Source organism: Coregonus clupeaformis, chromosome 9 (genome assembly GCF_020615455.1).
Source record: "Coregonus clupeaformis isolate EN_2021a chromosome 9, ASM2061545v1, whole genome shotgun sequence".
Lineage (NCBI taxonomy): Eukaryota > Metazoa > Chordata > Actinopteri > Salmoniformes > Salmonidae > Coregonus > Coregonus clupeaformis.
The window spans coordinates 36477980-36621497 of record NC_059200.1 but is presented as its reverse complement, the minus strand read 5'-3'; the positions used below and the strand labels follow the sequence as shown (position 1 = coordinate 36621497).

The 143518-nt window shown below is 42.5% G+C and overlaps 7 protein-coding genes, 4 long non-coding RNA genes and 1 pseudogene across 18 annotated transcripts; 5 read left to right on the top strand and 7 right to left on the bottom strand.

Annotated features, from left to right (window-relative positions):
- Positions 1 to 13904: 13904 nt before the first annotated feature.
- On the bottom strand, positions 13905 to 16847 carry LOC121573920 (frizzled-9-like). The gene has a single exon (XM_041886325.2). It carries the CDS (start codon positions 16208 to 16210, stop codon positions 14456 to 14458), a length of 1755 nt encoding a protein of 584 aa, XP_041742259.1. The 5' UTR covers positions 16211 to 16847; the 3' UTR covers positions 13905 to 14455.
- Positions 16848 to 47758: 30911 nt separating this feature from the next.
- LOC121574229 lies at positions 47759 to 52726 on the bottom strand (annotated as a pseudogene).
- Positions 52727 to 53552: 826 nt separating this feature from the next.
- On the top strand, positions 53553 to 56241 carry LOC121574230. Its single transcript, XM_041886858.2, has 7 exons — positions 53553 to 53869; positions 53975 to 54096; positions 54203 to 54508; positions 54596 to 54675; positions 54950 to 55002; positions 56080 to 56116; positions 56194 to 56241. The coding sequence occupies exons 1-7, from the start codon at positions 53608 to 53610 to the stop codon at positions 56195 to 56197; spliced, it is 864 nt and encodes a 287-aa protein (XP_041742792.2). The 5' UTR covers positions 53553 to 53607; the 3' UTR covers positions 56198 to 56241.
- A 187-nt stretch (positions 56242 to 56428) lies between these two features.
- On the top strand, positions 56429 to 59920 carry LOC121573921. Of its 3 annotated transcripts, none has more exons than XR_006661420.1 (5): positions 56429 to 56475; positions 56575 to 56885; positions 57440 to 57612; positions 58768 to 58980; positions 59056 to 59920. It is a non-coding gene; the product is annotated as an uncharacterized LOC121573921 (long non-coding RNA). The 3 variants fall into 3 exon arrangements; XR_006661421.1 differs by adding an exon at positions 57032 to 57210 and having other exon boundaries at positions 56435 to 56885; XR_006661419.1 differs by having other exon boundaries at positions 56435 to 56885.
- LOC121573922 lies at positions 58672 to 61369 on the bottom strand. The gene is made up of 2 exons (XR_006002116.2): positions 60518 to 61369; positions 58672 to 60272 (listed from the first exon to the last, which is right to left on the bottom strand). It is a non-coding gene; the product is annotated as an uncharacterized LOC121573922 (long non-coding RNA).
- A 4285-nt stretch (positions 61370 to 65654) lies between these two features.
- On the bottom strand, positions 65655 to 78555 carry LOC121573925 (E3 ubiquitin-protein ligase rififylin). 2 transcript variants are annotated; one of them, XM_041886327.2, is made up of 7 exons: positions 78379 to 78555; positions 75321 to 75499; positions 69177 to 69314; positions 68501 to 68824; positions 67997 to 68207; positions 67775 to 67798; positions 65655 to 67507 (listed from the first exon to the last, which is right to left on the bottom strand). In XM_041886327.2, exons 2-7 carry the CDS (start codon positions 75489 to 75491, stop codon positions 67326 to 67328), a joined length of 1050 nt encoding a protein of 349 aa, XP_041742261.1. In that variant the 5' UTR covers positions 75492 to 75499; positions 78379 to 78555; the 3' UTR covers positions 65655 to 67325. The 2 variants fall into 2 exon arrangements, with proteins under 2 accessions (XP_041742261.1, XP_041742262.1); XM_041886328.2 differs by lacking the exon at positions 78379 to 78555 and adding an exon at positions 77283 to 77419.
- Positions 78556 to 78594: 39 nt separating this feature from the next.
- Positions 78595 to 92092, top strand: LOC121573923 (replication factor C subunit 2). The gene is made up of 11 exons (XM_041886326.2): positions 78595 to 78760; positions 83159 to 83228; positions 83326 to 83367; positions 83510 to 83616; positions 86304 to 86405; positions 86493 to 86593; positions 86729 to 86886; positions 88952 to 89017; positions 89135 to 89215; positions 89401 to 89514; positions 91872 to 92092. Exons 1-11 carry the CDS (start codon positions 78651 to 78653, stop codon positions 91980 to 91982), a joined length of 1062 nt encoding a protein of 353 aa, XP_041742260.1. The 5' UTR covers positions 78595 to 78650; the 3' UTR covers positions 91983 to 92092.
- Positions 92093 to 92596: 504 nt separating this feature from the next.
- si:dkey-183i3.6 (LAT2 domain-containing protein) lies at positions 92597 to 106960 on the bottom strand. Of its 3 annotated transcripts, none has more exons than XM_041886329.2 (12): positions 106896 to 106960; positions 96977 to 97081; positions 96686 to 96728; positions 96374 to 96417; positions 96061 to 96106; positions 95613 to 95629; positions 94859 to 94900; positions 94658 to 94688; positions 94480 to 94538; positions 93934 to 93990; positions 93724 to 93783; positions 92597 to 93586 (listed from the first exon to the last, which is right to left on the bottom strand). In XM_041886329.2, exons 2-12 carry the CDS (start codon positions 97077 to 97079, stop codon positions 93555 to 93557), a joined length of 534 nt encoding a protein of 177 aa, XP_041742263.1. In that variant the 5' UTR covers positions 97080 to 97081; positions 106896 to 106960; the 3' UTR covers positions 92597 to 93554. The 3 variants fall into 3 exon arrangements, with proteins under 3 accessions (XP_041742263.1, XP_041742264.1, XP_041742266.1); XM_041886330.2 differs by lacking the exon at positions 106896 to 106960 and adding an exon at positions 106755 to 106866; XM_041886332.2 differs by lacking the exon at positions 94859 to 94900.
- Positions 106961 to 112511: 5551 nt separating this feature from the next.
- On the top strand, positions 112512 to 116389 carry LOC121574412. Of its 2 annotated transcripts, XR_006002189.2 has the most exons (4): positions 112512 to 112774; positions 115841 to 115948; positions 116078 to 116161; positions 116347 to 116389. It is a non-coding gene; the product is annotated as an uncharacterized LOC121574412 (long non-coding RNA). The 2 variants fall into 2 exon arrangements; XR_006002188.2 differs by lacking the exon at positions 112512 to 112774 and having other exon boundaries at positions 115777 to 115948.
- Positions 116390 to 116574: 185 nt separating this feature from the next.
- LOC121574413 lies at positions 116575 to 120272 on the top strand. The gene is made up of 2 exons (XR_006002190.1): positions 116575 to 116614; positions 120181 to 120272. It is a non-coding gene; the product is annotated as an uncharacterized LOC121574413 (long non-coding RNA).
- Positions 120273 to 123518: 3246 nt separating this feature from the next.
- LOC121574414 (thread biopolymer filament subunit alpha-like) lies at positions 123519 to 130074 on the bottom strand. The gene is made up of 10 exons (XM_041887037.2): positions 129404 to 130074; positions 127966 to 128177; positions 127128 to 127188; positions 126921 to 127016; positions 125997 to 126173; positions 125494 to 125619; positions 125182 to 125295; positions 124953 to 125059; positions 124481 to 124830; positions 123519 to 123766 (listed from the first exon to the last, which is right to left on the bottom strand). Exons 1-10 carry the CDS (start codon positions 129983 to 129985, stop codon positions 123747 to 123749), a joined length of 1845 nt encoding a protein of 614 aa, XP_041742971.1. The 5' UTR covers positions 129986 to 130074; the 3' UTR covers positions 123519 to 123746.
- Positions 130075 to 132095: 2021 nt separating this feature from the next.
- LOC121574415 (uncharacterized protein C11orf87 homolog) lies at positions 132096 to 134614 on the bottom strand. 2 transcript variants are annotated; one of them, XM_041887039.2, is made up of 3 exons: positions 134573 to 134614; positions 134120 to 134219; positions 132096 to 133567 (listed from the first exon to the last, which is right to left on the bottom strand). In XM_041887039.2, exon 3 carries the CDS (start codon positions 133454 to 133456, stop codon positions 132971 to 132973), a length of 486 nt encoding a protein of 161 aa, XP_041742973.1. In that variant the 5' UTR covers positions 133457 to 133567; positions 134120 to 134219; positions 134573 to 134614; the 3' UTR covers positions 132096 to 132970. The 2 variants fall into 2 exon arrangements, with proteins under 2 accessions (XP_041742973.1, XP_041742972.1); XM_041887038.2 differs by lacking the exon at positions 134573 to 134614 and having other exon boundaries at positions 134120 to 134285.
- Between the last annotated feature and the right edge of the window lie 8904 nt (positions 134615 to 143518).

The window sequence follows — 143518 nt, the reverse complement described above, 5'->3', positions numbered from 1 at the left end:
CATTCACTAAGTTGACTGTGCCTTTAAACAGCTTGCAAAATTCCAGAAAATGATGTCATGGCTTTAGAAGCTTCTGAGGCTAATTGACATAATTTGAGTCAATTGGAGGTGTACCTGTGGATGTATTTCAAGGCTTACCTTCAAACTCAGTGCCTCTTTGCTTGACATCAATGGAAAATCAAAAGAAATCAGCCGAGACCTCAGAAAGAAAATTGTAGACCTCCACAAGTCTGGTTCATCCTTGGGAGCAATTTCCAAACGCCATGGGACCATGCAGCCGTCATACCGCTCAGGAAGGAGACGCGTTCTGTCTCCTAGAGATGAACGTACTTTGTTGCGAAAAGTGCAAATCAATCACAGAACAACAGCAAAGGACCTTGTGGAGATGCTGGAGTAAACAGGTGAAAAAGTATCTATATACACAGTAAAAACGAGTCCTATATCGACATAACCTGAAAGGCCGCTCAGCAAGGAAGAAACCACTGCTCCAAAATCGCCATAAAAAAGCCAGACTACGGTTTGCAACTGCACATGGGGACAAAGATCTATTTGCCCATAATGACCATCGTTATGTTTGGAAGAAAAAGGGGGAAGCCTTGCAAGCCGAAGAACACCATCCCAACCGTGAAGCACGGGGGTGGCAGCATCATGCTGTGGGGGTGCTTTGCTGCAAGAGGGACTGGTGCACTTCACAAAATAGATGGCATCATGAGGAAGGAAAATTATGTGGATATATTGAAGCAACATCTCAAGACATCAGTCAGGAAGTTAAAGGTTGGTCGCAAATGGGTCTTCCAAATGGACAATGACCCCAAGCATACTTCCAAAGTTGTGCCAAAATGGCTGAAGGACAACAAAGTCAAGGTATTGGAGTGGCCATCACAAAGCCCTGACCTCAATCCTATAGAACATTTGTGGGCAGAACTGAAAAAGCATGTGTGAGCAAGGAGGCCTACAAACCTGACTCAGTTACACCAGCTCTGTCAGGAGGAATGGGCCAACATTCACCCAACTTATTGTGGGAAGCTTGTGGAAGGCTCCCCGAAATGTTTGACCCCTTTAAACAATTTAAAGGCAATGCTACCAAATACTGATTGAGTGTATGTAAACTTCTGACCCACTGGGAATGTGATGAAAGAAATGAAAACTGAAATAAATAATTCTCTCTACTATTATTCTGACATTTCACATTCTTCAAATAAAGTGGTGATCCTAACTGACCTAAGACAGGGAATTTTTACTAGGATTAAATGTCAGGAATTGTGAAAAACTGAGTTTAAATGTATTTGGCTAAGGTGTATGTAAACTTCCGACTTCAACTGTAGTTACTCAATGATAAGAGCACACTCATACAAAAGTTTGTGTCAACTTACACACATGCACGTTTACAGTATGTATGATTAACTGGCCTAGAAGTGGGTTAGGCATTGTAATGGGATTGTGTAAGCCGCATCATACCGTACCCTCTCATTTGAGGTAAAACAATTCTCAGAGTGCAGGACACCAAATGTACCTCAGGCCAAAAGAGAGACTGAGACCGTTCCTGACTGACTTTTCTGACAAACTACTAATCCCAACTGACAATGTTTCTCTCATAACTTCGAGGTGACTGTAGGGCTTTCAGTACGATTCAATAACAGGAAACGGAGGGGAAAAAGTTGCCTCGCCAAAGTCGCAAGCCACATCATAACACCCCACCGCCTTCAATCAACTTACCGTTCCAATTTATAGAAAAGAAAACACACTATATCAGTGGAGGTAAATGGAAGGCAGGTTTTCCGGGTAGGTGTGAGTCTAGCTATGTAACAGAGAACCTCGATGGCGATGGAGATCTTAATGGCAAACAGACTGAGAGCGAGCAGATCGCAGTCTCACAGATCCATAAAGGCTCCTTTGAGTGGCGGACAGAGCGTCAGGCCTGGTAATGCAGCGCAGATGGGAGAGAGGTATTGTAAGACTAGATTAGCTCCTGGGCTGAGCGAATGGCCTTCACGGGCCAGCCAGAGCGAGCAGGAGAAGCCACAAATGTTGGCGCACAACCCAGGTTTGGGATGGTTTGGGTTCCAGACAATGTGATTTGCTCTCGTGTCTGACACGGTCTCGTTGGGCTTTGTTTTTGCTGTACAGGCTATATGTCAGACAGGTATGGATGTCTGTGATGTGCAGACATGGTGAGGTGGTCGTCTATTTATGGGAACTGTTATTGGGTCTGGGAGAATGAGAGCAGCCCTGAATTATTCCAGTTAAACTCGATGCTTCCTGATGGGCCTAAAATTGACCATTTTGGTGCCTGTTAGGGCTGGTTTCCTTTGCACACAGTATGCTAATACTTTAATCTGCGAATCCAGAGACTTGGTTTGAAGTCTTTTATACAAATAATTACAAAGTGAGATGGCATGAAGTTATCAAAAGTCAGATGCTGATTAAAGCACACCTGTCTGTGACCATACTGATTCATGTGAACTGAAAACTATATTTGAATAAATAAAAGTCACTTAGTTTTGTTTTGATTGCTAAGTCTATGATTTACAGTACACTGTCATACGGTCTGGTTGAGCAAATCCAGGTCGATAACACAGCACCATAAGGACTGATTTAGGGGTTTCAGATCAAAACAAAGTTAAGATGCTGAGCTTGTCCATAGAACAATTATCAATGTCTTGGGGAAGCAGAATGACGGACCACAGATGTCATGTGGGTTTGGCCAGTGTCAGAGCTGCTGTCTCCACAAGCTGTGTTGTAATAGTGAGTGGACCGCGGTGAGCCAAGGGGGTGGGCAAGGAAAACAATAGCCACATTCTATCACCCAAGGTGCTCCAGATGGAGGGAAGCGAGTGCTAGAAGAAAAAGAAAGGCAAACAAAAACAAGGGAGAGTTTTTCACACCATCAGCATCTCTAAGGCCCCGGGGCTCTACCCTCCGCTGCAGGGAAACAAAAAACCCTTTCTCATTCCCAGTCCCAGCCAGGCAGCATCAATTTCATTCCGTCTTTTCATTTTCATCCCGTGTTTTCTCTGCCTGACCATTATTGGTTTTATATTGACGCAGTGTTTGTAGAGAAAATGGAGATGTATGTTACAATACACAAACGCAAGTGTAACTTCAGATTATGCATTAAAGTAAAATACTTGACTCCAATGTGCAAAAGCCTGTTCGTCAGACATCTTGATTCTGTTCCAATTTTTTATGCATTTGGAAATGTTTAATAGAATGCTCTATTAATGGCTCTATTCAATGTATTCCCCCAGTAACCTCCCTCTTTTCCCACAGTATCACAAGGACAGCAAGCAAGAAACACAGGTCTGGATCTAATTAAACAGCCATAAAGTGTGTTCTTAACTTTGTACAACAAATGATTGACTGAGGAAATACTACTACTACAGGGGGAATACATTGAATAGAGCCATTAATAGAGCATTCTATTAAACATTTCCAAATGCATGAAAAATTGGAACAGAATCAAAAGGTCCTCAGATCCTCAAAAGGTTCTACAGCTGCACCATCGAGAGCATCCTGACTGGTTGCATCACTGCCTGCTCGACCTCCGACCGCAAGGTACTACTTAGGGTAGTGAGTACGGCCCAGTACATCACTGGGGCCAAGCTTCCTGCCATCCAGGACGTCTATACCAGGCGGTGTCAGAGGAAGGCCCTAAAAATTGTCAAAGACTCCAACCACCCTAGTCATAGACTGTTCTTTCTGCTACCGCACGGCAAGCGGTACCGGAGCGCCAAGTCTAGGTCCAAGAGGCTTCTAAACATCTTCTACCCCCAACCCAAAAGACTCCTAAACATCTAATCAAATGGCTACCCAGACTATTTGCGTTAGGCAGGAGTAGCAGGATTTTGTGAAACAGCACCACTGTTCGCCCCAGCACCTTTGTTATTGTTTTGGTTTTGTTGATGAGCGTCTGGCAGCATGGGAAAAATGTGTTTTTCCGCAGTACATATTCTAGTGTTCTATCACGTGTGCAATGATGTCAAAGGGGAAAAAAACAGTGTTCGTTGTTTGCAGTAACTTCTTTGTTGTTGTAATATCCCAAACAGACGTGGCAGTTTTACCATGTGCGGATTCCAGCTTTAAACGCACATTATTAACTGTTTTTGAAATGGTACTTGATAGTTTCGCTTACTTTTGTAAGAAAAGAATTATATTTTTCCCACAAACCAATTAGCTCACTAGTTATAGAAAGGTTAACTGGCACCTCACTGGAATTTGTCCTCACTCAACATTAGACTGACTATGACCACTTTCACACTCAAGGACCTATTTTTCAGCCAGCACCCTGAAACTGTTACATTACAAATATAGATAATGACTACACCTCAACCATCATCCACAATTTAATCACCTGCCCCATTACTCTCTAACCGTGGAAAATCTCACCGCAGCGAACTCTCACAAAACGGCTTCCGCTCTAACGTTCAGACACCATAATTTCCCTTACGTGCCTCTTCCTGGAACCGATGCCAGCCAACCAGTTGTCTGGCCAAGCGGTGGGCAGTTAAACTGACATGGGACATTGCTAGCACTTTAAACAATCATACCCCCGACTCATCATCTGGCCTGGCGCTCCAGGGGATGCTACGCTGGGTGCCAGCAGAACCGGTCCCACTTTGCGTGAGCACGGCTAATGGGCTACATATGGCCTAGCAGGATTTTTTTTTTACTACAACACCGGTGGGTCTGGACTCACTAATAAGAGTAACACTGACACAACCCCCCCATGGGAAGTAGTGTTTACGAGGTTCTGTGTTTTTGTATACACAGGCCCAGACATAACACACACAATAATATGGTCTCTAATGAGGTTAGAGATTTCCATGCTGTTGCTAGAGTCTATAATATATTGACAGAGGACCTTATTTGGCTCCTGTCTAAAGTGGATGGGAAAGACACATCTGAGGCTGACAGTTAGGTTATCAACTGCTGATACGTTTCTGATAACTTCTTCTGTATTGTGATACTTCCGCTCCAAATGGACAAGAGCTCCTGTAAATTGTAACCCTGTTACATTTCTGGGTGTGTTGTGTTGTGTGGACCAGAGCCAGATTCGTATGTGTAATACTCAGTGGCCTGTTGTCTGGCCTTTATAACATGTCACCCCTGTGCATTGATGTGCCCAGTAATTAAAGAGTGAAGTGGGGGCAGGGGCCAGACCTGGCAGCATCTGGCTGCTTCAAGGTTTTCACTCCCCTGGTGGACCTCACTCTCCCTCTTTCTCCCTCTCAGTACAAAGCCCACTCTGTGCTACCCATCTCAGCCCAGAGCAATGGCCCTTTGTAAAGGGCGGCCGATGTCTCTGGGTTTTGAGGGTTGCCTAAATTATACATGCCTCTCAACCACTGTCAACTTATCAGCACAGCCTCAAGCCCAATGTTTGTCTCGGGCCCTACTTGGTCTGAATTTGGTCGTAATCTGCACAAACAACGTCCCACTGGCAGCTGCCACAAGCACAAAGTTCCTTTCTAAGAGGAGCAAGGCCATGGACACAACCTTGGATATATCTGAACTCTATGGCAATTATATATGACATACTCCTACATCACTCAACAGGTGCAGACCTAACTTGTATGGTATCTAATGGATCTACAGCCATTGACATCATTCCTAGACTTGGAGGGCCAGTGTCTGCGCGCTTTCTTGTCTAACAGACTCTCAATTGATCACTTAATGTCAGTGATCAGTCCACTCCTTTGGTCTCCCAAGTCTATGCCTACACAGTGCTCATTGTACATAGCACTGTACTGTAGTACAGTTTACTACCTAAGTGATCAACATTGCACAACTCTCTGGTGAAATACAACTCTCCCTAAATCTAAAACATATCTTTCAATGAGAATGTCATTTTGCACACCAAGAGGGGGGAATGTCAAGGGGGGCACGAATACAATAACTGTCTGTTAATACTTAGGCCAACGCAGCAATGCAAGTGAGTCAAGTGGCCGACCCAAAACAAACTCAGTGAGAATTGAGTCTTTATCCCAAATATGTTTCAGTTTGTTGATTCCTTATATACTGTATGTGTGCTCCTTGGTTAGTCCATTCCTGAATAAATTCTGTTTGTTTTATTTGGTCCGACTTCTGGGAGGACAAACAGAAAAATGGAGACGAGGGTGTTATCTAGCGCAGTTGAAGGACAACAGTGTTTGCTCACAGGGTTGCCAAATTCAAAGGCTAAACATAGAAAGTGAGAAATGATACACTACATGAAGAGAAAACTCCATACATAAAAGCAGACATTGATATATGCTTGTCATTATTGCATTTGCAATTGCATATGTACTGTATACATACAGTGGCTTCACAAAGTATTCATACCCCTTGAATTATTCCACATTTTGTTGTGTTATAGCCTGAATTCAAAATTATTAAACATACATTTTTTCTCACCCATCTACACACAATATCCCATAATGACAAAGTAAAAAAGAAATGTTTAATGTTTGCACATTTCTTGAAAATGAAATACAGAAATATCTAATTTACATAAGTATTCACACCCCTGAGGCAATACATGTTAGAATCACCTTTGGTAGTGATTACAGCTGTGAGTGGTTCTGGATAAGTATCTAAGAGCATTCCACACCTGGATTGTGCAACATTTGCCCATTATTATTTTCAAAATTCTTCAAGCTCTGTCACATTGGCTGTTGATCACTGCTAGAAAACTATTTTAAGTTCTTGCCATAGATTTTCAAGTAGATTTAAGTCAAAACTGTAACTCGGCCACTAATTAACATTCACTGTCTTCTTGGTAAGCAACTCCAGTGTAGATTTGGTCTTGTATTTTAGGTTATTGTCATGCTGAAAGGGTAATTCATCTCCCAGGGTCTGGTGGAAAGCAGACTGAACCAGGTTTTCCTCTAGGCCTGTGCTTAGCTCCATTCCATTTATTTTTTATCCTGAAAAACTCCCCAGTCCTTAACTATTACAATCATACCCATAACATGATGCAGCCACCACCATGCTTGAAAATATGGAGAGTGGTACTCAGTAATGTGTTGTATTGGATTTGCCCCAAACATAACACTTTGTGTATTCAGGACAAAAAGTAAATTGCTTAGCCACATTTTTTGCAGTATTACTTTAGTGCCTTGTTGCAAACAGGATGCATGTTTTGGAATATTTTGACTCTGTACAGGCTTCCTTCTTTTCACTCTGTTAATTAGGTTAGTATCTTGGAGTAACTACAATGTTGTTGATCATCCTCAGTGTTCTCCTATCACAGCCATTAAACTCTAACTGTTTTAAGGCCTCATAGTGAAATTCCTGAGCGGTTTCCTTCTTCTCCGGCAACTGAGTTAGGAAGTACGCCTGTATCTTTGTAGTGACTGGGTGTATTGATACACCTCCAAGTGTAATTAATAACTTCACTATGCTCAAAGGGATATTCAATGTCTGCTTTTTTTTATTTTTATCCATCTACCAATAGATGCCCTTTGCAAGGCATTGGAAAACAGTTAGACTGAGGGGACCTTACAGACAGTTGTATGTGTGGGGTACAGAGATGAGGTAGTCATTCAAAAATCATGTTAAACACTATTATTGCACACAGATTGAGTCCATGCAATTTATTATGTGACTTGTTAAGCACATTTTTACTAATGAACTTATTTAGGCTTGCCATAACAAAGGGGTTGAATACTTATTCACTCAAGACATTTCAGCTAGTGACACATTTCAGCCAATTACACAAAAATCAGGCTGTAACACAACAAAATATGGAGAAAGTCAAGGGGTGTGAATACTTTCTGAAGGCACTGTACATACTGAAGTATAAACATTGACTGAGAGCCTGGTGCTGTCACGATCGTCAGGGAGAGACCAATGCGCAGCGTGTTGAACGAACATGGTGAACTTTATTATCTTTAGTGATAATCTACACAATAAACAAAACAAGAAACGACTCGTGAAGTCCACGGTGACAATGACCGAACACGGAACAAAAACCCACCAACACAAAGGGAAAACATACAGTTTAAATATGGCTCCCAATCAGAGACAACCAGCCAACAGCTGACACTCGTTGCCTCTCTCTCTCACTCGTCACTCAGGCAAAACATAGAAATAGACGAACTAGAACCCCCAACATAGAAACACACCACATAGAACAAACACACCCTGGCTCAACAACTAGAGTCCCATAGCCAGGGTGTGACAGGTGCATTCCTTTAACAAGCACACACACACACATGCATGCATGCACACACACGCCAAATTTAGATTAAAACAGAAAATAAGATAAAAATAAACTACAGAATCCATACACACTGTAGAGAATAAAACAAACATGTAATCCACCCTCAGAAATATAATAAATAAATAAGATTCCAACCAGGAAAAACATAACAAAAAATTAGAGAGGAGAGGCAGAGGAACTGGCTTCATAAGAGGCAGAGAGAGCCCAGAGGGACAGCTTTTGAGATCAAAGAAGTGTGTGTGTGTGTGTGTGTGTGTGTGTGTGTGTTCAACTCTCCTGCAGAAACCTTAGTCAGGTTATCCTATAGCCTGATGCATGTACCTGTCCAAAGACTCCGTTGTGACCTGGTGTGTGTGTGTGTGTGTGTGTGTGTGTGTGTGTGTCATATAAGGAAATCAGTCAATTGAAATAAATGTATTAGACCCTAATCTATTGATTTCACATGACTGGGAATAAAAAGGTAGGGGCGTGGATCAGAAAACCAGTCCGTATCTGGTGTGACCACCATTTGCCTCATGCAGCGCGACACAACTCCTTCACATAGAGTTGATCAGGCTGTTGTTTGTGGCCTGTGGAATGTTGTCCCATTCTTCTTCAATGGCTGTGCGAAGTTACTGGATATTGGCAGGAACGAGCCAGAGCATCCCAAACATCCTCAATTGGGGACATGTCTGGTGAGTATGCAGGCCATGGAAGAACTGGGACATTTTCAGCTTCCAGGAGTTGTGTACAGATCCTTGTGACATGTGGCCATGCATTATCATGGTGAAACCTGAGGTGATGGTGGCGGATGAATGGCACGACAATGGGCCTCAGGATCTCGTCACGGTCTCTGTGCATTCAAATTGCCATCGATCCATTTGTGTTCGTTGTCCATAGCTTATGCCTGCCCATAACATAACCCCACAATTGGGCACTCTGTTCACAACGTTGACATCAGGAAACTGCTCACCTACACGACGCCATACACGTGGTCTGCGGCTGTGACGCCGGTTGGACGTACTACCAAATTCTCTAGAACGACGTTGCAGGCGGCTTATGGTAGAGAAATGAATATTACATTCTCTGGCAACAGCTCTGGTGGACATTCCTGCAGTCAGCATGCCAATTGCACGCTGCCTCAAAACTTGAAACATCTGTGGCATTGTGTTGTGTGACAGAACTGCACATTTTAGAGTGGCCTTTTATTGTTCCCAGCACAAGGTGCACCTGTGTAATGATCGTGCTGTTTAATCAGCTTCTTGATATGCCACACCTGTCAGGTGGATGGATTATTTTGGCAGAGGAGAAATGCTCACTAACAGAGATGTAAACAAATTTGTGCACAGAATTTGAGAGAAATAAGCTTTTTGTGCGTATGGAAAATTTCTGGGATCTTTTATTTCAGCTCATGAAATATGGGACCAACACTTTACATATTGCGTTTATATTTTGATTCAGTGTATATGAGGAATAGATACCCCAGTGAAATAAACACAGAAGTATGACATCAAATACTCTGCAACATTAGAGTATAAAAGACAGACAGTTGTTGGCCTGAATGTCGAGAACCAGGCTTCCCTAAGGCATGACAACGATGTGATTTTGGAGGTATGGCAACATGAGACTAGGCCAAATGTGATATCTAGTAACAATAAGGAGTGGCATAGGAAATCAGAATGTCCAAGCCACAGCAACAGCATATTGTACTAACAAAATGAATGATGGAGGTGTTTGAAAGGTGGGTTACAATGACTCAGTAATCAGTCCACAGAGAAACTACAGTCTATGCTTCACTATACCACTCCCCTAATCTGAGTTTAAAGAGATGTTCAATGTTACCGCATACTTCAACAACTTGGTGAGTCTTGGCGGATACAAGTAACACAAGGGGTGCTCAGCTCAGCAGGTGGGACGTGGCCAAGCCAGTGGCACAGATGGCTCGGGGGGACACATTTCAGTGGGACACCCTTTCTGAGAGGCTGCAGCTTTTCAATGGGCTTTTTCAATAGACTCATTTCCACATCAAAACCAGCGCAGGAAAGGGATACTGCCTGGGGGAGGGGAGTAATGAGGAGCTCTTTTTCCCTCCCTTTCTCTATTTTTCTTGCATTTGTTTAAAGAGGGGGGAGAAGCCCTGATGCTTTAATGATCTCCTTTAATCAAATGTATGGGCTAACATAGCCTTTTCCTTTCAGAGTGCACACAATTACACAGATACTCTATATTGTCCGCTCTCCTACAATGCCGTTAGGAATCTCTATTACAGTGGTGTCTCCCAAAGGGTTTCTGTCTTTGTAAATGATTTGGCTAAGATACAGTGGGGGAAAAAAGTATTTAGTCAGCCACCAATTGTGCAAGTTCTCCCACTTAAAAAGATGAGAGAGGCCTGTAATTTTCATCATAGGTACACGTCAACTATGACAGACAAATTGAGAAAAAAAATCCAGAAAATCACATTGTAGGATTTTTTATGAATTTATTTGCAAATTATGGTGGAAAATAAGTATTTGATCACCTACAAACAAGCAAGATTTCTGGCTCTCACAGACCTGTAACTTCTTCTTTAAGAGGCTCCTCTGTCCTCCACTCGTTACCTGTATTAATGGCACATGTTTGAACTTGTTATCAGTATAAAAGACACCTGTCCACAACCTCAAACAGTCACACTCCAAACTCCACTATGGCCAAGACCAAAGAGCTGTCAAAGGATACCAGAAACAAAATTGTAGACCTGCACCAGGCTGGGAAGACTGAATCTGCAATAGGTAAGCAGCTTGGTTTGAAGAAATCAACTGTGGGAGCAATTATTAGGAAATGGAAGACATAAAAGACCACTGATAATCTCCCTCGATCTGGGGCTCCACGCAAGATTTCACCCCGTGGGGTCAAAATGATCACAAGAACGGTGAGCAAAAATCCCAGAACCACACGGGGGGACCTAGTGAATGACCTGCAGAGAGCTGGGACCAAAGTAACAAAGCCTACCATCAGTAACACACTACGCTGCCAGGGACTCAAATCCTGCAGTGCCAGACGTGTCCCTCTGCTTAAGCCAGTACATGTCCAGGCCCGTCTGAAGTTTGCTAGAGTACATTTGGATGATCCAGAAGAGGATTGGGAGAATGTCATATGGTCAGATGAAACCAAAATATAACTTTTTGGTAAAAACTCAACTCGTCGTGTTTGGAGGACAAAGAATGCTGAGTTGCATCCAAAGAACACCATACCTACTGTGAAGCATGGGGGTGGAAACATCATGCTTTGGGGCTGTTTTTCTGCAAAGGGACCAGGACGACTGATCCGTGTAAAGGAAAGAATGAATGGGGCCATGTATCGTGAGATTTTGAGTGAAAACCTCCTTCCATCAGCAAGGGCATTGAAGATGAAACGTGGCTGGGTCTTTCAGCATGACAATGATCCCAAACACACCGCCCAGGCAACGAAGGAGTGGCTTCGTAAGCATTTCAAGGTCCTGGAGTGGCCTAGCCAGTCTCCAGATCTCAACCCCATAGAAAATCTTTGGAGGGAGTTGAAAGTCCGTGTTGCCCAGCGACAGCACCAAAACATCACTGCACTAGAGGAGATCTGCATGGAGGAATGGGCCAAAATACCAGCAACAGTGTGTGAAAACCTTGTGAAGACTTACAGAAAACGTTTGACCTGTGTCATTGCCAACAACGGGTATATAACAAAGTATTGAGAAACTTTTGTTATTGACCAAATACTTATTTTCCACCATAATTTGCAAATAAATTCATTAAAAATCCTACAATGTGATTTTCTGGATTATTTTTTTCTAATTTTGTCTGTCATAGTTGACGTGTACCTATGATGAAAATTACAGGCCTCTCTCATCTTTTTAAGTGGGAGAACTTGCACAATTGGTGGCTGACTAAATACTTTTTTCCCCCACTGTATGCCTAAAAGCTAGGACGTGAATGTGGCACATTTCAGTAGTTTTGATTGGTTTAATTAAGACTGCTGTTAAGAACCACCCACGTTTGACTTGACAAACCCTCGGAAAGAGCAATTCCACATTCATGGTCTGAGAATTTTACTTTATGTCTGGGGAGGTACTATAAACATTACCAATGCCATTTCTCCAATTTCTTAATTAACTTTTGAAAGACTCCACGTACAGTATGTGAATTACAATGTAATTGTCAATTCCTGTTAGCAATTTGCAGTGAATTTGAATTACATGAATTCTTACATAATTCTAAATTACTTATTTGTAAAAAGTTGGTTGGCTGCAGATCTTTGGCTTTTCCATTTTATTTCAATGCAAATAAAGGCTTATAAACCAGCTTACCATCTTGTTTTTTGCTATTGAATGCTCTTTCTGCCCCAATAATGTTTTTTATGTACCTAATATGCCCTTACCACAAAACCAGGAGCAGGGGGCTTTAGCAAGGGGATTTATCAGTTGCAATGGCTGATGCAGAGCAGACTGTTAGTGTTATGAGAACCAAGTGTTTATGCATGTCGCCCATGTATAAACTTGAAAGCTGGCGCGCATTAATTGCGCTTTATTGTGACTGGTACATGTGGTTTACGCACCGCAGCGGTGTCCCAGCATGCAGCTCCAAGACAAACACAGCTTTTTATGGAGAAATGTAACAGTGGTTTCAGCTCCAGGGGGAGATGTGCTGCCAAGCCATGGACAATGTCTGCGGAGGCAGGAGGCAGGCACCAGCAACTTGGGAGAGGGGATATAACAATTTTAGGATATGCTGGTGGGCAGGACCAGCCCAAAATCTAAATATCATCATTGTTAAAGGCCTAATATGAAATGATGGTGTAAAATAGGTCTACAACACAGTAGCAGAAATTTGATAGACCTATTAAAAAGGGATAAGGTCATGTATGCTTTAGCTTTAGAGAAACTGAACTTATGAAAAGCCTGACATTTTGACTGCCTGTGTTATATTTGGGAAACGCAGAGAAAAATGTTCTTAAAGGCAGTGTCATGACTCATTATTAAAACTCTGTCTCTCTCTTTCTCTCACCATGGAATGCTGTCACCCCATGTAAGTTATTATTGCTGGAGCTGATGTTTCAATAGAAAACAGAAAGTTGAGCATATCTTCACAAACATGGGCAGGCAGAGAGGCCTGGAGGCGCTGACCGTTTTCCGCCTCAACCGAGGCTGCAGGTTAGAAAAATATTAACGCTTTTGTCAACTAACCAGAAATTTGCTGCGAGGCTCAACTGCGTGGAACAAACAGCTTTTTGTTCGTAGTTTCCTCAAGCAGTTTGAATTCCTCAAATGTGACAGAACACTGATGCAATGCAAGGACAGAGTTATACATGAAAGGGCATATACAATTAACAGCTGATGTCACTTGGGAAAATATGACTAGTTTTGCCAGTGAGCGCTTCATACAGTAGGTGGATCCACAAGGTAATCAGTCTACTGAAAAATAAACTTAAATGAATACTTTTAAAATGTCACCTGAAGCTAATGATGTCTATTTAATTTATACAATATATTATTGCATCTTAAAAGGTACCATCTTAGATCATTATTAGCTCAAGTAAATGACCACTGTCAATTTGAAGAGGCACTGTAGCAAAATGTTTCAGGTACAAATGAATATTTTCTTAAACCAAAAAAATAGTTTGACTATTGTAGGATGTCTTTGCTTTGCTTGTGTTTATGACCACTACACTTAATTTTACATGTATTGTAAAGTAATGAATAGAGTAAAGTCATCAGTGAAAATATATAAATATGTTTTATTAATGTCCATTTTTTTGAAAAATATGCATTTTCAAAGGCACTTATACATCTCAACAGGCCCTATATTCAGAACTCATAACTCTTTAGTACATGTGCTTTTATATACAATATACAAAACCGTAGGAAACACCATGAAGAACCTGCAATTAAATATACAACACAATAAATACATTTACAGGGAGAGAACACTAAACAAAATGTTGATACATCCATGCAAGTTCTATTTTGCATTCATGTTCAGTTGGTTAACCAGAAACATCCAACTAACTCTATGGCATGCAATACAAGAAATGTTCCCTTTAGAAGCATATCTGATTCTGCTTGCGCACCGAACTATGTGAGGTTTAACTGAAAGCAATGTGGATCATCTGTCACCAAACGAAAGCACAACCACTGTTACGTTCAGGTATTGCTACTAATCGAACATTAGATGCAGTCCAACCTGAGCTTTTCAAATTATCATATAACAAAATAGCATTCTTTGGCATTGTCAATACAAGACACTGTGAGAAGTGCTACTTGAAATGTCAGACATGTGTGGGGCTCTCTAGGTAAGAGTCTGTTTTGGACATGTGGAGCACCACGGCTGGGGACTTGTAGTGACAGTGGGAGCTGCTGCAGCTGACGCTGCCACAAGGCTTCCTGCTAGTCCGCACCGACAGCTTCCTGTTGCACAGGACCTGCCAGGTCTGCAGGGTCTTGGAGCACCAAACCCACACACCGCTGGTGATGCCAACCACCAGAGACATGAAGATCTTCAGCATAAACACCGCCACGGTGGGCACCGACTCCTCCAGGGAGCAGTCCTCATTCCGGCGCCCGGGGAACGACACACACTTGTTCTCCAGCGCCTGGAACTTCCAGTACCCCATGTTGAGCCTCTCGTAGAAGTAGCATATGATGACGCAGGTGGCAGGCACCGTGTACAGGATGGAGAACACACCAATCTTCACCATGAGCTTCTCCAGCTTCTCTGTGTTGGTGCCGCCCGTCTTCATTATCTTGCGGATGTGGAAGAGCGCCACGAAGCCCGTGAGGATGAAGGAGGTGCCGATGACCAGGTAGCAGGACAGAGGGATGAGCACAAAGCCGGTCAGTGCGTTAACGTCCATGCTGCCCACATAACACAGCCCCGTCAGCTCGTCCCCGGCCACCTTCCTCATGGTGAGGATGACGATGGTCTTCATGGCTGGGATGCCCCAGGCGGCCATGTGGAAGTAGCTGCTGTGGGCCTCGATGGCCTCGTGGCCCCACTTCTTGCCAGCGGCCAGGAACCAGGTGAGTGTGAGGATGACCCACCAGATAGATGAAGCCATACCAAAGTAGTAGAGGATGAGGAAGACGATGGTGCAGCCCGTGGACTCCAGCCCCTCCTGGATGATGTAGAGCTCGCCATTCTCCCGGTCGCAGGCGATGTTCTCGGCCCCGGCCACCGAGCGGATGACGAAGGCCACAGAGTAGACGTTGTAACACATGGAGAGGAAGATGATGGGCCGCTCTGGGTACTGGAAGCGCTGCGGGTCCAGCAGGAAGGTGAGGACGGTGAAGGCGGTGGAGATGAAGCAGAGTGTGGACCACACCGCCATCCAGATGAAGGCAAAGTCCTTATCCTGCCGCGACCAGAACACGTCTACCACCGAGGAGCAGCGTGGGGCACACGACTGGCTCTTTTCCACGTACTGGAACTTCTCTGGGTTCTCGCAGGAGCCCAGGCTGGTGCCCGAGCGCCCGCTGGTACCCGAGCCGGGCTGCCTGGGTCTGGGGGGCACCGGGAGCATGCCCTCCCCCTTCTTGGTCTCCTGCTTGGTGTCATTCTCAGGCGCCTCCATGCACAGCGAGTTGGGGTTGTTTTTAGTGGGCAGCTTGGAGCAGTCCAGTGAGTCAGGCCAGCCGAAGCTGAATTTCTCCATGATGGGAGAGCACTTCTGCCTGGCCTGCTCACACATTGGTCGGCAGGCAGGGATGGTGGTGGACACTTTGTCAGTGCACATGGGGACGTAGAGGGAGCAGAGGAAAAAGCGCAGGTGCACATCACAGCCGTATTCCACTAGAGGGGCAAACTCATTCAGTTTTATGCTGGCCTCTGCTTGGCTTTCATATTTCATGAAGTTGGGCATTCTTGTCATATTGTAGCCAATGCCCTGGCACATGGGGATGGTGATGGCTTCACATTTTGCAGGTCTGCCCCTCTCTATATCATATGCTCCGATATCCAAGCTGGATGCAGCAATAACAAGTTGGCACCACAGTAAAATGACAATCCTCAAATGGAAAATATCCATGGTGATATCAGGAAAGTTAATGTATCACAAAGTACTTATTGTTTTAGAATAGAAAAGTAAAATAGAAAGGAACAGTGGTTGTAATAATTCCAGACTGATGAGTTGGTGCCCAAAATGTGTGCATTTCCCCACTGTCAATTCTGATAGTTCCAAGGTGAGTTCATTTAGTACCCGACCATAAGGCTTTCCTATGGTCAAAATTCTAAATTCAAAACGTCTTGTTTTCCCTGAAAACAGTATCCGAATTACAAAAGGAATACAAATACGCTTGTCGTTACAGTTCCAAATCCAGTCGGATATGTTTAAGCACGATACGCTTCACATGTTTAACAAAGTGACGGCAACATGCTGTGAACGTTCGAATGGTAAACAATTAGTCTATACCATCCGTAGCACGCGTATTAAAATATCCAGCCAGACAGTTGCGTTGAGCCGTTATTTACCGTAATAAGCCTCAGTAAAGTCCTTATTTTCCGAACTGATTTTAAGATGATATGCTATTCAAAATCACATTTTAGTTGGCTCCTGTTTGTAACCACACCAGCACACAACACGCTGGGTTTTTGGATCGTTTAAAAAGACTAAAGTCGTCCAGCTCTGTCTGTCTTGCTCTCCCTCCATCGCTTGAGTGCATTAACTTTCTCTGCGCTCTGCTCTCTGCTCTCTGCCTCTTCAATAAAGGGGTGGGAGTTGGGTGACGAATTTGTTGCGCCCCGCCTTAAATCATTCTCAAATGTTTTTTTCTTACCGAGGTAAAATATATTTTATATTACATATTCTGTTCTCTCGTTAATAGCTATTAAAACAAGCATTGTCATCCATGACTGTGAAAATTGTATATTTTGAATCAGTTGTGGACGGAGAACAATCCACACTTTTTCTGTTTGTCAAGTCACATACTGTTGAGTTGATTGAACATTTTATTTGAGAAAGTGATAGATGAGATGGCAATTAAGCACAAAATATTTACATATTCATACAATGGAGCTCTTATGCTACAGTTAGGTTAACTAAAGCCATTGAGCAATGACTAGTGGAAGCCTGACTCTCCTCTGTCTTCTACAGCATGTCTGCAATGCACTATGGATGGATGCTGTGTGGAAAGTGACCACTAGATGGGAACAATAGTCTATCAGGCCTTCAACATTACTGTCACTGCTCAATGATTGCGTTACACACAAGGTAAACTTTGTTATATATATATATATATATATTTATATATATATATATATATATATATATTATTTTTTTTGGGGGGGGGGTGGATCAGCTTAATATTGCAGATAGATTGTATCGTCTATCAATGTAATTGTCTGCATCACTTCCAATCCCCCATGTTTTTTATATATATACACTCCCCTTTATTACTTTTCAACCCCGCCATCCTTTCCCTACTTGGAGTAAATTAGTGAACAACAATGCCCAGGCCTCTACTTCGATCTATACTTACTATCTACACCTTATGGACAGAGTTAATTTTACAATAATTATATTATATATATATATTATTTATTTATTTTTTGCTCCTGAACTTCTTCTACTCTCAACCTCTCCGATCATTTTCATGATGTCCATCCGGTTTGCTTCTATATGCCATATCTTTCTAACTGTGCTCTTTCCCAAAAGCTCCCAACATACAACCTATATACTTATTATGGACACAGTATGCTTACATTATTAGCTATCTTTGTTATTATTTGTTGTTATTTGTTATTAGTCCCATCCTTCAACTCTATTCAATACTTCCCATCTATCTCTTAACACCATCCATATAGGATTTCTATTTGCCATTTCTATTTCAACCGTACTGTGATGTTTTACAAAAGTTCTGAACCTTTCTATTCTCATTGCTTCTACAGATTGTGAATTAAAATTAAACATTTTTGCTAAAAGTATTATTATATTATTGATTGATTGACTATGACTTTTCAGATCACCCAGTAATGCTATCTGCAAGGTTAGCTCCAGGTAAATATTGCTATCCTTTAGCCATTCCTGGACCTGTGTCCAAAAACAAGCTACAAATGGACAGAACCAAAACAAATGATCTAATGATTCTGTCTCTTCACAGCAAAATCTGCAGAGCTGGGAAGAGTGTATCCCCCATATAAATAACATTCTATTGGTAGCAAGAATTTTATATAATAATTTAAATTGAAAGATTCTAATTTTTGAATCCGGTGTCGTTTTGCGTGTCAGTTCATAAACACTATGCCATGGGATCGGTACGTCAAAGATCTCTTCCCAACTATTTTGCAATCTATATGGGACGGCTGTCAATCCTTTGGTCCTTAAGTGAAACTGATATACTTTTTTATTTATCACTAACTAACTTTGTTATATATTAGATATTCGGATGGATATTAGTTTTTTTCTCCTGAATAGCTAATGAACCAAGCATGCCATGACTATGAAAATTGTATATTCTGAATCGGGGTGGATGGAGAACAATCCATGGCTTTTTTTGTTTGTTGAAATGTAATTAAAATGTTGTTGTCAGTCAGAACACCCTCACATCTTTTCCTCCCCGAGCCATACAACAGGGGCGAATGGGACAAAAATTCAGCCCTGGCATTTTAGCCACACTAGCACACATACCCTCGCACGTGTGACGTTACCCATCCTAGTGGTGAATGAATGGACTCATATTAGACAAAGAAGAAAATCACTGAATAAATGCCTTATAGATGACCATTGGCTTATATATATATATATATATATATATATATATATATATATATATATATATATATATATATATACCTGCAAATAGTCCGGGAGGCCATTTAGTTAATTGTTCAGCAATCTTATGGCTTCGTGGTAGAAGTTGTTAAGGAGCCATTTGGACCTTGCGGTAGCAGAGAGAACAGTCTATGACTTGAGTAACTGGAGTCTTTGACAACACCGCCTAGTATATAGGTCCTGGATGGCAGGAAGCTTGGCCCCAGTGATGTACTGGGCTGTAAGCACTACCCTCTGTAGCGACTTACGGTCAGATGTCGAGCAGTTGCCATACCAGGCGATGATGCAACCGGTCAGGATGCTCTCGATGGTGCAGCTGTAGAACTTTTTGAGGATCTGGGGACCCATGCCAAATCTTTTCAGTCTCCTGAGGGGGAAAAGGCATTTTCGTGCCCTCTTCACGACTTTCTTGGTGTGTTTGGACCATGATAGTTTGTTGGTGACGTGGACACCAAGGAACTTGAAACTCTCGTCCAGCTCCACTAAAGCCCAATCGATGTGAATGTGGGCGTGTTCGGCCCTCCTTTTCCTGTAGTCCACGATCATCTCCTTTGTCTTGCTCACGTTGAGGGAGAGGTTGTTGTCCTGGCACCAAACTGCCAGGTCTCTGACCTCCTCCCTATAGGCTGTCTCAAAGTTGTCGGTGATCAGGCCTACCACTGTTGTGTCGTCAGCAAACTTAATGATGGTGTTGGAGTCATGTCGTGGGTGAACAGGGAGTACAGGAGGGGACTAAGCACACACCCCTGAGGGGCCCCCGTGTTGAGGATCAGCATGGCAGATGTGTTGTTACCTACTCTTACCACCTGGGGGCGGCCCGTCAGGAAGTCCAGGATCCAGTTGCAGAGGGAGGTGTTTAGTCCCAGGGTCCTTAGCTTAGTGATGAACTTTGTGGGCACTATGGTGTTGAATGCTGAGCTGTAGTCAATGAACAGCATTCTCACGTAAGTGTTCCTTTTGTCCAGGTGGGAAAGGGCAGTGTGGAGTGCGATTGAGATTGCATCATCTATGGATCTGTTGGGGCGTTATGCAGATTGGAGTGGGTCTAGGGTTTCCGGGATGATGGTGTCAATGTGAGCCATGACCAGCCTTTCAAAGCACTTCATGGCTACCGACGCGAGTGCTACGGGGCGGTAGTTATTTAGGCAGGTTACCTTCGCTTTCTTGGGCACAGGGACTATGGTGGTCTGCTTGAAACATGAAGGTATTAGACTCGGTCAGGGAGAGGTTGAAAATGTCAGTGAAGACACTTGCCAGTTGGTAAGCGCATGCTCTGAGTACACCTCCTGGTAATCCGTCTGGCCCCGCGGCCTTGTGAATGTTGACCTGTTTAAAGGTCTTGCTCACATCGGCAATGGAGAGCGTGATCACACAGTTGTCCGGAACAGCTGGTGCTCTCATGCATGCTTCAGTGTTGCTTGCCTTGAAGCAACACTCTCCCTCTCGCTCTGTTTTCTTCTATTGAATTCAATATACAACCTTCTGTGTTTGTCATAGAACGATGCCGGGACTAGTTTATGTGGATGCGGATAGATTTTTAGCGTTGTGCTTCGTTTGACACATTAATAAACCATTTACTAATCATTAATAGTATTTTTTTCTACCAAGAAGTGACTGTCCTTTCAGCAAATTAAATAAGTGGGAGATAGGTGGGACTTTCCAGTCTTCAGTGGCGGTGGCCATGTAATGTAAGCTGACACCAGAGTCACTTGTTGCAACAGCTCATAAACCCACTCGCTGGGCTGAAGAGACAGAATCAGAAGTGAATAAACATTGATAAAATAATTAAAATACAGAGACAGTCCCCAAATTGATCTTTAATAAAAAGCACTGTATAAATGTCTAGCAGATGGCTATTGCCTTACCTACAGTGCATTCAGAAAGTATTCAGACCCCTTGACTTTTTCCAAATTTTGTTACGTTACAGCCTTATTCCTAAATTGATTAAATCTACACACAATACCCCATAATGACAAAGCATAAACAGGTTTTTAGAAATGTTAGCAATTTTTTACTTCTTTTAAACACAAAAATGAAATATGACATTTACATAAGTATTCAGACCCTTTACTCAGTACTTTGTTGAAGCACCTTTGGCAGCGATTACAGCTTCAAGTCTGGGTATGACGCTACAAGCTGCAGATCCTCTCAAGCTCTGTCAGGTTGGATGGGGAGCATCGCTGCACAGCTATTTTCAGGTCTCTCCAGAGATGTTAGATCGGGTTCAAGTCCGGGCTCTGGCTGGGCCACTCAAGGACATTCAGAGACGTGTCCCGAAGCCACTCATACGTTGTCTTGGCCGTGTGCTTAGGGTCGTTGTCCTGTTGGAAGGTGAACCTTCGCCGCAGTCTGAGGTCCTGAGCGCTCTGGAGCGGGTTTTCATCAAGGATCTCTCTGTACTTTGCTCCATTCATCTTTCCCTCGATCCTGACTAGTCTCCCAGTCCTTGCCGCTGAAAAACATCCCCACAGCATGATGCTGGCACCACCATGCTTCACCGTAGGGATGGTGCCAGGTTTCCTCCAGACCTGACGCTTGGCATTCAGGCCTAAGAGTTCAATCTTGGTTCCATCAGACCAGAGAATCTTGTTTCTCATGGTCTGAGAGTCCTTTAGGTGCCCTTTGGCAAACTCCAAGCGGGTTGCCATGTGCCTTTTACTGAGGCGTGGCTTCCGTCTGGCCACTCTACCACAAAGGCCTGATTGGTGGAGTGCTGCAGAGATGGTTGTCCTTCTGGAAGGTTCTCCCATCTCCACAGAGGAACTCTGGAGCTCTGTCAGAGTGACCATCGGGTTCTTGGTGACCTCCCTGACCAAGGCCCTTCTCCCCCGATTGCTCAGTTTGGCCGGAAGGCCAGCTCTAGGAAGAGTCTTGGCGGTTCCAAACTTCTTCCATTTAAGAATGATGGAGGCCACTGTGTTCTTGGGGACCTTCAATGCTGAAAACATTGTTGGTACCCTTCCCCAGATCTGTGCCTCGACACAATCCTGTCTCAGAGATCTACAGACAATTCCTTCGACCTCATGGCTTGGTTTTTGCTCTGACATGCACTGTCAACTGTGGAACCTTATATAGACAGGTGTGTGCCTTTCCAAATCATGTCCAACCAATTGAATTTACCACAGGTGGACTCCAATCAAGTTGTAGAAACATCTCAAGGATGATCAATGGAAACAGGATGCACCTGAGCTCAATTTCGAGTCTCATAGCAAAGGATCTGAATACTTATGTAAATAAGGTATCTGATTTTTATTTTAAATAAATGTGCAAAAAAAACAACTGTTTTCACTTTGTCATTTTGGGGTATTGTGTGTAGATCGATGAGGAAAAAAAAAAGATGTAATCCATTTTAGAATAAGGCTGTAAACGTAACAAAATGTGAAGGGGTCTGAATATTTTCCAAATGCACTGTATATGTCTTATAAAAGCTAATCTAACAACTTGTTAGGCTAAATTGCAAGTAGCCTAGTGTCCAAATGTTCCCCCGAATCCACCCAATTCCCTAATTAGCCTACTATACAGCCAGATATTAGGCCTAACTGGCAGCAGTAGGCTACATGATCTGTATCAGTGTGCATGAGTGTCTTTCTCTGTTTTCAGATCAGCAGCTGATCTGTCATTTCTCACAGACATAGCACTCGGACCAGCAGAACCAGACTTTTTAACAGATAAGTATGTCAATTTCACACATTTACCAACATCGGCCTCAAGAGCCCTTTTTTTGGTCTCTAACTTTTTCGGCACCACCTTTCTATTTGTCTATTCTGACTGAGTGACTGACAAAGCTTCAGAGCGGGTCTCACGCTCTTTGATGATGCGCGTTTGACTTTGAATGTGAATTCGCGCCACCTCAGCTCAGCCAATCAGAAAACGGGCCGGTCGTTGCCCACTGGGCAGTCAAATGCTCAATATAGATTATTGTAACAGAGAAATTGAGCAAACATAATACAAAAACAAGCCCATGGGCCGATGGCCGTGTCATTTAATTTTGTTGATAGATTATTATTTTTAATTTCGACCAGCCCACCACAATACAAGATCGTCCGGCCCTTCTGGCATTTGCCAGAATTGCCAGATGGCCAATCCGCCCATGGCCTACAGCCTTGTGTTTTGACAGATTCCAATCAATGGTACAGTAACAAAACCTAAAGGTCCTTCTATACACAGGGTTGTTAGATTGTCCGTTTTGTTTGGAGAAAATCACTAGGGCCATGTTTCCCATTTGAAAACCCAGGGGCGCAACTTTGGTTTTAGAAGTGGGGGGGCATTTTAAAAAAATCTAGTCGGATAAACACTCCAAACAGCCTACCCAACGCTTGGAGGCGTCCGCATGGTCCTAAAGCACACAGTGCCACGTTTTGTATCACATTCCAATGATAAAACTGGGGAGGACAAATATGCAATTTCAGAATGTGGGGGGGGAGGACATGTCCCCCTCGTCCCTATTAAAGTTGCGCCCCTGTGAAAACCTTTCCCTCCATCTCTGGGCCTAGGCCTAAACAAGGCAGGGTACCTCTATTAGGTTAACCCATATTGATTCCCCTCTTGGCCAAACTGTGGGTCGGAGGGGTGATGAGAGCGGCACCTGCTTCCAAGAGCCCATCTCCCAGCTCCATTGTCATGCTAAGCAGCCTTGCATAGGAGAATACACTCTGAGTGCCAGAGCGAGACTCCCCAAAAACTGCCCGGTTCCAGAAGGCACTTAGGGAAGGAAGCAGGCCCACTTGTCACGTTCCCACAGACTACGGGATCGGTTCACCACTCACTCGCTTCTTGTTTTTTTCTCTTTCTCCGACGGGTCAATTTCCTGCTCATATAAATGAAATGGGATTATTTTTGGCGGCTGTTTTTGTTTTGGCTGAGAAAGCTGTTTAAGCAGCGCTTTCCACTTTCCACGTCCTCCTTCAGCCTTCCATGAAAGGTGCTATTCTTTGCGCTCCCTGAATTAGTAGAAAATAAAGGGAAACCGCAGCTACAAGGGCAATCAGTCAATGTTACAATTGCAGGCATCAGGATGGGGAAGAGCTTTTCCACGAACTTCACCATTAGCTAACTTATTTAAAACTAACAGGCTGCTGCACTGACATAAAGGGAGTGTGTGTGTTTCAGAGGACTAATCTACCATGTTAGTCAGAGGCACATAGTGATTCTGTAGTTTAAGATAAGCTTGGGTTATATATGCAGAAAATGCAAAATAAAAACATGTATATTTTGATGTGATGCTAGAGCCAGGGTCAGACACCACAGTGTGGCGAAATCCTGCACGGATCCTCTCTAACAATACGGCTACAACATGTATTCAACTCTGATCCATACTAATCCAATTACAAAACCTAATCATTTTCTACAGTAATGTTGGCCCAGACTCACTCAATGCGCCGATTTGCATACTTTAATATCATGGGTACATTTTCAGTTTCCGTTTTGGAGCTGTAAAATATCCTGTTCTAAGACATACATAAATATTTATGTGGTATTGTGATTACTGCTATCATTCTTATGGTGAAGTGTTACGATTGGTATGTTTGCCTTTATGGTTGTGGTTGAGTTAAGAAATATGACACACAGAATCCATACATGAGGGAGGATATTTTTTTTTTTTTATATAATGTCCAAATTACATGACATGCTTAATTTATACTGATAAAAAATATAAACGCAACATGCAACAATTTCAAAGATTTTACTGAGTTACAGTTCATATAAGGACATCAGTCAATTGAAATAAAGTCATTAGGCCCTAATCTATGGATTTCACATGACTGAAAATACAGATATGCATCTGTTGGTCACAATGTCCAAATTACATGACATGCTTAATTTATACTGATAAAAAATATAAACGCAACATGCAACAATTTCAAAGATTTTACTGAGTTACAGTTCATATAAGGACATCAGTCAATTGAAATAAAGTCATTAGGCCCTAATCTATGGATTTCACATGACTGAAAATACAGATATGCATCTGTTGGTCACAGATACCTTTAAAAAAAAGTAGGGGCATGGATCAGAAAACCAATCAGTATCTGGTGTGACCACTATTTGCCTCATGCAGCGCAACACACCTCCTTCGCATAGAGTTAATCAGGCTGTTAATTGTGGCCTGTGGAATGATGTCCCATTCCTCTTCAATGGCTGTGCGAAGTTGCTGGATATTGGCGGGAACTGGAACACGCTGTCGTACACATCGATCCAGAGCAGCCCAAACATGCTCAATTGGTGACATGTCTGGTGAGTATGCAGGCCATGGAAGAACTGGGACATTTGCAGCTTCCAGGAATTGTGTACAGATCCTTGCGACATGGGGCCGTGCATTATCATGCTGAAACATGAGCTGATGGCGGCGGATGAATGGCACGACAATGGGCCTAAGGAACTCGTCACGGTATGTCTGTACATTCAAATTGCCATCGATAAAATGCAATTGTGTTCGTTGTCCGTAGCTTATGCCTGCCCATACCATAATCCTACCGCCACCATGGGGCACTCTGTTCACAAAGTTGACATCACCAAACCGCTTGGACGCACTGCCAAATTCTCTAAAACAACATTGGTAGAGAAATTAACATTAAATTCTCTGGCAACCGCTCTGGTGGACATTCCTGCAGTCAGCATACCAATTGCACGCTCCCTCAAAACATGAGACATCTGTGGCATTGTGTTGTGTGACAAAACTGCACATTTTAGAGTGGCCTTTTAGAGTGGCCCCAGCACAAGGTAGGCCACACCTGTCAGGTCGATGGATTATCTTGGCAAAGGAGAAATGCTCACTAACAGGGATGCAAACAAATTTGTACACAACATTTGAGAGAAATAAGCTTTTTGTGCGTATGGAACATTTCTGTGATCTTTTATTTCAACTCATGAAACATGGGTTTATATTTTTGTTCAGTGTAAATGAAAGAATTCCTACATCTACACTTCATAAACCCACAGTGTGGGAAGAAAATAAAACTTGAGGAGTGGCAGTTGGCACCATAACTTTTTTTTAAGCCTAGAGAAATGTGACAATCTAATTGATCAACACCCGTGGTAGCCACTTGGATTTCAAGGGTTAATCTCTTCACCACCCCATTACCCATCTGCCAGCTGTCATACACACTAACTCTAAAACACAAGTGTACTCACAGCAGAGCACAACGCTGCCCTCACAAAAAACCTACTGTCTAGTCGTAGGAGGTGGAATTATTTACAAGACAGGTTATTGGTCAGATTCATGAGGTAGAGGGACATGCTCTGTATACTATTCTATGCCAAATCTTGGTGAAACAAGGCTATATTGTTGTATGAGAGATTATGGGTACATACATGAATATGAATTAAGAGAACCAAGAGTAGCCCAGTCATTTAACTTATTAAACTACTTGGCTGGAGATTCAAAGCCAGTGTTGCACAATTAGCCCTGACCACATTTTGTCCAGGTTTCAGAAGATGAAGGTTTCCCACAGTTTCAAGCAAAAAAAAAATGGAACCAGGGACATACGGGAAATATTTGGCAATGGCTAATTAATCTGTTCAGAACCCCTCCTACTTAGGAAGGCCAGTCCACCCAACAGAGACCACATTTCAACAAGGTAGTTTCCATCTTGGCTCTGTGAAAACTCAATACCGGTATTCTTACTTTTTATTTTTACAAGGTGTCTCCAGACAGACCTGCCTTTTACAACATGTGTGGTGTCTTTCCCCTGCTACTTGTTTTCATTAAGTAAGAGGGTGTTTGTGTAGCGTCTCGCGCTAAACGCTTCGCACATAAAGTCATCCATTTCCCTATTGAGTGACAGGCCACAAAAGCGGCCAATTCTTTAGCTTGCCAAAACACATCTGCCTTCTCAATCAGACTTGGTGTGGCACCACAGTGACCTGCATGGCTTTAGGGTGCAGATGGAGTAGAGAGAGGGTGACTCGTGAATGTGCCTATTTCAACCACTGGCCAGGACGACATGGTGCTTGCGGTCTTCTGCTGGCCTCTGTCCTGAAATAGAGCCACTCTGGCAGAGACCGCACGCGCTTTGGCCTCCTCAGAACTATGAACAGAATGCAGGATGCCAAGGAAAGCAAATACTTTGAGGAATTTGAACAGAAATGGGCAGAAGGAGTCTGGGCTCTGGATGCAGCAGACTCCATAAAATAGTCCCCCTCTTGTTACTGGAGAAATCAGATGTCGGAGGGAAAAATAAAAAAAATATGAGATCTTTACCAGCACAGTGTGGCATATACAGCCTCTCTCTTCTTCCCATTTGCTACAAGCACAGTTTAGGTGAATGGGAGGGGGGAGGGCAAAAGGTCTCAGCCCAAGAGGTCTATACTCTTGGTTTTGAGAAGCCCAGCTTTCTAAGCAAACACACACTCACTCTCATCCCCCACCGGAACCTGAGGGATGGAAACACACACGTCTGTGTAGCCGCAGCAGCAGTTAGCCAGACCGTGGGGAGGTTCGGGAGGAGGGGAAAGAGGGCACAAGGCAGCACTGAGTGCATAGTGAAGATGCCTGGCAGTCTTTGGAGACCTCATATTTCTATGCGCTCTCATGGGTTGGCCTGGCGTACGTCTGCCCTCTTGGCATGGAGGAGAGACATGTTCCCAGATTGTACATGCTCCACAGGGAGGCCATGTTCATTGACTCGGGGCATGGTGACTCTGACCTTTCGGTCGGGGGGGGGGGGGCCAGGAAGTCAACCCTGTTCTGGCTCTTCCCAGGAGGCCCTGGTTGAGCTGAGGCTGAAAGAGCCAATCAGAGTACTGACAGAGAGATGAGATGACTGTTGGGGGTGGGTCTGTTTTTTCTCTGTCACCTTTCATACAATTGATCTGTTATTGGGATGAGTGTATAAAAGCATGTTCACGTTTGTCTACAAGAAGTTCTTGTTTACTGTTAGGCCTACTTGTAAGCACTCGTGAGGTCTTCAGAGCTACAGTTTATCACCTGGTTCAGACAGACCATAAGCTGTAGCTCTAAAGACCTCATGAGTGTTTCCAAGTAGGCCTAACAGTAAACAATAACTTCTTGTAGACATACAGAACTAGTCAAAAGTTTGGACAAACCTACTCATTCCAGGGTTTTTCTTTATTTTTGCTATTTTCTACATTGTATAATAATAGTGAAGACATCAAAACTATGAAATAGCACATATGTAATCATGTAGTTACCAAAAAAGTGTTAAACAAATCAAAATATATGTTATATGAGATTCTTCAAAGTAGCCACCCTTTGCCTTGATGAAAGCTTTGCACACTCTTGGCATTCTCTCAACTAGCTTCATGAGGTAGTCACCTGGAATGCATTTCAATTAACAGGTGTGCCTTGTTAAAAGTTAATTTGTGGAATTTATTTCCTTCTTAATGCGTTTCAGCCAATCAGTTGTGTTGTGACAAGGTAGGGGTGATATACAGAAGATTTGATAAAAGACCAAGTCCATATTATGGCAAGAACAGCTCAAATAAGCAAAGAGAAACGACAGTCCATCATTACTTTAAGATATGAAGGTCAGTCAATACGGAACATTTCAAGAACTTTTAAAGTTTCTTCAAGTGCAGTCACAAAAACCATCAAGCTCTATGATGAAACTGGCTCTCATGAGGACCGCCACAGGAAAGGAAGACCCAGAGTTACCTCTGCTGCAGAGGATACGTTCATTAGAGTTAACTGCACCTCAGATTGCAGCCCAAATAAATGCTTCACTGAGTTCAAGTAACAGACACATCTCAACATCAACTGTTCAGAGGAGACTGCGTGAATCAGGCCTTCATGGTCAAATTGCTGCAAAGAAACCACTACTAAAGGACACCAAAAAGAAGAGACTTGCTTGGGCCAAGAAATACGAGCAACGGACATTAGACCGGTGGAAATCTGTCCTTTGGTCTGATGAGTATAAATTTGAGATTTTGGGTTCCAACCGCCTTGTCTTTGTGAGAAACAGAGTAGGTGAACGGATGATCTCCGCATGTGTGTTTCCCACCGTGAAGCATGGAGGAGGTGGTGTGATGGTGCTTTGCTGGTGACACTGTCAGTGATTTATTTAGAATTCAAGGCACACTTAACCAGCATGGCTACCACAGCATTCTGCAGCGATACACCATTCCATCTGGTTTGCACTTAGTGGGACTATCATTTGTTTTTCAACAGGACAATGACCCAAAACACACCTCCAGGCGGTGTAAGGGCTATTTGACCAAGAAGGGTGATGGAGTGCTGCATCAGATAACCTGGCCTCCACACTCACCTGACCTCAAACCAATTGAGATGATTTGGGATGAGTTGGACCGCAGAGTGAAGGAAAAGCAGCCAACAAGTGCTCAGCATATGTGGGAACTCCTTCAAGACTGTTGGAAAAGCATTCCACATGAAGCTGGTTGAGAGAATGCCAAGAGTGTTAGGCTATGGTTCAACCCAGCACTCAGAGAAACAAACACGACAAAGGGAGTGGAAGAAACAAAAATATTTAATAAAAGTTAAAATTGTCTTAGTCCAAAAACAACTGAAGTAAAGGAACAGAGTGGGCTAGTCGGCTCCGGAGGAAGGAGAGGCTGAGGCAGGCAGGCAGGCAGGCAGGCAGGCCGACAGGCAGGAAGGCAGGCAGGTTGGGAGGTATGTCCGAAACTAAAGACAAAACAAATGACAGGTTAAGGAGAGTGGAGAGCCAGGCTGAAGACAAAGACAAAATAACTTTACTGGTGAGCCAAGTTACCGCTCTGGTAAGAACAACGATCTGGCGCCGGTGGAGAGCCATGCCCCGGAATTAGTAGTGCAGGTTGATTAGAGAATAGGATGCAGCTGCGTAGGCAGGAATCACTGGAAACAACCCGCAGCTGCACAGGAGAGGCAGATCCTGAGCACGCCCCCTGATCCACTCCAGACACACCCACATAAAGGGGACAAACACACATACAGATACAACAGACACAGAGGGGACAAAACAAGGAGGAAGGGAAACAGAAAAGGGAGAGACAAGCTGCCCACATAACAGTACCCCCCCTCAATGGTCGCCACCTGGCGACCCACCAGGCCTGTCAGGGTTGTCGTGATGGAAGTCCGTGATCAACTGAGGATCCAACACAAAACGCTTAGGGACCCAAGACCTCTCCTCTGGTCCATAACCTTCCCAATCGACTAGGTATTGGAGACCCCTACCCCGCCTCCGAGAGTCCAGTAGCCTACTGACGGTGTAGGCCGGATGGTCGTCCATGAGACGAACAGGTGGAGGTGGAACAGCCGAGCGGACACAAAAGGCTGGAGGACACAGGTTTCAGTTGGGAGACGTGGAAAGTAGGGTGTATCTTCATGGCTGAAGGCAACTTCAAACGAACCGCAGCGGGGTTAATGATGGACTCCACCACAAACGGACCCAGGTACCGAGGAGACAGCTTGCGTGATTTGGTACGAAGAGGTACGTTCTTAGACGACAGCCAAACCTCTTGACCAGGATGAAACACAGGTGCGGGAGTCCTGCTCCTATCCGCTGTCATCTTGTTCCTGTCGGTGGTCCGAAGCAACGCTTCCCGAGCGTCGCGCCACACTCTCTGGCAGCGGCGGAGGTTCTCCTGAACCGAAGGAACAGCCAATTCCTTCTCCTGAGCAGGAAACAGAGGGGGTTGATAACCCATGGTAACTTCGAAGGGTGAAAGACCAGTGGCAGAGGTGGTGAGGGAGTTGTGGGCGTACTCTATCCAAGGCAGATGTTTGGCCCAGGATGATGGATGTTGAGCAGCCACACAACGAAGGGTTGCTTCGAGGTCTTGATTGGCTCTTTCTGTTTGACCGTTGGTCTGGGGATGAAACCCTGAGGACAGACTAACGGAAGCACCCAAAGCAGAACAGAAAACCTTCCAAACACGGGAAGTAAACTGTGGGCCTCTATCAGATACGATGTCCACAGGTATTCCATGGGGACGGAATACATGTTGGACTAGGAGGTCCGCTGTCTCACTGGCAGACGGTAATTTTGGTAATGCTATATAGTGAACAGATTTAGAGAATCTGTCCACAATGGTAAGTATAGTATCATTACCTTCAGACTTGGGTAGGCCGGTGACAAAATCCATGGCTATGTGGGACCAGGGACGGCTGGGAACTGGGAGGGGTAGCAGCAGCCCCGAAGGGGGACTGATGGGAGGCTTTGCCCCGAGCACAGGTTGAACAGGCTGCCACAAAAGCCCGAACGTCAGTTTCCATTGAAGGCCACCAAAAATGTCTCCTAAGCAGCGTCAACGTGCGTCTCATCCCAGGGTGACCAGCAAACGGGAGGTGTGAATCCACTGCAACACCTGAGACCGGACCGTCTCGGGAACAAAGAGTAGGTTGGGAGGTCCATCACCCGGTCCCGGGTCCGTGGCAAGTGCAGTCTTCACAAGAGACTCGATCTCCCACTGAACAGCCGCCACGACGCATGAGGAAGGCAGGACTGCCTCAGGCTCGCTGGTCTCCGAAGGGTCAGCAAACTGGCGGGACAAAGCATCTGGTTTAACATTTCTTGACCCCCGGTCTGTATGTAAGAATAAAGTTAAACCTACTAAAAACAGGGCCCATCTGGCTTGGCGTGAGTTGAGTCTCTTAGTGGCTTGGATGTAAGCCAAGTTCTTGTGGTCTGTCCAGACCACAAACGGCAGTTCAGCTCCATCCAGCCAGTGCCGCCATTCTTCCAGTGCTAGCTTGACCGCCAGCAGTTCTCGGTTTCCAACGTCGTAATTCCGTTCTGTGGGTGACAATTTTTTGGAGAAAAAAGCACAGGGGTGAAGCTTTTGGTCAGTGGGGGAGCGCTGGGAGAGGACGGCTCCCACACCTGAGTCCGACGCGTCCCACCTCCACAACAAACTGCAGAGAGGTATTGGGGTGTATCAACACAGGGGAGGTGGAAAACAGTTCCTTCAAAACCCCTACCGCCTGCTCCGCCTCAGGGGACCACAGAAAAGGGACTTTTGGGGATGTGAGTCTAGTAAGGGGTGCCACCACTTTACTAAAACCCTTAATGAACCTACGGTAGAAGTTAGCAAAGCCCAAAAATCGTTGAAGTTGCTTACGGGTGGTGGGTATGGGCCATTCCGTCACTGCCCGGATCTTCTCGGGGTCCGCCTTCACCTACCCGCTCTCAATGATGAAACCAAGGAACGATGTAGACTGTTTGTGGAACTCACACTTCTCTGCTTTGACATACAGCTTGTTTTCCAAGAGCCGTTGAAGGACTTGACGGACGTGTGACTCATGCTCCTCAGGTGACTTGGAAAAAACAAGAATATCATCCAGGTATACAAAGACAAAACGGTTCAAAAAATCCCTAAGAACATCGTTCACCATGGCTTGGAAAACAGCAGGGGCGTTTGAGAGCCCAAAGGGCATGACCAAATACTCAAAATGTCCCAGTGGAGTGTTGAAAGCGGTTTTCCACTCATCTCCCTTACGGATCCGGACAAGGTGATAAGCGTTCCTGAGGTCGAGCTTGGAGAAAACTGTGGCGCCATGCAGAGGTTCAAAAGCAGAGTTGATGAGTGGAAGGGGATACTTGTTTTTAACAGTTATGTTGTTTAAACCCCTGAAATCGATACAGGGGCGTAACGACTTGTCCTTCTTTTCCACGAAAAAGAAACCTGCACCCAAAGGAGACGACGAGGGACGGATTATGCCCGAGACCAGAGAATCACCAATGTACTGCTCCATTGCCTCTCTTTCCGGTCGGGACAGATTGTATAAGCGACTAGAGGGCAAGGGAGCACCAGGAAGCAGTTCAATAGGGCAATCATAAGGCCTATGTGGTGGTAGAGACAGAGCCTTGTCCTTACTGAAAACCTCCGCTAAGTCATGGTATTCTTTGGGGACAGATGACAGATCAAGAGGAGCTGAGGGATGAGTTGGGTTACACTTAGTGGGGGGAACCGCTGACCTAAGGCACTCTGAATGGCAGTTAGTGCTCCAACTGAGAATGGTGTGACGTGTCCAATCAATTTGTGGGTTGTGAAGAGCCAACCAGGGAAGCCAAGGATTAGGGAGGTAGCTGAGCCAGACATAACTCTTAGCTGAATGCTTTCACAATGATTGCCAGAAATCACTAGGGAAACGGGGGTGGTTTGATGAGTTATCTCCGCGAGGAGGCGCCCATCAAGGGCTGTGACCCGAATGGGGGTAGGTAGTGGCTCCATGGGGATACGAGCTTGTGTAACGAACTGGTGGCTAATAAAGTTGTCTTCTGCACCTGAGTCTATGAGAGCTGAGAGTGGCAGGGAATGACTCTGGAAACGTAAGGTTACAGGTACTTGTAATCGGGGAATGATGGGTTCAGGATCTAACTCTGGGCTCGCAAGTAGACCCACCGTTACGAGCGAGCCTTGTCTTTTGGCCGCTTAGGGCATGTAGCCAGAATGTGTGTGGCGTCTCCACAGTACAGGCACTCACCCGCCTGGAGGCGCCGTTGCCGTTCTGCTGGAGGTAGTCGAGCTCGACCCACTTGCATAGGTTCCTCCTCTGTGCTCGGGATGGAATCAGGAATAAGAAGCTGCCGGCTCCAGGGAGGCGAGACTCGAGTGGTTGAAGGCTGGGGAACTCGTCCTCCTAGATGCGGCCGACCGCCTCTCTCCCGACGCCTCTCCGCAACCGGTTGTCTAGCTTAATGGACAGGGAAACGAGAGAATGTAAATCATGTGGCTCGTCACGAGCAGCCAGTTCATCCTTAATGGCTTCATTCAAACCGTTTAGAAATGCTCCTTGAAGTGCCACATTGTTCCACTTGGAGTCCGCTGCCAAAGTCCAGAACTCAATAGAGTACTCAGCCACACTGTTAGAACCCTGCCTCAAATTAAAAAGTATCTTGGAGGAATTACCCACATGGTCAGGATGGTCAAAAACAGTCTTCAATTTAGCAGAAAAATCAGCGAAAGTCAATCCAGTCAAAGTTTGATTTGAGCACACAGCCTCAGCCCAAACCAGAGCTCTCCCTCTTAACAGCCCCAGAACATAATGTACCTTAGAGGAATCAGTAGAAAATGACAGTGGTCTCTGCCGAAAAAATCAAGTCACACTGAAGCAAAAATCCCGGCACTTGTCCAATTCTCCATTGAACGGTTCAGGCGACGTGACAGGGGGTTCCCGATGGAACGAAGCCTGCATCATGTCCGAGGAACCAACTTGGGGTGCATCAAACTGGGGGTCAGAGAGAGATGGAGAACTGATAACAGACAATTTAGAGACTTGTGTAGTTAACTGAGTCACCTGGTTCAGCAGTTGATGATTATTTTCCAAAAGAGTCCGAATCAGTTGGTCATGCTGTCCTAGCAACGTTCCTTGAGCCTGGATAGCTTGTTGGAAGCTGTCTTCGTTTGCCCCGTGCTGTCTCTCTGTTGGGTCCATGGCCAGATCGTTCTGTTAGGCTATGGTTCAACCCAGCACTCAGAGAAACAAACACGACAAAGGGAGTGGAAGAAACAAAAATATTTAATAAAAGTTAAAATTGTCTTAGTCCAAAAACAACTGAAGTAAAGGAACAGAGTGGGCTAGTCGGCTCCGGAGGAAGGAGAGGCTGAGGCAGGCAGGCAGGCAGGCAGGCAGGCAGGCAGGCACGACAGGCAGGAAGGCAGGCAGGTTGGGAGGTATGTCCGAAACTAAAGACAAAACAAATGACAGGTTAAGGAGAGTGGAGAGCCAGGCTGAAGACAAAGACAAAATAACTTTACTGGTGAGCCAAGTTACCGCTCTGGTAAGAACAACGATCTGGCGCCGGTGGAGAGCCATGCCCCGGAATTAGTAGTGCAGGTTGATTAGAGAATAGGATGCAGCTGCGTAGGCAGGAATCACTGGAAACAACCCGCAGCTGCACAGGAGAGGCAGATCCTGAGCACGCCCCTGATCCACTCCAGACACACCCACATAAAGGGGACAAACACACATACAGATACAACAGACACAGAGGGGACAAAACAAGGAGGAAGGGAAACAGAAAAGGGAGAGACAAGCTGCCCACATAACAAAGAGTGTGCAAAGCTGTCATCAAGGCAAAGGGTGGCTACTTTGAAGAATCTCAAATATATTTTGATTTGTTTAACACTTTTTTGGTTACTACATACTTCATAGTTTTGATGTCTTCACTATTATTCTACAATGTAGAAAAATAAGAAAAACCCTTAAATTAGTAGGTGTGTCCAAACTTTTCACTGGTACTGTACGTGAACATACTTTTGTACGCTCATCCCAATAACAGATCAATTATATGAATACTGTAGCCCTTGCAGCTTATATTAAGAGTACACACCTTAGATCTATTGTTCTTACAGAGGGACGATACATGTGGATCCTATTCAAAGCCTTCTTATGGGGAGCTCTGCAGCCATTAATGACTATGTCTAGCATTGTGTTGAGAGGCAAGAGACCTGACAAGCCCTTGCAGGGCCTAGAACAGGCTAGGGCCCAAAAAGCAATAATCCAGCAAGCGTGTCCATCGTTAAATCATCCCCCCCACTGTCAGAACCATAAATAGTTGACAAATCGGTCCAATTAACGGGAAAATATCTAGAATGGGTGCCTCCGCCTCACCCGTCACCGCCTCTGGGGCTGTCTCTTTACTCAAGGGCAGTGTTTTTACAGGACACACACAGTCACACACACACAGTCACACAGTCACACAGTCCCGTCTCTCATGCCTGAACAGACAGCAGATATTTATATCATAGCCACGGGAATACATTTAGAGCATGAGCCTGGCCTGTCGACTCCATAGAGGGGCTACAGATACTGGACATGTGAGCTGTACGCTCTGGAGCGGTGTGTACACGGCAAAGGTGTTCTTGAGAACAACCTGAAATAAATAAAACAGTGTAGATCAGCTGACTGAGCATGCCCGTGCAAGCTCACTTAACAGAGATGATAAAGTACTCCGATAATTATCATCATATCTAAAGTGTAACCTTGTCCATAATAATCAACAATAAGCCACATCCCACCATCAATGTTGAGACAATCGGTAAAACAGAGCTGTAAACTCCTTAGCCCTAAATTGATATTATGCACTTGTCCTATTGTGTTATTCAGCTTGCGGCCCAGTGGAGGATAAAGACGAGAGCAGAGGTGAGAACAGGGGCTGTGGTGACAGGGGGGGCTATATTAGCCCCAGCTGAAGGAAAGGAAAGGCCAATGGGACTGACTGCTGGAGGACAAGAGAAGCCTGACAGGACGGCAGCTATCTTTTACTGGCAGATTAAAATACATAGCCCTCCTCCTCCTCCCCCTCTGCTCTGGCTCCCCTGTTTTCTCCCGCTCCCATCCCCTCCTAATCCCATCACCCCCCTCCCCAGCTTGGGTTACCAGCAAGGCAGGCGCGCCAAACAAGTCCTATTAATACAGTGTGGACGGACAGAGGGGTCAGGTGGCATCTCCGTGGCTGGCAGTGTGGCTAGGCCAGGGCGTGGCAGGCAGCAGGGCCCACTGAGGGGGTGGATGGTGACAGGGGGGCCAGGCTAAGTACAGGCCCGCCGCTCAGTCACTGGGATGTGACATTTACGACAGAGAGAGGGGTAACTGGGTAGAGGCCTAGACCCCCACGGAGAGGGGAGAGACATACACAGTATAGTCAGTACATAGGCCAATATCAACTCAATCTCAATATGTTGTCCAAGCTAACAGAGTCATTCAAATTAAAAGGATAAACATGAATACATCTAAAGCTAAGTGTACATTAATTTCAACTGATAAAATTGTGATAGGCAAAATCGAACTCAATCTATCAATTCAAACACTTTCAAATAATGGGGTGAATGTTTCATCTTACCTACACATTGAAAAACTGATGGACACATGCACACACTGTACACACACACCAACGCAGACAGAGTACAGTAGAACCATTGGATGTGGCCAGTAGTTTCCCACTCCTACTACAGTACTCCTCTCAATGATGTCTTTGACTTGAACCTCGGCGCCATCCCCCCTGCTCTCATGGTGTTTTCCTTGGAGCTGGAGGCTCCAACACACCGCTCCAGGTTCCCAATGTCCTGTCACTCAAATAAGTATCTCTCTCCCCCACCTCCTCTCTCATTTTCCCTCCCTTTTTCTCCCTTCCTAAACGCTCTGTCCCTTCGTCTCACCTTCCTTCCTCTCCTAATGCGCTGTTCCCCCTTGTTCCCCCTTGTTCCCCCTCTACCGGTGTTCTTGCATAAACACCAGGCCCTCGCTCGCATAAACCTTTGATTCTTCTCCTCCGTGTTGGAAAGAGGGGAGAGAATGAGAAAAAGAAAAACATATGGTAATATTTGGCATGGGATGGTGGGGCCATACAATGTCACCCCTTGTTCTCGGGAATTGTTGCCATACTTTCTGGAGAATGATGAAGTGGTGGAATGGAGTCTACATGGCCTGCTAAACCTTTATAAAGGTTTACAGTATAATTGTTTTGCTTCCCATTTGTTTTGGAGCAGGACACATTTGACTTTCTGAACACCTCGAGGGCAGCTGTGCCTTAAACAGATATTATTATGTTTTCATGGTGGACGTATGGGACAAGCAGTAGAAAAATAGGGGGTTATGTTGAAATTGAGGCCATACCTCCAGTATTGAGTTTTGAGTTACATAAGTTGGGAATTCTCAAAAATTACTTAAAACTGTGAAACTACGCCATTATCGATGCCTTGTACCCTTGGCCAATACCTCGTACCCTGCACATTGACTCTGTACAGGTACTCCTTTTATATAGCCTCATTATTATTTTGGCACTATTTCCTTTTTTATTTAGCAATATTTGTCTTACTTTTTAACTCAGCATTGTTGGGAATGGGCTCGTAAGTAAGCGTTTCACTGTAAAGTCTACACCTGTTGTATTCGGTGCATGTGATCAATAAATGTTGATTTCATTGGCCGAATAAAAATCCTCCTTACTTAGTTGATCAATTAATTCACACTGGATTGCCAGTCAGAAACTGCCAGAACACCAAAGGCAACACGGCTTTGAGGACACACATTCAAGCACTGCACAGGTCTTTCCTCAGTTCTGTCTTGGCTAAGCTAGGCTACCATGTCTGAACATGCCTGTGATGACACTGATAACAGCCTGCTTCAGATAAAAGAAAATAAGCATCTCATACCCAGATCCTTTCCCTTCCCAAACGGTGCCAACATCCCTGTCCCCATTATTGGGCACCTTCATGGACAACAGTGTCATGCATATTGGAATTCAGGAGGTACAGTACAATATGCCCCCTTGGTTTCATCCAGTTGTAGCTTCGAGCTACACACCGTACAAAGATATCAAACGTATTTACGGTAACACTGATATTTACCGAAATACATTATTTTGCCTGCAGGTATTGTGTATTGTTCAAATCTTACACAGTTCTGACCGACAAGTCATAATTTGTGTGGGGGTTTAAAAAACACTGATGCCAAGAAAGGTCATTTGAAATAAAACCACAGCCTTGCAGGTCACTACAAGTGGACACGAGATTGGAACAATTATTTCTCTTTTTATTAAGTGGCCCCTTTTTATAGGTTTATTGAATACAAAGCGTGTATTCAGTTGGAGCCAGCAGAAATGGGGCATATATACTGCAGGGGGCATGTAAAAACAGAAACTTGTGTTTCTCTGGTAATTGTCCTAAATGCTGGGGACTAGAGTGGGCATTTAAGGGAGAATTGAGCAGCAAACATTGGAAACAGACCTGGGGCTATATTTCGCCATGCTGCTTGCTACGTATCCAATGAGAAAATGTTGCATTTTGATGTGTCCACACTGAGGCTGGAGCTGCATCAAGTGGTCTCAGATGGCCAAGGAAAGCTGTGCGGGGTAGCTTTGGCATGTGGAATAATGACCTCTCAGTAGGCCAATCAAGAGGTTGAGATGAGGACCATCTACTGTATTTTACTGCCCTGAGGTGTACATTTAAGCCCCCCCATGAATTTTTTGCTTAAAACCTAGGACGCTTAGCCTTAGGACAAAGATACTGAACATGCCAAAGCAACAATATTCTATCATTGTTCGCAATTTCACAACAACAAAACTATTAAACTCCTTGATACTATTGGTGATTTTCAAAATTGACAGTGGGATTGCAAATAGGCCCCTCAAATTTTCTTTGTTCTGTCCATCTCATCAACCTTCTCCTCCTCCTGTATCAATCCTTGCCTGCGCAACCCAACCCTGCTATGCCAGAATAAACAGCTAATCAAACCACAGAGCCGGCAGCATCATTTTCAAAGGCCCTCTGTGCCCAACAAGGTGTCCATGTCGGAATTCGTCTGCCCAAAAACCAATCACCCGTTTGAAAAATGAGCGTTCAAGGTGAAAATGTTGCAGTCTTTGGAAGAACTTGCTTCAGCTCCATTTGAAATCCTTCAAGAAAAACATTGGGGGGGGAAAGCTGAGCTGTCAAATCTGCAAGTAATTATAGAGTGTCCGAGAAAAGAAAGGGCCCTCCGCTTTATATGTGAGGAAAGAGGCCTGAACAAAAACACCACTGTTTTTATGACATCCCCCTGAAGGTTACTCTGCCCCTCGACACATAGGCCTACATATACTTGACCCCCAACAAAGGAGCCCTCATTCCCTGCTGGTGGTGGCAGGAACTGAATCTCCGAGATATGGCGATAAGCAATCGGCTCCTTGACAAAGCCACTGCTGTATTGGAGGAGAAGAGAAAGGCAACATCCACCTTTCATCCCGTCCTCCTCCTCACTCTCTCCACTCTATATTTAGAGCACTGCTATTCCAAGTGGCAGGGAGTGTGTTTAATCAGAGGTGGGAGAGCAGCGAGAGGAAAAGAAAACACAACCTTTTTCCTAAACCTGAAAAGAATGGGGGGATGGAAGCACCACCAGATGTTATGAATAGGACATTGATCCGCCAAAAGAGGTTGAGAGGAAGTGGTCGAATATACGCAAATGGCCTAGGAGTGTTTTCATAAATTATTACTTGTGAATCATAATGCCAGGCAGAGTTGATTTAAGAGTAGGGTGTGTTTCTTCTTTCTCATCAGCTTGTTCCCTATGCGCCTGGTTACACATGTTTCAGAGGCTTCTCTATAGCGTGGCTGTCTTCTTGGCCATGATACTGGCTGGGGCTGAATTGGATGGCTGACTTGGCTGGTTCTCTCACCCTGTGAGTGCCACAAACCCTAATGCTCTCTCTGGCTCATACACTCCAGGGGAGTGAGGGTTGACACACACAACAGTGAGAGCTCGCACATCTCAAAGGCCACGTTTCTGTCAGCACCACTGGTATATTAAAGTAGACCCAGCAGAACAGGCGCGGTAGAGTGCCTGTGCCGCTCTGGTCATCCAACTCCCAGGACACAGCTAATCTTAGCCGTTTCTTGGAGCTGTTTGATGTGCCATCATCACCGGAGTGATTTTGACCTTATCTCTACGTACTCCAGGAGAGCATCGGCACCCATGGGATGTGTCACTAAAAGCATAGGTCATCAATCACTTCTGATGTTGCTGTAGGTTTGGGAGTGTTTTTTCAACTATCTATCTACTAACCCTAGCTCTAACCCTAACCTTAACCCTTATCCTAACCCTAAACTTAACCATTACCCTAACCTTAGAAAGCAGTTGCTTATCAACAGATAGCTTGTTGATAGTATGACCATCTGTAGAGCATCTATCCAAATAAAGTGTGACCGTGTTTTTAACCCACTGTATCCTCTTCATCTTTAAGTACATACAAACTGTCAAGTGCGTCAAGCCCCTAACGCCACGTCTCAGCTCGGTGCGGTCTCCCTCACCCAGAGAGTGAATGGTATCCCAGTCTCTGATAGTGTCTTCAATGTTGTTGGGTGGCTCCGCTGGTCCTGCCTCTCTGCAGACTCCATGGCAGCGCTATCTTATCTGGCTGGCCTTCCTCTATGGTCGCTCATTGGGTTCAATAGTCTCCTCCTCAGGAACAAACTAGAGCTCAGGCTGATCCCTTTGTATTGACCTTATCAGCTTGTTCCATCTGAAGGCGCTATCTGTTCTGAGGCCTGTGAACACAAACAGATCAGGCCCTGTTATTTCCGCAATGCCACCTTCTAGACATGCAATTGGCTTGCGTTGTGGTAGGTCCAAAACTTAAGAAGGCTTTTGATATTCATTATCAATACAGTTTTTCCGTTTCATCGCCATACATATAAATGACACTTATCATATAAATATTATACCCGGAGACTGCTATCTGTAACACACACCTAGGGTATCCAAGTTAGACAATTGAGATGCACCTTTAGTTGCACACTAACCTGTGTAATTAGTGTATAACTTAGATGTAAGCACACTCAGTGGATAAAACATGCATGATAGACAGACCAACCCTTTGACAGGGTGTCTGCCTGGAGAGAATAACTGTATCAAGTCAAAAACACACTGCTCTATGCAGCCAACCATTGGCACCAAAGAAAAAAAAAAAAAAAACGGCCCTTTGGGACTGAGTTAGATAGATGTGGATGGGGTGAGAGTTCCAGCGCATTCTCCAGGTTTCAGGGGGGCTTTACATACAAACCCTCAGTGTATTTAACTCATTTGAATGGCAGTCTGTTTCTCAACTTAAAGGGGAACTTATTAGGGGAGTAATTGACTTTGACAATTCTTGGATGATAGGTCAGTAACTTGATGGAGCGTCTCGAACGTTTGAAAACAAATCTAGCCAGTGGTTAGATATACACTACATGACCAAATGTATGTGGACACCTGCTCGTCAAACATCTCATTCCAAAATCATGGACATTAATATTGAGTTGGTCCCCCCTTTGCTGCTATAACAGTTTCCAATCTTCTGAGAAGGCTTTCACCTAGATGTTGGAAAGTTGCTGCGGGGACAAGAGCATTAGTGAGGTCGGGTACTGATGTTGGGCGACTAGGCCTGGCTCGCAGTCGGCGTTCCAATTCATCCCAAAGGTGTTAGATGGGATTGAGGTCAGGGCTTTGTGCAGGCCAGTCAAGTTCTTCCATACTGATCTCGACAAACCATTTCTGTATGGACTATGCATTGGGGCAGGTAGCGTTCTCCTGGCATCCGCCAAACCCAGATTCGTCTTTCGGACTGCCAGATGGTGAAGCATGATTCATCACTCCAGAGAACGCATTTCCACGGCTCCAGAGTTCAATGATGGCGAGCTTTACACCACTCCAGCCGACGCTTGGCAATGTGCATAGTGATCTTAGGCTTGTGTGCAGCTCCTCGGCCATGGAAACCCATTTCATGAAGCTCCAGACTAACAGTTATTGTGCTGACGTTGCTTCCAGAGGCAGTTTGGAACTCGGTAGTGAGTGTTGCAACCGAGGACAGACAATTGTTACGCGCTATGCGCTTCAGCACTCAGCGGTTCTGTTCTGTGAGCTTGTGTGGCCTACCACGTCACGGCTGAGCCGTTGTTGCTCCTAGACGTTTCCACTTCACAAAAACAGCACTTACAGTTGACCGGGGCAGCTCTAGCAGGGCAGAAATTTGACAAACTGACTTGTTGGAAAGGTGGTATCCTATGACGGTGCCACGTTGAAAGTCACTGAGCTCTTCGGTAAGGCCATTCTACTGCCAATGTTTGTCTATGGAGATTGCATGGCTGTGTGCTCGATAGTATATACCTGTCAACAACGGGAGTGGCTGAAATAGCCGAGTCCACTAATTTGAAGGGGTGTCCACATACTTTTGTATATATAGTGTACATAGGCACTTAGCCTTTTGCACAGGAGGAAGTCTACCGAGAATGAGGTGAAAACTGCATTTGTACAACATTACATTAGGTTATTTGTCAACTTAAATTAGAATATGTATTTACTGGAAATTATATCCAAAGACATAGTATATCAGTAGTTTAAAAATCTGAAAACGAGCACATACGGAATGTTGTTGATATAATATTGTGGGTGTTGATTTATGCCTTTCATGTGGACAGGGTGAGAGGGTACAGAAAGTGGAAGGGTACACATTTTACCTTCGTCGGATGCCAACAAAGAAAACAAAACCCCTCCATTCATTCAACAAGCCTAAAATATCCTGTATTTAATTTCAATTAAATGCAATTACGACCCAAGGAAAACAGGGTTCGGTTCAAATCAGCTTCAGAACCCTGAATAAGACAAGCTTTCCCTTCAGCCCTCTGCAAAACTGCCTTTTAGGAACTGAAGAGGGGCTTGTCTGACTGGGTTTACAACGATCACCTCTAATTCTGGTGTGTGTGTGAGTGAGTGAGTGAGAAGGGGGGAAGAGTGTCCACAGTTCATAAAGGCAGCCTTATATGGTCTGACCTCTTGCTGAACTTGTCAGAACGGACACTGTCACAACCCATGCATGACTGTAGAGCAACCTAAATTAGAGTGGTTTCACACCACCACAGGCTAATGTAATGGATGCAAATATATTCACAACTGACTAAAAACTCTCCACCCACAAAATACCCAAATCCAAAGGCTTTCAAGTCCCAAAGACGAGAGTACAAAGCCTAGTGTTCCGTCTTGATCACTCAAAGACAAGCGCTTCAGATACTTTAGAGGAAATGTTAATGGTTAGACTTCCCAAATCTCTAACTAATCCCCAAAATCCTACCTCGACAACACTCCTCCTCTGTTCATTACTCCGACTATTCTCACCAAACAGAAAGTATTCATCAACCCAAAGGAATTACTCTAACCCATTATTTGGTATAAAATACAGTAAATTAACAGAAAGTCCAAATATTGCACTTTCCATACAATGTAAATGGATAGATTCAGTGCACTCCACTGCATTTTAGATGCTGATTGAATCATGTCATTTTTTATTAAAGACTATCCTGTAAACATAGATTACTCAACAGCATTCATGGATTATAAATGTGGTTTCTCACCCTCTAGCATAAATACATCTTAAAATAGAATAACTTTGCAATTGACAGACTTTTGAAAGTCAGGCTGAAGTGAATTTGGATGTCCTGATTCAAATATAAGCCTGCACTCCTTCTTTTAAAGTCAATAGGTGTTGTGTCAATCATGTGTATTGTTAAATGTTTAATTATGATATTGATATTTAATTATTAACTTGCAATGATCCTAGGTTAATCTAAATGATGAAATGATTGTTTGGTTAGGTTTGAGGATTCAGTAACATTAGTTTATGCTTATTTTTGAGAAAGTGGAATTGAGAGTTATTTGTAACTAATCCATGGTTTTTGTTTGTGTGGTTTGAAGGTTATCAACCTATTCTGTTCCATCTTTATGACAATAAAAAATCATAAAGTGAACAGTTTTGAGTTGTCCTTTGCGTTCATCAAGGATAAAGCCGTTTTCAAGTTTGGGCAGAGCTGTGGTCAGCCAGAAATCACGCACAACTTGACAATAGGACAGGCTCACAGGGGGGATGACAACTAAAATGACAGGCAGAATATATCCCTGAAATGTAACTGAGTAACTGTTACTGAACAGTAAGAGAGTGAGAAAAAAGGGTTGACGTTTTTTGTAGCTCCAAGCCTGAGACATGTGGACCATACCAACAGCATAGCACTGAACCCCGGCCTTCTGTCCTCACAGATAGGCCCATACCTGTGCATGAGCTGAGCAGGATTGTGAACAGATCTGCATTGTCTCTGTCTTGCATCTGTGTATGATACCGCGACGCAACAGAAAATATACATCAATATTGAATTTGCGAGTGCTGGAAGTCTATTGTTGAAAGGTGAAAATGTAACTGGCAACACCCATTCCACATTTAGCCAGAAGTTTTCAGAGCACATTTTACAAAGCATCAACTACATTTAAATGATCTCATCCTAGTTAGTGTTGTTGAGAATCTAACCGACAGAGAGGAGAGTGGCTCTCCACAACATCTCCCCACCCTACTTCAAATGCCTGATTACATTATAAAACGGGTTGTCTCAAACCTGCACCAATGACTATAGACCTAGACATTATAAAATGAGCGGCTCTAGCCTTTTAGACAAGACTTCATTGACTTAACTCCTTTAGCAGTAAAAACATAATGGTTTCCCTTCCAATCATAATATAGAGTAATTGGAATGGCTCTGGGTCCACTATAATGATGGAGCCATCTCACGATCAGCAACCACTTTAAACAAACACTGGGTGGGAGAGTTTCTCTGCTTAACGTGGTTAAAAGCCAAACACTTTTTTGCCGAAGGTCTCCGACATAGATCCTTGCTGAGGCACACTCACTAAACACACATGGCACGCTCGCTTCTGGACGACGATGGTAGACGGAAGCCACATTGTCCGCAGAGCACCCAGCAATCATGCCCCACGGTCAGCCTAGCGGAACAGGTGAACATTTAATGTGGCTTCCTCCCTTTTTTCCCCCCACTCCACACAGATCTGAAAACACAGATTAAAGCAATATGGTGGATAACCTACAGGAATGTGCATGCACTTGTCCAGTTCTTTCACACCAGTGTAAATTAAGGAAACACCATGAGGAGAGGAAGGTAGGTAGATACTTCAGACGACTTTTGAGACGCACCCTTCAAGTTCCTCAGCGCTTGGGAAGTGGGTACTGCCAAGGCACACTGCATGGCAAGGAGTGGAGAGAGTAAAAGGGGTCCTAGTGAAAGGCCTAGCCCTGGGCTATAGGATGTGGTGAGGTGAAGGGCTAAATAACCGTAGACACAGATTCCATTTTACACTGCACATACATCTTACCCAAAAGAACCACCAAGACTCTTTCGGACTGTCAGATTGTAAACAATTAAATAAAACATCCACCAGGCCACCGTCCAATCAAAGCACCACAACTCTTCCCAAAACCCGATATGATGTTAGAAAAAGGCACACATGTAAATTGTAGTCAGCTTAAAGAAATTCCTCGTTTATGGCTTCTGAAACCGTAAGGCTAATTTGGTAGATGAAGTGATAATGCTCAGCCATGGTCAATGCCCAGAGTTGTGTCATTCTTTCCAGTGCTCACATACTGGGAACACTGGATGTAAACCGACAGAGCTGAGTGAAGAGACTCACTGGCCACCATGGCAAACAAGTTCTACCAATAGTTGGATTTAAATTTAATACAAATATATGGATGTGTGTCTGGATTTATGGGAGTTTCTAGAAGTACATTTTCTTGCCCCCAACACTAAATACATCATTAACTTGTCAGAGTACAGGAGAGTATTATGATTGATTAAGAGCCGAATACAATCAGGCATATGATCCAAATATGGTTTTAAGAGTTTGGTTATGAGTGTCAAAACCAGACTGTTTTAATGCATAATGAAACAGCAAATCAATAATTGTAACATTGAATTTGTTGAACAAGAATGCCTAAAAGCTACTCCTAGTGTGGCTGAAGAGTTTGCCAATGGTATCAAGAGATTTAAATAAAAATCTGCCTTGTAAAACCAGCATGTTATTTCAACTGGCTTCCATGAACAAAGTCCTCCAATTCAGGTTTCCCCATGAATACTTTGTATTGATAATTTTTCTGAGAATTCCTTGAATCACTGGGAGAAAATGCTTATTCGGACAAGTAAGACAAGATAACGGTATGTTTTGGAAAGAGGCTTTACTTCTTGAATATATCTCAATAAACAACCGTGGCCCCTGAAAATGTTGTAAGAAGATGAACACAAAAATACATTTTTCATTATGAAGTAATTTCAGTGTCCCAACTGCAGTTGGATTTGGTGTACAGAACAGCTTTGTACATTTGGGTACATTCCCCTTACACCATCACCTGTAACAGAATGAGTCCAAAATGTAGCTCCAGACACCTATCTTTTCACACATGCACACACTTCTGGTACGCAAACAGGGCAGATCCCACCTTGTGATACAGGGAGGATACCTCAGCAGAACTGGAGTGTGCTAAAGCTCTTTGAAGAGCACCCAGAGCATGTAGTTAACATGATTCCCAAATTACCCTCTGAAGCCTTTGATCTTGAGAGAGCGCTGTCACTTGAAGCTGAAAGAGCAAGCAGAGGCCTTTCTGCACTGCAGCCATTTTCTGCTGCGCCGGGCATTTTATGTACAAGTGTCTGGAACATATGCATATTTATGTACCCCCGGAAAAAACATGTTCCGACAAATCACACTCAAGATTCAGTCTGTCATCGGGTTGAGTATAGATAACTGCAATATCTCTTTATGTGAGCTGCCAGTGGATCTCATGTTGCATCTTCCAATTCCACATGAGCTCTCTCTAAGCCCATAGCACACTATCATGGCCATTATGCTTCTTAGCACCATTAACTCGCTTCTCACTAGAAATGATCGCTGTAAATATCCATACCCTAAAAACAAGGTGGATGTCTAATAGTCTACACATTGAGATATAAAATAAAAATTTTGACATTGTGTTTTACAAAATGTACATTAGGGTTTTAGGTTTTGTTTCTGGGTTTCATGTTTTGGTGGGGGTATTTCAGCTTGGGCGCACAGTGAATATCTATCGTGCATGATCAGATACTAAATCAGGATAGAATTCCAATGCAATACAGGGAATGGCATCTGTGCCAAGCACTACAGACCAACACATGGTACTGAAAATCACTGAAAATTATACAAATCAAATTCAAATATATTGCCCTAAAGCCTGTAATAATGGGCATCTAATTTAATTAAAAATAGACAAAAACTGTATACAGCCAGGAACATGGAAATATGACTATACAAATACGACATTAAAAACCGCTAGAGGGTTGAGTTGTCTTAGATGGGCACATTATCTCTTACTAAAACAGAGTGAAAAGGGGCAACTATGTGAACTGGATACCAATCATTAGAAATGTACTGTATGTGGCAAACATCAATCAATGCTTTTGGATTGCACTGTTCATACAGCGCCCTCTTGTGGCTAGCACAGAAATAACTACCACAGAGCGTCAGGGAAACGGATAGATGCATTTACATGACAAAGGACACACTTAATAACAAACATGTCACCTTCACTTCTTCACAAAGTCTGCAAACATCTTGGAGCACATCTCTTTCTCTTTGTCCAAACAGTCCTTGTAGCGTCTGCAAAAATAACAACAATTTAGTTGAGTCATGTGTCGCTAGGGAAAAAACCCGAATGTCAGAACTATTATCTTACATGGCAAGCTTCCTCAGGAGATTGTTGATATCGATGTCAAAAGCTTTCTTGGCCTGAGCCATCGTGATGTAATCCTGGGCTTTCTCATAGTCAAACAACTCCAAATAGGCCTGAGGAAAACCCTCTGGTTGAAACATCTGTGGGAAGATCTCAATTGCTTCCTCGCGTCCTCTCCTCGTCTCCTTCTCAAAACCCATTGGAGGAGAAGGTCAGAGGGCCGGGACCTCTGGCTTTCTCCTGCAATGGGTTTTGAGAATGAGATGAGGCGAGAGGATGCGAGGAGAATACAATTGAGATCTTTCCTGTGACTGATTCTTTCCACAAGTGAGCTTGCAAAACTCAAATGTGTGAAAATGGGAACATGTAAGTTTTAGGATCATTTTGAGACGCTATTAATTACATGCAGTGGTTATCCATTAAACATATGGTCATATGGTCATAGTAAATGCACCACCTGAAATATTTGTTTTCTTACTAAATAAAGATAACATTTGTGTGTGGATCCCCTTTAGCTCACTTCATATCCATAGCACAAACCATGATGCCAAAAACAATCACATATACTGTAGGCACACACACATGAACCCAGCTTATTGACAAGAATATGACTTCCCCCACCCTGAGGGTCTGACCTGACCCCAGTGGAAAAGGGCCTTGGTGTTGTTGGGGTTGATTTCCAGGGCCTTGTGGCCGTACTCCATGGCTTTCAGGTGCCTGTCCAGGCGGACCTGGGTCAACGACAGGTTGAGGTAGATGGGCAGCTGCACCGCCACGATGCTCCTCTTCTCGTCCTCGCCCTTCGCCTGGCCAGACACAAGGAGAGGTTATACGTATAAATCAATACAGAAACTCTTTCTATCACATGCACACATACACTTGTATGTGGACACAGTAGTGCGTGTACACACTATTCGCACTCACACACACGACAGTGTGCTTGTCAAATATCACACACACGGCAGTGTGCTTGTCAAATATCACACACACGACAGTGTGCTTGTCAAATATCACACACACGACAGTGTGCTTATGAAACTCAACACTTATGACAGGGAACCAAAATGTAAGCATCACAATCACCATCATTCCTCTCATTTATTCACATACATGGAAAGTTGAAGTGATGCTTCATCATAAAATAATGCTGAAACTAAAATGAAGGGGTTCATTTGAGGACATAACATTTACGACATAAGACTTGTTTTGCTGACGCTACCTGCTTGTAGCGATCTTTGGCATCCTCGAAGCGACTCTGGTTGAAGCAGTGGTTGCCAAATCTGCGCTCTGTGTCAACCACGTTGAGGAGCATGGACAGAGGAACAGTGTTGTGCTCCACCTGGCGGGAGAGAGGGGTTTGGGAATGGCAGCCAACAAAGTCACAACTAATCCCCAGTAAGCAGAGATGCATGACCAGAAATAGTCACTTCAGTCCACGTAAAATGGCACACCACAACATGTTTTTGCATCTCTATTTAACCCAATAATATATATTAGCTACTTCCACTAGGTAGGTTGACATTATCTGTTACAAAAATTCCCTGGTCCTGGAGGTTATCACCACCAAACTTGACGGAACTCTAACTAGTTTTGATTGAGTTGTGAGATACAGCCCTGACTAAATAAGGCCCCTAGTGTCCTCACCACACTCATTGAGAAGAACTCATCCACTTGGGCTGAGTCGAGGAAGTCGAGGACCTGCACCTCGTAGAGCACAGTGGCTACAGGAGGAATGTGTGGAGGGCAGCCCATCGCTCCATAGGCGTACTCAGGCAGGAAGAGAAAACAAGAGAACTCTCCCTTCCTCATGGTCAGAATACCCAGCTCCAGGCCACACAGTCACGTCTGTAAGGTAAGGTGTATTCATTGTTTATGAAGCCACATATGAAAACCAGTTATCTTAGAGTGCCATAGGCTACATCTTACCTCTTCCAAGCTTCATAATTCAAGGGTACTTCAGATGGCTGGTGGTCTCAAATGGTCGGTCAGAGTACTCCAGAAATCCAGAGAAATGGACTGTGAAGGAATATTAGCAGGGGTTCAAATTGGCACATAAAACACGTGGTGTGTCCCTAAGGTGTAATTGATTGCATTATGTCTGAATAAATATGCAATACATACAGTGAGGGAAAAAAGTATTTGATCCCCTGCTGATTTTGTACGTTTGCCCACTGACAAAGAAATGATCAGTCTATAATTTTAATGGTAGGTTTATTTGAACACTGAGAGACAGAATAACAACAACAAAAATCCAGAAAAATGCATGTGAAAAATGTTATAAATTGATTTGCATTTTAATGAGGGAAATAAGTATTTGACCCCCTCTCAATCAGAAAGATTTCTGGCTCCCAGGTGTCTTTTATACAGGTAACGAGCTGAGATTAGGAGCACACTCTTAAAGGGAGTGCTCCTAATCTCAGTTTGTTACCTGTATAAAAGACACCTGTCCACAGAAGCAATCAATCAATCAGATTCCAAACTCTCCACCATGGCCAAGACCAAAGAGCTCTCCAAGGATGTCAGGGACAAGATTATAGACCTACACAAGGCTGGAATGGGCTACAAGACCATCGCCAAGCAGCTTGGTGAGAAGGTGACAACAGTTAGTGCGATTATTCGCAAATGGAAGAAACACAAAAGAACTGTCAATCTCCCTCGGCCTGGGGCTCCATGCAAGATCTCACCTCGTGGAGTTGCAATGATCATGAGAACGGTGAGGAATCAGCCCAGAACTACACGGGAGGATCTTGTCAATGATCTCAAGGCAGCTGGGACCATAGTCACCAAGAAAACAATTGGTAACACACTACGCCGTGAAGGACTGAAATCCTGCAGCGCCCGCAAGGTCCCCCTGCTCAAGAAAGAACATATACAGGGCCATCTGAAGTTTGCCAATGAACATCTGAATGATTCAGAGGAGAACTGGGTAAAAGTGTTGTGGTCAGATGAGACCAAAATCGAGCTCTTTGGCATCAACTCAACTCGCCGTGTTTGGAGGAGGAGGAATGCTGCCTATGACCCCAAGAACACCATCCCCACCGTCAAACATGGAGGTGGAAACATTATGCTTTGGGGGTGTTTTTCTGCTAAGGGGACAGGACAACTTCACCGCATCAAAGGGACGATCGACGGGGCCATGTACCGTTAAATCTTGGGTGAGAACCTCCTTCCCTCAGCCAGGGCATTGAAAATGGGTTGTGGATGGGTATTCCAGCATGACAATGACCCAAAACACACGGCCAAGGCAACAAAGGAGTGGCTCAAGAAGAAGCACATTAAGGTCCTGGAGTGGCCTAGCCAGTCTCCAGACCTTGATCCCATAGAAAATCTGTGGAGGGAGCTGAAGGTTCGAGTTGCCAAACGTCAGCCTTGAAACCTTAATGACTTGGAGAAGATCTGCAAAGAGGAGTGGGACAAAATCCCTCCTGAGATGTATGCAAACCTGGTGGCCAACTACAAGAAACGTCTGACCTCTGTCATTGCCAACAAGGGTTTTGCCACCAAGTACTAAGTGATGTTTTGTAGAGGGGTCAAATACTTATTTCCCTCATTAAAATGCAAATCAATTTATAACATTTTTGACATGCGTTTTTCTGGATTTTTGTGTTGTTATTCTGTCTCTCACTGTTCAAATAAACCTACCATTAACATTATAGACTGATCATGTCTTTGTCAGTGGGCAAACATACAAAATCAGCAGGGGATCAAATACTTTTTTCCCTCACTGTATGCTTTAGGCTACATTGTAAGGCAGAGGTCTCCAACCTTTTCTAGCATGAGGGCTTCTTTGAAAAAATTTAACATGTTATGAGCTACAATAAAATGTCTAACTTTCAATTAGGCACATTCTTCTTCTCTTCTCATCTCCCCTGCAACTCTTCCCTGGGTCAGTAGTGAACAAGAGAAAGTAGTGCACTATGTTTTCTGTTTTATATTTTCCCAAATTATGTTCTCTCAGTTTTATCTTTCCAGGTTTTAGATACTTTTGTTAAACTCTCAAAATTACAATTGTTCATGGAGAAACAACGAAATTGGAAGTTCTGAGTCCATGTCATGGGGAACACTGGATTAGATCGTAGCTGGGAGCTTGCAGTGTCTGATACTGGTCAAATTGCATGTACTTTCAGAATTGTTTGGCGAGCTACTCATAGGTGGGCTGCGGGCTACTGGTAGCTTATGATTGACCTGTTGGAGACCCCTGTCGTAAGGGAACCTAAAGAATGCAGTATTCTATGAAGGTGCTTGACACAAATGTATCTCTTCGCACTGGTGGGCCTTCTCCAGGTTGGACCACTTCCTTCAGGATCTCTCCATCGCCCAAGATGTCCTGCATCTGCTGGCCCAGGTGGTGGAAAGGGCTCTGACAACAATAGACAAAAGTTTTAAAGTTAACACCATCACTGACCCTTAGTTAATTGTTTTCAACCCTTAAAATTGTTTAACAAAGGGCACAGAGAAACCAAGTAGTCAAAACACAGTTTTATATTTTAGATAGCTAGTTAGTTGAAAATAAATTCTGCAAGGTGGCACATTGAGCAAAAATAATTTTGCATGACAGTGATCAAGCTCGTAAGGCTGCAGCAGCACAGTATCTTTGGCTAGTCTTTGCTAGTTAGCTAGCTAGCGAGCAAACTATGCACACAGATTTGTATACATTTATGTTATGCAACTTAAAGTGTAACCAATTAGCAATATATTGGTGTATGAAACCTCCCTATTAATATGAAGGTGTGAAGTTTAGCAAATAAGTGTTAAAATGTTGACATCACATGATGTAGCTAACGTTAACTCGCTGGAGATAATTAGCGCTAGCCAGAGCCATATATTTAGATACAAATAAAGAAACTCAGCAAAAAAAGAAACGTCCTCTCACTGTCAACTGCTTTTTATTTATTTTCAGCAAACTTAACATGTGTACATATTTGTATGAACATAACAAGATTCAACAACAGACATAAACTGAACAAGTTCCACAGACATGTGACTAACAGAAATTGAATAATGTGTCCCTGAACAAAGGGGGGGGTCAAAAGTAACAGTCAGTATCTGGTGTGGCCACCAGCTGCATTAAGTACTGCAGTGCATCTCCTCCTCATGGAATGCACCATATTTGCCAGTTCTTGCTGTGAGATGTTACCCCACTCTTCCACCAAGGCACCTGCAAGTTCCCAGACATTTCTGCGGGGAATGGCCCTAGCCCTCACCCTCCGATCCAACAGGTCCCAGACGTGCTCAATGGGATTGAGATCCGGGCTCTTCGCTGGCCATGGCAGATCACTGACAGGAAATCACGCACAGAATGAGCAGTATGGCTGGTGGCATTGTCATGCTGGAGGGTCATGTCAGGATGAGCCTGCAGGAAGGGTACCACATGAGGGAGGAGGATGTCTTCCCTGTAACGCACAGCGTTGAGATTGCCTTTAATACAGTGGCCGGGAAGTGCAAAGCAACATTACAAAGAATGAAACACTTTTACAAAGCTCGAGACAAATTTACATTTTGGAAAACAAATTTACATTTTGGAAAACAAATTTACATTTTGGAAAACAAATTTACATTTTATAAAACAAATTTACATTTTAGAAAACAAATTTACATTTTAGAAAACAAATTTACATTTTAGAAAACAAATTAACAAGACGCAAAACACTTTTACCAGTCCCGAAACAAATTTACAAACGACAGATTCGTCACGGAAAGGGAATGTACCATATACCGGAAGTGACGAGCGTGGTCTTTTCGTGTTTTTGTTGTGGAGTTTATGGCGTCAAAGAAGTTTATGGTGACCGCCCGAACATGGACTGCGGCCGAGGGATGTTTTGCCCGTTTTGTGGCAAACACATGAACAGCTTAACGCGGTTTTGCTTTACGTGTGGTCGGTGTTTGGAGTTTTTAAAGGACGCGGACAAGACGGAAACATTGGAAACACAGGGGACGTCTCGACAGCCGGACAGTGCTATGCAAAGTAAGTTTAGCAAAACCAAAACGCTAGCTATCTAAGGACAGTAACGCTAATGATTTTTTGAGCGGCTTCTAACTTTCTGTTTCGGAACTCTGTCCATTTCTGCAGAACAACCATGCCCATCATACAAACAGTTCATGGAGTACAGAAGCTCGAAATCAAAAGAACGACAGTCTTTTAACTATGGGCCAAAAGGAAGATATAGGCCTAAAGAAAGAAAACACGTCCAGGTAAGGTGTACTGACCGTCCTATACAATTTTGCAATGCTCTATATGTATTTGTGTGTATTTATTTTACCTATGTATACATTAATTATATCTTTGTTATTTTACTAGATAAACGTAGGATTGATGGTGCCAAGTGGAACTGATTTAAAACCTCTAAGAGGGAAAACACTACAGTTATTTACAGACCCAGAGGTAGCAGCACCTGATCTACTGAAACAAGCTGTCCAGAAAATGACAACATTTAACAAGGACATGCACGAAGGACCTTATGTCCTTTTGTATCCAGACTGCTCAGAGGTGGTTCATGTGCCTGGGTCAGAAAGGCCATTCAAATTGGCAGAATATAAAAAGGAAATAGGAAAGGCATATTCCAGGATCACTTTTTTCATTTGCCTAGAAAACACTATAAAAGAGGTTAGTGGATCTCATGATTCAATATTTTTACATATTTAGATACTCTGCTGGAGGATAGATAATGGTTGTTTGAATTATTTTTTTCAGTGGATGATACCTCAGACTCTGATTCTGAAATTGTCATCACAACAAGGAGCACAGCTGAACTCAATCGTGCTGACACTTTGGTACATCAGTTATTTCTCTTTTTTAAAATGTTTATGTATGTTTGTATTTATTCATTTTCATATAATTTATTAATTAGATGTACATTGGATTTTAAGCATAAAATCAATGTCCTGGTCAATATTTTAGTGGAAAAAGGCTTGTTTTGATTATTTTGCAGTAACTATTATACAGTAACACAGACAACCATTCAGCATTGATATATACTGTATGTGGTAATGGAAAAATAATGGAACCTGTTGAAAGTTGTTGATCATTTTATCCGTTTCCTCTCAGGTTTTTGAACCACAAAATCGAAGTACTCCCAAACACAAGCTGGACGATGAAAGGTAGGTGTTGCACACTTGGACACAAAGGAATTTTCACACGTGCAATAATAATTCATATTTTGTTGGGCTACAGTGCTTTCACTACCAGGTAAAGTGCAATTTCACCTTTTTTTTTTATTTAACTCACAAAACTGATAAAACTACTAGCAGATATTTCACTACTTATTCACATACACATTATACATACATTTATATTGCTGCACATAAGCTCAACGTTGCTACATGCTATCAGCTGTTTCTGTAACTGACTGCGGTGCCCCCTCGCTCCCTACCTATAGGACCCACAGCTGCCTGTGTGAGCAGAGCTTTACAGAATAAACCCACTGAAATACAGTTGCTCTTGCAGTTGAATAAACAAAAATTAACCAAACCATTAAAAAAACACGTGAGAATGAAGTGGGGGTATCCACTGTCCATTCATATGTCCCACATCACTGTCGATCCTGCATAGGTACTATAGGCCTTTACTGAAGTGGCACGGTCATCCAGAACCAACTTAAAGAACTCCAACACGTTTCGGCATCTAGCCTTTGTCAGGGAGTCAAATAGATGTAATGAGAGACACTGGGTTTTTTTCTAGTGGTAATCCACCAATAGGAAACATGGGACACATCCATATACATAATGTTTACATGATTTGACTATTGTAGGCCTGAAGGACACCTACTGGTTTTAAGATGTCTACAACACCTACTCTAGCCCAGAACACCTTGGACACTAGAAAAGACCCATTGTCTCTCATTTCATCTGTTTGACTCGCTGACGAAGGCTAGATGCAAAAACGCATTAAAGTTCTTTTAAATTGGTTCTGTATGGCTTGGCCACTTGCAATACAAGCATTTTAATAGTTAAAAAATTGTAGTTTGAGCTTTCTTTTATTTTATACCTTTTCCATTAAAAAAGAAACTCAAACTAACTCAGATTTGAGTCCAGGAAACGCTCCTATCCACATGTTCTCAAAATAATCTTTTTTTTTAATACATCTTTCTGTTCCCTCTACTACTACATGCTACTCAAAGCTACATTATAGCCTTTATCATGGAGCTAATCATTTTAATATGTTTTATCATGTTTCAGAGATGCACCAGGACAATCAACAATTCAGCCTGGACAGGTAATAAGGCAGAGTGTGGCAGCATGACATTTCTTGCTTTCAGTGTTGTTGTTTCAGACATTTTAATCTTTTTTCAGATAGTAATATCTGATGCTGAGGATCTGGATCCACCGGAAGCAAATCCAGAAAAAAATGTCTTGCTACAGGTAAGTAAAAAAGAAAAGAAAAGATAATGACTGACATAATTTAAATGTATTGAACTGATTACATGGGGAAGACATTTTTGTTTGTAAGATGTTTTAACATGGAAATGGCAATTTCCCAACAGTAAATACACAGACCTGTATTCACCAAATGTTGAGCAGGAGGACTGAAGAGCCGGTTGCTGTCAATGTGAAGAATTTCCAACACACAGCAATGTAATATGCTTTTGACTATAGCACTCCAGTTTTTTCACTGTACAATAGTTCTTGTATATCTGGAATATCCACAAATGAATTAACTTTTTGTCATTACAGGGAGGAGACGGACATTGCATTACCTGACATCGTAGCAAACCTGTCTCTTCCTATTGATCATAAAAAGTCAGCCGGATTAACATCTCAAGGGATAATGTTTGGGATGGGGCAGTCAGAGGTTTCAAGCGTACAACATATTCTGAAACCTGTGACATGCTGGTGAAATTTACTGATGATACTGGTGTTCTGGAAGAGGGAATTGACACTGGTGGTCCAAGACGAGTTTTTAACTCTACTGATGAAACACCTAAAAGACCGGCCCATTTTTGATGGACCAGAAGGACATCGGTTCTTGGTCTACAATGCAAAGGGTATGCATATTGGTTGGATGTGTACTATAGGCTACTAATGGTTGGTTAATGCTCATTGACCAGATATATCACATGACATATGCTTGCATATTACAGTATATACAGTAATGCATTGTTTTAATTTTGCAATATGAATTCATTCACAGCTGTTAGGGAGGATGAATACTACTTGGCAGGAAAGATGATTGCTGTGTCAGTTGTGCATGGAGGTCCAGGACCCCATTTCCTGTCAGAAGATCTTGTACATTATCTTGCAGGCCAGCCTTCATTCAAAGCAACAAATAATTTAATAACTGATGAAGAAATAGGGAAAGCTTTGCAAGAGGTGAGAATAGCATAAGGGTATGGTAGGGCAGAGTTTTTCATACTTACTGCAGTGTTTTTGAGACAATGTTTACTTCCTATATCACGTGCGGAATATATTTAATTCATTTATTAGTTTTTGATAGTGTAAGATTACACCTTGCTATGTACGTTATTAAAAAAATAGGCAAGGAGATACAGTGTATACAGTTATTGACTGGGGTGTTTTTGCCCATTTTCATGTCTTTCAGATTGAGAATGCTGCTTCATTGGATGCTCTGCAAGAATGTATGATGAGACACAGCACAATGTTACAGACAGCAGGTTGTCTGAGACATGTGGCTACTGTGGAAGAAAATAAAGAAATCGCGTCAGACTACCTCCAATGGTATATCATTGACCGCAACTCATCTGTAATTGACAGGTAAGATGATATTTGTAGTGATGAGATTTTTATTTATTTATGTATGAATTTTTTGTTTGAAATGCCTCATGGTCCCCATCTTTGGTTTATGCAAGTATGTATATCTGTTATCAATTTGTCCTTAATCAGAATTTGTACCTTAGTGTATTTCAACGGATATGTGATGTCACTTCATTCTGTGTCAAACTACAGTGCCTTCATTAAGTCTGCACACCTTTATAGATTCAATTTAAAATATATTTAAATCCTTTTCCTCATCAATCTACACACAATACATCATAATGACAAAGCAAAAACAGAAATTAGATCTTAGGTTTCTCCTCCTGACTAACTCTTCCATAGAGGAAAATCAGTCCAGTTACCCCCTTAAAGTGATCCATCCACCTCTGCTGCACATCTGGCAGCAGAGTGATGGTTTGAGGCTCACTTTACCCATCAAACCCCTTGATGACTTGCTGCTGTTTATCCAACCACCTGCTCCATACTGTAGCAGTGTCATTTACATATGGATCTATTTCTGCCCTCAGTTCTCATAAAGATCCTGACATGCAGAGAGGTTTTAGTATCTCTTGTAAATGTCCTTGAAAATCAGATATAAAGAGTGTGGTGATGTTGTGTTTAAAGCCTGTAGCTTCATACACGAGGAATCCAGGCTGGAATTACTTCCAAAGGTGCTTCAACAGTGTACTGAGAAAATGGTTAATTAACTTGTGCGAATGTGATATTCCAGTTTTAAATTTTTATTAAATTTGCTACAATTTCTAAAAACTTGTTTTTGCTTTGTCATTATGATGTATTGTGTGTAGGCTGATGAGGAAAAATATTAATATTACTATTTTAAATTGAATCTATAACGAAACAAAGTTGTGAAAAAGTGCAATGGGTGTGTAGACTTTCTGAAGGCATCGTGTGAGTGCTCAAGCCACCCATCCGTCTGTGTCATTCCAGTCTTTTGTTTCTGTGTGTTATACTTACAGTTTGTAACAATTAACGTTTAATGTGCAATGCAAAAATAGGGTTTTTGAAATCAATTTTCAACAATGTTAAGGTGGATAGTAATTGTAGAGAAGAGAATATTTAATAGTTTTCTTTAGATAATTTTAAATTCAATTGGCACTACACAGCAGTGAAACAATGTTTGTGTTCACTCTGTAGATTCAGATGGTCTTTCAACCCTGGAGTTTTTGACTGCACTACAGCAACACCCTACTTTGCTGGCCCCTGTCATGTGCCACTCTGAAAGGCGACTCACTGCTTTTGAACTTGAGAGACTCTTCAAACCTGACCTCAGTCCTTCGGGGAGTAATCGAAGACTTAAAGAAAGTCAAACCATGGCCTACTGGGCAGACTATCTCCTTGATTGTGAAGGTTTGTTAGTTTGTTTTTTATAACTAGTTAAGAAAACACATGGCAGTGATGTATCTGAATTGTTTTTCTTTGCAGAAGGCCAGGCTGCTGTGTCTGTGGAAGATGTTTTGATGTTTGCTACTGGGCTGTCTTCACTTCCCCCATCTGGCTTGGAACCACTGCCTCAAATAGAGTTCCTGGAGGACTCTGCGTTCCCAATGGCAAATACATGTTCAAACTCCTTGAGATTACCACTCCTAGACTCATACACTTTGTTTAAGTCACAAATGGACTTTGGAATTCAAAATAGTCCAGGATTCGGCTGTTTCTAAGCTATATGATGGATGACCCTTAGAGTTAAGACTCTGAAAAAGTTGTTGTTGTTAAAGGTTAGGGTTGGGCATCATTTAGATTTTAACGATTCTGATTCCAATTCCGATTCTTCCTTTTGATTCCGGTTCTTATCGATTCTCGATTCCGATTCTTTGAGTGGTGGAGTTGAAACGGGTCACATGCTTATTTCACAAATAAGAGGAAAGTTTTATTTTGATTCAAAGGTGGGTTGCAGTTTGACGGGGCTTTTTCAATGTAAAATAAAGCCACACTAGAGCACCGCTTACTGTGCTCCATGGCTGCAACACAACAAGCACCTGGCCGCTACAGAAACCAAAACTTGCGCATGTTAAATTTGGAACCCATGATCAGATTTGAAACCCAATCCTCCAAAACGATTCCAATAAAGAAACAATTCCGATGGAATCGTAATTTTTAACTATTCCAAGTAGGAATTGGTTCTTGATGCCCAACCCTATTAAAGGTGCACTTTTAAAGTGCAGTTGCCAAAGTTGTTTTTATAATGTTACTGTATGTGAGCATGTTCTTTTCTCACAGTAAACATTTTGAAAATGTTTTAGATCCATTACTCTCAATACTACAAAAGTGTAATAAATACTGATTACTATTTTTGATTAATTTACTTCACACTTAAAAACAATTAAGCTTTGGGTGACAGATTCATAAATATTGTGTTCAGACAGACAGCAGTATTCCACCACTACAAAAAACCCTCCCTTTTTGATCATTTCATAGCTGAGCCATTTCTTTTAGTTTCATGTACAGTTCGGATGCAGACTCCCAGTTGTCTGGCTTCTGTAACTGAAATCCTGTGGCTGTTCCACAGTCTCACACACTCATCCAAGTCCTTCTGAATAACATCACCAAAGCAATATCTCAATAGGCATTGATGCTCATGACTCCCGTTGAAGTATCCGGCATCTCTAAGGTCGGCAAATAACTCCATCCAGAACTGAGACCTATAGAAATGGATACAAGTGTTTAGTTATACTATAAATAATAAAGGTTAGTTATAATGAAATGTATGGTCTGTGCATCTTTTGGTCATTCGATTTGCTTTTCAGGAACAGCTACTTTTCCTGACGGGCAGGATTTGCTTTACAAATTTGTATTGATAATTATTGTGCTCGTTTTTCATTAATCGTTCCTGAGAAGAAAATCGAATGACCAAAAGATGCAATGACCCTTTATGAAGACAACTCACCTTCCCTTTCTAAATATAGACCACCAGGACTCAATACGCTGGTTATTTATAGATGAGCCGTACATGTGGCTGGACGCTCCAGAGTAGTAGTCACTGTGATGGTGGCGTAGGGTACATTGAATTGCAGCCATTATGCTGTTCTCAGTGCCGCAATCAGTCCTCAGTCTCATGGGGATGACACCGAGGTTTCGCACACATGACATGAAATAGTGAGCAATCACTGTTGGGTTATTATTTGTTGGTCCACATTGAAGCCACAATACTTTACGTGAAAATCCATCTATGCATCCCGAAATGGCCAAACCGAATGGCTTAAGTTTGTCATAACCATCTGCGTGCCACATATAGTTAGGTCCCATTGAGTAGTTGTCCAGGTCCACGAAGTTCAAATCTGATGGCGTTACTCACGGCGTTTGGCGAGGAATAATCCTTTCTGCGGTACAACCCGGCTTCGTTCAGTTTACTTTTATGAGTCCTCAAGCTGATGTTTACACCGTGTAGACTTGACATCATGTCCACGATTACAGCGTACGAGTGACCCTCGTTAAAATATTGAACGCAATGATGCAGTATGTCTGGTGTTTCCGTCTGGTCCGCGTCCTTTAAAAACTCCAAACACCGACCACACGTAAAGCAAAACCGCGTTAAGCTGTTCATGTGTTTGCCACAAAACGGGCAAAACATCCCTCGGCCGCAGTCCATGTTCGGGCGGTCACCATAAACTTCTTTGACGCCATAAACTCCACAACAAAAACACGAAAAGACCACGCTCGTCACTTCCGGTATATGGTACATTCCCTTTCCGTGACGAATCTGTCGTTTGTAAATTTGTTTCGGGACTGGTAAAAGTGTTTTGCGTCTTGTTAATTTGTCTTCTAAAATGTAAATTTGTTTTCTAAAATGTAAATTTGTTTTATAAAATGTAAATTTGTTTTCCAAAATGTAAATTTGTTTTCCAAAATGTAAATTTGTTTTCCAAAATGTAAATTTGTCTCGAGCTTTGTAAAAGTGTTTCATTCTTTGTAATGTTGCTTTGCACTTCCCGGCCACCGTACTTTAATGATAACAAGCTCAGTCCGATGATAAACCGCCTCAGACCATGACGGACCCTCCACCTCCAAATCGATCCCGCTCCAGAGTACAGGCCTCGGTGTAACGCTCATTCCTTTGACGATAAACGCGAATCCGACCATCACCCCTGGTGAGACAAAACCGCGACTCGTCAGTGAAGAGCACTTTTTGCCAGTCCTGTCTGGTCCAGCGACGGTGGGTTTGTGCCCATAGGCGACGTTGTTGCCGGTGATGTCTGGTGAGGACCTGCCTTACAACAGGTCTACAAGCCCTCAGTCCAGCCTCTCTCAGCCTATTGCAGACAGTCTGAGCACTGATGGAGGGATTGTGCGTTCCTGTTGTAACTCGGGCAGTTGTTGTTGCCATCCTGTACCTGTCCCGCAGGTGTGATGTTCGGATGTACCGATCCTGTGCAGGTGTTGTTAAACGTGGTCTGTCACTGCGAAGACGATCAGCTGTCCGTCCTGTCTCCCTGTAGCGTTGTATTAGGCGTCTCACAGTACGGACATTGCAATTTATTGCCCTGGCCACATCTGCAGTCCTAATGCCTCCTTGCAGCATGCCTTAGGCACTTTCACGCAGATGAGCAGGGACCCTGGCATCTTTCTTTTGGAGTTTTTCAGAGTCAGTAGAAAGAGGCTAAGTTTTCATAACTGTGACCTTAAATGCCTACCGTCTGTAAGCTGTTAGTGTCTTAACGACGTTCCACAGGTGCATGTTCATTAATTGTTTATTGTTCATTGAACAAGCATGGGAAACAGTCTTTAAAGCCTTTACAATGAAGATCTGTGAAGTTATTTGGATTTTTACAAATTATCTTTGAAAGACAGGGTACTGAAAAAGGGACGTTTCTTTTTTTTATGAGGAGTTACATGGCTCTGACACTGGCTAGCCTCCCATTCATCTCTTTACTCGAGTAACGTTACGTGCGCGTGGGGATCCAAAAACTGCTGAATTCTGGTCGACAGTCCACTTGCTGACATAATTTTCATTGAAAGATGATTGTAAATTTAAATTACCCTGTGTTAGCATTCAATTCTATAAATGAATTCTAGACAGAATTCCCACGGCGAATGTAGCCAGAAGGTCATTAGGGTCACCCCACGTGAGGCGCAACAGAGATTCTGGTCACAGAGTTTCTAAACCCAGAGGCGTAACATCCCATGACTATCTCGAAATATAAAGGCACAACCTATATTTGATGTCTTAAGTAGTTGAACATGGTATTACTCCAACCTTGTGAAAATGACAAACTGACACGTTTGCATTTTAGTCAAAAACAACTTGGAGTACGAGACGGTGCGAGACGACCTTTAGACCGAATTACGTGATTCTACGCATGAGCTTAGCTTGCCAACGTCGCCGTGATTTGCCTACAAGTGTGATCTGGGATTTCTTCAAACTGTACTGTCTTTGTTATGGTCTTCCTCTTTGGGTGAACTGATGGTCATTGCTATCTGGGATCCTTGGGACGTCACCTCATTGAAGTTGACGGTTTTAGGGTAGGGACGTCCCAAGGATCACTGACCTTTTGACATTATTCAATCACATCCGGAAACCCATTAAGCGGTCAACGTCTCCTTTTGCACAATTCTTATTTTTCTGTTTTTTCATAGGCTTAATTATAGCCTATGGTCATAGAAAAGCCCAAAGTCTGTTGGAGTACTTTATTATATTTTTATCAATATAAAAAATGTCCAACAAAATATATGCACAAGAACATCAATATGTTTAATAAATTTTCAAAAATATATGTTTTTCTGATTTATAAATCCTATTAGCTTCCATTGTAGTTAAGAACTGATCCAGCATTTAGCTCATTTAGCCAATACTGCTGAATACATATTTAAAAACTACAACAAAGGCAATAGTCCATGCTGGTAATTTGACAAATGTACAACACACTCAATAATATTTAAAATGATACTGTGGCATGGGATTATTCTATACATTTTCAGTTGTTGAACATAAAGTGAAATCAGAGTATACAAAACAAATAATTATCCAGTTATGAGTCATTCCAAGTGTTTTCAAACTGACTTTTGCCAGACAGTATTCCTTTTTTTTTTTTTTTAAAGAATGCATGCAAATATTTCCATTAAAGTTTAACTTCATATGCTAATAATGAACCTTTTTTCCTCTGGGGTGGGATAGTGCAGACTAATTTCCCTGTTCTAATCTAAAAACTGGTGGAGGTCTTGTTAAACGTGTTTAGAGCAACTCTCCATAGCAAGGCATTTGCTAAAGATAAAACTCACTGTTAAAGCATCAAAGATATGATAGATTGTCTGATTTTCCAAAATACGTCCAACATTTCACAATAGTAGATTGATTAGTATTCCAAATTACCTCAATTTTAAAGTCACCAAATCACAAATTCACATGAATATCTAGGTCCTCAGACAGCAATAAGAACTACAGGACTCTCGGGGTAGACTAGGGACACCAACATCCCACACACGCATTATATTAAGATTATATCTTGTGCCTTTTGAGGCCAAAGTTCAAGTTTACATTTAAATACCACCAGGAAGAAGGCATTATTTAGAAGGCATTTCTTTAAATACTCTAATTAGTAGTTTGTTACATATTTTACATACTGTTAAAGGCTCAGTGCAGTCAAAAACTATATTTCCACACTGAGGTTGGAATAATGCCATTTTAGTGTAAGAGCTGTTTGAAAAGACTGCCTGAAATTTTAGCCTGTTTTTGTGGGAGTTTTGGCCTTCTATGGTGTCATCACCATGGGGCAAATTAGTTAATAGTTCCAAACCTCTGCCAATAATAAAACATTTTCAGTTTCCCCCTCCCCACACAAAACCACTCCCAGACAGTCCTAGCAAAATTCTTGCTTGAGAAATTGCTCTATGCTAAAAGCTATTTTTGTTTATTTTCGACAAATTTAAATGAAAACAATCAGTCAGGTCCTTAAATTGTTACCCAGAAATTCTTTGATAAATAAAACACGTCTGCATTGGACCTTTAACAGACCTTGCCTTTAAAATCAGGTACTCAAGCAGCATTACTACCTATGTGGAAAATATGAGCTTTCTTTGTTGAAGAGTGTTCTGTTAAGGTAAATTCTATTGTATGGAATGTTTAGATCTTGGGTTGGGTTTAGCTAAATGTATGCACACGTTTTCACATGCACAGAAAACACTCCTCAGAGAGAAGGAGTGACTTGACTGATGGCCTGGCTTGTATAAACTGATGTCCAGGGTAAAAACAAGATGGGTGACGAGATGTTTGTGAAAAGATCCAGATCTAGTCTCACGACACTGACATATCTTATTTCACCTGCTCTCTGCAAACTACACATGTGAGATGATTCATATTGTTCTTGCATGATATTAGCATAGTTATTGACAACAGACATATCAAACGGACCAGTGTAAAATCTATTTGCGATATTGGCAATTTGGCAGTCACAGTAAGAAATGGTTTTGTTATTGTAAACAACTTAAACCAGTTACATTCAGTTCAGGCAGACCAAGTATCTGGGATAAACGGAGTTTATCCCAGCAGATATGCATTCCCTAAAACAGACACATGAATTAGTATAAGTGCATTTTCCTCATATGAGCAGTTTTATGGTACATTCATTAGCTATAAAACAAGATGTACAGTAGAAAGACCATTTAAAAGTGAACCGTTATGTTTCTGTATGATTTTAAAACAACATGTTCAATCAACATTAGTTGCAGAGAAGGCTGCCAAACCATTTCAATTCCAGGCAATTTGAGAAATGCATTGTAATTGCCTCTAATTTCATATAAATTCAATCTCAATCCATTTACTGAATTGCCTAGAGTTGGAATAGAATTAACCCAGATCCTCCTTAAAGCTAGAATCCTTAGTTGCTACATCCATTTAATGAATATTATATACCCATTGATTCTTGAAGAATATAACTTATAAATGCTTCATGAGCTTAGTTTAACTTGTCGTACCCCATGAGAACCCAAAATATAAGCTTGTTTTACTTCAATGTTTGTAAACAATGTAAATGTAAACAAACACTGTATAGCCTCAAAACATGGTTAAAACTATAACTTTGATATCATGGATGGTCAGTCCTTAGCTCTGTCTATGAATCTGAGAGTGGTTACATTTCTCCAGGCCCATCCCTCAGCTTTATACTGAAACAGAGGCAGGGTGTCGCTTTGTTATTGGTTCAATTAAGGATTCTAGCTTTAAAAACACCCCCACAAACAAAGTAAATTTGCAGAAAACTGTGATGTTCTGATAAACTAGTAGTTAAAACAGTTCATCAACTTGCCATTAGGAAATGAGTGCATTCAGTACACTACGTCAGCTAAGTCAATGAGCACTCTGTTCTGGGGCACTTGCTGATAAGAGAGAGGTTGTGAGAGCCTTGGAATGGAGACATTCTGCTAAACGAGGTCAGTTCTCTTCACCCCAAACCTAATTTGGGGTAAGGTCATGGAACCAACTTCAAACAACAGCAAACAATTTATGATATACAGAGAATTTAAAAAAATGCATATCTACTGTGTATGGTTTACATTTCAGAAAATGTCCCCATTGTGGCTCATTTACAGAACTATTAACTGTCTATTACTGTCAAGTCAATATGTGTTCTGTTCCTGTTTTTATACAATATCTGCAAGTTAAAGAGTAGTTTGACCATAAAAGGGCGAATTAAACCAAGCATTATCCCCTCCTTGACCCTCCTCAAATACTTTCAGTGAGCTACAAGCAGACACTTGTGTTTAAACCATCACACAGCTCTGTGTCTGAAGGATAGCCAATAAGACAGATAAGGCCTGGGTTCTATGCTTAGCAAGTGCACTGCAACCTCAAGATAGCTCTCTGGACCACAAAACCAATTAAAAGAACAGCTGGGTTGCAGGTAATGAACTCGGAGTGTGACAATTGGAGGGCGCAAAACAGACCTTATCACTTCAAGTATTCCGTGCGGCACCTAATGCACAAATTACACACACTAATGCCGCTTATTTGCAAGGTCAAAATGGGGCCCTGAGTGTTGCTTACCATTGGTCAAGTAGCACCATTTTGGCCATTCTCTCTGTTTTGTTATGAGTGTTGTTCATCACTGGTCAAATAGCACCATTCTGGCCACTCTGTCTGTTTTGCTATTGATATGAACAGAGTAGCCTAACATGTTCCCTCTCTTACCAGGATTCAGCATTTCATTCATTGCTAGAACAAATACTTTTGAGTGAGCACATTGCTTGTTATTCGATGCCCTCTCTAGTAAGGCCCTCTGTTTCTCAGCTATGGAACTTAGTTGTGTTTCTCCATGCACACAAATGCAAAGACAGAAAAATGCAATATAACCTTGCCTGTGTGTGGGGTTGAAAGAAACATGATCTCTACCCAATAACCTCAGTATTTGAAAAGGTACTGCTGCCCTCCCATGCAAAGTGCCAATATAGTTTGGTGTTTGACTGGCACCAATGTGAATACATGATACCTAACTCTTTTGAACAACAAAGTTATTGTACTGAAATATTGAGTTCTTGTAAAATGCTGATAGTGCAGAAATAATAGGTTCAGGTGGAGTAGAAAAACAGAGAACCCAGAAAAGTGGAGACATGTTATTTCTCTGGAATGCCAGTAAGAGGAAGACTGATTGAATGAGTGAGAGTGTGCATTATAGAGTGTATTCTTGTAAGATATACCATCTCTGAGCAGTAGTGGCAGCAATGCCATTTTGTCCTTTGTCCACTGTGTCCCTCCTTGTGGCCATGCATCAGGACCTGAAGACGTGCACCGCCCGTACCACGTACTGCCTGCAGATGGGGCACTCGCTCATGCGCTTGCCACACTTGCTGCAGGTGACCATGTGGCCGCACTCCAGCAGCACACAGTCAATGGGAGAGTCCATGCAGATCCGACAGATGTTCTCCTCCTGGCTCTTGGGAGCCGCTGGGTCTATGGCACAACGACAGGGGAAAGAGGAGAGGTCTCTATTGAGTGTGTTCTAAATAACTCTATTTGGGTCATTTTTCATTGTTTCATATTTGGCAGGTTGCCCATAACGGGATACATTTCAGCAGTGTGGGACCACATTTTTACTTCGGATCAGTGCTTGATTTACATGAACTTCAAGTGTTTCTCAAATTGTGTTCCAGCCCTTTGGCAGTAAAATGCTGTTGATCACGATTCTCTTGTATTTTGAACTTGAAACAAGACCCTTACCTTCTTCATTTTTTGTATTTGAAACTGGAAAAAAGAAACAACAAATCAGTCATCCCCAGATATAATACAGTATACGCCATTTAGCAGACACTTACAGTAGCCTACAGTGAGTGCATACTTTTTAATACATGTGACCCCAGCAGGAAATCGCATCCACTTCCCTGGGATTGCTAGCGCTTTTACCAAATGAGCCTCACAGGACCACATCCTGGAAATGCTCACCTAGGTTCTGGAGGTCCTTCTGGTCATTGTAGAGGCGGGTGACCCTCTCCATCAGCTCCCACTTCTCGCAGCAGCCTTTGTAGTTGACAAAGTTGCGGGCCAAGATCTCCTTAAGCTGGCGCACGCTCAGGCCCTCGATGTCCTCCACGCGGCTCAGGTCAGACAGAGAGGCCCTGCGGCCGGGCATCAGGGTCTCCTCGCTGTCCGATGACTGCAGGAACAGGACAACAATGGAGGTGGGTCAGAATAATAATTTGAATTTTGTCTGGTTTTACTTTTGTTTGGCCAGTGTATATTTTGTTGCGTCTTTGAGTTTGTCAACAACAGTGGTTTGCTAAATTAAAAACAGGGACAACTTGATGAATCATAATAACATTGTATTTTGTCTGGTCTTTGCGTCTGTCTCTGCTGCTGTCTGACATTATCCCCTTGGTGGTCATAAGCATCCATCCATCGAACAGCTACTGATTAAATCTATTCCAAAACCTTGAACTTAGAGTTTACCTCTTCATCATCGTCCTCCTCTTCTTCTTCATCATCCTCCTCCTCAGAGATCTGCTCTGACTCCGGCTCTGCCTCAGGGGCTGATTGTTCTGGCTGCTCTGGGCTCAATGTGTCGGGGCTAGTAGGGCCCTGTGTCTGGGGAGGGGACGGTGTGTCTGAGGAGGGGATGTTGTTGTGAGCCCCGGGCTGGGAGGATACAGTCTCACTGCTTCTGCTCGTGCTGGGGGTCTGCTGGCCCAGGACCAGCTCAACCAGCTCCTCCTTTTCTCTGCACGTCTGGGTGGGCACCTCGTGCAGGTGGAGGTAGTCGCGCAGCTCCCGCACCTAGTTGTTGGGGTTATTGTTGAATTTCATCTGACGCACACTATTTACATTTTTCCTACTCCTTGTGTAATTACAAAAAAAGCTCAACTATATTACTATACGTATAATGCAGTTACTAAAGTACTTACGTAACAACATCATGTCATCTTGACAACATCTTAATACAATTTAGTAACTAGAGTAATTAAAGTGTTATTACACAGATATAAGAGTAACAGAATGAAAAGTGTTACTGCTTCAGCTTTCACCTGACTTAGCTACAATATATATAGTTTGACATGTAGCTTAACCTAATGCATTTGTCCTTATTTGGCTATTTTTTTTATATAACAAAAAAAGAGCAGCGGCACACCTTGAGTCGCATCAACTGGGCGCGGTCGAAGAGGGTTCCATGAAAGCGCTGACATGTGTGGCAGAGGCGCGGGCGTGGCGGCTCCAGCTGCACCGAGCAGCTGCCACAGAAGTTCTTCTTGCAGTCCACACAGACATGCTGGGGTAGAGAGAGGGGAGGACAAGACACGGTGAGGGTGAAACTCTTACCAAGGAATGAACGGTCACATTAAGGGTTGCGACAGAATAACACTCAGTGTGTGTACACCGCACAGGCTTTTGTTCCAGCTGAGCACTAGACTAGAACCTTATTGTTGAGAAGTTGAATCAAAAGTGTTAGCCATAGACGCGGTAAAGAGGTCAACGGAACTCGACCAAAACAATGGAAATGCCATGGAAACGCATGGGGGAAAGATCCGGAATCTCCTCATTGCCCCCCAACAAAATTAGCCTCCATTTAGGCTATTGTTTATACAGTATGTGTATTTCACACTATGTTGAGTCAAAAATCAGAGTACAATGCTTGTATGGTTGTCAACCTCAATAAAATGTTCATGTCATCGTCACCAATCAACTGCATTACAGTTAAATACGACTTTGACTACCACCACCAATTTCTCTATGCTAGCTATGCTACCAGCTTATACGAACGGGAGTTAGCATTTACCAGTCACTTCTTCTAAACCTGAAAATGGACTACTTCTAAATGTTATGCAGCAAAAACAGCCAACATATCCAAATCGGACTTTAGTAACCACATTATGGGCCTGTTACAATCCATCAATCTTGACGGATTTGACGAATATTCACTTTGTCAGATCAGATTTGTTGAATGTATGCCAATCTGGCGTCCTCCTATCCCCCACGGTCTGCGTTCCAATGACCTCTTTACCGCATCTATACTGTACTAAAACTTATTCAAACACTTCTCACAGAAATAATTGTAACCTCTGGCCCACAGCTCTTGGCAAATGTATAGCAAAGATGAGATCTTACTTCCATGTAAACTGGCAGTTCCATGTAAACTGGTGATGTAAGTAGGGCTGACCCCAATTAGTCGACTGGCCGATTATTTGGTCGATAGATTTTTTTTTGTCAAGCAGTAGCAAATACACTACCGGTCAAAAGTTTTAGAACACCTACTCATTCAAGGGTTTTTCTTTATTTGTAATATTTTCTACATTGTAGAATAATAGTGAAGACATCAAAACTATGAATAACACATATGGAATCATGTAGTAACCAAAAGTGTTAAACGAATCAATATATATTTTATATTTGGTACGCTTCAAAGTAGCCACCCTTTGCATTCTCTCAACCAGCTTCACCTGGAATGCTTTTCCAACAGTCTTGAAGGAGTTCCCACATATGCTGAGCACTTGTTGGCTGCTTTTCTTTCACTCTGCGGTCCGATTCATCCCAAACCATCTCAATTTGGTTGAGGTCGGGGGATTGTGGAGGCCAGGTCATCTGATGCAGCACTCAATCACTCTCCTTCTTGGTAAAATAGCCCTTACCACAGCCTGGAGGTGTGTTGGGTCATTGTCCTGTTGAAAAACAAATGATAGTCCCACTAAGCCCAAACCAGATGGGATGGCATATCGCTGCAGAACGCTGTGGTAGCCATGCTGGTTTAGTGAGCCTTGAATTCTAAATAAGTCACAGACAGTGTCACCTGCAAAGCACCCCCACACCATAACATCTCCTCCTCCATGCTATACGGTGGGAAATACACATGCAGAGATCATCCGTTCACCAACACCAACAAGCAAGTCTCTTCTTCTTATTGGTGTCCTTTAGTAGTGGTTTCTTTGCAGCAAATCGACCATGAAGGCCTGATTCACGCAGTCTCCTCTGAACAGTTGATGTTGAGATGTGTCTGTTACTTGAACTCTGTGAAGCATTTATTTGGGCTGCAATTTCTGAGGCTGGTAACTCTAATGAACTTATCCTCTGCAGCAGAGGTAACTCTGGGTCTTCCATTCCTGTGGCGGTCCTCATGAGAGCCAGTTTCATCATAGTGCTTGATGGTTTTTGCGACTGCACTTGAAGAAACTTTAAAAGTTCTTGAAATGTTCCATATTGACTGACCTTCATGTCTTAAAGTAATGATGGACCGTCGTTTCTCTTTGCTTATTTGAGCTGTTCTTACCATAATATGGACTTGGTATTCTAAAACGTTTGACCGGTAGTGTATATATAAAACATTTTATTGCACACGAGACACCTGTCTGATTCGCGCCCATCTCAGTGAACTAATCCATTGCGGAGGCTGACACTAATCCATTGCGGAGGCTGAGTGTCACGCCCTGACTCAGGGGACTCGTATTTGTTGAGTCAGGGTGTGTATTTTCTGTGTTGTGTTTTGCTATGTTGATTTTCTATGTTTAGATCTAGAATGTGTAGATCTATGTTGGCCGGGGTGGTTCCCAATCAGAGGCAGCTGTAGCTCGTTGTCTCTGATTGGGGACCATACTTAGGCAGCCTATTGGCACTAGTGGGTTGTGGGATCTTGTTCCGTGTAGGTATGTTGTTTGTATGCTACCTTGGACTTCACGTTTCGTTTCATTTGTTATTTTGTCGTTGTGGTGTTTATTCTATATAAATAAACATGTACGCATATCACGCTGCGCCTTGGTCCTTCCTATCTATAAACGAACGTGACACTGAGACTATTCCATTGCGGAGGCCGCGTCGATGGCACAGTCCAAGAAGAAGGGGAGTGTGGCTAAAATGCACGTCTCTCTCCAGAATGCACTCTCCCTGCCAATTTGTGCACATTCATTGTTTCATAACTTAATTGAGTGAATTGTTTGCCTTGATTGTTAGTGTCTATCAATTCCCCATGACATATATCACCAGTAGTAGCCTACATTTACCATTAATTCCTAATCTACAATGTTTGTTTGGTTATGGTAATTTCTGTTAATGCATTCAATATATTATTATTCCAGTCTTTTACTGTTCTCATTGTCAGAGTGGACACGTTGTTTGCAGAACCCACAACCTATGCTACACTTGTGAGAAACAAGTTTTGGTTTATTTCATTCCATTTACGAGTTTTGTCAATTTAGTCTGTCTTTTGTTTGGAGCGCTACTGTCAATGTTGAGTAAGGACGCACACCTGATTACACATAGAAGTAGGCCTATAGGCTGCCTGGACTGCAAGCAAATGTAGGCATAGAAGTGTTCCCATTTGGGGATGTGATAGTATTTCTGATTGGCTTAACGCACCACCACTAATGAGCTGTGGAGCTACTCAAAGTAATGTTTTCTTCACCTCAAACAGCAAGCAAACGAAGTCTGTTTTTAAATCCATTGAGAATGACAATAGTTCCTCAATGTATTTCAAAAATCTTTCCAGCTCTCCCTTTTGATAACCCCTTGGCATGAAAGGGAAAAATGACATGCTCTGATCGAGTGGAAACGTCATAAAATAGGTCTACCTGATGAGTTCTTATCCCTTGCACAAAATAGCTGACAGCTGTGTCTGTCCCGAGCTCACTGGTGCAGGAAATTCTGAAGGCCCAAAATATTTTATACAATGTTGCAAGTTTGCTAGCATGAGCTTCGGGCTGGACCCAAGTTGATAGTTGATACAATGTTTCAAGTTCGTTGCAGACAGGCCATGTGTAGCCAATGTGATTTACAGTGGCTTGCGAAAGGATTCACCCCCCTTGGCATTTTTCCATATGTTGTTGCCTTACAACCTAGAATTAAAATATAAGATGCAAAATATATTTTTTTTTATTGTGAAACAAACAAGAAATAAGACAAAAAAACTGAAAACTTGAGCGTGCATAACTATTCACCCCCCCAAAGTCAATACTTTGTAGAGCCACCTTTTGCAGCAATTACAGCTGCAAGTCTCTTGGGGTATGTCTCTATAAGCTTGGCCCATTCTTCAAGGCAAAACTGCTCCAGTTCCTTCAAGTTGGATGGGTTCCGCTGGTGTACAGCAATCTTTAAGTCATACCACAGATTCTCAATTGAATTGAGGTCTGGGCTTTGACTAGACCATTCCAAGACATTTAAATGTTTCCCCTTAAACCACTCAAGTGTTGCTTTAGCAGTATGCTTAGGGTCATTGTCCTGCTGGAAGGTGAACCTCCGTCCCAGTCTCAAATCTCTGGAAGACTGAAACAGGTTTCCCTCAAGAATTTCCCTGTATTTAGCACCATCCATCATTCCTTCAATTCTGACCAGTTTCCCAGTCCCTGCCGATGAAAAACATCCCCACAGCATGATGCTGCCACCACCATGCTTCACTGTTGTGATGGTGTTCTCGGGGTGATGAGAGGTGTTGGGTTTGCGCCAGACATAGCGTTTTCCTTGATGGCCAAAAAGCTCAATTTTAGTCTCATCTGACCAGAGTACCTTCTTCCATATGTTTGGGGAGTCTCCCACATGCCTTTTGGCGAACACCAAACGTGTTTGCTTATTTCTTTCTTTAAGCAATGGCTTTTTTTCTGGTCACTCTTCCGTAAAGCCCAGCTCTGTGGAGTGTACGGCTTAAAGTGGTCCTATGGACAGATACGCCAATCTCCGCTGTGGAGCTTTGCAGCTCCTTCAGGGTTATCTTTGGTCTCTTTGTTGACTCTCTGATGAATGCCCTCCTTGCCTGGTCCATGAGTTTTGGTGGGCAGCCCTCTCTTGGCAGGTTTGTTGTGGTGCCATATTCTTTCAAAAAAAATTATAATGGATTTAAAATGGTGCTCCGTGGGATGTTCAAAGTTTAAGATATTTTTTTATAACCCAACCCTGATCTGTACTTCTCCACAACTTTGTCCCTGACCTGTTTGGAGAGCTCTTTGGTCTTCATAGCAAAGGAGGTGAATACATATGCACGCACCACTTTTCCTTTATTTCTTTTTTTGAAACAAGTTATTTTTTTCTTTTCACTTCACCAATTTGGACTATTTTGTGTATGTCCATTACATGAAATCCAAATAAAAATCAATTTAAATTACAGGTTGTAATGCAACAAAATAGAAAAAACGCCAAGGGGGATGAATACTTTTGCAAGGCACTGTATAGGATATTTATTTTTATCAGGATATTTTCTACCTGCAGGCTGCAATGTTTTTATTTGTTGGCTTTATGTAGGCTATTTTTACTTATTTGGCAATGGCAATACTTTTTAGGTTTATCATTTTCATTTAGATTTTGATAGAATTTTGATTAACCACATGACAATGATTTTGAGATTCGAAAGTGTTATTATAAATTCAATTAAACTGTTCCACGAAAAGCTGCATATGAATACCATAAGTGGCACGCAGATCGGTAGAAATTGTAAGATAAATTGGCATTCCACATGAGAAAGATTGCTGACTCCTCGTGTAGCCTATTACCGGCAACTTCAGGAGAGTAACGGCAGAATCTGCAAAAGCCAGCAGGAGGAGGATGGTCGGTCAGGTTTTTCTCTTCTGGTTATCTTGATCTCTGGCTCCCTCTTGAGTAATTTGTGTCTTATTTCATCAAACAGCATCAGACAAGCATATAGTTGATTTTATTAAAACACATAGGGTGTGTATACATATCGAAAAATACACCTTTCAAAATTTCGACCAATCGATTGGTCAAAAGAACAGACGGCTTTCGGTCGACCAAGATTTTTTTCAGTCCGGGACTGCCCTAGATGTAAGTACAGTAATAAGTTATATAACAGGCAATTAAACACGTGGCTGTTGTTTACTTTGCAGGTGAGCTTGTGTTTGGCAACTGGCAGGCAAACATGTCAGGAGGGCAAGGCCTGTTGGAGGAGAAATCCCCAACGTACATTTGCTAGTGATTTAAACAGCCCTCAACTTCCTGCTTTGATTGACTCAGAAATACAGTCTCTATTCTAGAAGTGTAGTCCACTGCTGTATTGCACATTCCAGAATGTGAGCATCACTGTGTTTTAAGACTGACTAGTACAGGCCCAGTTACTGATATCGTGAATCTGTGAATCATAGAAGTCTAAATTCTAGTAACTCTGTTGACAAGGAAATCTGTTACTTTGGAGTCTGTAGCAGCACATCTTTATCAAATCCTCTTGGGTCTATGCTGTTCCAGAGTTTCAAGTCTCACTCTGCTACCCACATTCCAGACGAGAGCTGGCCAGCCGGCCCTCCTTTACAATATTAATCAGGGTATTACCCATTGGTTCAGTGCCTCTTACCTTTATAGCGATGGTGTCAAAATGGCCCCCGCAGGCCTTGCACAAATGTTCGGGAGAGGTCGGGGATTGGCTGTTGCCCGAGTTTGTGTAGGCCTGGCGCCATGAGCTGCCGTTTTCATCCACTGTGGCGGTGGGTTCCAAACAGGACCAGCTACAACAGGATGTCCACATGCTCCTGTCTGTTCACACAAAATACATACACAGGAAATTACATCACTTTCTCATGGAGAGACTTGCACATGGAATTAGAATCTTAATTCTAATTCTATGGACTTACATCACAAAGGCGCATAGAAAAACAGAGTTGCCTAGTAGGGAAATTGAAATGCAGAATAGTGTAGCATTGCTTTCAGATGAATTATGTAGATATGCATATACTGTAATTCAATCCTGTAACACCTGCACTGTTTGTATTTGGAACAATCAACATTGAAGGGGCAATACTTCACTCTCTAAATAAATAATATAATCAAACAGCCAAACCCAAGATTATAAAGACTTTGTATTACATTCCTTTTGCTGCAATCAAGTGCAGGAGATTATATCAGTGGTGTGCAAGGGAATTATTGTAATCAAATAGGACAGAGCTAAGAAACCTTCAGCCATCATTTCAGAATTTTAAGTAAAGCACAACCTGAAATGAAAGCAACCGATACCCTGTAGACTTGAATTCACTGAAAAACCTCACAATTTCAACAACTCTTAGCTACATTCAGAGCTGTTTCCATAATGGCCTATAATTTTCTCCTACGCTCAACTGAACCACAGTAGGAGCAAATAGGAACAAATGTATTATCAGATCTGTGGCCAACTGAGTTCAGGAACAATGAGGGTGCTGTGTGTCATTGTTATCAGGGCTAGAATTATGCAGGAAAATGCCAGAGACTCTCCCTCAGTTAAAAGGGGCCAAATGGGGAAGTCTGAAAATCGAGACTTCTTAACTGTTAAAACGTATGTGTGAGGAGAGTGAATGCTGATAGCTACATTTTACACTGTATGTATAGGCTGCTGTACAACATGTACTGTAGCCTTACCCAATTCATAGATGCTAACTGCTTTAGCGCCTATTGACGATAGTATCTTCTGGTCAGGGGCGTTTTGTTAAGATCCCTGGCCCTAGATCTGATCGTTAAAACGCATCGCTTGCAGTAGGGGTTTGAAAACATAACGAATGTATCTTTCATATCAGTGAGAAATCATAATAATAATAATAAAAAGTTAAATGACACCACACCTTTATAGGGTTAGGGTTCCTACAAGGACATATCTCCATGTTGCATCGCTTGTTTACGAAAGACAGACGGAAGGCCTGTGCTAATTAGCTATCTAGTTTGTTCTGAACACCTGTGTATAAGGGTAACTGGGGAGAACGTGTAGTTCTACAAATGGAGGCACACACAGCCTGTGGATCTGTGCAAAACTGCTACAGTAAGTATATCTTTATTTGAAATATTATTTCTTGCTGATATGAAAGATAAGGGGCATATCAGCATGTTTCTAAACCCGGTTTGAACGCGATGATTAACGTTCTAAACATTAAAACACTGTCGGAATTGTAGTTCACATGAAGTCAACAGTGGGCGAATGCAACAGCTGAAAACCCTACATACGGAGAAGGGTTTTCGAGAGCTATGGTAGCCTAAGCCTACAGTATGTTGTCATATTAAAATATACTTTGGCCCATTGCCTCTAATCATAGATCCTACTCTCTTGTTACAACTTAATCCCCCTTCCTGGATTTTATTTACAACCCTTACTACCTGTATTTGTGATCTTAACGCTAAAACTTATGTGGAAGTTACGGTGATGCGCCTGCAGTTAAAGTTTCTGGCAATAGGTTGAAGTTATATTCCTGGTATGAAAATGCAGTATGTTGGTTGCCAACTGAACTGTAGCAATGTATCAACTCTGTGGCTCTCTAAAAGAAACCTGTCGACAAGTTTATTACGTGAAAATTCTTACCTGTCGACAGGTAGGCCTACGCACAGAAAATTGTCGTGTGGCCTATTTAGAAAAGTCTACGAGAAATGCAGGCAACCAAGAGACTTTTCGGTAACAGCAAACTCCAGGAAGAAACCAACACAGCAACCCTCCCCAGCGCTTCCTCTCCCGGCTTAGCCTATCATCGACTCCTGTTGCCAACCTTGCAAGAAGCACACGCCCGGTATTTGAAATTGCACCAAGAAAAAGTAGCAGCGCACCTGTGAGTCACAAACTAGTCTGTCTAGTAGTTCTTACGAATTGTGAAATGGTGGATCAGGGCAAAAATAATGAACTAGTAAATCAAATTAAAAATGTTCATGCTCAGAATGAAAAAATATTTTAGTAGACTATCATTATTTTAAGGCAATTAACGCGTCATTATTTTGTATTGAAATCGTCATACATTAATCTAATGAATATACCGGTGTCTGTTGTACATGGCATCTTATTGAGAGAAACTAAAATGAAATATTCTAAAAACACAACAATGAATAGGCCTATAGGCTTCTTACCTAGCCTATTTTCTAAATACAGTAGGCTACTTCTCTCCCACTTAGGATCGATTTAGGCTAAATAAACTGTACAGCAGGTGTTGATTTAATACAATCTATAATAATTGCTGTTTTAATTAGACTACAATGTGCCTCTGTAGTGGTGAAGCCTACAATAACTTGGACAGTGGTGAGTAGGCACTTTTCAAAATGCTAATCAAACCATCATCACTTGATTTTTGTATTTATTCCAAAATAATAGATACATAAGTGCATGCACAATACAGAGAGATACATAGCCTACATTTAACTATCCCTGTGCATGACGCAAGGGCGTGTGATCATCTCTTTAGGAATGGTCCTGATGCTGCATGATGTTTCATTACACCCAGCCATTTCGAATGGGATATCCCAGATCCTTGCCAAGAGCGTGGGACAAAAATTAGGGGTGGCATCTTGGAAAAAATATTGGGGGTATGCCTCCATTTTGTCATGAATTGACACCATGCAACAACTAACTGAGATTTTGAAATACCTCACTCAAACTGGCTTGACAGATCACGGTGATGCGCAAGCGACCTTACCTGGGTGACCCGGAGCAAATCCTCTTTGTAACGGCCATCTCGTATTGCTGAGTTCAGTTTGGCATCAATGTTGAATCAATCACACACATGCGATGTCTCAAAGCCAGGTTTTTGGCGTATGTTTGGTCCACTGTGTTGTTCGATGTCTGGCCATACAACTGGTTGGCAAAAAATCTACTGATGGAGGACGGCTCGCATCGTCAAGGAAATGACGTCAGTTTAGCGCCAGCAGTTTGGTTTCTGTCGTGGCGGGAAGAACTGCAGCCGAAAACATGGACGTGGCGATGAATGAGGCAGATTCTGACCAAATTCAAACAGAAGTTCAACTGAAGAAAGATGAGGCCACTACGAAAGTGTCTAGCAATGGATATGAGCTGCCATGGTAAGGTTTAAAAGCTAGTTAGTTGCAGTATATTTGTATTTATTAGCCGACTCAAATGGCTCATCACGGCTAGCTAGTAGTGCTAATGGTTATTTGAGTACAGATAGGTGGTGGGCAGGATCAAGCTAACGTTAGCTATTTTAGTTTTCGAGCTCTGTCGAGGGAAGAGATGGTTTTTACATATTGTGTATATTTATTTATTCTAAACACTTCTGTTTGTTGGCAATGTAAATTCTAGCATTCTTTTCAAAATACTTGTTTTTATGTTCGCTAGTTGGACAGGCAAACGCCACCGACTACTAAACTGTAAACCAATCAAAACTCGTGTAATATCCATGGTAGTATCTCTGCTGATCACGTCTGCCAATCACGTTATCCATATCGAAGGTAGTAGACAGCTGGTGGCATCTCGAGAAACTGCTATCAGGTAGGTCATTTTTATTTATTTGTAATTAACTATTTACACTGAACAAAAATATAAACGCAGCATGTTAAGTGTTGGTCCCATATTTCATGAGCTGAAATAACAAATCCCAGAAATTTTCCATTCACACAAAAAGCTTATTTCTCTAAACTGTTGTGCACAAATCTGTTTACATCCCTGTTAGTGAGTATTTCTCCATTGCCAAAATTATCCATCCACCTGACAGGTGTGGCATATCAAGAAGCTGATTAAACAGCATGATCATTACACAGGTGCACCTTGTGTTGGGGACAATAAAAGGCCACTCTAAAATGTGCAGTTTTGTCACACAACACAATGCCACAGATATCTCAAGTTTTGAGGGAGCGTACAATTGGCATGCTGACTGCAGGAATGTCCACCCTAGCCGTTGCCAGAGAATTGAATGTTAATTCAAACGTCGTTTTAGAGAATTTCAGTACGTCCAACCGGCTTCATAACCGCAGACCACGTGTAACCACGCCAGCCCAGGACCTCCACATCCGGCTTCTTCACCTGTGGGATCGTCTGAGACAAGCCACCCGGACAGCTGATGAAACTGTGGGTTAGCACAACGAAATAAACAGTCTCAGGGAAGTTCATCTGCGTGCTCGTCGTCCTGACTGCAGTTAGGCGTCGTAACCGACTTCAGTGGGCAAATGCTCACCTTCGATGGCTGCTGGAGAAGTGTCCTCTTCACGGATGAATCCCGGTTTCAACTGCCCCGGGCAGATGACAGACAGCGTGTATGGTGTTGTGTGGGCGAGCGGTTTGCTGATGTCAACGTTGTGAACAGAGCGCCCCATGGTGGGGTTATGGTATGGGCAGGCATAAGCTACGGACAACGAACACAATTGCATTTTATCGATGGCAATTTGAATGCAGAGATACCGTGACGAGATCCTGTACCGTTCATCCGTAGCCATCACCTCATGTTTCAGCATGATAATGCACGGCCACATGTCGCAAGGATCTGTAGACAATTATTGGAAGCTGAAAATGTCCCAGTTCATCCATGGCCTGGATACTCACCAGACATGTCACCCATTGAGCATGTTTGGGATGCTCTGGATCGACGTGTACGATAGCGTGTTCCAGTTCCCGCCAATATCCAGAAACTTCGTACAGCCATTGACGAGTGGGACAACATTCCACAGGCCACAATCAACAGCCTGATCAACTCTATGCGAAGGAGATGTCGCACTGCATGAGGCAAATGGTGGTCACACCAGATACTGACTTTTTTTGGTCCACACCCCTACCTTTTATTTTTAAGGTGTCTGTGACCAACAGATGCATATCTGTATTCTCAGTCATGTGAAATCCATAGATTAGGGCCTAATACATTTATTTAAATTGACTGATTTCCTTATATGAACTGTAAACTCAGTAAAATCTTTGAAATTGTTTCATGTTGCGTTTTTATATTTAATAATGTAGCTAGCTTGCAAGTTACAACAAGTAGATGTGTTGCTAGCTAGTGGGAGCAGAGAGCTTTATCACTAGCTAGCATGTCATTCCGGGACAAGGAGCGTTTTATCTTTCAGTTTATTACAAGTAATAATTTAAGACTACAAAAATCTGTAGGACAAGTAGTGTAAATCTACTACAGTCACCAAGGCAGGACCCACTCATTTCATTCATACTGACAAATATGAAATGCCACATTATCCCTGTCAATGGTTGGAGTAGGATTATTGCAGAGCAGCAGACTGTCAGGATGTTCATTTTCTAGCTCACAAACTACTTTCCTTTGCTGTGATGATTTCTTTCATTCATTCTTGTCTCTCACTTTTGTCTCACATGATCTATTCAGCTCTCCCGTATCCTACTCCCAAAGATCAACCAAGTGCTATTCACCAAGCATGGGCTGATTCATTCACCTGTGAAGAGAGCCATCCTACTGCAGTTTGAACTAGCCCTGCCGTCACTATTTAAACATTGAGACCACATGCATTTGCCTGTTTCGAATCCCCAAGCCAACTAGGTGAAACATCTGTCTGTGCCTTAGTTCCACCTGTAAATCGCTCTGGATAAGAGCGTCTGCTAAATGACTCAAATGTAATGTAAGTCTTTCTCTACATCGGTGAACTACATTGGTGACCAGGGTGGAATCCTTTCGATATGCCTATGGGACCTGGGCACACACAAGCTCCTAGAGCATGTGTTGATGACAGGCTCCATCAGAGGCCTAGGCTTTTGGCATAGATCATAAAGTTCTCATTTCTGGACTGCAACATTGTAAGATTGTGCCCTCTACGACAATTGATTGATTGGTTGGCTACACTATATTTAGAGACTTCAAATACTGTCTGAGACACATTTTGCTATTTGTCTCTGCACTCAATAAATGGTGAAATACTATTTGTGATGGTGGTCTTTGTTCGTAGATGCATTTGTATGTATATGCATGAAACATGCATTACGGAAAACATGTCTCACACTCAGTCATAGTTAGTAGAATAATGAATGGATTGGCAAGATTTTGGCACGTACCGTTAACTTTTAGAAGGTTAGTAGGAAAGTTAATAATATAAACCAGGGTTTCCCAAACTCTGTCCTGGGGCCCTCCCTGGGTGCACGTTTTGGTTTTTGCCCTAGCACTACACAGCTGATGCAAATAACCAACTCGCCATCAAGCTTTGATTATTTGAATCAGCTGTGTAATGCTAGGGCAAAAACCAAAACGTGCACCCGGGGAGGGGAGGTCGGGAAACCCTGATCGACACCACTTAAATATACTCACATTTCACTGAACATTTAGTATTTGAAACTAAAACATTCATTTCCCAACTGCTTTTACAGTATATAATCCTACAGGCTCTTTATCATTCTCCATACCTTATATTCCAATGCATCCAACATTATGCATGCCCACGATGGTATTGGGCAGCTGCTATTTGAGAACTAATCTGGTTTAGAAATCAAACGAAGATTGGATTGCAAGATATGTTATATTTCTAGGCTATACCATATGTATTGACTGATATGCATATGCAGCTGTCGTTTTTAAACCTCCATTCTAGCATGCATCTATCTACATGCTTTTATTTGGGTTTCTATGCAAAGTATATGATTGAATGTTTCTTTAAGCCTGCAGCTAGCTACTTGAAATGAGACGTATAATCATGCCAAAACATGACTCAACCATTTAATTCACTGATAGAGCGATGGCTAATGAAACACAAATTGACATTCACAATAGCTACTAGTCTGTAACATTGGCTAACTTTCATGAAATTGGCTAAATGGTCAACGGAATTACCTCTTCATATGATCAAGACAATTCGTATTGCATGCTGCATATTTCAAGTGCACTCAAACAAATATTTATCTTATTTCAGTCTGGGAGCTAGCTAGCAATCGGTGTTTCTGTTTAGAAAGCAGCTTGTGTTTTCACAAGCGGCTGTTTACATTGTAGATAGAAGCAGGCCATTGGCTGCCTTCATCACAAGGGGTATGTAGGGGAGTTCTGATTGGTTCCAAGTTTAGCAGTTCGGCAAATTTGCCTGAGCAGCCGTGTTGAAATACACTTATTATGAGAAAATGTGCAAGAATTGAAGGTGCCAACAAATGTTATAGTCATCATAAAAATGTTTTACTGTCATATACAAAAAATCAGCTCTTCCCTCGACGGGGATCGATTAACTTCACGTTTCAAGTCTTAGTTCCACCACCTAAGATCCTAGCATTGTAGCTAGCTAATAGCTATGTAATTAATATTAGCTATGAAAACAAACCGATTCTGCATGCCTCTCAAAAATTAACCAGATAGCTAAAGTTAGCTATGTAATGTTATGTTCTAAGCATTTCATTGGAGCAACAGCTAGCGCTACTAGTGCAAGTAATTGTGTAAATCACTATGAATTGCTTGTTGATTAGCTTTGGTGGCAACTAAGCGAGTCTGTTGGGACATAATGTTGCTGATAGCTATGCTTGTTCTGAATGTCTCACAGGGTTGAAAAATACAGACCATTTAAGTTGAACGAAATAGTAGGCAACGAGGAGACTGTTAGCAGATTGGAGGTAAAGTATCCTCAATATTTTAAGTTACATAGTTTCAATACATTTCTTGCTAAATAATAGCCAACTGTATGATTTGTTTTTCCCTTCTCTCTTACAGGTGTTTGCCAGAGAGGGAAATGTACCCAACATCATTATTGCAGTGAGTGACTGACACAATTCATTCTTTCATCATAACTATTTGATATTACAAACTGACATGTTGGTGCAGCGGAGTAATTGTATGCAAGTTATGCCATCTTTCATATGGGACCTCTTTTTAAACATAACTATTGTTATTTTAGGGTCCCCCCGGTACAGGAAAGACCACCAGTATTCTGTGTTTGGCGCGAGCTCTTCTAGGCCCAGCCATGAAAGATGCTGTCCTGGAACTGAATGCTTCCAATGACAGGTGAGAGCAAGTGATGTCTGCCATGAAAAATGTCACACTGGCATACTTAAAGGAAAGATTCACCCATTTTGAATGTTATATCGTATTTGTGCACATCTGAGCGATGTTCTATATATTCCAGGGGTCATTTCATGTTTTTATGTGTATCTGAGCTATTCTCGGTTCAAGCAGGCAGAAATACAGCCGGGATGGTGCGTTTTTCATCATTATACTAGCTGTATTTCTGCCTGGTTGAACGGCGAATAGCTGATACACGTAAAACCATGAAATGACCCCGGGAATCAATAGAACATCGCTCAGAGATCAAATCAAAGTGTATTGGTCGCGTACATAGATTTGCAGATGTTATCTCAGGTGCAGCGAAATGCTTGTGTTTCTAGCTCCAACAGTGTAGTACTAATACTAGTGCTAGTAGTGTCTTGTAATCCTATATGGGCTTAAATAAATCCTATCAATCAAAAATGAATACCTAGCAATACAAAACAATGCACATATAATCCAAAAAGTTAAAATAAATGTCCGAACGAATCCAATCAACAACACAAATAGCACTGTAACAGTAATCCAAATGCAATCTATACGTATCTACACCGAATGAATTTACACAAGATTTACTAGGAATTATATGTACAGCGGTATATATAGGCCGTCATTGTAAATAAGAATTTGTTCTTAACTGGCTTGCCTAGTTAAATTAAATAAATATATTAGTGAGCCATGTCAAAAATCCAGTATATCAATAAATATGCGGTGTGTGTGTATAAACAGTGTAACTAAAATGCAATGTAGAGTAGTAGAAATATTAGAATGAGCTTTCGAGAATACAGTATATAAATACACAGTACAAAACCCCATAGCAAAATGGATGGAACTGCAGGAATTAGCTTAAGGACCTTTTCATGACAGACTGACCAGATGAATCCAGGTGAAAGCTATGATCCCTTATTGATGTCACTTGTTAAATCCACTTCAATCAGTGTAGATGAAGTGGAGGAGACAGGTTAAATAATTATTTTTAAGCCTTGAGACAATTTAGACATGGATTGTGTATGTCTGTCATTCAGAGGGTGAATGGGCAAGACAAAAAATGTAAGTGCCTTTGAACGGAGTATGGTAGCAGGTGCCAGGCGCACCGGTTTGTGTCAAGAACTGCAACGCTGCTGGGTTTTTCATGCTCAACAGTTTCCCGTGTGTAACAAGAATGGTCCACCACCCAAAGGACATCCAGCCAACTGGGAAGCATTGGAGTCAACATGGGCCAACATCCCTGTGAAATGCTTTCAACACCTTGTAGAGTCCATGCCCTGACAAATGTAGGCTGTTCTGAGGGCAAAAGGGGGTGCAACTCAAGATTAGGAATGTGTTCCCAATGTTTTGTGCATTCAGTGTATGTGAATGGTGTGTATGGACATTATGTGAATAGAAAGGGTGTGTGTATAGCAGTAGGTATATAGGATGAGCCATGACTTGAATACAGTATACAAATAAAGTGGGTAAAACAGTATGTAAACATTATTAATGAGACCAGTGTTCAATGACTTTGTACATAGGGCTGCGGTCTCTAAGGTGCAGGGTAGAGTACCGGGTGGTAGCTGTGTAGTGACAGTGTCTGAAGTTCAGGGCAGGGCACACTGGGCGGAGGCCGGCTAGTGGTGACTGTTTAACAAATTGATGGCCTGGAGATAGCCTCGGTCACAGCTTTGATGCACCTGTACTGTCTCTACTTTCTAGATGGTAGTGGGGTGAACAGGCCTAGACTTGGGTGGCTGGGGTCCTTGATGATCTTCTTGGCCTTCCTGTGACACTGGGTGCTGTAGATGTCCTGGAGGGCAGGCAGTGTGCCCCTGACGATGCGTTGGGCTGACCGCACCACCCTCTGGAGAGCCCTGCAGTTGCGGACGGTGCAATTGCCGTACCAGGCGGCGATACAGCCCGACAGGATGCTCTCAATAGTGCCTTGCTAGAGGTCGTGAGGGTCTTAGGGGCCAAGCGGAATTGGCGCTGTTGTACCTTCTTCACTATCTGTGTGAAGGGACCATTTCAGTTCGTCAGTGATATGCACGCCGTGGAACTTGAAGCTTTTGACGCTCTCCACTGAGGCCCCGTGGATGTGGATGGTCCACGATCAGCTCCTTCCTTTTTGTTGTCGTTGAGGGAGAGGTTATTTTCCTGGCAGCACTCCGCCAAAGCACTCACCTCCTCCCTGTAGGCTGTTTTGTCGTTGGTAATCAGCCAGGCCTACCACTGTTGTGTCGTCAGCAAACTTGATGATTTGAGTTGGAGACGTGCGTGGCCACACAGTCATGGGTGAACAGGGAGTATAGCAGGCAGCTGGGCACGCGCCCCCATGTTGAGAATCAGCTTGGTGGAGGTGTTGTTGCCTACCTTCACCACTTGGGGCCGGCCCGTCAGGAAGTCCAGGATCCAGTTGCACAGGGAGGGGTTCAGACCCAGGGACCTGAGCTTAGTGATGAGCTTGGTGGGCACAATGGTGTTGAAGGCTGAGCTATAGTTGATGAACAGCATTCTTACATAGGGATGCACAAATACGATATAAAATAAAATAAATGGGCGAGTCTTTCCTTTAAGTGCACCTGTGATTCCAGGAGCCGCATTTTGTGTTAAAATCACATTGTTGCTTTAGAAAGTGAAGCCTACACTAACACATTGTCATCAATCTTCCTCAGAGGCATCGATGTAGTTCGAAACAAGATCAAGATGTTTGCCCAGCAAAAAGTCACCCTCCCTAAAGGCAGACACAAGATCATCATCCTGGATGAGGCTGACAGGTAAGACCCACTGAGGGTCATGACAGCTAAGCTGATCTAGTGTACCTATAATGGCTGTGTCTGTAAAGGCTGTGCTTGTGTCTCCAGCATGACAGACGGAGCCCAGCAGGCCTTGAGGAGGACCATGGAGATCTACTCTAAAACCACACGCTTCGCTCTGGCGTGCAACGCCTCCGACAAGATCATCGGTGAGGGTCCTACAATACAATGATGCTGTCGTATTGAATAGGGACCCAAATGTAAGCGATGGTCACATTACAAAACCAACTTGTCTTTTCTCTGTCCTGATGGTCCTCCATGTTGCTGTGCCCCCTCCTTCATAGAGCCCATCCAGTCACGTTGTGCGGTCCTTCGCTACACCAAGCTGAGGGACGAGCAGATCATGATGCGTCTGCTGGAGGTAGTGGAGAGGGAGAACCTGGTCACCAGCAACGACGGCCTGGAGGCCATCATCTTCACTGCCCAGGGAGACATGAGACAGGTTGGGAAAAGGGCCAACTGTCCTCCAATCCTCCATGTTGACACTAAAGGTTCCATGAGAATAGCGTTCTTGTTCCCATTACGACTAGATTGGGAATGACTTAGGAAGTTTTGGTGTCAACAAGTTACCCATTTAAAATATCAAGTTTGTTGAACACTATATCTATCCATGGGAGGGTTTGCGGCTTGTTGCCGGACAAATTGACCAGGAGAAAAAAACAACCCCATTGCAAAATAATGCTTTTTATTCATTGATGGAAATATCAGTCAATGTAAATACATTTCACTGTCAAGCTTATCGGTCAATTGATTAATAAGCAACATTTGGCAGAATTAAATTGGGGCGTGTTTATTTTCGTTAGTTGTCATGCATCTTATTTATCACACACGGACAGCATACAGAGCGGAATATCACTTGTCAGAAAGCACTAGAGCTGCAGCGCCTCAGCTCCTTGCTGCTTTTTTCAAATCAAATGTTATTTGTCACATACACGTGTTTAGCAGATGTTATAGCGGGTGTAGTGAAATGCTTGTGCTTCTAGCTCCGTCAGTGCAGTAATATCTAACAAGTAATATCGAACAATTTCACAACATATACCCAATACACACAAATCTAGTAGGGAATGGAATTTAAGAATATATACATATATGGACAAGCAATGACAGAGTGGCATGGACTAAGACACAGTATAATATTATAGAATAGAATACAGTATATACATATGAGATGAGTAGTGCAAGATATGTAATGTAAACATTATTAGAGTGACTAGTGTTCCATTTCTTAAAGTGGCCAGTGATTTTCAAATAGGCAGCAGCAGCCTCTGTGCTAGTGATGGCTATTTAACAGTCTGATGGCCTTGAGATAGAAGCTGTTTTTCATTCTCTCGGTCCCAGCTTTGATGCACCTGTACTGACCTCGCCTTCTGGATGATAGCGTGGTGAACAGGCAGTGGCTCGGGTGGTTGATGTCCTTGATGATATTTTTGGCCTTCCTGTGACATCGGGTGCTGTAGGTGTCCTGGAGGGCGGGTAGTTTGCCCCCGGTAATGCGTTCGGCAGACCGCACCACCCTCTGGAGAGCCCTGCGGTTGCAGGCGGTGCAGTTGCCGTACCAGGTGGTGATACAGCCCGACAGAATGCTCTCCATTGTGCATCTGTAAAGGTTTGTGAGGGTTTTAGGTGCTGGAGTGAAACATGCTTTTATCAGCCCCGTTATTGCGCAACAATTCTAAATGTATGTTAAAAACAGTTTTGATGACCACGATTAAATAGCTACTATTTTTCTTTCCCAACTGGTAATTGAAGCGCGCCTCCCATTCACCATTCAGGTGCATAGGCAACGGTAGGCAGGATATCAGCACATCACCCACCACTTTACAACTTGAGCTGGAGGCAGTATGCATTTTGAAAATGTATACTTAATTGATTGAAACCTGAACGTTTTACTTCATATTATGAGGCATGTCTTACCTTGCTTCAATCCGACCATAGAAACGTGGAGGCAATTATTTTATTGACTTCCTCATATGCCATTGAAACCAGCATTTCTCTCCTGTTCTATTGGTTTTCATAACTTTCTTTCGTCCAGAAGCCAAAGGCACAATCGTAGTCATATTAGCAACCCATCCTAGTTGTTGCATCTTTAGAGTCCCCCTCTTTCTAAGTTTCTAATGGAGATTTTCATCTGTCACATATGGAACCGCTTGCATAAGGTGCGCTGTTGAGGATGGTGTTTTCCTGCGAAATGCATTTTGGCAAATGTTTGAAAATGACATTTTATTAGCTGCTTCATTAAAGGATGTTAAGATGAATTACCATAATCTAAATGTGATTTCTGTCATTCTGAGCACAGTGGGTGGACGCCCTAATGAGTCCGGTAAATTTCAAATGGCCGGTAAATTAAAACCTTCCCGGTCACGTTGTCCAGCGCCACATTTTCCTAACGGAAACCCTGATCCATGGCTCCTCATAGTGGCTGTACTTTCTGGGGGGCCAATTCAAGTTTGGCTGAGATGTGTGAAACTATATATATAACTTGAGCTGTCTTTTTTTTGCATCATCAGGCACTGAATAACCTACAATCCACAAATTCTGGTTTTGGCTACATCAACAGCGAAAATGTGTTCAAGGTACGGTTCTGTTACCTAACCTGTCTTTTTCAGTCATTTTAGAAGGAAGAAGAAATTGACAATGCGTAGGTCTGTTTCAAAGGAAAGACGAGTAAAGCATTGTTGGTTTTTGTTCAGGTGTGCGATGAGCCACACCCGCTGTTGGTGAAAAGCATGCTGGAACACTGTGTCAACGCCAACATAGATGAGGCTTACAAGGTATTGCAATCCACTTTCAATAACAATCAAGACAGAATAGGTATAATTATATTCCTGTCAATGAATAACACTTATTTCTCTAGCCTTTAAACATGGTTCTTAATTAAAGTGATCAATAACTGCTCAGTTTATAATATATAGTATAATCATATAGCTGATAATATTAATGTGTACCTCTCCCTTAGATTATTGATCAGCTGTGGGCCCTGGGTTACTCCCCTGAGGACATAATCGGTAACATCTTCAGAGTTTGTAAGACTTTCCAGATGCCTGAGTATCTCAAGTTGGAGTTCATCAAGGTAAGAGACATGGTAAAACATTTGCAGTTGTACAGTGAGCTCAAAAATAAAATGCTAATCTCCCCTGTTATTGTATGGTGAGAGGTTAGCATGTCTTGGGAGTATGATACAGTGGGGAAAAAAAGTATTTAGTCAGCCACCAATTGTGCAAGTTCTCCCACTTAAAAAGATGAGAGGCCTGTAATTTTCATCATAGGTACACGTCAACTATGACAGACAAATTGAGAAAAAAAAATCCAGAAAATCACATTGTAGGATTTTTTATGAATTTATTTGCAAATTATGGTGGAAAATAAGTATTTGGTCACCTAGAAACAAGCAAGATTTCTGGCTCTCACAGACCTGTAACTTCTTCTTTAAGAGGCTCCTATGTCCTCCACTCGTTACCTGTATTAATGGAAGCCATGTTTGAACTTGTTATCAGTATAAAATACACCTCTCCACAACCTCAAACAGTCACACTCCAAACTCCACTATGGCCAAGACCAAAGAGCGTCAAAGGACACCAGAAACAACATTGTAGACCTGCACCAGGCTGGGAAGACTGAATCTGCAATAGGTAAGCAGCTTGGTTTGAAGAAATCAACAGTGGGAGCAACTATTAGGAAATGGAAGACATACAAGACCACTGATAATCTCCCTCGATCTGGGGCTCCACGTAAGATCTCACCCCGTGGGGTCAAAATGATCACAAGAACGGTGAGCAAAAATCACAGAACCACACGGGGGGACCTAGTGAATGACCTGCAGAGAGCTGGGACCAAAGTAACAAAGCCTACCATTAGTAACACACTACGCCGCCAGGGACTCAAATCCTGCAGTGCCAGATGTGTCCCCCTGCTTAAGCCAGTACATGTCCAGGCCCGTCTGAAGTTTGCTAGAGTGCATTTGGATGATCCAGAAGAGGATTGGGAGAATGTCATATGGTCAGATGAAACCAAAATAGAACTTTTTAGTAAAAACTCAACTCGTCGTGTTTGGAGGACAAAGAATGCTGAGTTGCATCCAAAGAACACCATACCTACTGTGAAGCATGGGGGTGGAAACATCATGCTTTGGGGCTGTTTTTCTGCAAAGGGAACAGGACGACTGATCCGTGTAAAGGAAAGAATGAATGGGGCCATGTATCGTGAGATTTTGAGTGAAAACCTCCTTCCATCAGCAAGGACATTGAAGATGAAACGTGGCTGGGTCTTTCAGCATGACAATGATCCCAAACACACCGCCCGGGCAACGAAGGAGTGGCTTCGTAAGAAGCATTTCAAGGTCCTGGAGTGGCCTAGCCAGTCTCCAGATCTCATCCCCATAGAAAATCTTTGGAGGGAGTTGAAAGTCCGTGTTGCCCAGCGACAGCCCTAAAACATCACTGCTCTAGAGGAGATCTGCATGGAGGAATGGGCCAAAATACCAGCAACAGTGTGTGAAAACCTTGTGAAGACTTACAGAAAACGTTTGACCTGTGTCATTGCCAACAAAGGGTATATAAAAGTATTGAGAAACTTTAGTTATTGACCAAATACTTATTTTCCACCATAATTTGCAAATAAATTCATTAGAAATCCTACAATGTGATTTTCTGGATTTTTTTTTCTCATTTTGTCTGTCATAGTTGACGTGTACCTATGATGAAAATTACAGGCCTCTCTTATCTTTTTAAGTGGGAGAACTTGCACAATTGGTGGCTGACTAAATACTTTTTTTCCCCACTGTATTTGTGCATCTTTCTCACTCATCATTATTCACATTTCATTCAGGATTATCTGTAATCATGGTAGCATCCACATTAATGTAAAGTGTTTAGAAACATTCAATTCTTATTTACAATAAGTGATTCCGAAATGAGACAATACATTTACCATTCATTTCTATTGGGCACAAAGTAATCTGAAACACAAACAGCAAATGCATCCAACAAATTGTAGAGTCACAAGCTTGATGTATGTGGGACCAAATACTGAACTTTTTACTACTTTAATAGACAAGTGAATTTCTCCCCTAAAATGGGGCGACTATGTACAAAAAGTGCTGTAATTTCTAAACGGTTCACCCAATATGAATGAAAATACCCTCAAATTAAAGCTGACAGTCTGCACTTTAACCTCAAATCCAAAGTGCTGGAGTATAGAGCCAAAACCAACAACTGTCCCAATACTTTTGTTGCTCACTGTACATTATGTACATGTCTGGTTATGTCAGATCCTTTTCTATGTTTCCTCATGTTCCTCATCTTAGTTGGGTATAACAGAATGGCAGAAAAGTGCCAAACTTGGCATAGGAAAGTAAGCCACACCATAATATTAATCAATTTTGCCTCGGCATCGCTCTCCTTGTTTACTTGGTATTGTTCCTTTTCTCAGGAGATAGGATACACCCACATGAAGGTGGCGGAGGGCGTGAACTCACTACTGCAGATGGCAGGCCTCCTGGGTCGACTGTGCAGCAAGACGGCCACCCCTGATCCCAGCTAACACCGCACCCATGCTTCCACCCGTCATCTCAGCACTGTCTCTCCTCCCTCCTGTCTGTCTCTCCTCCCTCCCTTCTGTCTCTCTCCTCCCTCCCTCCTGTCTGTCTCTCCTCCCTCCCTCCCTTCTGTCTGTCTCTCCTCCCTCCCTTCTGTCTCTCTCCTCCCTCCCGTCTGTCTGTCTCTCCTCCCGTCTGTCTGTCTCTCCTCCCTCCCTCCTGTCTGTCTCTCCTCCCGTCTGTCTGTCTCTCCTCCCTCCCTCCTGTCTCTCTCCTCTCTGTCTCTTTCTCTCCTGGGTTGTGTTCATTAGGAAAACAAAACATTTTGTAACAGAAAACATAAATGAGCGTTACGTATTGAGCATGTCCAGGTTGTCCTTCCCTGTTTCAGTGCAGTTTCTTGCATTTCGTTCCTGAACACCACACTGCTTCCACCAATCTGAGTGACGCCCCCATAATTACTCTGACTCAGAGTCCTGGGGAGTTGTTTGATGTTGAAACATTTCTGGATTAAATACATTTGTATTTTATAATGTAAATACTACTCACTTTTGTAATAAATCAATGTTTCATTATGACTTGACTTACCGAACACATTGGTCTATAAAGAGGTTGTACATTTAAAGGTTTTGTAGTAAGGATTTATTAATACAGACTGACAGATGTTATCTACATTTTAAAAAACATTCTGAGCTGTCTCTTGTATTAATTTTGTACCACTAGATGGTGACAGTTACACAGTAACACTCAAACAATGAAAAATACTCTACATCAGGGATGGTCAACATTGATGGGGGTCGGGGCCACAAAAATCGGAACTCCTCACGAGGGGCTGCTGTGGCTCGCCGGGTCTGTGTACCCACCACACATGTAGTCCGAGCCGGCCCTAGCCTTTTTGGGTGCGTAAGCAACATTTTGTTGCGCCCCTCCCCCCACCTTGTGAGCAGAAATGTTTTGCCCCACCTTGACAGAACGGGGACAAATTACGTTTTAGAGTTAATTTCATGTTATTCTACTAATTTTTCCATGGGGGGCGAAGAAAAAGTAGCCGTTTTCATGCGAATTTTCTGCAATTCTACACATTTTGCCATAGGGTAGAGACATTTTAATATGATAACTGATGATCAATGGGGGCCCAAGTCAGTAATTCGAACATGATTACTACATGTTTAGATGGCTGGCCGCTAGTCTAATTTACCAATCTAAAAAATGTTAGCTGACATGAGCTAATTGAGTGACTGACATAACTGGTGATGCACAACTGCACATTTCGAAAGTGCACCTTGTGTATTCTGCTATTCTCTCAACTGTAAATTGAGACCCCGACTGAGTTTTGGAAATTGATCCGTGGGCTGCCAGTTGCCCATCCCTGCTGTACATGGTTCCTCACATTTTTTGACTCAAGGGAATTCATGATGAAGTAATAACATTTTGGGTGTTTACCCTAAAATGGCATTGCTCTGTTATAGCACATTGACATACATATTATCACTTAACATTTATCCAAGCATCTCAGCAAAGATCGTGAGAAAGTCCATTCCCATAGACATCTACTCGTAGAGCATGTAGTTTCCATATCAGTCAGTGTCGTTCACATAATCTGGTTCATCTGTGACGAGAGTAGAAGTCTCAATTCCTAGTTCATTACATTTTAGTCATTTATCCATAGCGACTTACAATTAGTGCATTCATCCTACGTTCATAGCAGAAGTGTTCTCTTCGTTATAAAGCATTATTGTGACTTACCATCCTCTAACCCCATCTTCACTTGCGCCAGGAATTCAGAGTTCTCGTAATCTGATCCATCTGTTGTGAGGTGGGGGAAAATAATCTTAGTTCAACATAAAATAAGAAATCTACTCCAAGTAGGCAATTAACTTTTCTAAAAACAAAATGATCTTCATAAATTACTATTTTCAAAGGAAGGATTACATTTATTCATTTTAAAGTACATACCAGAGTCACGGCTGATTGTATCAATAGATGGAAAAACATTCTCATATTGATCACCATCTAGAAAGTAGAAATGTGTTTTTATCAAATTATACTTACATTTCTGGCAAGTGACAATCAGAACACATACGAATAAGTTACTACGCTTGTCTTGAGGGGATGTTAGATTGTGTGACTGTATGTAGACTGCCATGTATTGTTGCCTGTACCTTTTGATAATGTGGTTTTAGCTGAAGCGTGACATTACTTTCAATTGCAACAGATTACATTATTTGAGTGGATATCAACCCCCGTCCCTCTCTGCCTTTTTTTTGTTTTGTTTTTTACAGTAAATGGCTACTGATCAAAATGCATCAATGGTGGGGCTTCCCATCTTTCTTTTCCTTATGTTTTGGGTTAATAAAAAGTCCCAGGGAGTGGGCGAGAGGGACGGGGGTTGTTTATTTGTTCGTTTTGAGTTTTTCTTTTTTATTCCATCTGGTTCTGTCTGATAAACCATAGACATATGCCTACATACTGTATTCACATCATTGGATAAATCATACTTACCCGTTTCTGCATTTCTACTCTCATTAACATTCTGGTACACTAACGCTGGGATTGGATCTCTGTAAAAACAATAAGCACATGTATTATTTTTCACAGAAACTAAAATACAGATTAATTGTAAGTAGACTATACAGAATATTATGTTTTAAATGGAAATCAAGCATTGATAGATACTTACACATATGTTGGTTCAATGCTTCCCATCTGAGCTAATATAACACAATTGAAAAGTCTTAGTTAGTGCTGAGGAATTTGGTGCAGGCTGAAGCTGTAGTGAATTAGTGATACTGTTTCCACATTGAAAGGTCTCAGTGTTTCCAAAATGGAAATGTTTGGCATTCATATATACCTAATACAATTACTAACAGATCATATTTACCTGTTACAACATTTTGATATTTCGCTTGCTCCTCATTCACAACTGTAAAGATACACACATACAGTACACCTACAGGTAACTGCCAAAATAATGGAAACACTTGAGGAAATGAGGGATACAAAGTAGGTGGTTCCACACAGGTGTGGTTCCTAAGTTAATTAAGCAATTAACATCCCATCATGCTTAGGGTCATGTAAAAAAATGCTGGGCAGCCCATTATTTTGGCTACCATGGCTATGCCCCCATAGGATGACAATCCCCCCATCCACAGGGCACGAGTGGTCACTCACTGAACGGTTTGATGAGCAATGCATGAAAACGATGTAAACCATATGCCATGGCCGTCTCAGTCACCAGATCTCAACCCAATTGAACAGTTATGGGAGATTCTGGTGTGGCACCTGTGACAGCGTCATCCACCACTATAAACAAAACACCAAATGATGGAATTTATTGTGGAAGACTGGCGTCACATCCCTCCAATATACTGTAGTTCCTGACACTTGTATCTATGACAAGGTGCATTGAAGCTGTTCTGGCTCGTGGGAGCCTAACGCCCTATTAAGACACTTTATGTTGGTGTTTCCCTTTTTTGGGAAGTTACCTGTATGTTGAAACATCTGTAATCTGTTCAAATTCTGGGTCCAGATGGTTCAGTTTTGTTTATAAGCTTTGTCTACAGATTCTTTAGGCACTGACCCCATGTAAGTGGATGGAAAGGTCTGCTGGACATTAAGAATTAAATAAAACCTACCTTGTGGTGTTTTTTCCCTGTAAAAATAAATTACATTTAAATTATTTATTGTGAGTGTTGCATATCTGTTGGGCCACCTAAGGAAGAAACAGACCATAGACAATATGTGGTCAGGGAGTAAGTCCCCACTGGGCACAGACGTCAATTCAATGTCTATTCCATGTTGGTTCAACGTAATTTTGTTGAAATGAGTGGAAACAACATTGATTCAACCAGTGTGTGCCCAGTGGGTCTGTGGTCATTACATCACACATGACAACCAACAGGTGTGAGCTGGAAGTTAAAAACTAAACTCCAATGCTCTTTTAGATTTTCTCCAACTGTAGAAACTCTTGTTTGCTTGTATAAAATATTTATACAAGTATATATTTTGTTACCCAGCTGTCGTGTTGGAACAAGACAAAAGCAGGATGGGCATAAGACCTAAATGTATGAGTAGCCTACTTACACTGGTGTTGGAGGCAGGTCTCTTACAATCTGGTTGGGTCGTGTGACTAGAAAAGCCCAAGAGATTCAAGAAGGATTCAGTAGTGAGAACATATCATTTACTGTTGATCAGCACACGATAGCCATAAAGAACAACCATCACCATATTAAATAGATTCATTCAGTCATTCACTATGAGAAGAGAATTCACAATAATGAAGCCACTTGTGAAATCCTTTTTGAATTTTTTATTCTGTATTAATTAAAGTAGAATAAGGCTAGTTCTGTCCGGGAATCCGCCCCAAAGGGTATGATGAATCACAATGTAAGTTTACCTGTTTTAGATCGCATTACTGCAAATCTGCTACCTTCGCGATGGCTGTGGAGTGGGCAGAGTTACGTGATGAAAATTTATATTGTCATATAGTAGCCAATAGTGAGGTTAAATTGTTTTACAACATGGGTTAAAACTGTAATGTTAGGATAGAAACGGCTATTTTATGAATTATAGAACATTACAATTGTACATTAGGAATTACATACAGTATTATACCATTCATCTATAATACTCTTCACCACATCGATAAGATCATGCTTGGTCTTACAGTGCATCAATTATTTAATATCTATGTTAATGTTATACTTACAATATTTGAGGGTCATAAATTTGATTCTCTTCATGTATTATTTCTACAGACAAGGAAAAGGGGGACACTTTTATTGAATGGAACACACTACTGATTGATTTTGTACAATTATTTCACAAGTCAACCTAGCAAATGAAGTATATTAATTTAGCTTAAGTGCTACATGACAAATATATTTTTTACTTTAAGAGGATTTCATGATATTTGAGTAGATGTACAGGTTGATTAGTGTGACATGTAGCCTAGGAAATATGTAATAAATGTCATAATTTGTAATACAGTGCCACTCACTGGTTTTCCTCCTGCACCACAGACAGAAAGTGAAGAAGACACTGAGAGATGCCACAGACACAATGGCCAGGACAGCTCCTTGTAGGCTGAAGATGGTTATCATACCTAAGGGAAAATTAAACAACAATGCATTTGCCTTTGGAATGATCTAATTTACACTACCATTCAAACGTTTGGGGTCACTTCGAAATGTCCTTGTTTTCGAAGGAAAAGCTTTTTTTTTTACCATTAAAATAACATCAAATTGATCAGAAATACAGTGTAGACATTATTCATGTTGGAAACGGCTGATTTTTAATGGAATATCTACATAGGCTTACAGAGGCCCATTATCAGCAACCATCAGTCCTGTGTTCTAATGGCACGTTGTGTTTGCTAATCCAAGTTTAGCATTTTAAAAGGCTAATTGATCATTAGAAACCCCTTTTGCAATTAGCACAACAGTTTTCAGCTGTTACTTGTTCGGCCATTAGAACACAGGACTGATGGTTGCTGATAATGGGCCTCTGTACGCCTATGTAGATATTCCATTAAAAATATGCCGTTTCCAGCTACAATAGCCATTTACAACATTAACAATGTCTACACTGTATTTCTGATTAATTTGATGTTATTTTAATGGACAAAAAAAGCAGCTTTTCTTTGGAAAACAAGGGCATTTCTAAGTGACCCCAAACTTTTGAACGGTAGTGTAAATCCTCCATAGTTTTCTTCTGTATAAGTAATTCACCAAGAATAGTTGCTTACTGCTGTTTTTCACTTTACTAAATAGAACTTCTCTCTTTCACAGGTGTTGGCCAAACTTGTTACTTGTTCGGCTGTAACAGCACAAATCTCCTGCTCATCCAATGTTTTCATGAAAATACCTTAAGTTCATCAGATACTGACCAAGGGTGTAATGATTACTTACATATCATCTCTATAGGCACCAAAACTAAGTGAAACAAAAGACTAAACTGTAGGAAATAAACCCCACGCTTGGTAGAAATTGCTAATGTGTTCCTGTAAACAACCTAAGCCTACAGCTACCCACAGGATGTGCGTGGTCGTCACAGCGCTACAGTGAGGGGAAAAAGTATTTGATCCCCTGCTTGTACGTTTGCCCACTGACAAAGAAATGATCAGTCTATAATTTTAATGGTAGGTTTATTTGAACAGTGAGAGACAGAATAGCAACAAAAAAATCCAGAAAAACACATGTCAAAAATGTTATAAATTGATTTGCATTTTAATGAGGGAAATAAGTATTTGACCCCCTCTCAATCAGATAGATTTCTGGCTCCCAGGTGTCTTTTATACAGGTAACGAGCTGAGATTAGGAGCACACTCTTAAAGGGATTGCTCCTAATCTCAGCTTGTTACCTGTATAAAAGACACCTGTCCACAGAAGAAATCAATCAATCAATCAGATTCCAAACTCTCCACCATGGCCAAGACCAAAGAGCTCTCCAAGGATGTCAGGGACAAGATTGTAGACCTACACAAGGCTGGAATGGGCTACAAGACCATCGCCAAGCAGCTTGGTGAGAAGGTGACAACAGTTGGTACGATTATTCGCAAATGGAAGAAACACAAAAGAACTGTCAATCTCCCTCGGCCTGGGGCTCCATGCAAGATCTCACCTCGTGGAGTTGCAATGATCATGAGAACGGTGAGGAATCAGCCCAGAACTACACGGGAGGATCTTATCAATGACCTCAAGGCATCTGGGACCATAGTCACCAAGAAAACAATTGGTAACACACTACGCCTTGAAGGACTGAAATCCTGAAGCGCCCGCAAGGTCCCCCTGCTCATGAAAGCACATATACATGCCCTTCTGAAGTTTGCCAATGAACATCTGAATGATTCAGAGGAGAACTGGGTGAAAGTGTTGTGGTCAGATGAGACCAAAATGGAGCTCTTTGGCATCAACTCAACTCGCCGTGTTTGGAGGAGGAGGAATGCTGCCTATGACCCCAAGAACACCATCCCCACCGTCAAACATGGAGGTGGAAACATTATCTTTGGGGTGTTTTTCTGCTAAGGGGACAGGACAACTTCACCGCATCAAAGGGACGATGGACGGGGCCATGTACCGTCAAATCTTGGGTGAGAACCTCCTTCCCTCAGCCAGGGCATTGAAAATGGGTCATGGATGTGTATTCCAGCATGACAATGACCCAAAACACACGGCCAAGGCAACAAAGGAGTGAATCAAGAAGAAGCACATTAAGGTCCTGGAGTGGCCTAGCCAGTCTCCAGACCTTAATCCCATAGAAAATCTGTGGAGTGAGCTGAAGGTTCGAGTTGCCAAACGTCAGCCTTGAAACCTTAATGACTTGGAGAAGATCTGCAAAGAGGAGTGGGACAAAATCCCTCCTGAGATGTGTGCAAACCTGGTGGCCAACTACAAGAAACGTCTGACCTCTGTGATTGCCAACAAGGGTTTTACCACCAAGTACTAAATCATGTTTTGCAGAGGGGTCAAATACTTATTTCCCTCATTAAAATGCTAATCAATTTATAACATTTTTGACATGCATTTTTCTGGATTTTGTTGTTGTTATTTTGTCTCTCACTGTTCAAATAAACCTACCATTAAAATTATAGACTGATCATTTCTTTGTCAGTAGGCAAACGTACAAAATCAGCAGGGGATCAAATACTTTTTTCCCACACTGTATAGCCAAACGCCATTGTGTAATGTCTTGATTCCCCTCAGTGAGGAGTGACATTAACTTGAAATGTCCACTAAATTTTCAAAGAAGAATTATGTTGGTATTGTATTGAATACCCATGTTGGTTCAGTGATACAGTATCTGCATCAGAAGATACAGTGAGGGAAAAACGTATTTGATCCCCTGCTGATTTTGTACGTTTTCCCACTGACAAAGAAATGATCAGTCTATAATTTTAATAGTACAGTGGGGAAAAAAAGTATTTAGTCAGCCACCAATTGTGCAAGTTCTCCCACTTAAAAAGATGAGAGAGGCCTGTAATTTTCATCATAGGTACACGTCAACTATGACAGACAAAATGAGAGAAAAAAATCCAGAAAATCACATTGTAGGATTTTTAATGAATTTATTTGCAAATTATGGTGGAAAATAAGTATTTGGTCAATAACAAAAGTTTCTCAATACTTTGTTATATACCCTTTGTTGGCAATGACACAGGTCAAACGTTTTCTGTAAGTCTTCACAAGGTTTTCATACACTGTTGCTGGTATTTTGGCCCATTCTGTCACACCCTGGCTCTGGGGACTCTATATGTTGAGCCAGGGTGTGTAGATTCTATGTGTTTGTGTTCTGTGTTATAGTTCTAGTTGTTTCATTTCTATGTTGGCCAGTGTGGTTCTCAATCAGAGGCAACGAGTGTCAGCTGTTGCTGGTTGTCTCTGATTGGGAACCACATTTAAACAGGCTGTTTTCCCACAGTAGTTGTGGGATCTTGTTCCGTGTTGGTTGTTTAACCTAGGACGTCACGTTGTTCGTTTATTGTTTTGTTCGCATTATCACTAAAGATAATAAAGTATGTTCGCTCATCACGCTGCGCCTTGGTCTACTCCGTTCAACGATCGTGACACATTCCTCCATGCAGATCTCCTCTAGAGCAGTGATGTTTTGGGGCTGTCGCTGGGCAACACAGACTTTCAACTCCCTCCAAAGATTTTCTATGGGGTTGAGATCTGGAGACTGGCTAGGCCACTCCAGGACCTTGAAATGCTACTTACGAAGCCACTCCTTCGTTGCCCGGGCGGTGTGTTTGGGATCATTGTCATGCTGAAAGACCCAGCCACGTTTCATCTTCAATGCCCTTGCTGATGGAAGGAGGTTTTCACTCAAAATCTCACGATACATGGCCCCATTCATTCTTTCCTTTACACGGATCAGTCGTCCTGGTCCCTTTGCAGAAAAACAGCCCCAAAGCATGATGTTTCCACCCCCATGCTTCACAGTAGGTATGGTGTTATTTGGATGCAACTCAGCATTATTTGTCCTCCAAACACGACGAGTTGAGTTTTTACCAAAAAGTTATATTTTGGTTTCATCTGACCATATGACATTCTCCCAATCCTCTTCTGGATCATCAAAATGCACTCTAGCAAACTTCAGACGGGCCTGGACATGTACTGGCTTAAGCAGGGGGACACGTCTGGCACTGCAGGATTTGAGTCCCTGGCGGCGTAGTGTGTTACTGATGGTAGGCTTTGTTACTTTGGTCCCAGCTCTCTGCAGGTCATTCACTAGGTCCCCCTGTGTGGTTCTGGGATTTTTGCTCACCGTTCTTGTGATCATTTTGACCCCACGGGGTGAGATCTTGCGTGGAGCCCCAGATCGAGGGAGATTATCAGTGGTCTTGTATGTCTTCCATTTCCAAATAATTGCTCCCACTGTTGATTTCTTCAAACAAAGCTGCTTACCTATTGCAGATTCAGTCTTCCCAGCCTGGTGCAGGTCTACAATTTTGTTTCTGGTGTCCTTTGATAGCTCTTTGGTCTTGGCCATAGTGGAGTTTGGAGTGTGACTGTTTGAGGTTGTGGACAGGTGTCTTTTATACTGATAACAAGTTAAAACAGGTGCCATTAATACAGGTAACGAGTGGAGGACAGAGGATCCTCTTAAAGAAGAAGTTACAGGTTGTCACGCCCTGGCTCTGGGGACACTGTTATGTTGAGCCAGGGTGTGTAATTCTATGTTTGTATTTCTATGTTGGCCTGAGTGACTCCCAATCAGAGGCAACGAGTGTCAGCTGGTTGTCTCTGATTGGGAGCCATATTTAACTGTCTGTCTTTCACTTTGTGTTTGTGGTTTCTTGTTCTTGTTCGGTTTGTGTTAAACCGTAGACATCACGTTATCGTCCGTTGTTTTGATCGTGTGATCATTCTATTAATAAATATGTACGCATTCAACGCTGCGCCTTGGTCTCTCCCTGACGTTCGTGACACAGGTCTGTGAGAGCCAGAAATCTTGCTTGTTTGTAGGTGACCAAATACTTATTTTCCACCATAATTTGCAAATAAATTCATAATAAATCCTCCAATGTGATTTTCTGGATTTTATTTTCTAAATTTGTCTGTCATAGTTGACGTGTACCTATGATGAAAATTACAGGCCTCTCTCATCTTTTTAAGTGGGAGAACTTGCACAATTGGTGGCTGACTAAATACTTTTTTTCCCCACTGTAGGTTTATTTGAACAATCCAGAAAAAAACGCATATAAAAAATGTTATAAATTGATTTGCATTTTAATGAGGGAAATAAGTATTTGACCCCTCTGCAAAACATTACTTAGTACTTGGTGGCAAAACCCTTGTTGGCAATCACAGAGGTCAGACGTTTCTTGGAGTTGGCCACCAGGTTTGCACACATCTCAGGAGGGATTTTGTTCCACTCCTCTTTGCAGATCTTCTCCAAGTCATTAAGGTTTCAAGGCTGACGTTTGGCAACTCGAACCTTCAGCTCACTCCACAGATTTTCTATGGGATTAAGGTCTGGAGACTGGCTAGACCACTCCAGGACCTTAATGTGGTTCTTCTTGAGCCACTCCTTTGTTGCCTTGGCCGTATGATTGGGTCATTGTCATGCTGGAATACCCATCCACGGCCCATTTTCAATGCCCTGGCTGAGGGAAGGAGGTTCTCACCCAAGATTTGACGGTACATGGCCCCGTCCATCATCCCTTTGATGCGGTGAAGTTGTCCTGTCCCCTTAGCAGAAAAACACCCCCAAAGCATAATGTTTCCACCTCCATGTTTGACGGTGGGGATGGGGTTCTTGGGGTCATAGGCAGCATTCCTCCTCCCATCAAACACGGCGAGTTGAGTTGATGCCAAAGAGCTCCATTTTGGTCTCATCTGACCACAATACTTTCACCCAGTTCTCCTCTGAATCATTCAGATGTTCATTGGCAAACTTCAGACGGCCATGTATATGTGCTTTCTTGAGCAGGGGGACCTTGCGGGCGCTGCAGGATTTCAGTCCTTCACGGCGTAGTGTGTTACCAATTGTTTTCTTGGTGACTATGGTCCCAGCTGCTTTGAGATCATTGACAAGATTCTCCCGTGTAGTTCTGGGCTGATTCCTCACCGTTCTCATGATCATTGCAACTCCACGAGGTGAGATCTTGCATGGAGCCCCAAAATAGTTAGGTAGTAGGGGGTAACTAGCCCCCTGTGGTACTTTTTTTCAATATACAAGTAGGAAAGCCTTAAGATAAATAATCCACTTGTTTAGAGAGAATAATTTAGATAATTTTTGAGTAAAGTAGTAATATGTTGGATGAGTGTGTTGGGGGCAACTACCCCCCTACTATGGGGTAACTGGCCCCTGGGGGCTAGTTACCCCTTTATGGTTAAGAATGTGTTTCTACCTGTTATTTAGACAGTTAGCGCTAGTTTTTGCAAACTTTCTAGCTAGCAACTTCACTAGCAGTAAATGCTAGCCAGCTCACTAGTTAGCATAAGCTGCTAGGAGTGTTAGCTAGCAACCTTACTACCAGATCGTCTGAGGTAAAATACATAAAAAAAGTGAAACTTAATTTCAGTTTTAAATGTTTCCACTAGTGACTGATAGCTTTACTGTTAATGCAACTTTATAGCCTTTTAGCAATTTTTCACAGCATTTGATGTCATATAGCTAGATAGCTATCTACGTTTTTAAGAGAGAGCTTTTCAATTGGCATCTCTCCCTCTGTTTTCAGTCACAGGTGGGGACTGGATTAGGTGTAAGCAGTACAGGAGGTGGGTTCATGAGTTGTGCTCCAATTTTACTGGGGATAGCTTTATTTGTGACCTACAGGTACAAATTAGAATCGTGCAATAGCAGATCATAAGAGCGTTGCCACATCAATGTTACACTGAGTTAATTAGTTAAGTTATTGTTATTAAATGTTATATTCTAATGTTATTTAATGTTATTATTTACAGTTGATGTCGGAAGTTTACATACAATTTAGCCAAATACATTTAAACAATTCCTGACATTTAATACTAGTCAAAATGATCTGCCTTAGGTCAGTTAGGATCACCACTTTATTTTAAGAATGTGAAATGTCAGAATAATAGTAGAAATAATGATTTATTTCAGCTTTTATTTCTTTCATCACATTCCCAGTGGGTCAGAAGTTTACATACTCTCAATTAGTATTTGGTAGCATTGCCTTTAACTTGGGTCAAACGTTTCGGGTAGCCTTCCACAAGCTTCCCACAATAAGTTTGGTGAATTTTGGCCCATTCCTCCTGACAGAGCTGGTGTAACTGAGTCAGGTTTGTAGGCCTCCTTGCTCGCACACGCTTTTTCAGTTCTGCACACATTTTCTATAGGATTGAGGTCAGGGTTTTGTGATGGCCACTCCAATACTTTGACTTTGTTGTCCTTAAGCCATTTTGCCACAACTTTGGAAGTATGTTTGGGGTCATTGTTCATTTGGAAGACCATTTGCGACCAAGCTTTAACTTCCTGACTGATGTCTTGAGATGTTGCTTCAATATATCCACATAATATTCCTTCCTCATGATGCCATCTATTTTGTGCACCAGTCCCTCCTGCAGCAAAGCACCCCACAGCATGGTGCTGCCACCCCCGTGCTTCACGGTTGGGATGGTGTTCTTCGGCTTGCAAGCTTCCCCCTTTTTCCTCCAAACATAACGATGGTCATAATCATCAGACCAGAGGACATTTCTCCAAAAAGTACGATCTTTGTCCCCATGTGCAGTTGCAAACCGTAGTCTGGCTTTTTTATGGCGGTTTTGGAGCAGTGGCTTCTTCCTTGCTGAGCGGCCTTTCAGGTTATGTCGATACAGGACTCGTTTTACTGTGGATATAGATACTTTTGTACCAGTTTCCTCCAGCATCTTCACAAGGTCCTTTGCTGTTGTTCTGGGATTGATTTGCACTTTTCGCACCAAAGTACGTTCATCTCTAGGAGACAGAACGCGTCTCCTTCCTGAGCGGTATGACGGCTGCGTGGTCCCATGATGTTTATACTTGCGTACTATTGTTTGTACAGATGAACGTGGTACCTTCTGCCGTTTGGAAATTGCTCCCAAGGATGAACCAGACTTGTGGAGGTCTACAATTATTTTTCTGAAGTTTTGGCTGATTTCTTTTGATTTTCCCATGATGTCAAGCAAAGAGGCACTGAGTTTGAAGGTAGGCCTTGAAATACATCCACAGGTACACCTCCAATTGACTCAAATTATGTCAAATAGCCTATCAGAAGCTTCTAAAGCCATGACATCATTTTCTGGAATTTTCCAAGCTGTTTAAAGGCACAGTCAACTTAGTGTATGTAAACTTCTGACCCACTGGAATTGTGATACAGTGAATCATAAGTGAAATAATCTGTCTGTAAACAATTGTTGGAAAAACTACTTGTGTCATGCACAAAGTAGATGTCCTAACCGACTTGCCAAAACTATAGTTTATAAAATAAATAATATGCCATTTAGCAGACGCTTTTATCCAAAGCGACTTACAAGTCATGCGTGCATACATTTTTGTGTATGGGTGGTCCCGGGGATTGAACCCACTACCCTGGCGTTACAAGCGCCGTGCTCTACCAGCTGAGCTACAGAGGACCAGTTTGTTAACAAGACATTTGTGGAGAGGTTGAAAAACAAGTTTTAATGACACCAACCTAAGTGTATGTAAACTTCCGACTTCAACTGTATATTCCATTCCAATATTATATTCCAATGAATATTGTTTTAATGAATTTAAAACAACTATTGAAAACCTTTTGCTCCTGAATGTCATTTTAAAGACTGCTGGGATTTATTATTTTTTAGTGCAATTGTACATAATGGATTGCATGGAAAAGGAACAACAAAAATTAATGTACAGGTGAGTTAAAAAGAGGGACTTTACATCAAATCTCCTCATAGTGCGGATATTAATGCTGACATGTGCAACACCATTTTCCCCCTATATTTTATTTAAATCATTCAAATATGACAACTATTACTTAGCTTTTAAGTATTACTTATAAAATAATTTCTAAAAAACGGATTAAATGGATTTTAACACACTTGTGTGAAACCCTATGCCATAATCTTCTACTGACCCCCCTGGTCTTTATTAGTATTAGTGATGTAGATCATATTAGGTTACTAGTGGGTAACTAGCCCCCCCTAAGAACAACGTCTAATTGCTGACACAAAAAAGCAACATTTTGAGAAAAAATGTGGTATGTTGATGAAGGTCATGCTTAGGTGAATAAACTATAAAGGGAAATAAATGACTAGAGTTTACACTTTTTTTGTTATTTCATGAAATGTTGTTTTTAGAAAAGTACTGAGGTACTTTTTTTTAAATGCCCCTTTTCTAGTTTATTCGCCTAATCATGAACTTCATCGACATACCATTTTTTTTCTCCAAATGTTGCTTTTTTGTGTCAGCAATTAGACATTGTTCTTAGGGGGGCTAGTTACCCCCTAGTACCTAACTATGATCTACATCACTAATACTAATAAAGACTAATAAAGTATTAATGAACAGTCTATAATTAATATACCAAAGAGAAGAGATTTGAAACATATATGAGTATACAGTTCAACAGAATTGGTTACATTGTTTTAATTGTTCAAAACCTTAGCATCAAACTCTTTTTTGCAATGTTCTAAAAAATGCAATGTAATTTTTTTACACACTCAGCTGAACTTCATCATACCAAATACATTGGTGGACTGAACAAGGGGACTCCATGATTGCTGGTAGATTTTTTTGACATTTCAAAGCAGACTCCTGAAGTGGTACATTATTGAAAGCGAATATAATTAAAATTAAGTCTTTACCTTGGTGTGAGGATGACAATAACACAACATGATGCGTCTCTGAAATTGAACCCCTTCAAATAGTCTATCTATCCCCAACCAAGCTGCTCCTACACTCTTGAACATGAGACAATAGAAATACATGTATTTTGCTGTTCTCACCTTTAGTAAAGCCTCTTCAGGCCACAACCATCTAGCTGACAGCTCCACTTACAGACAGGCTGCTGTGACAAAGCTGTGAAGGGGGAGAGCAGAAAGAGCTTCCTGTTTCTAACTGAACTCCTTACCACATCCGTCCTGATCCACGGGCTGGACAGAGAATCTACCACCTCTAAAGGGTGCCCTACATCCCTGTGGTTTAACGAGGGTGCAAGAAATGACACCTTTCAGTGCCTGCTTTAGGGACAGTGCCCATGCACATAGAACATGGTTTTTAAATGGACTTTGTAATTTGCTTTGTTGTAACTGTAAACATATTTCAGTGTTCTTCGCTACTGGTCCTAGGGCGTCCTCACATTGCAGGTGCTGTTGTGTGGCCTTCCGGGACCAGGGATGAAAAACTATACAATGCAATACAGCATGAGAAACACCTGTTGCTGTAGCTTAATAAAAAGTATGTGGAGAAAACATAATTTTTTAAAGATAATCCAAATGGATGCCCTTATAATGTGATTAGGTTATTATTACACAGGTGTAAGCCAGCTGGCATAGCCTATGCCTACTCCAATATGTTTGGGAAATTCTGCCCTGGCTCTTTCTTAATTAAAAGGCAATTCTGCCACTTTTTAACCTCATAATTATTATCTCCAGCACTAAACCAGTGTCTACATATGTGAAAACAATGCGTTTCTGTGATCTGTGGTTAAATAGATAAGACAAAAAGTCCTAAAAAATGCTTCTCTGTGACATCACAGGGTAAGATTAAAAGTCAAACAAAACAGTGATTTTCGAAGCTCATAGTGTTTGAAAAGCACTGTTTTAAAAAATTTTAAACTTTTGATGATGTCATCGAGTAGAACTTTTTAACTTTATTTTTTTCTACAAAACATAGAAATGCACCATTTTCACATATACTGGTATTGTGCTGGAGTTAATGAAAATGAGTTTGAAAAGTGGTGGAATTGCCCTTTAAGTGAATATTCTTAAAGTATGAAAAGCCCCCAAAATAGTCTGTGAATCTGTGAATATGACCAAATGTATATTTTGCTTTGTAGGACACAGTGGTGGAAAAAGTACCCAATTGTCATACTTCAGTAAAAGTAGATACAGTGGGGGAAAAAAGTATTTATTCAGCCACCAATTGTGCAAGTTCTCCCACTTAAAAAGATGAGAGAGGCCTGTAATTACAATCATAGGTACACGTCAACTATGACAGACAAATTTAGAATTTTTTTTCCAGAAAATCACATTGTAGGATTTTTAATGAATTTATTTGCAAATTATGGTGGAAAATAAGTATTTGGTCACCTACAAACAAGCAAGATTTCTGGCTCTCACAGACCTGTAACTTATTCTTGAAGAGGCTCCTCTGTCCTCCACTCGTTACCTGTATTAATTGCACCTGTTTGAACTTGTTATCAGTATAAAAGACACCTGTCCACAACCTCAAACAGTCACACTCCAAACTCCACTATGGCCAAGACCAAAGAGCTGTCAAAGGACAGCAGAAACAAAATTGTAGACCTGCACCAGGCTGGGAAGACTGAATCTGCAATAGGTAAGCAGCTTGGTTTGAAGAAATCAACTGTGGGAGCAATTATTTGGAAATGGAAGACATACAAGACCACTGATAATCTCCCTCGATCTGGGGCTCCACGCAAGATCTCACCCGTGGGGTCAAAATTATCACAAGAACGGTGAGCAAAAATCCCAGACCACACGGGGGGACCTAGTGAATGACCTGCAGAGAGCTGGGACCAAAGTAACAAAGCCTACCATCAGTAACACACTACGCCGCCAGGGACTCAAATCCTGCAGTGCCAGACGTGTCCCCCTGCTTAGGCCAGTACATGTCCAGGCCCGTCTGAAGTTTGCTAGAGTGCATTTGGATGATCCAGAAGAGGATTGGGAGAATGTCATATGGTCAGATGAAACCAAAATATAACTTTTTGGTAAAAACTCAACTCGTCGTGTTTGGAGGACAAAGAATGCTGAGTTGCATCCAAAGAACACCATACCTACTGTGAAGCATGGGGGTGGAAACATCATGCTTTGGGGCTGTTTTTCTGCAAAGGGACCAGGACGACTGATCCGTGTAAAGGAAAGAATGAATGGGGCCATGTATCGTGAGATTTTGAGTGAAAACCTCCTTCCATCAGCAAGGGCATTGAAGATGAAACGTGGCTGGGTCTTTCAGCATGACAATGATCCCAAACACACCGCCCGGGCAACGAAGAGTGGCTTCGTAAGAAGCATTTCAAGGTCCTGGAGTGGCCTAGCCAGTCTCCAGATCTCAACCCCATAGAAAATCTTTGGAGGGAGTTGAAAGTCCGTGTTGCTTAGCGACAGCCCCAAAACATCACTGCTCTAGAGGAGATCTGCATGGAGGAATGGGCCAAAATACCAGCAACAGTGTGTGAAAACCTTGTGAAGACTTACGGAAAACGTTTGACCTGTGTCATTGCCAACAAAGGGTATATAACAAAGTATTGAGAAACTTTTGTTATTGACCAAATACTTATTTTCCACCATAATTTGCAAATAAATTCATTAAAAATCCTACAATGTGATTTTCTGGATTTTTTTCTCTCATTTTGTCTGTCATAGTTGACGTGTACCTATGATGAAAATTACAGGCCTCTCTCATCTTTTTAAGTGGGAGAACTTGCACAATTGGTGGCTGACTAAATACTTTTTTCCCCCACTGTACATTACATGGCCAAAAGTATGCTCGTCGAACATCTCATTCCAAAATCATGGGCATTCATATGGAGTTGGTCCCCCCTTTGCTGCTACAACAGCCTCCACTCTTCTGGGAAGGCTTTCCACTAGATGTTGGAACATTGCTGTGGGGACTTGCTTCCATTAAGCCACAAGAGCATTAGTGAGGTAAGGCATTGATGTTGGGCGATTAGGCCTGGCTTGCATTCTGCGTTCCAATTCATCCCAAAGGTGTTCGATGGGGTGCAGGCCAGTCAAGTTCTTCCACACCGATCTCGACAAACAATTTCTGTGTGGACCTCGCTTTGTGCACGGGGGCATTGTCATGCTGAAACATGAAAGGGCCTTCCACAAACTGTTGCCACAAAGTTGTGGGGTTAAGATTTCCCTTCACTGGAACTAAGGGACCTAGCCCAAAAAACAGCCACAGACCATTATTCCTCCTCCACCAAACTTTACAGTTGTCACTATGCATTGGGTCAGGTGGTGTTGTCCTGGCATACGCCTAACCCAAATTAGTCCGTCGGACTGCTAGATGGTGAAGCGTGATTCATCACTCCAGAGAACACGTTTCCACTACTCCAGAGTCCAATGGCGGCGAGCTTTACACCACTCCAGCCGACGCTTGGCATTGCGCATGGTGATCTTAGGCTTGTGTGCGGCTGCTCGGCCATGGAAACCCATTTCATGAAGCTCCCGACGCTGACGTTGCTTCAAGAGGCAGTTTGGAACTCGGTAGTGAGTGTTGCAACCGAGGACAGACGTTCTGTGAGCATGTGTGGCCTACCACTTTGTGGCTGAGCCTTTGTTGCACCTAGACTTTAAAACTTCACAATAGCAGCTCTTACAGTTGACCGGGGAAATTTGACGAACTGACTTGTTGGAAAGGTGGCATCCTATGACGGTGCCATGTTGAAAGTCACTGAGCTCGTCAGTAAGGCCATTCTACTGCCAATGTTTGTCTATAGAGATTGCATGGCTGTGTGCTCAATTATATACACCTGTCAGCAACGGATGTGGCTGAAATAGCCGAATCCACTAATTTGAAGGGGTGTCCACATACTTTTGTATATATAGTGTACCTTAATAGAAAATGACTCAAGTAAAAGTGAAAGTCACCCAGTAAAATACTACTTGAGTAAAAGTCTAGAAGTATTTGGTTTTAAATATACTTAAGTATCAAAATAAAATGTAATTGCTAAAATATACTTAAGTATCAAAAGTAAAAATATTTTCACATTCCTTATACTAAGCAAAATCAGAATGCACAATGTTCTTGTTTTTTTTATTTAAGGATAGCCAGGGGCACACTTCAACACTGACAATAATTTACAAATGAAGCATTTGTGTTTAGTGAGTCAGCCAGATCAGAGGCAGTATATGGATGACCAGAGCTGTTCTCCAGATAAGTGTGAATTGGACCATTTTCCTGCCCTGCTAAGCATTTGAAATGTAACGAGTACTTTTGGGTGTCAGGGAAAATGTATAAATAAAAAGTACATTGTTTTCTTTAGGAATGTAGTGGAGAAAAAGTAAAAGTTGTCAAAAATATAAATAGTAAAGTATTTAAGTAGTACTTTAAAGTATTTTTACTTAAGTACTTTACACCACTGACAAATGTTACATGAGGGCAAAGATTGTATGATGAGGCAAACAAAATCAGCATACCAGTGTTGTCTACAAAGAGCACTGACAAAAGTATGGAGGTAAAGGATGGATCATGTCTAGATTGGATACAATGTTTGTCAAATTGACGTCAAAAATATATGTTTTATTATATTTGAGCTAATCCTAAATCTTTTGCTAATTTGACAAAAAAATCAAATCTGACAAAAACTGTATCCTGTCTAGTCTTAACCCAAGCCGAGCCAGTTACCTGCTTTTGTCTAAAAGGAATACAGCCTTTGACAAATAGATTTTTCATATCAGGTTCGGATAATTTACGCAGCAGGTTAAGACAATTGACGTAGGTGGTTAGGAAAGGGGTTAGGGTTAGCTCAAATGCACACAAAATCTATTTTTGACTTCCGTTCAACCCGGAAGAAGTACTTGATTTTTAGCTGTTGGGGTCACGCAAGCTTCTCTCGGGTCATGGCTAAAAGCACAGATTATCCAATATATCTATCGAATACTCTAGTGGGCGCTCTAACAATGAAAAGAAAAGTCTTCAAAAATTGATGGCAGTCGGGAGGAGGCAAGATCAGTTGGGACCATTCTAGCCAATGAGAGGACAGATACGCGTGTGAACAACAGGCAAAACGGTTCCACTAGTTACCAAAGCCACAAAGTCAAAATTGGCTATATCGTAGAAATTAATGAAAACAAAAACAAAATTTGGGGGTCTTAATTTAAGGTTAGGGTTAGGCATAAGGTTAGCTGTGTGGTTAAGGTTAGGTTTAAAATCCCATTTTAAGAAGATACATTGTAAAAATGGGCGGGGTTTATGACTTTGTGGCTGGGGTAAGTAGGGACGACCATTCACAACTCTTTTTATAAAGTGTTTTTTCTCAATGTTGCCGGGATGTCACGTGTCCCACTTATACAGTACAATCGTAACAACCTACTTACTACGAAACTTCAATTCGATAAAATAAGCCACACGTAGCAAATAAGTCATATTTTTTGTTAACCAAATTCGACACTTTCCATGACCTCCATACAAAAACTCCCCGCTTGGTGATCGAATAAAAAAATAAAACGCCACCTGCTGGAGAAGATAGATTTTGGCCCCAGATATGCCTCGCTTGGCCTTTTCCTCTGTACTAAAAGCGATACAGCTTTTGTCCAAAAAAATGAAAGGTATTTTTTTATTTATTTATTTTTTATTTTATTTTTTTTACATTTTAGCTAATCCTATTCGTTTTCCCAAACTTCATCTAATTATCCTAACCTGCTACGTAAATTCTCCTAACCTGGTAAGAAAAGTCAAATCTGGCAAAAGCTGTATCCCGTCTAGACAAAACCCTTCTCTCGCCACTGCAATACATGTAGACATGGGGCAGATAGAAAATGAACCAGTGCGACCGAAAATGGATGCCAAGGGTATTCTCCAACAGAACCGCGAGTTCCTGGACTTCTTCTGAGATATCGCTAAACCTGAACAAGAGATAAGGCTGAAAGCCATTGAAAATCTCATACAATATCTAAAGACCAGTGAAAGGGTTGGTGTTTTTGGGACAGCTCTCAGTTGCTAGCTGGCTACGGAGTTAGCTCGCTAATTAACATGTTTTTTATTTATTTTGTATTTCACCTTTATTTAACCAGGTAAGCCAGTTGAGAACAAGTTCTCATTTACAACTGCGACCTGGCCAAGATAAAGCAAAGCAGTGCGATAAAAACAACAACACAGAGTTACATATGGAATAAACAAAAACAAAACGTACAGTCCTCTGTAGCTCAGCTGGTAGAGCACGGCGCTTGTAACGCCAAGGTAGTGGGTTCGAACCCCGGGACCACCCATACACAAAAAAAAATGTATGCACGCATGACTGTAAGTCGCTTTGGATAAAAGCGTCTGCTAAATGGCATATTATTATTATTATTATTATAATAACACAATAGAAAATCTATATACAGTGTGTGCAAATGTAGTAAGTTATGGAGGTAAGGCAATAAATAGGCCATAGTGCAAAATAATTACAATTTAGTATTAACACTGGAGTGATAGATGTGCAGAAGATGATGTGCAAATAGAGATACTGGGGTGCAAATGAGCAAAATAGATAATGTAAATAACAATATGGGGTCTCCTGAGTGGCGCAGTGGTCTAAGGCACTGCATCGCAGTGCTAACTGTGCCACTAGAGATCCTGGTTCGAATCCAGGCTCTGTCGCAGCCGGCCGCGACCGGGAGACTCATGGGTGGCGCACAATTGGTCCAGGGTAGGGGAGGGAATGGCCGGCAGGGATGTAGCTCAGTTGATAGAGCATGGCGTTTGCAACGCCAGGGTTGTGGGTTCAATTCCCACGGGGGGCCAGTATATATAAAAAAATATGTATTCACTAACTGTAAGTCGCTCTGGATAAGAGCGTCTGCTAAATGACTAAAATGTAAATGTATATGGGGATGAGGTAGTTGGGTGGGCTAATTTCAGAATGGCTGTGTACAGGTGCAGTGATCGGTAAGCTGCTCTGACAACTGATGCTTAAAGTTAGTGAGGGAGTGTCTCCAGCTTCAGAGATTTTTGCAGTTCGTTTCAGTCATTTGCAGCAGAGAACTGGAAGGAATGGCAGCCAAAGGAGGTGTTGGCTTGGGGATGACCAGTGAGATAAAATTAACATAGCCTACTTATCTTGCTAAACTAACTAACGTTAGCTAGGCACATTGTGACATTTATGCTATTGGTGGGTGTTGCACTTTAGAAAAACCGGCAATAACGTTATCCATATCCAGTTTGATACAGCTGTAAACTAAACAACTTATTTCCCACCTGGCCATGTGTGTTGAGTTGAGAGTTTTGATTGCTGGAATGCTAACGTACTGAATTTATATACATTTGAGTTGCTGTCAAACTGTCTGATTAGAAGGTGTATGTGCCACCGCACATGTACATGTTACATTTATGGATCCATACAGTTCTTGACATTTAGCTATAATGTACAGTGAGGGAAAAAAGTATTTGATCCCCTGCTGATTTTGTACGTTTGCCCACTGACAAAGAAATGATCAGTCTATAATTTTAATGGTAGGTTTATTTGAACAGTGAGAGACAGAATAACAACAAAAAAATCCAGAAAAACGCATGTCAAAAATGTTATAAATTGATTTGCATTTGAATGAGGGAAATAAGTATTTGACCCCCTCTCAATCAGAAAGATTTCTAGCTCCAAGGTGTCTTTTATACAGGTAATGAGCTGAGATCAGGAGCACACTCTTAAAGGGAGTGCTCCTAATCTCAGTTTGTTACCTGTATAAAAGACACCTGTACACAGAAGCAATCAATCAATCAGATTCCAAACTATCCACCATGGCCAAGACCAAAGAGCTCTTCAAGGATGTCAGGGACAAGATTGTAGACCTACCCAAGACTGGAATGGGCTACAAGACCATCGCCAAGCAGCTTGGTGAGAAGGTGACAACAATTGGTGCGATTATTCGCAAATGGAAGAAACAAAAGAACTGTCAATCTCCCTCGGCTTGGGGCTCCATGCAAGATCTCACCTCGTGGAGTTGCAATGATCATGAGAACGGTGAGGAATCAGCCCAGAACTACACGGGAGGATCTTGTCAATGATCTCAAGGCAGCTGGGACCATAGTCACCAAGAAAACAATTGGTAACACACTACGCCGTGAAGGACTGAAATCCTGCAGCGCCCGCAAGGTCCCCCTGCTCAAAAAAGCACATATACAGGGCCGTCTGAAGTTTGCCAATGAACATCTGAATGATTCAGAGGAGACCTGGGTGAAAGTGTTGTGGTCAGATGAGACCAAAATCGAGCTCTTTGGCATCAACTCAACTCGCCGTGTTTGGAGGAGGAGGAATGCTGCCTATGACCCCAAAGAACACCATCCCCACCGTCAAACATGGAGGTGGAAACATTATGCTTTGGGGGTGTTTTTCTGCTAAGGGGACAGGACAACTTCACCGCATCAAAGGGACGATGGATGGGGACATGTACCGTCAAATCTTGGGTGAGAATCTCCTTCCCTCAGCCAGGGCATTGAAAATGGGTCGTGGATGGGTATTCCAGCATGACAATGACCCAAAACACACGGCCAAGGCAACAAAGGAGTGGCTCAAGAAGAAGCACATTAAGGTCCTGGAGTGGCCTAGCCAGTCTCCAGACCTTAATCCCATAGAAAATCTGTGGAGGGAGCTGAAGGTTTGAGTTGCAAAATGTCAGCCTCGAAACCTTAATGACTTGGAGAAAATCTGCAAAGAGGAGTGGGACAAAATCCCTCCTGAGATGTGTGCAAACCTGGTGGCCAACTACAAGAAACGTCTGACCTCTGTGATTGCCAACAAGGGTTTTGCCACCAAGTACTAGGTCATGTTTTGCAGAGGGGTCAAATACTTATTTCCCTCATTAAAATGCAAATCAATTTATAACATTTTTGACATGCGTTTTTCTGGATTTTTTTGTTGTTATTCTGTTTCTCACTGTTCAAATAAACCTACCATTAAAATTATAGACTGATAATTTCTTTGTCAGTGGGCAAAAGTACAAAATCAGCAGGGGATCAAATACTTTTTTCCCTCACTGTATGTGTTGTCTTTCCTTTCAAGTCAGATGAGTTGGCATACACCCTGAAGAGACTGGTGGATGGCTTGGCACACACTAGAGAGGCTGCCCGACCAGGCTTCAGTTTGGCTTTGGGACAGGTCTTGTCAAAAGTACTAATGGCTCACCAACATCCTATTTCTGTTTGTATATGTCTTACGAATGAGTTATGAAGGTGCTACTACATAACATATAAGAGGTTGTTACTGATGCATAATTTCTGTGATTGCTTTGGTTGTCAGGTACTGAGTGTGTTCGAGGAGGTACCTCTGCGTACAGCCTTTGATCAAATCAAAGAGAAGCACAACTTGGCGAAAGTGAAAAAGGTGAGCATGTGATGTGACTAAAGTTAGATGCTGTGTACCATGGTAAATATTTACTAGTCATTTCACTAACATCCATATACTTAATGTAATCAGCCAATGAAGGTCTCTATTTTGTACAGTATCTTATGTTGACGTTTATATTCATGTTGACAGAAACTTCATGTTGGCACTATGCATTCGGACAGGTAGCGTTCTCCTGGCATCCATCAAACCCAGATTTGTCCGTTGGACTGCCAGATGGTGAAGTGTAATTCATCACTCCAGAGAACGCGTTTCCACTTTTCCAGAGTCCAATGGTGGCAAGCTTTACACCACTCCAGCCGACATTCGGCATTGCGCATGGTGATCTTAGGCTTGTGTGTGGCTGCTCGGCCATGGAAACCCATTTCATGAAGCTCCCGACGAACAGTTATTGTGCTGACGTTGCTTCCAGAGGCAGTTTGGAACTCTGTGGTGAGTGTTGCAACCGAGGACAGACAATTTTTACATGCTACGCACTTCAGCACTCGGCGGTCCCGTTCTGTGAGCTTGTGTGGCCTACCACTTCGCAGCTGAGCTGTTGTTGCTCCTAGATGTTTCTACTTCACAATAACAGCACTTACAGTTGACCGGGGCAGCTCTAGCAGGTCAGAAATTTGTTGGAAAGGTGGTATCCTTCAGTAAGGCCATTCTACTGCCAATGTTTGTCTATGGAGATTGCATAGCTGTGTGCTCGATTTTATACACCTGTCAGCAACGGGTGTGGCTGAAATAGCAGAATCCACTAATTTGAAGGGGTGTCCACATACTTTTGTGTATATAGTGTATATCTAGATTTTTAAAAACGTTTACATTTACATTTAAGTCATTTAGCAGACGCTCTTATCCGACTTACAAATTGGTGCATTCAACTTAGGATAGCCAGTGGGACAACCACCCCTTTTTTTTATGGGGGGTGGGGGAGGGGGGGTAGAAGGATTACTCTACATAAGCTTTGTTACACAATTAAAGATCAGTACACTGCATTTCAAACAGGAATAATCTAATTAATTCAGGGCTTGTAAAAGGATATCTAGGCTAAATAAATATAAGACCCACTAATAATGTAATTATTTTATCAAAATAGTCTAACCTGCTTTTTTGTTTTTGCAATAATCACTGATCTGGCTTTTAAGTCTGTCTATGAAAATGCTATTGTTGTTACAAATGTAACCTGCACAATGCACATCCACTAATAATGACCACCTTCTTGTAACCGGCTTTGTAGAAAATGAACACAGGTCTCATAAACACTCAAGTACAAGCACACCTGCTAATGAGTCTTTATACAGTGCATTCAGAAAGTATTCGGACCCCTCCACTTTTTCCACATTTTGTTACGTTACAGCCTTATTCTAAAATTGATTATTGTTTTTTTACTCATCAATATACATAATGATACCCCATAATTACAAAGCAAAAACAGGTTTTTAGAAATTGTTGCAAATTTCCCAGATATGTGCCTCGACACAATCCTGTCTCGGAGCTCTACGGACAATTCCTTCGACCTCATGGCTAGGTTTTTGCTCAGACATGCACTGTCAACTGTGGGACATTATATAGACAGGTGTGTGCCTTTCCAAATCATGTCCAATCAATTGAATTTACCACAGGTGGACTCCCAAGTTGTAGAAACATCTCAAGGATGATCAATGGAAACAGGATGCACCTGAGCTCAATTTCGAGTCTCAAATTAAAGGGTCTGAATACTTATGTTAATAAGGTATTTCTGTTTTTTTATATTTAATAAATGTTTAAACATTGATAAAAACCTGTTTTCGCTTTGCCATTATAGGGTATTGTGTGTAGATTGATGAGGACATTTTTATTTATTTAATCCGATTTAGAATAAGGCTGTAACGTAACAAAATGTGGAAAAGGTCAAGGGGTCTGAATACTTTCCGAATGCACTGTATTTCAAGTCTAGCCAACTTGGATCTATTTGCTTGCTAACAAGATAGAATAACAGTTAAAACTGTTATGAATAGACCCTCCTGTCCGTCTCCAACTGTTTAAATAACAGCATGTTCTCTTTGTTTAGATATTGAAATCAAGTGGCCTTCCTGGATAAGAAGATGCCAATTCCTTATATAAATGAGTAAACTTACATTTTGTATTACTATATCATTTTTGTACAGTGGCTTGCGAAAGTATTCACCCCCCTTGGCATTTTTCCTATTTTGTTGCCTTACAACCTGGAATAAAAATTGATTTTTTGGGGGTTTGTATAATTTGATTTACACAACATGCCTACCACTTTGAAGATGCAAAATATTTTTTATTGTGAAACAAACAAGAAATAAGACAAAAAAACTGAAAACTTGAGCGTGCATAACTATTCACCCCCCCCCCCCAAAGTCAATACTTTGTAGAGCCACCTTTTGCAGCAATTACAGCTGCAAGTCTCTTGGGGTATGTCTCTATAAGCTTGGCACACTGGGATTTCTGGCCATTCTTCAAGGCAAAACTGCGGGTTACGCTAGTGTACAGCAATCTTGAAGTCATACCACAGATTCTCAATTGGATTGAGGTCTGGGCTTTGACTAGGCCATTCCAAGACATTTAAATGTTTCCCCTTAAACCACTCGAGTGTTGCTTTAGCAGTATGCTTAGAGTAATTGTCCTGCTTGAAGGTGAACCTCTGTCCCAGTCTTAAATCTCTGGAAGACTGAAACAGGTTTCCCTCAAGAATGTCCCTGTATTTAGCGCCATCCATCATTCCTTCAATTCTGACCAGTTTCCCAGTCCCTGCCGATGGAAAAACATCCCCACAGCATGATGCTGCCACCACCATGCTTCACTGTGGGGATGGTGTTCTCGGGGTGATGAGAGGTGTTGGGTTTGCACCAGACATAGCATTTTCCTTGATGGCCAAAAAACTCAATTTTAGTCTCATCTGACCAGATTACCTTCTTCCATATGTTTGGGGAGTCCCACATGCCTTTTGGCGAACACCAAATGTGTTTGCTTATTTCTTTCATTAAGCAATGGCATTTTCTGGCAACTCTTCCGTAAAGCCCAGCTCTGTGGAGTGTACGGCTTAAAGTGGTCCTATGGATAGATACACCAATCTCCGCTGTGGAGCTTTGCAGCTCCTTCAGGGTTATCTTTGGTCTCTTTGTTGCCTCTCTGATTAATGCCCTCCTTGCCTGGTCCGTGAGTTTTGGTGGGCGGCCCTCTCTTGGCAGGTTTGTTGTGGTGCCATATTCTTTCCATTTGTTAATAATGGATTTAATGGTGCTCTGTGGGATGTTCAAAGTTTCAGATATATTTTTATAACCCAACCCTGATCTGTACTTCTCCACAACTTTGTTCCTGACCTGTTTGGAGAGCTCTTTGGTCTTCATGGTGCTGCTGGCTTGGTGGTGCCCCTTGCTTAGTGGTGTTGCAGACTCTGGGGCCTTTCTGAACAGGTGTATATATACTGAGATCATGTGACACTTAGATTGCACACAGGTGGACTTTATTTAACTAATTATGTGACTTCTGAAGGTAATTGGTTGCACCAGATCTTATTTAGGGGCTTCATAGCAAAGGGGGTGAATACATATGCACACACCACTTTTCTGTTATTTATTTTTTTGAAACAAGTTATTTTTTTCATTTCACTTCACCAATTTGGACTATTTTGTGTATGTCCTTTACATGAAATCCAAATCCATTTAAATTACAGGTTGTAATGCAACAAAATAGGAAAAACGCCAAGGGGGATAAATACTTTTGCAAGGCACTGTACCAATATACCTGTGAGACTCCCAGGCAGACCAGGGTTAGGAACATAAATTGTATATTAATAATATTACATTGTACCCTCTATTCCTCGGATCTACAGAAAATGTTTATTCTGTTAGTTTTTTAGAATTTAATTTATTTAATGAATATTACTAACTTTTATTTATATTTTGAGATATGGCAGTGGACCCTCTGCAGTACCGGGTCCGCAGACACCACTTTGAAAACCCCTGCTCTAATACCATGTTTTGTGGCTCCATCTTTAACAGAAAGCCCAAAAGGGACAGAACCAGGAAAACCAAGGAGGACCAGGTGAGCCGACCGCTCCCAAGAAGAAGAAAGGATTCCTGCCCGAGACCAAGAAGAGAAAGAACCGCAAGAAGAAATTGCCTGTCTCTGAGCAGTGGGCAGCAGATGTCAACACAGTCCCCTTGGGGAAACCCAACAAGAGGAAACAGCCAGGAGGAGAGACACCTGGACTGGGCCCGGCCAAGAAGGCCAAGACGACACAGCCTGCAGGCAAACGGAAGAAGAAAAAGAAGCAGGGAGGAGAATAAAGTGGACTCTCTAGACCAGGGGTGTCAAAAGTCCGGCCCGCGGGACGGATCAGGCCCGCAAACGGGTTTAATCCGGCCCGCGAGATGATTTTGTAAAGTATAAAAATGCGCTGCAATTTTTCAATAAAATAAACTGCTGTTCCAATTGCGTCCACTGGATGGCGCAATAGCAATTGTGTTAAGCAAGCAAACTGTTTATACCGGGGCAGAGCAAGTAGGTCAAGTCTGTGTTTACTCACAGCCGAGACATCAGTGACGCTGCAGTGAAAGCTAGCTACCTCATTGCTAATGAAATCGCAGTGGCTTCAAAACCATTTAGTGAGGGTGAATTTGTAAAAACATGCATGATGAAGGCAGCTGAGATTGTGTGCCCTGAAAAGCGTCAGGCTTTTGTAAATATCAGCCTGACAAGAAACACAGTTGCAGACAGGATTTCCGATCTTTCAGTGGATTTGGACAGCCAGTTGAAGCAAAAGTAAAGTCATTTATTGCGTTTTCGGTTGCAATTGATGAAAGCACGGACATTACAGATGTTGCACAACTGGCCATTTTCATCCGCTGGAGTTGATGACACATTGACCGTCACCGAGGAGTTCGTGGAGTTGGTGCCGATGACAGATACAACGACAGCAGCTGATATTTTTACCGCACTCGTCGGCGCGCTGGACAGGGTCGGAGTGGACTGGTCCCGCGCTGTCAGCCTGGCTACAGATGGTGCGCCCTCAATGATCGGGAAAAAAGCAGGCGTTGTGACAAAGTTCAGAGAGAAAGTGCAATCTGCAAATGGAGGACGTGATATTTTGACTTTTCACTGTATTTTGCACCAGGAGGCTTTGTGTTGCAAGTCATTAAAGATGGATAACGTCATGAAGGTGGTCATCCAAACTGTTAATTTCATCCGATCCAGAAGCCTGAATCACCGTTAGTTTGACAGCCTTCTCAGAGAGAAAGACCACATCTATGGCCTGCCATACCACACTGAGGTAAGATGGTTAAGCCGAGGTGCTGAGGCGTTTCTTTGATTTACGAGAAGAAATTGAACAGTGTTAGAATTCCATTCCGCAGAATGGATGCAGGACCTTGCATTTATGGTGGATGTTACAGAGCACCTAAATAACTTGAACAAACAGCTGCAAGGGCGCAACAAAGTTGTCACGCAGTATTATGACAGCATACGTTCTTTCAAGTTGAAGCTGTCATTGTGGGAGACGCAACTTGCCGGTGGTGATGCAGCTCACTTCCCCTGTCTGAAAAATGTGTGCGCGACCCAACATGTGGCAGACATGAAGCGGTTCAAAGATAAAATAACGGGACTGTTACGGGAGTTTGAGCAACGCTTTCAGATTTTTGGTGAACTGGAGAAAGACTTCAACGTTTTTTGCTCGCCATTCACCGTGAATCCCTCTGATCTGCCCGTCAGCATCCAACTTGAAATAATAGACTTGCAGTGTGACTCGGATTTGAAGGGCAAATTTGGCGCAGCTGGCTTGGACACATTTAATCAGAATCTCTTGCCAGGTTACCCCAACTTGACAGCCCTCGCTGCAAAACTGTTGTGCATGTTTGGAACCACATATCTTTGTGAGCAAGTTTTCTCTGTAATGAGCATAAATAAAACAAAGCTGCGCTCAAGGCTCACGCACAAGCACTTGAATCACATCCTGAAGTTGGCTGCCACTCAGGATGTGACGCCTGATATTGATGCGCTGGTGAAAGCTAAAAGATGCCAGGTATCAGGAGTCAAATAAACTATGCAACCCCACTTAAAGTGCTACATGAGACACCCTGATATAGTTCTGTGATCTGTGATATACTTCTGTGAATCACTGAGGCATTGTGTGTTTGTGTGTTCTTTGTCCTCAGAACTTTCAAATAACTTGAGGTGTTTTATGATTAATAGTGATGTTGTGCTTTTGGACACACTGTCCTCAGGCTCCAGCTTTATGTTTATATGTTTTTATGTTGATGTGCTATTGTTTTTAATTGATTTTATTTTATTTGTATATTTAACCTATTCTACTCTGTGGTTCTTGCACTTGTTTGGGGAACAGGATTTCATTCTTTTTATCTACATTTCTGCCTGAGAAATGACCCCTGATATAGTTCTGTGATCTGTGAAACAGTTCTGTTAATCACTGAGGCATTGTGTGTTTGTGTTCTTTTTCTTTAGAATTTTCAAATAAACTTGACGTGTTTTATGATTAATAGTGATGTTGTGCTTGTACTATTTTGGACACACTGTCCTCAGGCTCCAGCTTTATGTTGTATGTTGATCGTATTAAAACAAAGAAAACAATCTGAAGTTGTTGTTTTTAAGTTATATATACCATGATTTTTCCGGTCCGGCCCACTTGGGAATAGATTTTCCTCCATGTGGCCCCTGAGCTAAAATGAGTTTGACACCCCTGCTCTAGACCGTATTTGTGTGTACACACTCGGGTTGTACAACTGATGTACAAACATATTTTGTTGTATCCCAGTTCAGTAAAATGCGTTGCACAACCTGTGTGTACAGGGCCAGAGAGAAAGCCTGTGTTGTGAAGATGGGGCCTCGTGCTCTGGTTTTGTAACTTTGCTCTACGAAGTGCTCCTGTTGATATCCTTTTCTTACAAAGGAATGGTGAGGTTTGTTAGTGGCCTTAGGCTGTGGACATTGCTAGATTGTCTCTTGTGCTCTTCAGGCTGTATGTTCCCTTTGCTTGCCTCCCTACCCCCTCCCGACACACCAGTGTGAATCTTATGCATAATGTTCTCTCATCTGGAGTGTTCACAAGCCTCTGAACTGATAAGATGTGTATTAAAATAATAATTGGGAATTGTTTTGTATAAAATGTCAATGTCCAATCCGATCACGCTTTGTCTGCTATGCACCATTTCAAGTCAATTTCGGATTTAGCCGACATATGCAACATTTTCCTTACATGCGTTCTCGGCGAACAAGGGAGCATTGCCTTTAAAAGATGCATAGCTGACATGGCGTAATCAGATTGAATCCCGGGCTTTGGCATTATGCTAGCAGACCTCAAGCCTATTGAATGTGTTGCACATGGTGAAATTATACAGCTTTTATTTATATAAAACATTTGTTACATAGGGTATTATTGAGTATGGCAAGTCGCAGAACAGAATTTGGGACTGTGTTCATTTGGTTGCTAGTTAATTTTTTTTCTTAGTAATTCTGCCAATACAGAGTTTCATCTCAGTCTGGTTCCATCTCAAACCTATGGAGCTGGGTCACTGTAGGCAGATGGAGATTCTCTGGTCTGTCCTGTTTATCCTCAGTACACTGTTGAAGAGACTGGAAGGGAAAGAGTGGTCCAATGAGGAATGGCCTGCGTTGCACCCATAGAGATAGAGACAGCATGGGCAGCACCATTGAGGCAATCTCCATTTTGAAATAGTCAATTTCCTTCTTCACGATTGGCTGATCCCTCCTGATGACCCAGTTGGACATGACGCCAACAAGGTCACCAGGAGGGATCAGCCAATGAAGTTGGAAGTCCCACCCAGTTGACTACATTCAAATGGTGGAAACCGTCAATGGCGCTGCCCACGCCAAAATGGCCTTTTGGCTACTAGAGGCCTCTATCATTCTCTATGGTTGCACCTCAGAAGGTAACGGGACAATACACTCCCAAGTTTGACATTTTTAGACCTCAAAATAGTCTAAGATGAGTCCATGACCCAAGCAATCAGTTGTGTAGACCCAGCTATATGCCTCAACCTCAAATAAATTGAAAGATACGTACAACAAATCTGGAAATAACATGGTTCGTTTCCATTCATTTTTGCTTGTGGATCTACAGCATGGATGACCTGTGACATGGACTCATCTTGACATTATGATTATTTTGAGGTCAGAAAACATCTGACAAACTTTGATTTTGGAGTGTGATATCCCTTTAAGATGGCGCCTGTAATAGTATAATTGGATTGTTACTGGATAGGTAAAGTTAAGGAGCCATTACAGATAAAAGTAATACTAGTTCATAGAGATGGGAGCTGTACTCACTTGCACTGCTGCTCAGGCTGGAGGACATGTAGCTGCTCCCGCCTCCAAAGGACCCACTGCCTCCACCTCCTCCTAACCCCAGACCCCCTCCAAAGCCACCTCCTAGGCCTCCACCCATGCCCATTCCGTAGCCACCGCCCAGACCCATCCCACTGCCTCCTCCTCCTCCCAGGGCCAGCCCAGCCCCACCGCCTCCTCCTCCCAGGGCCAGCCCAGCCCCACCTCCTCCTCCTCCCAGGGCCAGCCCAGCCCCACCTCCTCCTCCTCCCAGAGCCAGCCCAGCCCCACCTTCCCCTCCTCCAATGGCTGTCTTAGACATGTGCACGGTCACGCCTCCTCCTGACTTCAGTCTGAAACGATACGCATCACAAATACATTACTATCATAGATATAGGCGTAGTACTTCAGAGAGCGTCAATCAGCGCTTATATGGGTGAACATTTGGATGATGTATGAGACCCTACTCTCTTACCTGGTCTCCTCACTGTCCAGAAGCTTCTTGTATGCAGTGATCTCAACATCCAGAGACATTTTACTGGCCAGGAGTTCCTGGTACTCTTGACCATAGTGTGTTATTTGCTGTAAGAAGAGCATGATTCATGGGTAATACTGCACATGAAAGTGGCTCATATCAGTGTTGAAATTAGTGTATGTTTTTTAGCTGGTGTATACTTGTGGAGGACTCTGTACCCCATCCTTACCTTTCTGATGTCATCCAGCTGTGACTTGAGGGTCAGCACTTGCTCCAGATAGGTCTCTGTGTGGGAGCTGGAGTGGGACTCTGCCTCATCCACCTGAGATTCCAACTGGATGTTCTACAACGGGAGAGATCCGTCCTGAGTATTAACACACTGGTGAGCATTAGGTTGTCATGAGATACTACTGGGATACTTACCCTCATACTGTAATTTATTAAATCAATTAAACACATTTTCTTTGAGACAATGTATAATTCCAGTGAATTGCATATACAGCTCAGATTGGCTTTAGGATAGACAAGGTAATGTTCCTACCAGGGTCTTGAGCCTGTCGATCTCCCTCTGTAATGAGTCGATCTGGAGTTTGTACATGCGCAGCTCCTCCTTGGTTTGGGTCAGAGACTGGATACTGGGCTGGGATGTCATGGACATCATGGAGAGCTGGGATTTGAAATGATAAAAAGGAGATGTTACATTTTCATGGTGCCTTCACTAGTCTTAGAAGTCTAAGCAAACTTGAGAAATAAACATAACATTTGGGGTTGGATGATGAAGGCAATATAGGCTAAAACAGTGTATTCTGAGTGCAATACTAAGAACATCCACTCGGGGGAGACCGCAACACGGATAGGAATGAGAGATAATGGATGTTGTACTGGTTCCAATGGTGTTTGCAAAACCAGTTATAATTTTTGCAACTAGTTATCGGTAGATACTGCCTGGCACACTTGAGATAATGCCGTATGACGTTAACAATACTAGATGGAACAATAGACAAAATGCAGACTAGATACTGTCGGTCGCTGAAGGGTACATACACTGTCCTGCACAGACACCAGGGCGTCCTGCTTGCTGCGCTGGGCCAGGGCTTCGTAGTGGGCCTTGACGTCCGACAGGGCAGAGGTCAAGTCCTGGGCTTGGGCCGCGTTGTCCACCGAGATGGAGAAGGCTGACCTCACACTGCCCGTCACGATGTTCCTCACCTCCTTCACTTTCTACCACACAAAGCACAACAGGAAATGTGTTATGTCTAATGTGCAATTGATTTAATCTTCCTTGTGGCTATGGCAACATAATACAGCTTTTAAAATATGCGTAGTACTGTATATCTGAGCAGTGACAGACTCACAACTGAACTCTGAAAACACATTAGGCACAACATCTGTTGGGCATGTTGCCTTTATTTGAACACTTCCCAATATCGCTTAGGTAAATGTACCGTACTCTTTTTTGATCCCCATGTATACTGTAATCTACTGCAACGGTGTTGTTAGACTAATAGACCCACACTGTCCCTCCTGTGTACCAATTAAGCCATTTTAGGATGCAGATAGTGTACTGAGAGAGTCACACAGGATCTGTAATGTGAATGAATAATGTTGTGAACACTTATGGAAGGTCTGGGTTCAGCAGCGGTGATCATCTGGGTGATTTTAGTGAGAGCGAGAGAGAGAGAAGCAGCAGTGCTTAGTGTTGAGTGCTGGCTGTCAGCTTGTCTGAATCTCCATAATTGATGGAGAGACATTTTAATGCAGTGCCTGGGCAAGGGAGCATCTCCAGAGGGCTAAGGAAGGAATGCTTTTACTGGTGGAGTACAGGAGCAGACAAGGAACAGTGCATATGTAGAATTCTAATACAAATGTGAACCAAGAGGAAAAAAACGTTTACAATTTTTCATGTTTCCTGTGAGAAAGTTATTCTCTTGAGTTTTCCAGTAAAAGAGTTTGTCATCATATACTCACAGTGTCATACACCTGCTTTGAGAGACCGATCTGATCTTCCAGTCCGCCAATGTTGGTTTGAAGCTCGAAAATGCTCAGGTAGAGATTGTCCACCTCCTGTTAAAGCATGAGAGTAGTGTTTTTAGTAGCCATAACAGAATGTGATTCATTATTTCAATTGTTTGAATAATCCTTTGGTAGTTTCATAACACCATGATGTATCCATACCTCTTTGAATGTGGTCCAGTCCATCTCTAATGACTTGGTTTGGGCTGTCTCCTCCTCAAACCTTTCAACATAAAACCAATAGAAGGTTTTATATCAATTAACTTTCAGTCAAATATATGCATTAGGTTTCATATATCATCAATGGCTACAATTCTGCTTCATGAGTTTAAAGGATAATATATTGTGTACTCGGCTGAAACAAATGTGGGTATTTGTTATTCATTTTCGCAGCATCAATTGAATCTCAAGTTGTGTGTTGGTAGGATGCAGATTCTCTTTGGATCAAAAGTCTAAAGAATCTGCTGCTGGAGACAATGAAGGCTATTATTGGATTTTGCACCAACTGAGCATTAAATGCACTGATCTGCTGAGGTAATTATAAAGCAAAGTCACCACATTTACATGAGGCTGAGAGCTTTCTCTCCTCAGACCTGGTGCAGCAGGCAGGTCAGTGACTTATTAAACACTAGACCCCACTGTATGTACTGTATTGTGGATTCACTGCATTGTGTAATGTGTGGTGTTGTGGGGACACTATTAACTGTACTGTATCGTGTATATAGTCTATGTACTGTATTGTGTATATAGTATATGTACTGTGTTGTGTATATAGTCTATGTACTGTATTGTGTATATAGTCTATGTACTGAATTGTGTATATAGTATATGTACTGTATTGTGTATATAGTCTATGTACTGTATTGTGTATATAGTCTATGTACTGAATTGTGGGGTCACTATACTCACTGGATTGTGTATTATAAGGTCTATGTTTATTTCATTATGGTGCCACTGTATTGTGAGGTAATCTACCCTAACCCTACGCTAACCCACCCACCTGCTTTGGACATCGTGGATGATGCTCTTGTAGTGCTCAATCTCAGCAACGATGGCCTCCTTGGTGGCGGACAGGCCATCAATCTGGGTCTTGTAGGTACCGATGGCAGAGGTGAGCAGGATGGAGGTGCTGGCAGGGCCGCTCTGCTCCGGGTTGGTGAACATGGCGATCTTGGTCCTCAGCACAGCGTTGGTCTGCTCCAGAGAGCGAGCCTGGGGACCACAGACCATCGGAGAGAAAGAGAGAGAGAGGGAGGCCAGATCGATGAATACAGTACACACATAGAAATACAGTCTGGTGTTCCTCTTCAAGAATGGGTCTGAATTTCAATGAGCTTGATTGCTTTTGGACATTGATGTTCATTCCAGTGGGTCTGTTCTTTTGTATTTAGTCAGATCAAATCATGTGCACAAAATACACTGAGTGAACAAAACATTAAGAACACTGCTCTTTCCATGACAGACTGACCAGGTGAAAGCTATGCTCCCTTATTGATGTCACTTGTTAAATCCACTTCAATCAGTGTAGATGAAAGATGAAGGGGAGGAGACAGGATAAAGAAGGATTTTTAAGCCTTGAGACATGGATTGTGTATGTGTGCCATTCAGATTGTGAATAGGCAAGACAAAATATTTAAGTGCCTTTGAACGGGGTATGGTAGTAGGTGCCAGGCACACCGGTTTCAGTGAGTCAAGAACTGCAACGCTGCTGGGTTTTTCACGCTCAACTGTTTCCCGTCTGAATCAAGAATGGTCCACCACCCAATGGACATTCAGCCAACTTGGCACAACTGTGGGAACCATTGGAGTCAACATGGGCCAGCATCCCTGTGGAACGCTTTCGACACCTTGTAGAGTCCATGCCCCAACGAATTGAGGCTGTTCTGAGGGCAAAAGGGGGTGCAACTCAATATTATGACGGTGTTCCTAATGTTTTGTACACTCAGTGTACAACCGATAACAATGTTGACTGCCTACATGAGCATTGCTGTCAATTCCAAAACCAGGACAATCTAATACTATCCTCAACTGGTTTAAGCACAAACATAAATTATGCATAGGTCAATCCACATCTGTATGAGAAATCCTCCTAGGTTATAAAAGGTCACGCCCTGAGAGGATTAGGGTGTGTAGGATGTTGATGGGTAGAGGATACTGATCAACATAATGTTCATTAATTTGATCAAGCAGAAGTACATAGAGTTTAATTAATTTGGTGGTTCGAGTACAAATTAAGAAGAAGCATAGCTAATTATTGTATTCTTAAAGTGCACTTAAAATATTAATGTGTAATGGTTTAAAATTAATGAATTAATTAAATGAATTAATGAAAAGTCTGAAGCATAGTGGCTAAATACCAACATAAATGTTCATTGATGATTAATTATAGACATTAAAGATATTGCCTGTATGCCGTGTGTAATGTTTGCGTGACATACCTTGTCAATGAAGGTGGCAAACTTGTCATTGAGGACCTGCAGCTCCTCCTTCTCCTTTAGGCGGGTCACCTGGACTGTGTCAAGGGAGGGCAGCGAGGGGTCGATGCTAGGCACGGGGCTGATACCACCCACGTCACCACCCACTGCGGCGGTGGAGCTTAGGAAAGACGGGTTGAAGCCATAGTCTCCGATCTTGAAGACGCGGCCGCCCAAGCGAGCCCTGAGTGGGGCCACGCCGGACCTGAACCCTGCTGCACTGACACCTCCACCCCCGGCTCCTAGAGCCAGGGCACGTCCACCCATTCCCATGCCCATCCCAAGACCGCCTCCACCTCCACCACCCATTCCCAACCCCATACCTCTCCCATTTCCCATCCCCATGCCTAGCCCCATCCCGAGCCCTCCTCTCATACCGAGTCCCGCTCTTCCACCCCCGCACATTCCAAAAGATCTGGAGAGGGCCATTCCGGCCCCTCCGCCGCCACCTCCACCACTCCTGCCCCCAGAGAAGAGCCTGTTGCCCCCATAGGTGGCCCCGAACCTCACCGCCCCGCCACTGATTCTCAGGTTAGTCTCCGCCATTTTAGCAGCAGCCTCAAAGCTGGGGTGTCCAAGCTCAGAGTGCTATAGTCACAGGCAGACAGACTGCCAGGCTCCTAGTGTTTTATATACACTAGGGCCCTGTAAGGGGGAAGCTGGCCTCCCAGGCTACCCATTCCCTGGGGAGGTGGCTCACGTCACTGCAGGTAGCTGGGCTCACAGGCAGGACAGAGTCTGCCCGACAGGCACTCTACTCCCACAAAAGTGTCAGGAGTGATACTGCTGCCCCCCAGGCACTGATGTCTTTCCAGAAGCTCAGCCTCCCTGACTCATGTTGCCTTTGCACTGGATGGATGTTTATCATGGGTTTTCTCCACACCAAGGCTTCACTTACCACGGCTGTTAAATTGCCTGGCAAGGACTGATCTCCGTTTTATCTTCGAATGTCGTCCTATCGAGCCCTCATTCTTTTGAGATTTTACCGCTTCACTGAGGGCTTCGCTCATAAATCATTCCCTGGGCTTTGCCTGTGAGGGGATGGTGAATATTATATCACTGAACATTCTTGGATGAGCATCCCCTAAGGATGAGTAGCAGGGCTTTTGACAGAGGCATATGGTATGCAACATGCTGGAACAGACTATATAGGAGCTTTAGCATTCAACCCACCAGGTGGGTGATAGTGGATGGGGCGGGTATCCACTCCATACAATGTACAGTAAAAAAGCTGTAAACACCTAGAAAAGTGCATTCCAAACCGATCATCTTTCTTCATGTAAAATTGTTCAGTTCTAGGTAATCTCCTTTGTCCACTCCATTGAGGTCAAACTTGTCCATACCCATATCAGCCCTAAAAAGAGTAATCAACTAAACATGCAGCTCGCTTTGAGTTTTCACCTTCCTTATAACCTTGTAATGCAAATCCAATCACAAAGAGTAAATAGCAGGGATCTATTTGTCCCAACAGTCCCCAAGATTAGTCTGGGGCCAGCTCTGCTGAGAGACTCCCAGCAGCAGTGTGTCCAATAGGAGCTGGAGCCCAGCCAGGGATGAGGGCCCCAGGGCTTGTCTTTGAGGAGACAATTAGGAACATGCTCTCCTGGCACCTGGCCATGGGCCCCAGTCTCACTGGGAGTGACTGCTCCTGGCCCGCCGCCATAGACTCCTCTTAGAGGAGAACCTGTCAAAGCACTCAACTCCCCAATGAGCCAGCCAATCAGAAGAGTGGTAGGCGTGGCATTAGACTCAATTAAGTCAAGGGTAGGGCTGTGATTATGGGTAGAGCCAAGGTTCTTTGAGAGGATCCATTCTACCCTCAAAGTGAAGCTCAGAATGCATTGGGGGTTTCCAATGTCACAATGTTAAATTATGTTACAGGGTACATATTAAAAAATAGTTTGTTTTGAGGTATAAAAAGAGACATAAAATGTCACTTGCATTACAAAGAAAAAAAGCATTAAGAAACATTTGTTTATGATTCCCGATTTATTACATTTCAGAGGATACATTATAAATACTGAAAATGCTAAATTAAGACCCACAGCTACCATCTGGCACATGAAAGTTAATGAAATCTGGAAGAGTGCATTATTACAAACCAAACGCTGATTAGGATGTCCTTTATATCAACTACCAATACAAATACATCATTTAAATGAAACTATGTAACTCTGATAATAATGATTTGTGTCTATTTTTTAATTGCAACAGATTACAACTTAAGCCTCTTGCCACACTTTTAACAAAGCCAAAAGCCTGAAGTAGGTTTGTGAAACCTTGTCAAACATGACTTAAAAGCTATATTTGATAGCTCCTGTAAAACTTTGTAAAAGGGTGCTATACATAGCACATGCCAATCAGAGTCTAGTTCCTCTCAAGGTATCTTCCGACTTCTACTTGCTCTTCGTTTGAAAGCGTTGTCGAAATAAAATAAAATAGATTGACACTAAGAGGAATGCATGGTCGCCAGAGCATATTACATAAAATGTGCTATGTCACCCATTTCAAGCCTAACAGTAGCTACTGAATGATGTATAAAGTGAATCTTGTTATGTGGTACTGGTTTTAAAGTAACTGTCCAGTGTTTTCAGATTTCTATTAAATATGACCTATAATTATTTACAATATGAGTGAAATAGTTTTCCTTCCAAATAAGTGTAATTAAGTATGTTAAAAAGCAGTTTTTCTATGTTGGAATGGTGTGGGTGTACCCCAACAACAGAATGGTGCGCATATCACTATTAAAAATATTCATGCGGGTAGACTGTTGATTGGCCAGCTCATCCTCCTCAGGAAGATGACATCATCCTCTATAAGGAAATAGCAAGCATTCTTTAAAATGGTCTGTTTGAGATACAAGTTTGAGGTTTATTTTTATGCTTTGGTCACAAATACGAGTATAGGATGAGTCAACAACATTATTTGGGTATGAGATAACATAATATGAACTTTTAAAAGTGAGATTTTCACTGGACAGTTACTTTTAAAAGGGTTGAGTGAACATGTGGGAATAGTCCTTTAGGTAGAAATCTAATTCTACAATTTGCAAGTTCAGGAGTAGAATAGTAGTTGTAGAAATAAATACTTTAGAATACTTTAAGGACAACTAGCAATTTACATCTACACAAGGAAATATATGAATGTACAGTATCTACATTTCAGCAATATGGACAGCGCTCTTTCTAGTGGACATCATTATCCTTCACCCATAGGCTTTCTTCAATTTACAATACTTTACCAAATGGTCCTTTGCTGAAATTATCCCACAAATATATTCTAATATACTGAATTATTCTACTTTTATACACGATTTATAAACGTGGCACAGATATTAATCCACTGAGTGTGATTTATGATGAAATGGCAAACATAGTTCCTTGAGGTCATAGTGTTTGTTTTTGTGCCATATTGCTTATCCCAGTTTATCCCAAATTGACGTTGAGAGTTTCTTTCAGTCAGTTACAGCTGAACGATAACGTGGATATGTTGTCTATTTACAAAGTCCCAACATTTTCAACTGCAGCGTTATCAAGACAAGACGACCGTTTCCAGGACTTGTCCATCTCCTTGCTCAATGTGTGCCATATCCAATTCTGACTCATTCTTTGCAATGGGTAAGGTATCAGGGTCCTCCTGAATGTGACAACTGGTATTTTGGACAACGCAGTGTGGCTGGTGTTCGCTATCTGGAGGCGACGGTCGGACAATAATGCATGGTCTCGTGGGTTCTCTCTTCGCCTTGGTGGACGGGCTGCGGTTGTCACGCTCGTATTCCTCCTGGGCACGCTGGATCTTCCTGTTCTTCATCCTCCTCTTGTTAAAGTGAAATGCTGCCAGGGAAACCAATATTATCCCAATGATCATGGCCAACAGCACCATGAGCGCAAAGGTCGAGGAGAACGGTTGGAAGAAGCGGTCCATTTGGTCCATGCAGGTGCTGTTGGTTTGGGAAGCCCCGTTGTATATGCACAGTGGTATGGAGAGACTCACATCCTCGGACTCCTTGGTTGTCATTTCGTTGGGGTTTGATTTTCACTTCGGGGTGGTAGGCTAATGTCCTCCTCTCCAACCTCAGTGCGACGAGGCAAATGGAATCAAACGCCTTGATTGTCCCATTAGATTTACCTAAATGGAAATTAAAACCCCTTTGAGATCAGTAGCAAAATGTTACTATACAATACGCCAATGACATTGAGTAGGGGGACTTACATTAGCCTATATGCCCTCCGTGTATAGGCTCACCATTCATGGCACGCCCGATTAAATAATTGAAATAATTGAAAGGACTATTAGGCGTGCGTAATTGCGCGTCAATTTTGAGATAACAACAAATTCATGGCTCTAATGAACAGAAATCAGAATTATTATTATATTTGGACGACAGAGACATGATTAAATTCCATACAATTCCAATCAATTTACCGCAAAAGTTCCCATGTGAATAGTTTCAATATGAGAAAATGGAAAGGATGCATTTAAGCCCTGCATCTGCAGCATATCTTATATCATATACTACAATTCTTATAGCCCAATTAAACGAATTTCCTTACATGAAACACAAGACATGGTCATTACCATGACGTAGGGTAATTTCAAGAGACAGACATTTAACAGAACAATAGGAACGTAACCAATTTCAGACTGTTTGAGGGGAAAATATATGATTTAATCTCTTACCTGGTGATACTGTCTAGTCGAAGCCGTTTCAGAGTCGAGGACCGGCCGGAGTGACGATATGGGGAGCGGAGAGAATTCTCATGGATCACAATGACGTAGCCTAGCACACAATGCAAAAGCTGTACTCTGTTCTTTTTACAGTCTATGGTTCACACACACACACACACACACACACACACACACACACACACACACACACACACACACACACACACACACACACACACACACACACACACAGTGGATGCACATCTGTGTTCCACATTCATCCCTTGAGTCTACATCGCCTCTTACAGGCTCCTCTGCTTCTGAAAAGCATAGAGGAAATTAAAGTAGAACATCAAGGGTATAACAACAGATACGCGAACAATAAACGGAACAATTTTGGGTAATATATTCAGGCGAAAAACTGAGTCCACATACAGTACCTATGCGCCTTGAACACCTACTTACTTTCTATTAGTCATCACATGCGTGCATGCACTTCAGCACTAGCATGTAAAATAGTGTGGAGCTGTTCCTGCGCTAGTGGTGCTGAAATCATCCGCACAACCATAGTCAGTCGATTTACGACTATCAACATTTAATTTCGCGCACTTTAAAATTTTCACATGATCATGCCTTAAATTGCTAAAACAAAGCTTTTGACCTTAAATGCGCAATCTGCAGTTACTACATCTATTTTTGGAGTTATAAATTAAAGATACTGTAAGCACTCATTGATTCTTGAAGAATAGTACACAAATGCATCATGAGCTTATTTTAACTGTCTAACCCCATCAGAACCCCAAATATATATATATATATATATGTATATATATATATATATATATATATTTTACTTCAATGTTTGTTAACAAAGTAAATGTAAACAAACACTATACAACCTCAAAACATGGTTAAAACTATAATTGTGATATCATGGATGGTCAGTCCTTGCATCCATAGCTCTGTCTATGAATTTGAGAGTATTTACATTTCACCAACCCCATCCCTCTGCTTTTTGTCGAAACAGGGGCAGAGAAATGACTGTTATTGTTTCAACTTTTGATTGCCCCTATAAGTTGACCTTATTTAAATGCATTCGGACTGCCATGGTGATGCAGTTTGGCTAAAAACATAAAGCTGGTGTCAAAGGAATTGATAAGAGATTGACATTCATAATGAGGGAGAAAGCTGGAAAACCTCTAAATCAATCCCTTCACATCATAAGTCAACATGAAGTATCCTATTGGTTAACAATACTGTAATCACTGGACTGTATTTGCAGTAGGCTAAATCAGCATTTCCTTGTCAAGAGAGGTTACTGACTCAATTTGACACAGCCAGTTACGTTAGTAGGGTAGGCCTACATGGCCCATTGCAAAAATGCTAGACTTGGCCGACAGCAAAGGCCGACATTAGAACAAGAGTATACTCCATAAACCATGTTCTGAGGTTAAAATAGAGATAGTGGTTACATTTATCCATCCCCATCCCTCAGCTTTTTACCTAAACAGTGGCGGGGATTACACTTTGATGTTTTAACTGCGGATTGCCCCTTTACTCCTATGAATACACTCTAGAGAAGCCACAGAGAACAACATTACAGTCATTACTGTGCACCCTCAGGATAACAAACCAGACCTCATAATAACATCAACAAGGTCATTTGGAAAATAAAAGTCTACAAATGGAACCGTCTACTCAATGCTATGCCAATGTGATATGCTATGGCAATGGTATTTGGAGGAATGGTTATTTTCTACCCCTCTACACTATTATAAGGGCCAGTTGAGATGCAGTGGTTATACTGAGACAAAGAGACGTTGATAATACAGTGCCTTCAGAAATTATTCATACCCCTTGACTTATTCCACATTTTGTTGTGTTACAGCCTGAATTCAAAATGGATTCAAACATTTAAAGAAAATGTTCACCCATCTACACACAATACCTCATAATGACAGTGAAAACATGTTTTTAAGAAATGTTTGCTAATTTATTTAAAATGAAATCTCATTTATATTAGTATTCACACCCCTTTGCTATGACACTCCAAATTGAGCTCAGGTGCATCCAACTTCCTTTGATCATCCTTGAGACGTCTCTACTGTCACGTATACTCCCCCTCTGGCCTCTAGGTCACCAGGCTACTCTTTATTATGCACATCTGTCACCATCGTTACGCGCACCAGCGCCTCATCAGACTCACCTGGACTCCATCACCTCCCCTATATATGTCATTCCATTTGGTTCCTTCCCTAGGCGTTATTGATTCTGTTACTCTGTTCCTGTCTGTACGCTACTCTTGTTTTATTTTATATTTATTTATCATGAAATGCACTCCCTGTACTTGCTTCGCGACTCCCAGCGTACATTGTTACAGAATAACGCCTCTCCAAAGGGAAGCATCAGGGAGTGTTTTTTGTTTTTGTTGGTGACGTCGGGTCCGGGTGCGGCTGCCGAAGCAACCGGCGATGCCTCAGCTGGCTCGTCAGGCTTCCATGCCTCGTTTGGCTCGTCAGGCGTCCGTTTTCGAAGCTACCGGGGATGCCTCAGCCGGCTCGACAGGCTCCCACGCCTCAGCAGAGGTGAACGGTTCGCTCCTGATCCCCGGGATCGTCTCTTTGGTAGGCGTCCTGCGGCTAGAGCACCGTGTCAGGGAGGGGGATACTGTCACGTATACTCCGCCTCTAAGTCACCAGGCTACTCTTTATTACGCACACCTGTCACCAGCGCCTCATCAGACTCACCTGGACTCCATCACCTTCCTTACCTCCCCTATATATGTCATTCCATTCGGTTCCTTCCCTAGGCGTTATTGATTCGGTTCCTGTCTGTAAGCTACTCTTGTTTTATTTCATGTTTATTTATCATTAAATGAACTCCCTATACTTGCTTCCCGACTCCCAGCGTACATTGTTACAGCTACAACTTGATTGGAGGCCACCTGTGGCCAATTCAATTGTTTGGACATGATTTAGAAAGAAACACACCTGTCTATATAAGATCCCACAGTGCATGTCAGAGCAGAAACTGAGGCATATATCTGGGGAAGGGTATAAAACAATTTATAGAGTGTTAAAAGTTTCCAAGAGCACAGTGGGAAAAATATGGAACTACCCAGACTCTGCCTAGAGCTGGCTGTCCAACCAAACTGAGCAATTGGGCAAAAAGGACCTTGGTCAGGGAACCCAATTACCACTCTGACAGAACTACAGAGTTCCTTGGCTGAGATGGGAGAACCTGCCAGAATAACAACAGTCTCTACAGCACTTCACCAATTTGGGCTTTATGGGAGAGTGGCCAGATGGAAGCCACTCCTGAGAAAAAGGCACGTGAAAGAGATCAGGCAAAATATTCTGTGGTCTGATGAGACAAAAATTGAACTCTTTGGCCTGAATGCAAAGCGCTATGTATGGAGAAACCCAGGCACAGCTCATCACCCGTCTAACACCATCCCTACCGTGAAGCATCATGCTATGGGGATGCTTTTCAGCGGCAGGGACTGGGAGACTGGTAAGGATAGAGGGAACAATGAATGGAGCCAAATACAGGGAAATCCTTGATGAGAACCTGCTTCAGAGTGAAAATGACAGACTGGGGCAAAGATTCATGTTCCAACAGGTCAATGACCCCAAGCATACAGCCAAAGCAACGATGTAATGGCTTCAGAACAAGAATGTGAAAGTCCCACCTAAAGCCCAGACTTGAGTGGCCCAGCTAAAGCACAGACTTGAATCCCATTGAAAATCTGTGGAAAGTCTTGAAGATTGCTGTTCACCACCGCTCCCCATCTAATTTAAGAGCTTGAGAAAATCTACAAGGAAGAATGGGAGAAAATCCCCAAATCCAGATGTGCAAAGCTGATACAGACATATCCAAGACGACTCAAAGCTGTAATCGCTGCCAAAGTTTCTTCTACAAAGTATTGACTCAGGGGTGTGAATACTTATGTAAATTAGATATCTGTATTTCATTTTCAATCAATTTCACTTTGTCATTATGGGGTATTGTGTGTAGATGGGTGAAAAAATTATATTTAATCCATTCTGAATTCAGGCTGTAACACAACAAAATGCGGAATAAGGGGTATGAATACTTTTTGAAGGCACTGTAAGTGACCAAAGAGGAGCTTGAGGGCTATGGTCTGTCGGCCATATCAGTGGATCGAAGTGGATCAAGTATGTACAGTGAGGGAAAAAAGTATTTGATCCCCTGCTGATTTTGTACGTTTGCCCACTGACAAAGAAATTATCAGTCTATAATTTTAATGGTAGGTTTATTTGAACAGTGAGAGACAGAATAACAACAAAAAAATCCAGAAAAACGCATGTCAAAATGTTATCAATTGATTTGCATTTTAATGAGGGAAATAAGTATTTGACCCCCTCTCAATCAGAAAGATTTCTGGCTCCCAGGTGTCTTTTATACAGGTAACGAGCTGAGATTAGCACACTCTTAAAGGGAGTGCTCCTAATCTCAGTTTGTTAACTGTATAAAAAACACCTGTCCACAGAAGCAATCAATCAATCAGATTCCAAACTCTCCACCATGGCCAAGACCAAAGAGCTCTCCAAGGATGTCAGGGACAGGATTGTAGACCTACACAAGGCTGGAATGGGCTACAAGACCATCACCAAGCAGCTTGGTGAGAAGGTGACAACAGTTGGTGCGATTATTAGCAAATGGAAGAAACACAAAATAACTGTCAATATCCCTCTGCCTGGGGCTCCATGCAAGATCTCACCTCGTGGAGTTGCAATGATCATGAGAACGGTGAGGAATCAGCCCAGAACTACACGGGAGGATCTTGTCAATGATCTCAAGGCAGCTGGGACCATAGTCACCAAGAAAACAATTGGTAACACACTACACCGTGAAGGACTGAAATCCTGCAGCGCCCGCAACGTCCCCCTGCTCAAGAAAGCACATATACAGGGCCATCTGAAGTTTGCCAATGAACATCTGAATGATTCAGAGGAGAACTGGGTGAAAGTGTTGTGGTCAGATGAGACCAAAATCGAGCTCTTTGGCATCAACTCAACTCGCCGTGTTTGGAGGAGGAATGCTGCCTATGATCCCAAGAACACCATCCCAACCGTCAAACATGGAGGTGGAAACATTATGCTTTGGGGGTGTTTTTCTGCTAAGGGGACAGGACAACTTCACCGCATCAAAGGGACGATGGACAGGGCCATGTACCGTCAAATCTTGGGTGAGAACCTCCTTCTCTCAGCCAGGGCATTGAAAATGGGTCGTGGATGGGTATTCCAGCATGACAATGACCCAAGATTTGCAAAGAAGAGTGGGACAAAATCCCTCCTGAGATGTGTGCAAACCTGGTGGCCAACTACAAGAAACATCTGACCTCTGATTGCCAACAAGGGTTTTGCCACCAAGTACTGTCATGTTTTGCAGAGGGGTCAAATACTTATTTCCCTCATTAAAATGCAAATCAATTTATAACATTTTTGACATGCGTTTCTCTGGATTTTTTTGTTGTTATTCTGTCTCTCACTGTTCAAATAAACTTACCATTAAAATTATAGACTGATCATGTCTTTGTCAGTGGGCAAACATACAAAATCAGCAGGGGATCAAATACTTTTTTCCCTCACTGTACTTTGCTCATAAAGGAATGAAGATAAGGATGGAAAAAGTTGAACAAATTGGGGCAAAGGTTTTCCTGTAATCAAAAGGTCCGTCCAAGACGCCGTTGGCTGTGGCTGGCTGGCTGGCGAGTGGCGAGGGCACTTCATAAACAAACACCACAGCACTGATGGATGACTGTGAACCCAGACGCTTAAAGAGCTGGTTCCCTCCATCCCCCTCGCACACAAACTTCATCAGCTCCATTTGTCACTGCCGTGAGCAGGGCCCCGACTGTTTGCTGCTCCCGCTAAGTTTCATAAGGTCATTGTGGGAGAAACTCACTTCGCTGTGCCGTCTTCTTCAGTCTCAATTTCCCCCTCTCTATTTATGTAGATTTAGTTGGAAAGGACAGGCAGAGGACTCTGCACTAAAACCCGGTAATGCAGTTTTCCCTGGATCACTCACTTACTCACTCTGAGCATGGCAAAAGGGGGAGTCAACGACAACGCCACAAAAAGGCCATCTGCTTCATTTCCAAAATTGGGGACAGACTTCAAGCCATATTTTTCAAAGGGCAAGAGCCAGATTCACTTCAAATAAGTGGGTAGCATCAAAACATTAAGCCTTCCAGTCTTTTGCTGTAGAAAACCCCCAGATGGCATTGAAATGGGGATATACAGCTTTGCAATATTTAGGTCTCTGCAATCTGCAGTTGCTACATCAATTTGTGGACTTACAGTGCCTTCAGAAAGTATTCATACCCCTTGACTTATTCCACATTTTGTTGTGTTACAGCCTGAATTCAATTGATTTTTTCTCTCTCACCGATCTACACACAATACCCTATAATGACAAAGTGAAAACATGTTTAGACATTTTAGCACATTTATTGAAAACGAAATACAGAAATCTCATTTACTTAAGTATTCACACCCCCTTTGCTATGACACTCCAAATTGAGCTCAGGTGCATCCAATGTCCTTTGATCATCCTTGAGATGTCACTACAACTTGGAGTCCACCTGTGGCCAATTCAATTGTTTGGACATGATTTAGAAAGAAACACATCTGTCTATATAAGGTCCCACAGTTGACAGTGTATGTCAGAGCAGAAACTATACCATGAAGTCCAAGGAACTGTCCGTAGATCTCCGAGATAGAATTGTGATGAGCAATGTTCCCGCAAATTTTGTTCGGCACTGAGCAAATTTCACGTTTGCTGAGTGCAAACTTGAACGTTGTGAACATTCTGTGCAAATTCCAGCGTGCGTTTACTGTGAACACTGAGGCTGTACCCGCTTTAAGTTACAGTTTTAACAGTGGCCATGTAGGCTACTGTGGCTATTTGATCATAATGTAGGCCTACCAGAGTGGTCTACCATCAAAAACAATGGAGAAAATGCACCCCATAACATTCTAACAAGGAAATAGCTGTTCTATCATTCAGCTTACAGTAGCAGCAAATGTGTGGTGTTCAATGTAGGCCTACCTTCCATGAGATTTGGAGAAAAAGACACGCAGAGCTTGACATTAACCTGTTTATCCACTTGTCCTTCAGACAAGGAGGTGACTGAAAATGTGTTGTTTGATGCAAGAAACCACTTTACAAAATAAAATGCATTATTATTCCTATACCATTATTACAGAGAATCAGACAAATTATTCCACCCTCTGCCTATTGGTTACTTAGCTTATTCAAGCCTGTCTCAAAATACAACACTGCCCCTTTAAAGACCTGACTTGCTTTTCAAAGATGTCTGGAAATGTACACGTTTTGTGCTCTTGTAGGAAGCAATCAGTCCCCTATTGCTGACTACAAATTATCTATAACTGGGCTAATAACTCACTTACTACCAAAGGATTTGATCTCAAAACAAGCGCACCTACTCACGACTGCTCATGCTGTAAACAGGGTCCTGTTCAAAGTAAATGGCACAGATCCATATATGGCAATGGTCTATTTACATGTAGGCCTACTGCAGCTCTGATTGCTTATGCCGCACAGTTCTGTGTAGAGTACTGGCTGAGTAGTGCGTGTCAATGCAATAGAATCCTACTCCAATGCGTTCTGCCTACAACAAAATCTCTTGCATAATTCGCTTTGTTTCGGAATGTTGCATTGAAAGTGGCTAATATTACGTTGATTCGATCACAATTGCCAAAGCAAAGTGAAACGTTGATAGTGTTAACATGGAAAACTCTAGAACAGTGGTCACCAACCTTTTCTGAGTCAACATCACTTTTAGACAAAATACAAGCTGAGATCTACCACTCAATATTTGTTTTTCAAAATGTAAGCCTATGCAACATTAACCATTTAAAAACAGTACTGTAGCAATGAGGTTTCTGCAGTAAGCTATAGGCCCAATACATTATCACCGCATATTGGCTTTGCTTGAATTGCCCTGCCAATGCACTGTTGTTCGGGCCATTTAAAAAAATTATATTTCAAAATCTGAGGTAGGCTATATGATCACACCGGTAATAGATCTGTTGTTGTATTACTTGTGAAGCACAGCTGAGTGAGCATACATTTAAATCATACGTTTTTTTATTTTACTGGGATGATGGTTTCTCTCTCGTCATTGTTTTAAATGTTTTGAAAACTCACAGTATCAACTTTGCTGTAGCTTTCTTTTATGCCTGCTACGTTACTGCAGACACGGACATCTGAGCCATCTGATTGGCCAGCGGTAAGCCTATGGTGCACTTGATTTGCTCTCTGGGCCCGCCGGGAAAGCAGAGTTTGTACCTTCAGACACATGAAATGGTTAAAAATGGCAACAGTTCGCCTACCCGGCACGCTGGGCACCTGAATCGGGTGCACCTACCGCCAACAGCCAGAGACAAATACAATTTTTTGGGAACACAAGGCTTTATCGTTGGTCTTTTACAGAAATGTTTGGCGATCGACTAGGAATGCCTTGGAGATCGACCATTCCTTCGCGATCGACCGGTTGGTGACCACTGCTCTAGAAAGTTCAAACTCGTGTTTCTCTCTGTGGGCTGATATTTCTGCGTGGCAGTCCTGGGGAGCTGCGTGGCATTCTCGGGCTACTGCCCATGCGCGCAATCTAGATGGAACATTGGTGATGAGGCATATATCTGGGAAACAATTTCTAGAGTGTTGAACGTTTCCAAGAGCACAGTGGTCTCGATCATTGGGAAATGGGAAAAATATGGAACTACCCAGAGTGCCTAGAGCTGGCCGTCCGACCAAACTGAGCAATCGGGCAAGAAGGACCTTGGTCAGGGAGGTGACCAAGAACCCAATGACCACTTTGACAGAACTACAGAGTTCCTTGGCTGAGATGGGAGAACCTGTCAGAAGGACAACAGTCTCTACAGCACTTCACCAATCTGGGCTTTATGGGAGAGTGACCAGACTAAAGCTACGCCTGAGAAAAAGGCACATGACAGCAAGCCTGGAGTTTGCAAAAAGGTAAGTGAAAGACTGCGATCATAAGGCAAAAGATTCTGTGGTCTGATGAGACATTTTTATTATTTGGCCTGAATGCAAAGTACTATGTCTGTAGAAAATCAGGCACAGCTCATCACCCATCTAACATCATCCCTACCTTGAAGCATGGTGGTGGCAGCATCATGCTATGGGGATGCTTTTCAGCGGCAGGGACTGGTAAGGATAGAGGGAACAATGAATGGAGCCAAATACAGGCAAATCCTAGATGAGAACCTGCTTCAGAGTGCAAACAACCTTAAACTGGGGTAAAGATTTACGTCCCAAAAGGACAATGACCCCAAGCATACAGCCAAAGCAACGCTGGAATGGCTTCAGAACAAGAATGTGAAAGTCCTTGAGTGG

What these genes read in the sequence shown, in the direction of transcription:
- LOC121574414 (XM_041887037.2), bottom strand. Translation starts at nt 129,985, where the DNA reads ATGGCGGAGACTAACCTGAGAATCAGTGGCGGGGCGGTGAGGTTCGGG. An exon ending in ATCCACGATGTCCAAAGCAG is followed by an intron (nt 127,189 to 127,965) that starts GTGGGTGGGTTA and finishes TTATGTTGAAAG; the next exon opens with GTTTGAGGAGGAGACAGCCC. An exon ending in AGCTGGATGACATCAGAAAG is followed by an intron (nt 125,060 to 125,181) that starts GTAAGGATGGGG and finishes CTCTTCTTACAG; the next exon opens with CAAATAACACACTATGGTCA.
- LOC121574230 (XM_041886858.2), top strand. Translation starts at nt 53,608, where the DNA reads ATGTACCATATACCGGAAGTGACGAGCGTGGTCTTTTCGTGTTTTTGT. An exon ending in TCAATCGTGCTGACACTTTG is followed by an intron (nt 54,676 to 54,949) that starts GTACATCAGTTA and finishes GTTTCCTCTCAG; the next exon opens with GTTTTTGAACCACAAAATCG. An exon ending in CACAAGCTGGACGATGAAAG is followed by an intron (nt 55,003 to 56,079) that starts GTAGGTGTTGCA and finishes ATCATGTTTCAG; the next exon opens with AGATGCACCAGGACAATCAA.
- LOC121574415 (XM_041887039.2), bottom strand. Translation starts at nt 133,456, where the DNA reads ATGACAACCAAGGAGTCCGAGGATGTGAGTCTCTCCATACCACTGTGC.
- LOC121573923 (XM_041886326.2), top strand. Translation starts at nt 78,651, where the DNA reads ATGGACGTGGCGATGAATGAGGCAGATTCTGACCAAATTCAAACAGAA. An exon ending in AATGGATATGAGCTGCCATG is followed by an intron (nt 78,761 to 83,158) that starts GTAAGGTTTAAA and finishes AATGTCTCACAG; the next exon opens with GGTTGAAAAATACAGACCAT. An exon ending in CCCAGGGAGACATGAGACAG is followed by an intron (nt 86,887 to 88,951) that starts GTTGGGAAAAGG and finishes TTGCATCATCAG; the next exon opens with GCACTGAATAACCTACAATC.
- LOC121573925 (XM_041886327.2), bottom strand. Translation starts at nt 75,491, where the DNA reads ATGTGGACATCCTGTTGTAGCTGGTCCTGTTTGGAACCCACCGCCACA. An exon ending in CCCAGTTGATGCGACTCAAG is followed by an intron (nt 68,825 to 69,176) that starts GTGTGCCGCTGC and finishes CCCAACAACTAG; the next exon opens with GTGCGGGAGCTGCGCGACTA. An exon ending in AGGAGGACGATGATGAAGAG is followed by an intron (nt 68,208 to 68,500) that starts GTAAACTCTAAG and finishes CTGTTCCTGCAG; the next exon opens with TCATCGGACAGCGAGGAGAC.
- LOC121573920 (XM_041886325.2), bottom strand. Translation starts at nt 16,210, where the DNA reads ATGGATATTTTCCATTTGAGGATTGTCATTTTACTGTGGTGCCAACTT.
- si:dkey-183i3.6 (XM_041886329.2), bottom strand. Translation starts at nt 97,079, where the DNA reads ATGATAACCATCTTCAGCCTACAAGGAGCTGTCCTGGCCATTGTGTCT. An exon ending in GTGGTGCAGGAGGAAAACCA is followed by an intron (nt 96,729 to 96,976) that starts GTGAGTGGCACT and finishes CCTTGTCTGTAG; the next exon opens with AAATAATACATGAAGAGAAT. An exon ending in AGTAATGCGATCTAAAACAG is followed by an intron (nt 96,107 to 96,373) that starts GTAAACTTACAT and finishes GGGCTTTTCTAG; the next exon opens with TCACACGACCCAACCAGATT.